The sequence below is a fragment of the Eleutherodactylus coqui genome, chromosome 6 (genome assembly GCF_035609145.1).
Source record: "Eleutherodactylus coqui strain aEleCoq1 chromosome 6, aEleCoq1.hap1, whole genome shotgun sequence".
In the NCBI taxonomy this organism is placed as follows: Eukaryota; Metazoa; Chordata; class Amphibia; order Anura; family Eleutherodactylidae; genus Eleutherodactylus; species Eleutherodactylus coqui.
Genome location: NC_089842.1, coordinates 184,088,241 through 184,202,573, shown reverse-complemented (window position 1 = coordinate 184,202,573; position 114,333 = coordinate 184,088,241). Strand labels below are relative to the sequence as shown.

General features: G+C 46.3%; 3 protein-coding genes across 5 annotated transcripts; 2 read left to right on the top strand and 1 right to left on the bottom strand.

Annotated features, from left to right (window-relative positions):
• Window positions 1-18,418: 18,418 nt before the first annotated feature.
• Window positions 18,419-89,238, bottom strand: LOC136633027 (uncharacterized). Of its 2 annotated transcripts, none has more exons than XM_066608429.1 (8): window positions 89,112-89,238; window positions 52,928-53,049; window positions 48,072-48,210; window positions 42,723-42,844; window positions 31,174-31,284; window positions 29,380-29,486; window positions 26,057-26,147; window positions 18,419-19,101 (listed from the first exon to the last, which is right to left on the bottom strand). In XM_066608429.1, the coding sequence occupies exons 1-8, from the start codon at window positions 89,113-89,115 to the stop codon at window positions 18,985-18,987; spliced, it is 813 nt and encodes a 270-aa protein (XP_066464526.1). In that variant the 5' UTR covers window positions 89,116-89,238; the 3' UTR covers window positions 18,419-18,984. The 2 variants fall into 2 exon arrangements, with proteins under 2 accessions (XP_066464526.1, XP_066464525.1); XM_066608428.1 differs by lacking the exon at window positions 89,112-89,238 and adding an exon at window positions 57,406-57,713.
• SRP54 (signal recognition particle 54) lies at window positions 57,829-82,099 on the top strand. Of its 2 annotated transcripts, XM_066608427.1 has the most exons (16): window positions 57,829-58,004; window positions 62,185-62,291; window positions 69,313-69,404; window positions 69,530-69,614; window positions 72,112-72,216; window positions 72,361-72,427; window positions 73,462-73,519; window positions 73,611-73,761; window positions 75,523-75,671; window positions 75,855-75,955; window positions 77,185-77,271; window positions 78,660-78,733; window positions 79,158-79,266; window positions 80,095-80,265; window positions 80,410-80,505; window positions 81,631-82,099. In XM_066608427.1, exons 2-16 carry the CDS (start codon window positions 62,214-62,216, stop codon window positions 81,720-81,722), a joined length of 1,515 nt encoding a protein of 504 aa, XP_066464524.1. In that variant the 5' UTR covers window positions 57,829-58,004; window positions 62,185-62,213; the 3' UTR covers window positions 81,723-82,099. The 2 variants fall into 2 exon arrangements, with proteins under 2 accessions (XP_066464524.1, XP_066464522.1); XM_066608425.1 differs by lacking the exon at window positions 81,631-82,099 and having other exon boundaries at window positions 57,830-57,943; window positions 80,410-80,543.
• On the top strand, window positions 87,231-91,979 carry LOC136633025 (leucine-rich repeat-containing protein 14B-like). The gene is made up of 2 exons (XM_066608424.1): window positions 87,231-88,155; window positions 89,679-91,979. Exons 1-2 carry the CDS (start codon window positions 87,236-87,238, stop codon window positions 90,319-90,321), a joined length of 1,563 nt encoding a protein of 520 aa, XP_066464521.1. The 5' UTR covers window positions 87,231-87,235; the 3' UTR covers window positions 90,322-91,979.
• The last annotated feature ends 22,354 nt before the right edge of the window (window positions 91,980-114,333 follow it).

The following is a 114,333-nucleotide window of genomic DNA, read 5'->3' as shown; positions in this document are numbered from 1 at the left end:
GGGCCTCGAGACAGATCAGGGGTAGACACATTAAGATCTTTTCGGATAATGTAACAACTGTGTCCCTCATTCGCCACCAGGGATCCATGCGGAACCCCTGACTCCAAGACCTGGCGGCGAAAGTTCTCGGGTGGATAGAGCAGCGGACACCTTCCGTCACAGCGTTCCACGTAAGGGGCCCAGAGAACTCCATGGCAGACAATCTCAGCCGCAGGAAGACAGATCTACATCCACGCGCATTCCAGCTAATTATAGAAAGATGGGGGACTCCAAAGGTGGACTTGTTCGCCTCTCGGGAGAACACCAAGTGTCCCCGTTTTTTTTCCAGGGGAGCAGATGGGGGCTCCCTGGGAATAGACGCACTGTCCCAGGCTTGGGATTGGGACCTTGCATACGCCTTCCCACCCATCCCCCTGATCCCTCTGGTCCTAAGGAAAATTCAGGGGTCCCCAGGCTCCGTTATCCTGGTAGCCCCATTCTGGCCAGAGACCCTGGTTCCCACTCCTGGCCGCTCTCTCGACACAGGATCCTCTACATCTGCTGTAGAGAGACAACCTCCTTCAGCCGGGTCCTCTAATATGCCCAAAGGTTTGACAGTTCAGACTGGTGGCCTGGAAGCTGAGCGGGTAAAATACCTGAGCCAGGGCCTATCAGGGAGGGTAACCACTACTTTATGTGAGAGCCTCAAAAGATCCACCAGAGATATATACACTAGGGTTTGGGATACCTTCTCTAGGTGGTTGGGGCATAGTATTCATGACCTCCAACAGCCTGACATTAACAAGATATTGGAGTTCCTACAGGATGGATTAGATATGGGGCTAAGACCTAGTACCCTTAAGGTCCAGGTGGCCGCCCTTGGAGCCTTCTTTGACTCCCACTTACGCGACCATAGGCTAACTAGGAAATATCTTAAAGGGGCAGTCAGACTCCACCCCTTTGTAAGGAAACCATGCCCCCGTGGGACCTGAACCTAGTTTTACAGTCCCTCTGCGCACACCCATTTGAGCCCCTGGAAGATCTATCAGTTAAGATCCTCTCCCATAAGGTAGCTTTTCTAGTCACCATCACATCCGCTAGATGGATTGGGGAGATCCAATCTCTCTCTATTAGGACTCCGTATATGACCATCTTCCCGGATAAAATAGAGTTCAGGCCTGACCCCTTTTTCCAACCTAAAGTTCTCACAGACTTCCACAGAGAACAGCGCATAGTCCTTCCCTCCTTCTGCCAGGAACCCCATAACACCATGGAACAGAGGTTCCATAATCTAGATGTTAGACAAGCAATCCTGAAGTATTTGGAGGTCACACATTCCTTCAGGAAGTCTAACCTTTTTATTCAATTTCAGGGTCCACGCAGAGGAGGGGCCGCTACTAAAGCCTCCTTAGCGCGTTGGGTCAGGAGGGCCATAGAAGAGGCGTACAGATCCCAGGGGATGCCACTCCCGGGCACCGTTAGAGCCCATTCCACTAGGGGGGTCGCCTGTTCCTGGGCGGAAAGAGCCCAGGCGACAACCGACCAGATCTGCAGGGCCGCCACATGGTTGAGCACTCATACCTTCACTAAACACTATCGCCTGGACCTGGGGGCCAGCCGTGATATGGCCTTTGGGTGGAAGGTGCTACAGGCAGTGGTCCCTGCCTAAAGCTCTTAGTTGTTGGCACTTCTCCAGGTGTATGCTGTCCGGATGACGAGGGGAAGACAGGAATTAGGTCCTACCTGATAATTCCTTTTCTTGAAGTCATCCTGACAGCATAGGGGCTTTTCCCTCCCCTTCAGTTATTTTTACATGAAGTAACGTCTTGTACTATGATTTCTGTATTAAAAAAATTATTGGTTAAGCAAAGCCAGGTCGCTGTAGTTATGTGGTACACAATGGTGAGCCGGTGGTGGGAGTTACCTTTTGTGTTTTTCCGCTTCCTGTCCCAACAGGTGTCCAGCGGACAACCTCCAGGTGTATGCTGTCAGGATGACTTCACGAAAAGGAATTATCAGGTGAGACCTAATTCCTGTCTTTCGCCTTTATCCACTCTCTGCTTGATTACTGCAACTTGTTACCCTCACTAAACTCTCCTCTCTACAATCCATCATGAATGCAGCAGCCAAGCTCCCCTCTGTCAAGCCGCTATACGGATGCCTCCACCCTGTGCCCGTCGCTGCACTGCTTGCCCGTTAAACATAAAACACAATTTAAACTCCTCCCTCTGATCCATAATGCTGCGCTACCCTGTGTATCTCATCTGTCTACCACCCTACCCATGCTCTTCCCTCTGCTAATGACGTCCGACTAAATTGCTCTCTAATCCAAGCCTCTCACTTCCGCCTCCAAGATTTTTCCATAGTGTACCATTTCTCTTGAATTCGCTACCCCAGACAATCAGGTTAATTCTGAATGGCTACAGCTTCAAGCAAACCCTAAAATTACAATTTCTAGGGAGGTTTCGTATATCCCCTAATCTAGTCTACCCTGATTCTGTTCTCCCCACTGGAAACCTGCTCCCCCCCGCCCCCTTCTTTCAGCTGCATCCCTCACATACGCTTACCTGTTTATACCAAACACAACTGCTGATGGACTCGGACAGGTTTATGTATCTATGTATAGTGCTCTATATAACTTTAATATTTAGACATGTGTATGTTACCCCTACTTCCTTATAGTATTTAAGCTCTTGTGAGCAGGATCCTCACCCCTATTGGTCTAGCTGTGCATAGGTTAAGTACTGTATGCTATGACTTATTTTGTGTAGGTTTCCTCTGATTCGTAATGCACTGCGGAAAATATTGGCGCTACATAAAAAGTATCATTAAACAGCGCTGATCAGATCTTAGTTACTATAATGGGGTTCATTCAATTGGCCGTCTGGACTTTTACAAAATGTCCTTTATGCCGGACTTTTTCGTCAGCGTTTCATGCTAGACCTGCAACAGAATCTTGCAACGCAGATTTGAAGATGGTCTTAAGCTACGTTAACACAGGTCGGAAATGCTGCAGCAAATTCCGCACCTTAGGGCTTATTAAGACGGGCAAGAATGTCGCACGAGCTTTGTGTATTGCCATATGCTCTATTTTTCTGCTTATTAACACACTAAATGCCCCCATTGAAGTCAAATGCAAATGTGCGCTCAATGTACAAGTAGATGTGTGAAACACTCGTAATTACACTGGAAATGAACACATCTGAAACTAATTAGCAATCACCATCAGTACATCTGTTGGCCGCACACAAATGAAGATGCCTTGCGGGTATAAAAAGTACAATAGGATGTGCTGTGGAGAGGGTCGGGACGTGCTGGGTCTGATACGGGTGTGGAAATGCCTACTTGTGCCAAAGAGATCCCACTAGTTGATCACATATGGGTCTTTTCTCCCAAGAATACAAAAATTTGATGCTTGTCTTGTAATCAATATATTCATTGCGATTTGTATACCTGGTAATGAAACTGTACTTCTTGTTCAAGTATGACTTCTTTTTTTTTTTTGTATGAAAAATACAGAGTACAATAAAATATCCCAATGAGCGCACAAAGAAGCCTCATTCATTCTGCCAAAACGGTCACATCTGTATCAAGCCGGCCTACGGCCTGTACACACAGGTATATTCTCAGTGTGATGTACAAGTGTCACGGGCAGCACAGAGGCTCATTATTGCCAGAGGTTATTTACACGGATGTTCGCACGGACCATCGCTGCATGTCTTATTCTCATCTGTTTTTACCAACAAGAGCAGGGCATGCAGTAAATTGGGTCTCTGAAAATGAACATCGTTGGCGTCTGTGCAATGACATTTTTTTTGCCCAAGTTTCTCGGGTGTAACTCGCGTTCTGGCCATTTGAAAACGTACTGAGGCCGGTTTCACACGGGCGTAATCCTATTTAGGCACACGTTTTGATTACTTTAATATGTGCTATGTGCAGTACGCCCAAAAAAAGAACTTTTTTTTTTGCTTAATTGAAGTGTGTGTGCAAAATATGCTCATGTGAAATCAAGGGGTTTTGTACACTGAGTATTGCACACACAAATTTTGCATGCGTAATATGAGAGGAAAATGTGTTAGGGCTTATACACAGGCATATTGTCACCACATATTACACACGCGTATTGCTTGTGCGTAACACAGTACATAGAGGCAGTGAAAGTCTATGGACTTTCATTCTTCCATTCACACCGGCGTTAGAACTGCTAGGGAGACATCCGTATAAAACTCAGGAGAAATAAATCGCAGCATGCTCTATTTTCCCTATTGTCTCCATGACAGCACCACCTGAGATCGCCACCTCCTGATAGGACAGGAACACAGAGAGGGTTAAAGCACCTTCCTCAGTGGTTTTTCTCTCCTGCCAGGAAACAGGAATCCTGAAAAAGAAGTGTAGCATACTCACACTGGATCGGAGTCAGGAGGTGCTGTTCTCCCTTTCTGAGGACTCTTTACCCGTGACGTTGCAGGCGCAATTGACTATGGCCAGATTCCACCCTACCGCGGTCCAGGCAGGATTTACGTGGGGTCCGCTGCTGGTGCTTGCTCCACTCCTGACGCTATGAGCATGGTCCCAGTGGGCCTGCATAGGGCAGGTGCAGTGTTCTGTCAGTGCTGGAGGAGGGCGGAGCCTGCAGGGTCATGTGAGTGGTGTGATGACGTAATCTGAGAAAAGCAAAAAAGGTGGACTCCAATTTTGGATCCTGTGGCGTACAGGTCCTCTATCCAGCATACCTACAGTGCCCCATACTATGAGTACTCCAGTTCTGGACATATCCGAACATGCTGCTACCTCTGGGATCGTAAGTAACCCGTTGGGTAAAAAAGGTGGCTGGCTGAAAACGTACACTACCGTTCAAAAGTTTGGGGTCACATTGAAATGTCCTTATTTTTGAAGGAAAAGCACTGTACTTTTCAATGACGATAACTTTAAACTAGTCCTAACTTTAAACAAATGCACTCTATACATTGCTTATGTGGTAAATGACTATTCTAGCTGCAAATGCCTGGTTTTTTGTGCAAAATCTACAAAGGTGAATAGAGGCCCATTTCCAGCAACTATCACTCCAGTGTTCTAATGGTACAATGTGTTTGCTCATTGGCTCAGAAGGCTAATTGATGATTAGAAAACCCTTGTGCAATCATGTTCACACATCTGAAAACAGTCTAGCTCGTTACAGAAGCTACAAAACTGACCTTCCTGTGAGCAGATTGAGTTTCTGGAGCATCACATTTGTGGGGTCAATTAAACGCTCAAAATGGCCAGAAAAAGAGAACTTTCATCTAAAACTCGACAGTCTATTCTTGTTCTTAGAAATGAAGGCTATTCCATGCGAGAAATTGCTAAGAAATTGAAGATTTCCTACAACGGTGTGTACTACTCCCTTCAGAGGACAGCACAAACAGGCTCTAACCAGAGTAGAAAAAGAAGTGGGAGGCCGCGTTGCACAACTAAGCAAGAAGATAAGCACATTAGAGTCTCTAGTTTGAGAAACAGACGCCTCACAGGTACCCAACTGGCATCTTCATTAAATAGTACCCGCAAAACACCAGTGTCAACATCTACAGTGAAGAGGCGGCTGCGGGATTTTGGGCTTCAGGGCAGAGTGGCAAAGAAAAAGCCATATCTGAGACTGGCCAATAAAAGAAAAAGATTAAGATGGGCAAAAGAACACAGACATTGGACAGAGGAAGACTGGAAAAAAGTGTTGTGGACGGATGAATCCAAGTTTGAGGTGTTTGGATCACAAAGAAGAACGTTTGTGAGACGCAGAACAAATGAAAAGATGCTGGAAGAATGCCTGACGCCATCTGTTAAGCATGGTGGAGGTAATGTGATGGTCTGGGGTTGCTTTGGTGCTGGTAAGGTGGGAGATTTGTACAGGGTAAAAGGGATTCTGAATAAGGAAGGCTATCACTCCATTTTGCAACGCCATGCCATACCCAGTGGACAGCGCTTGATTGGAACCAATTTCATCCTACAACAGGACAATGACCCTAAACACACCTCCAAATTGTGCAAGAACTATTTACAGCAGAAGCAGGCAGCTGGTATTCTATCGGTAATGGAGTGGCCAGCGCAGTCACCAGATCTGAACCCCATTGAGCTGTTGTGGGAGCAGCTTGACCGTATGGTACGCCAGAAGTGCCCATCCAACCAATCCAACTTGTGGGAGATGCTTCTAGAAGCGTGGGGTGCAATTTCACAAGCTTACCTCAACAAATTAACAGCTAGAATGTCAAAGGTGTGCAATGCTGTAATTGCTGCAAAAGGAGGATTCTTTGACGAAAGCAAAGTTTGATGTAAAAACAATGTTATTTCAAATACAAATCATTATTTCTAACCTTGTCAATGTCTTGACTCTATTTTCTATTCATTTCACAACGCATGGTGGTGAATAAGTGTGACTTTTCATGGAAAACACAAAATTGTTTGGGTGACCCCAAACTTTTGAACGGTAGTGTATGTGCGTAAATCTATGCATTTTATATGCCTTTACTGTTGTCTACATCTTTTCTCCTTAATGACAACAAGCAAAAAAAAAATGTGCAGTGTGCGTAAAAAAAAAAAAAGTAAAAACTTCTGCACGCATATAATAAATCCCTCTGTAAAATTTGCATTGCCAAAGTAATTAAGGAAGAGTTGGGGGGGATTCATGGATGACATCAGAGCCTTAATTAGGGAGCAAGTCTGCCCAGCTGTTCTTCTTTAAAACAACGAAAGAGACCAAGCGTCTCGCGTTATTTTTTAGACTCCGAAAATGGCTCTCAAAATTTGGATACAGAGGAACAGACTGAACCCGTGGAATCATCTGACAGAGGATTACAAAGAGTCTCTTTTTAATCTGGAGGATATTGCAGAGTTAATCAAGGCAATAACGCCACATTAAATATGGAAGAGCCCAAGAAACGCACAAAACAAGATGAAGTCTTAGTAGGCCTAGGGAAAAGGCATAGACATACCTTCCCTGTGCATGTTAATGTGCAAAAAATCATTAAGAAGGAGTGGAATAAATCCAAAAGGGGTTCTTTTTTATCCAAAAATATGAGGAGACGCTCCCCGTTTGCAGAAAAGATTTGTGCAGATTGTGAATCGGTGCCTAGTGTGAATGTCCCGGTGGCTAAGGTAGCCAAGTGTACTACTCACACAATTAAAAGATCTGATGGATAGAAAGGCAGAAGTCTTCCTAAAAAAGACATGGAAGGCAGCCTCCAATATACTTAAGCCAGGAGTAGCAGCTACTTGTGTTGCCAGGACACTTAAAGGGGTTGTCCCGTGAAAGTAAGTGGGGTTATACACTTCTGTATGGCCATATTAATGCACTTTGTAATATACATCGTGCATTAAATATGAGCCATACAGAAGTTATACACTTACCCACTCAGTTGCTGGCGTCCCCGTCTCCATGGCGCCGACTAAAGCTGCTTCTTTAGTCGCACGAACAGTCGCGCTTGCGCACCGAAGGATTCCTTTTCTGTCAACCTCCGGGCTCACGAGTGGCGTCCTGGCTCCTCCCTCTTCTCCGCATCATCGTAGCTCCGCCTTCGTCACGTGGCGCCGATCAGCCAATTAGGTGGCTGTAATCGGCAGTAGAACGCAAGACAGAGAAGATAATCCACGGTGCACCATGGGAGAAAACCGCGGTGCACCTTGGGAAAGGACCGGCGGCCATCTTTAAAAGAAGAAAAGAAGCTGCCCGAATGGGGATGCAGGTAAGCGATTTATTTATTTTTTTTAAATAACAAAGGCATTGTTTTTAACGGGGCACAATATGGGGGTATGTAGAGAAAATTTTTTTTTGATTTTTGCCATGGGACAACTCCTTTAATGTTTGGCTAAACCAATTAGAAATGTAACTGTCAAATAGAACTCAGAGATCAGATATTGGAATCACTCCTGTTCCGAAAAATGGCGACTAGTTTTTTAGCAGACGCATTGACGAAAACAGGCTGCTTGTACAGTGGCTTTAATTCTATGAGAAGAGTATTGTGGCTCAAATCATGGACAGGGAACTTGGCATTCAAAAAAAGTTATACTAGCTGTCCTTCCATGGCCAATTAATATTTGGGCCAGATTTAGATAAAATATTGGAAAAATCAGCTTATAAAAAGTGGGTGTTTCCTGAAGTGAAGAAACCCTTTTTTTGTGCAACAGGCAAGGCCTTACAGTGGCAAAGGAAATACGGGTCGCTGGAGCTACCCCAAAGGGGGCAAAGGAAGATGCTTCCTCTTTTACCACCACCAGGGGGAAGCCTCTAGAACCAGGTCCTAACGCCATCACTGTAGGGGTGAGCCAGTGGGCCAAGGTTTGCTGGAACACATGGATTCCCAGGATTCTAGAACAGGGTTATCTGATACAGTTAATGTCTCACCTGAAGGAGAATTTATTAACAGGCTCAGTCAATCAGATGGAACTACTTCAGCAGGGAGTGAGGGAGTTACTACAGATGAGGGCAGTAATTCCGATTTCACGAAGACAAAAAACAGGAAGTCACTACTCTCCATTGTTCCTAGTAAAAAACAAACCAAAAAAAAAAAAAACATGCGGAAACTCAAGAATGATAAACTTAAAGGGGTTGTCCGGCCAGAAACATCATAGCTCATTACTTCTGTTTGCCCATTTCCATGCACTTTGTAATATACATTGTGCATGGAAAATGAAGCAAACAGAAGTTTTGGACTTACCTTTAGGGGTGCCCCCCCCCTGTGTTGACCCTCGGTCGTCCCAGGTTACGACAAGAAATCTTCTGCATTTCTTGTCGGGCCGGCAGCAGCTCTCGTCGGCGCTGGAACGCTCCTCTTCCCTTCCGCGCATGCGCAGTCCTTCTTTCTTCTGCCGGGACCGCGCTCTTTACCTCATCATCGCAGGGGACGCGCGCCGCCGGTCGGCGCATGCGCAGTACACTCACTTCCTGGTTTCATATACCAGAGCGGAGTGAGTGACTGCCTGCCGCTGCTGCTTGGACAAGAGCCAAGAAGACACCGTCGGGACTTTAAAAGTATGTGAAAGGGGAGAAGGGGAGTAGGGGAGAAGGGGAGAAATGTTGGAGAGATGGATGGATGGATGGATGTGTGCACGGGGGGGGGGGGGGGGGGTGCAGTGATGTGTGTGTGGTGTGCACGGACCGGCTGTCAGAAGTCCCGGGGGAAGGGGGGGTGTGTGGAGTGGGAAAGATCGATGGATGGATGGATGGATGTGTGCAGGGGAAGGGGGGGGGGGGGTTCAGTGATGTGTGTGTATGTGCACGGACCGGCTGACAGAAGTCCCGGGGGAAGGGGGGGTGTGTGAAGTGGGAAAGATCGATGGATGGATGGATGGATGGATGTGTGCAGGGGAAGGGGGGGGGTGCAGTGATGTGTGTGTATGTGCACGGACCGGCTGACAGAAGTCCCGGGGGAAGGGGGGGGTGTGGAGTGGGAGAGATCGATGGATGGATGGATGGATGTGTGCAGGGGAAGGGGGGGGGGTGCAGTGATGTGTATGTGCATTGACCCGGCTGACAGAAGTGTGGGGGGGTCATTGTGAGAGGGGCACTATGAGGGCATGTGTGTGTGGGGAAATGTTTTACTTTACTTTAGCAGGGGGCGGGGCCTGGGCGGGGAGAGACTGTAGAGCAGTTCAATAGAGGTGGGCGGGGCTAGGACGTGAGCTGAGGGAAATCCTGCCTTTTCATGTCTTACTACCATCGGGAGCGCGCACACAGAAGAGGGGGGGGGGGCGCAGGGCATGTGAGAAGGCAGCACAGAGGCGCCATCTTTGAAAACTGCAGAGAAGATCAGTCTAAGGTAATAAACTGACATTGCAGCTGATCTACTGGCCGGTTTGAGCCCCTGTATGCTGTCTGTTACTATCCTTACTGAAAGGGAAGCAGCAGCATTATAAAAATTTTTACCCTGTGTGGCCGGACAACTCCTTTAAAGCCTCTAAATATCCACAAATACAGAAGATTCAAGAGGGAATCGATAAGTTCAGCAATAAAACTAATGAAGAGGGGATTTATGGCGTCAATAGATTTAAAGGATGCATATTTTCACGTGCCAATTCATGTGAACTCTCGAATACCTGAGGTTCGCACTATGTATGAAGGGAGGACAAGTCATTTCCAGTTCAACTGCCTTCCGTTCAGAATATTCACTGCCCCCTGAATTTTCAGCCAAATTATGGGAGAACTAGCAGCCAGCCTGAAACAAATTGATTTCTAATAGTACCATATCTAGACGACATACTAGTAGTAGCGGACTCCAAAGAATGTCTAGAAGAACATCTAGCAGCCGTAATCCATCTTCTCCAATTTCTAAAGGTGGATAATCAATTGGAGAAAAAAATAAAAAATAAAAGATCGGACATGACACCCAGCCAAAAGAGTTTTTCTAGGGGGGTCTTGCTTCCCTTGACAAAAAATGCAAGATTTATGTCTTTTAGTCAAGAAGTTCCCAAAACACACAATCTGTACCATTAGGCAAGCGATGGCACTATTGGGGAAACTCATGTCATGCATCCCGGCAGGAGCATGGGCCCAGGCTCGGACGATAATCTTAAAGGAGCAATACTGGGACATGGGACAGAAGGCAAACTTCCCTGAACAAGAAGATGCATGTAAGCAGTACAGTGAAAGCCTTTTCATCTTCTGACATCCCTGCAATCCGTGAGTTTATTCAGGGGGTCTGGACAAAAATCTTTCCCTTTTTGAGCGATGTTCCTTGGGCAGCAGAAAGACTGAGGCCCAGAATCCATAATCTAGTGCCACAGTGGAATCTAAACTGGGTTCTTATGGGCCTGTCCAAAGCCCTGTTTGAACCTATAGATTCGATCTCGATTAGGAATCTGACTTTAAAAACTGTATTCTTAGTGGCCATAACCTCAGCGAGGAGAATAAGCGAGTTACAGGGCCTATCCACCTGCTGCCCATTCTTTAGATTAACGGATAACAAAATCTTATTTTATTTCTATTATGATACCAATATAAGTAGTTCCTGCTGTGGCAAGTTGGGGATTACTCGCCTCTGGATCTGGATCTACCCAGAGTGGCAACCACACGCACAGAAACTGCTCAGGAGATGTGGAAATTTCTTTATCTCTGGCTCCTACCAGCCTTTATTTTCACAGCACATCACACAACGGAAACAAAGTCCATATAAGCACCCCACCTGGGTGTGGAGTTTAGGGTTGTCTTCCCTGTCCAAATCCTGGTCTGCACCAGACCCAGGGCTAGCAGCCCTTGCAGCTCCACAAATCTGTCTCTCTCTCAGCCAACATCTCTCCCAACTTGGGTGTGAGTCCAGGGTTGCCGTCCCTGTTGGACTCTGGCCTTTGCTAGGCCATCAGCCTGCAGCACCTCAGCTCTGCTGCACTGGTCCTCTCTCCCTGCTTCCTGCACAGCTGCCTCTTTTGTAGCTAACTCTTGCTACAACTAGGGTATTAACCCTCTCTTTCCCTCTTGCAGGTATTAGGATGCCTGACTAGCACACTCTGCAGATCATTCAGTGTAATGCACTGCTACACTGCCCATGGAGGTTTCGTTATAAATCACTGAGGAAGGTGGTGGTGGGGTGGTCCTTTAACCCTCACTGTGCGTTCCTGTCCTATCAGGAGGAGGCAATCTCAGGTGGTGCTGTTGTGGACTCCTTAAAAAACTGATTATGGGCAAGTATAATCTAACCTTCTCTGTGTTTTCATACGGAGCCCTTGAAGGGCTACGTATAAAAATGCTGCCCCTTCGCAATGCCTGCAGCATTTAATACGAAGCCCCGCTTTGCCCGTAGTGAGGGATTGGGGAAAAAAGTCACACAGCGCATGTCTGTGACGTTATAATCTCAGGTGTGCGCAGTGCCTATGGCAGCCCGTACTCGATCTCTGCTGGCAGAGTGAATGGCCTGCGTTGTGTTACAACATTGTACTCCTATCTGTGTAAATGAGCCTTTATTGTTAATAAACCCTAAGGCTCTCTGCTGAGAGAACTGCACATGTGAATGATTGCATTCGCTTTAATGGGTCCAAGTTCACAAATTCTAATGGAATGTGGATGGTAAACTAACCATGTTGCATAGACCTTGAGAGCGGCATCACACGGCTGTGTTTGTGTGCGTTTTTTGTGCCTCAAACTGTCAAAGTCTAGGGCAGGTTAAGATATTTGGCCCTTATTAGGCCTTAATAATCATTGAATTCCACAGAAAGGGTGCGTCACATGGATCTGCACGAGTAAAAATTACAGCAATACGTGTAGACACGCACAAAGCCTTGATTACAGCCCTCTCCAAACCTCATTCATGCACGAATCTGCTGCACTGCAGCAAGCGTTATTTGCACAAATGCTCGTTTTCCTCTGCCCTACAGCAGATGTTCAAGCAAAAAAATAAACCCTTTTAACCGTACTGTCGATAGCATTTCCTAGTGCACCACGGCGCTGCACACAGAGGCAGAAGCAAGGTGCGTCTACCACATGTGACCTTACAGAGGATTGTTTGCATTCATACGGAAGCATGCACAATGACACGTTCATAGAACATTCCCTCCTAGAAGCACATTTGTGCTGCTGATCTAGACGGGAATGTTGTATGATATATAAGGTACACAATACCGAACAAACAGGTCTCTGTATGGCCTCGTATCACCCTCCATATGGTTCAGGTCTTCAATAGGAGAAGGAGTGAAATTTCCCTTTTCCTTTGACAGCAGAAGCATTACCTTTTGGGTTCAGTGAATACTGATTTTATAGGTGTGAATAACTATTTAACTACTTAGTGGCCAGACTTGGCAGGAAGCGAAAAATAATTTTTCTGTCGGCATAGTTGTTTTTGCAGGACCAGTTGTACTGTTCAGTGCTACCATTTTATTACTTTCTCATCGTCTTCTCTGTAGTTTTTTTTTATTTTCCTGTAGATTGAGCTGTATGAGGGCTCAGTTTTTTGCAAGGCTAGCTGTAGTTGTTTTTACTGGTACTATTCTAGGGGCAAATACAACTTTTTTGTTTGCTTTTTTATTTTTATCTTGGAGAGGGGGCTGAAAAGAGAGTGAAGGGTACTGATGTATCTTGTCGACACCGGAAGCGAGGGGTTTTGGCTGCAGGTAATGCCCAGGCCAAGGGGACTTGAATTGGTGATTGTCTAATTACATGTACACTATACTGCAATACATTAGTATTGCAGTATATTGTACATTTACTAGCACCCTATTTTACCAGGCCACAGGCAGGGCTGAATAAGAAGTCGTCTATGGCAGGTCTGGGGGCCTTCACAAGGCGCCAGCGCGCAACAGTGACTGAACGGCACCTTGTGATCTTGTTGTGGCAGGCCGTTCAGTAGACAGAGGGGACCCCCTTCCTTTTTTAGGCCATTTAAATACTGCTATCCATACCGAGTAAAATCTAAAGGATTCATGGGAGCAGAGCCATCTACAATCCCCACTGCTGTGGTTGTGTGGCCATCTTTGACAGTGGACAACACCTGTCAATATATGTACAGTCAATCCCTTTATGCAAGCCACTGTACATCACTTTAACCCATTAATTACTGTCAAAACACCTTATTGCAGCCATTAAAGGCTATGGACACCTTTTGGGGGAATTTTTTACTTGAATGTATATATTTTGGCGTAACAATCAGTTTTGTAATAAGATTTGATTAACAATTTTGCATAGTTTGGCTTCTAAACATCACTGTATATCATAGTCCAGGCTCACTGACTGATTTGAAGGAAGATGCTTTCTTCATGTGACTGCAGGGATTTCCTCTCCTGAATGTCCTCATCAGCTAACTTATGACAACAAATATAAACTTTGTTGTGGTCATAAATTGCCTGGTAATGTTGAGGAGAGGGGACAAAACCGTAAAGCAGTCGGCCCAGCACGGACCGATCTGAAGGGAGATGCTTGCTGCAGCTACTATATACAGTGATGGGCAGAAGCTACCGAAGCCAAAAAGTGCACATTTTTAAATTAAATCTTATTGCAAAAAATGATTTTCAGCCTGAAATACATGGTTAATTGAAAAATAAATCGCCCTTAAATAGTGCTTGTAGCCTGCAAGAGGACTTAATTCTAAAATTCCCTCTTTTTTTTTTTTTTAAATGCACTGTAGAATACATCACTCTGGTCAAAAGCAACTTCAGAATAATCAAAGGGGACCCTTTCTACCATTCTCTGGTGATCACCAGTGATGTACCTAGTGAACCCCCTGTGCCCTGAGCGGGGACATATAAAGGACTCCAGGGCTGAAAGGATGGTTTTAGACAGTACAACTATTTCTCCTGTGCTTTCACATGGGAGTGATAGCAATTCAGTCAATGGATGTGGAGCGTGCTGGAGATCGCTCCTAACGGCCCGCCTCCAGTCGATGTGAACGGGCAGGCGTTCAAGGATGAGCGACTTTTCGCTTATTATAAAAAGGCAGTTCAATATTCACTTTGTTTCAGTAAGCTGAAAATGGAATTACTAGTGCCTACTGAGTGACTTCTCGTGCTGTAGCCTGTCGGGTGCCATGTTTACACAAGCCAACAGTCATCCATAATCACTTATTTGAGGGATTATTTGGGTGGCTGTTGACTTGACTGTATAAAAGTACCCCAATTGTTGACCTAATGACAGCTTGCGTGAAAAGAACAGTGTACTGTATTACACCATAGAAGTATGAGCATATAGGTAGGTTTTTTTTGACTGAATGTTTATTCCTTTTTCAAGAACAAGTTTGCAACTGAACAACCCCTACCACTATCCCAACAGCTTTATTCCACCCCATTCCCTCCATCAATACACAAGAGCTAAAGAGCCGACATACAAATATGTAATAAACGTTCTATATATCTTATGTGTCCATCTGATTTATCTTCAATCTGCACGGCTGTGCCCCATACCCAAATAAGGTTCAGTGTAATATAGTGTATAATATTAGGGAACACTTCTCAACCTAGTCCTATTCTATCTCTGATGTAAGTGCAAAGGCGCCAAGCCTGGCATGGTTAGCCATTTAGCTTTTCATATTGACTGGCATTTCTCTTGCAATATATAATTTTCTCCAAAGTCAGGATCCCATTATCTCTATTATTATTGGTGATACTTCATTCAACCAGTACTGGGCTATCCATTTCCTGCCAATATGAGACAGCCGAGCCACCCTTAATTTTTCTCCTTCAATAGGAAAATCCATTACATAGCACAATATACTCGTACAGACCAGTGAAGTCTCCAATTGGACCTGGTACACCATTTCTATCAATCCCAGATCACCTTCCAGTAACATTCAGATTTAGGACAACACCAGAACATGTGTAGAAGGATGTACTTGATGCCGATGACATAATGGGGTGTCTTGCAATCCAATATTGTACAATAATTCAGGTGTTCTACATACCCTATGTATTATGTAAAAGGTAGGAGTCTATGCACTTCATTTAGTAATAGTTTTCGAATATATATTGCAAGATATCCACCCAAATGTCCCTGCTCAATGGGACCTATATCCTTTTCCATTTATGCTTCAGAATAAAAAGGGGACAACTCCATACATTTACCTAGTAAAATATTTTAGAATGCTGAAATCCAGCTGCTGAAGTAGCATTACTGATAAACTTGCGTGGTGTAAGGGTAATACTCAAGTTAGAAATAAACATTTCCGCACGGAGCACATGCCCAAGTTGCAGGTATTTGTAGAATTGTGAATTCTGCAGCTCAAACTCCATTTGAAGGCAAGCAAACAAATGAATACCCTCGCTAACTATATATGCTGTAAACCTGCCCTCTACCATCAATCTAATCTCTCCAGACTGATAACCCTTTCCAATCCAATTTGTATCTTGGTTTTCCTAGGGAACTTACTCTTTTTCTGCTGTTATACAACGACGATATATGTTCGCTAAAGCCAGCACTGCATGAGGTGACATGTTGGAGAGGCTGGCAATATACAGTAAGAGAACCCCGATGGATGTCTTAAATCATAATGTCTTCAGAGGTCACATAGTGGATAGGAAAGGGTTAAACTCTGCCAAGTTGCCACACGCCCATCAACTTTTTTTTTACCTTCCATCAAATGGTATGCATAAGATAGCGGACTAGGTAAACTAGGCTGAGTGCACTTTAACTTATCCACCTCTAATGCTTCCAATAGGTGCATGTCCTGAAAATAATTAATTAAGTAGGCAAAAGTTAGTGTTCTCCCCAATCTCTGAACCCAATCACTTAAAATCGTTTTTGGCATTTGAAGGGTTTCTAACTTACTTGAGGTGGTTTACTGCCCCGGAATTGTGTAACAAGTCTAACAGCTGTGGCATCCGTATCATTTTAATGATATTCGCTCTCCCCACTACTGAGGAACGAAATGTACGCCATTTCCCACGTTTCTGCCAAATCGCAGGTAGAGCAGGACAAGAACTTAAAATTTTATAGTCTTGCAAACAGGTAAACACCTGTATTCCCAGGTACTTAAAGGAAAAGGATACAAGTAGTGGTTCCGAGATAGTAGTATGATTTAATTCAGGTTCATTAACTGGCAGAACTATGAATTTGTCCCAGTTTATTGTAAGTCCCAAGAAAGACTCAAAGTCAGTTAAAACTGAAATAGTGGTTTCTAATGCCCTCCCAGTGTTTTCTAGAAATAACATATCATCTACATATAATACAATTTTCTTCTCCAGAGTTCCCTGCTTGAACCCCACTATACCTTCATTTGATCTTATCTGAATAGCCAAAGGTTCTAAGACCAAGTCAAATACAAAAGGCCAGAGAAGGCATCCCTACCTCATAACCCTACACAGTTGGAGAATAGCTGACCTGGACACAGGCTGTGGTTTAGGTATACAGAAGCTGGGCTCAGGCAAGATATTGCAACCCAAACCCCAAAGCCTTCAACCATGCCCAAAGATACACCCATTCCACACTATCAAACGCTTTAGCAGCGCCCAGGGAACACAAAATATGATCTCCCGGATTATCTACTGGGATTTGTAACTTAAAGGGGTTGTCCCGTGCCGAAACGTTTTTTTCTTTTTTTGCATAGGCAAAAACTTCTTCTCTGCAACTTCTTCCTCCTTTTCCTCCAAGATGGCCGCCGGGATCTTCACCCACGATGCACCGCGGGTCTTCTCCCATGGTGCATCGTGGGCTCTGTGCGGTCCATTGCCGATTCCAGCCTCCTGATTGGCTGGAATCGGCACACGTGATGGGGCGGAGCTACGCAATGACGCGTAGAAGGGGGCGGAGCCAGAACGCCGCTCGTGCCCGGACCGACCAGAAGGGAGAAATCCCTTCTGCGCAAGCGCGTCTAATCGGGCGATTAGACGGCACCATGGAGACGGGGACGCCAGCGCAGGGAAGGGGAGTATATAACTTCTGTATGGCACATATTTCATGCACAATGTATATTACAAAGTGCATGTATATGGCCATACAGAAGTGTTTAACTTAACTTGTCATCGCGGGACAACCCCTTTAAGATAAACCCTACAAATATTAAGCGCTGTGGAGCTCGCTAGTATAAAACCAATCTGGTTCAGCTGAACCAAGGATGATAACTCCTGAATGGCTAGTGGGTAAAACTTTAGCCAAAATCTTTACATCCACCAGTAATAATGATATAGGGCGATAAGACTCTGGTAACAATAGGTCCTTCCCGGGTTTATGGAGAGGTATTATAAACAGCTTATTTCACGACACCCCCGTTGCACAGCATCTAGGACTACTTCCAGAAGCTGCGCCAAGAACAACTACCGCAATTTCTTAGATTACAGCTGGTATACCATCTGTACCTGGTTATTATAAGATAAGGAAGCCAACACTCCCTGAACTTCATCTAAAGTCAGGGGGGAGTCAAGAAACGTCTTCTACAACTCTGAAAGTTTAGGCAGAGGTATTAAAGGAAAGTAGGCCTCTATTTATGACAAAGTTTTTCACAGCTTGGAAGGATATAAAGACTTAGAAAAGAAATTGAAAAATTGTCTAGGGTAGATCTAACAGTACCTATGGCATCTGTCAAAGTAGGAATACACATATGAAGTTTATAGAAAGGGGGGTGGGAGGTAAAAGGGGAATCTCTTAGTGAGATTAAAAGAAAAAATGAAAATGTGAAGAATTTGATAGGTTAGTGTAAACTGTATAAAACAAAAGAAATCAATTTTCTGTATGCATTACAGAGTAATTTATATGTATCCACAAAGAACCCCTAAAAATCCTGTTTCTTCTTTATAAAGTTGGACCCCTGCTAATCTCAAAAGCGGGTACCCAGTGATCCTCACTGCGAGGTTACCGCACCGCATCCCCCCTCTCCCACTGAGGAGGAGACGACTAAATGGAGCACTAGTCACGTGAGCGGTCCACTCCCTTTCACTGGGACTGCTGAGTACCCGAGTGGCGCACCTGTTTGAGTATTTCAGTCACTTCCACTGAAATGAATGGTGCGTTGACCACGCATGTGCGGCCAACGCTACACTCACAGTGATGTCACTGCAGGAGAGGACATAGGAGGTAGCAGCAAGACCCCCACCGATCAGCAAATTCACCCCTATCCTGTGCATAGGGAATAACTTGATATTCTGGTACAATCCCTTTAAACGTTTAAATCTACGGAGAGTTAATGATCTTACATAATGGAACATGAAAATGGCCAAGTCACTAGATTTTAAATAAAACTAAGGTTGAGATGTTACTGATGCTGTAGCCCAAGTAGTGTAACTTCAAGTAGTGTCACAGAACACATGCCAAGTATGTACCATGTTTGCTAGGAATAATTTTGAGTGACTGGGATCTAGGATAATCCCAGATTTTAAAATAAGTCATCAATGTTTGGGGAGCTTTGACCTTTAGGACCACCACCAAATCGGCAGAATGAAGGTCCTTTATTACTCCATGCACAAAATGATGAACCGTACAGGTGGTAGTGCATTGGACCATAGCTTGGCCCCATTCACTTGCAGGGCTGATATAGGAGGACAACAATTACATAAAAAGATAATTTACAGATATCTTCTCGTACCAATTTTACAGTGATTTGGTGAAAGAAACTTCATTTTAAACACTATGTGCTAAAGGACTCTATATAAATGAATGTCACTCAGAGCCTCCTGATCAGTGTCTGGTCCTAAGAAGATATCTGTGTCCACTTCAACTTCTTCTGCCCACTGACTGAGTTGTAGATTTACCTGTAAAAACCAAGCACAGAAAACATGTAGAATGCAAAGAGTTCTGAATTTTAAAAAATGCAGCATCTTTTACATCATTTAACCCCTTGAGTGGCGGGTTTCCTACCACCCTGTTAGACCCACCAGGGCAGGTTTTTTAAAATAGTCTAATCATTGAATTTCAACTAATTTTGCAGTTGCGTCTCAAGAGCCATAACATTTTCATTTTTCCATTGACATGGCCATATAAGGGCTTGTTTTTTGCGGGACAAGTTGTGATTTTTTAAACAGGGGGGAGGAAAAAAGAAATGGGGAAAAAAAAAAAAAAAGGGGGCCATGTCATTAAGGGGTTAAATAATGCATTAAAGGGGTTGTCTCGCGGCAAACCTCAAAATTTTACCTTACCCCATTCCCCCTGTCACCCCCCTGGCATAAAATAACAAAGTAAAGCGGTTTTTAAGCCGCTTGCTACTTACCGATCCGATGAAATAAGGACTTTAAAAAATCTTCCCCCAAGATGGCCGCCGGTCCTTTCCCAGGGATGCACTGCGGTTTTCTCCCATGGTGCACCGCGGGTCTTCTCCCATGGTGCACCATGGGCTCTGTGCGTTCCATTGCCGATTCCAGCCTCTTGATTGGCTGGAATCGGCACACGTGATGGGGCGGAGCTACGCGATGACGCGTAGAAGGGGCGGAGCCAGAACGCCGCTCGTGCCTGGACCGAGCAGAAGGGGAGAAGACCGCACAGCGCAAGCGCGTCTAAAAAAGCAAGAAGACATCAGAATTAGACGGATCCATGGCGACGGGGACGCTAGCAACGGAGCAGGTAAGTGAATAACTTCTGTATGGCCAATATTTAATGCACAATGTACATTACAAAGTGCATTAATATGGCCATACAGAAGTGTATAACCCCACTTGCTGCTGTGAGACAACCCCTTTAACTTCCTTCTCTGGGTCATTACGACGCACACAGATACCACATGCGTGATTTTATTTTTGATTTTTTTACCAAGTAAAGGGAGACAAGTGTTTTTATAATTTTTTTTTACTATACTTTTTTTTTCCTTTTTTTTTTTTGTCCCACAGGGACCCATCAGGACCCCCTGATCACATTCCGGGGGTCCGATGGTGACAGCCCTTTATATGCTGCAGTGACAGCCATTTACATGCTGCAGTCACATAGACTGCAGCATGTAAAGGGTTAACACAGTAGAGATCGGAGGTTTTCTCTGATCTCTGCTGTAAGAGCTAGTACCGAGCTGTCCTGACAGCCAAGCACTAGCTCTCCCTGCCACAGAGACCATCGGCTTGTTTCTGACAAGCCGATGGTCTCTATGGCAACCTATAAACAAAGCAGGAGACTTAGAAGCAGGAGATTGCCGGCAGATCGGCAATATCTTCTGCTGGTTTTTCAAAGCCCTTGTTTTGTTCTCTGTGGGACTGTGCAGGCAGAGCACACTGTCACAGCTTGTGGCAGTGTGCTCTGCAGCTCCCATAGTGATACATAGCCCGGAAATCTTCCGGGCTATATCGCTATGAGCAGTGGAGCTCATCCTGGAAAATTTCCGGGCGTGCCACTCAAGGGGTTAATGTGCTTTTTCACCTTTAAAGATCTAACATCCTTGATGACTTGTTAAAGGCGGTTGTCCATTTAGATATAAACTTTTAAATTTAGAGCCAAAAATCACTTAAAACAAAACACATACTTATCCTCCACAGCCCCAATGATCCAGCCCAGCGTTTCTCTTGGTCTCTGTTGACAGAGGACTATAATCCTGACTATTTAACCCCTTAGATGCTGTGGTCAATGTTAACTGGCATCTAAGGGTTCTCTGGTCCTCCTACATGGGACAACTGTTAGTCAGGCGCTTGAGCGTCCAATAGTTGTCTCAGCAATAATCGCACCTTTGCTTTCACACAGGAGCGATGATCGCTAAGTGAATGGAGGCATAGTGGGCCGGAGATTGCTTCGGCCGCCTGCCTCCATCCACAGCACTAATGCCAAGCCCACTTCATTTTTGGCATTTGAAGAGTTTCTAACTTTTTTGAGGTGGTTTACTGCCCCAGAATTAGGTAACAAATATAACAGCTGTGACATCCATATCATTTTAATGATATTCGCTCTCCCCATTACTGACAAAGGCAATTTACGTCATTTCTCACGTTTCTGCCAAATTTATACTCTTATTTCTGAAAGAAAACCTAACACATTCCCTCAACCTGCAAAGACCAGCATGGTTTATGTTACCATAGTGGGTGGGAAGGAGGTGGGTACCCACTTGCATGTATGGGGTTGAATGCGAAATACTTGTCCTATTTTCACACTTGCTCAACTAATTGTTTAATTGGGTATATGGAGAGCAGTTGGTCTAGTCCTGGCTGTGGCTGCTCTATCGATTATCAGGTGATTAATTGGGTAGATCTGAATTTCGCATATGCTTAGATGATTTACCTAGTCACACTGATCTGGAGTTTAAAGGAGTGACCAAGTTCCAGATTGGGCCGAAACGAGTCTTCAATAAAGGCATACGATCTTCCACGCAAGCTACTTTTCTGGTTGGATTTATTTTCCTAGAGTTTAAAGGGGTTGTCCAGTGACCAGACAACTTCCTTATAGTTCAAAAGTTTTTATATTGTCTGTTATATATAGAAGTAAAAGTTACAAAACTGTAGTGTCATTTTCATCAAATAAACATTTTTACAGTAACTAAAGTTGTCTTGCGTTGTCTGACCTACTTTCTTGGTCTCTAAAACAGGCTTTTTAAACAATAACATTAACTGTAATACTAATAATTTCTGTAACGTGTAACTTGCAAATAGTTTTTGATTTCTCAAATTCCAGTTACTAGTCAATTAAAGTAAACAAGTCTAATATGATAGGGAAGGGGGGTGTAAGGGGGAGGGAATAGCAAGAATAAAGAGGGGGTCGAGTGGGGGATGGAGGGGGGGGTGGTGGTGAGGCCATCCTGTATGATGGAGTATGCAGATTAAGGTCTTATGGTTTCAGAGGTATTAGTAGTCGTGACTGTGTTGGGGAGTACCCTCCTTTCGAGCCACAAGTCAAGATTACCAGAAAAGCGGAACGGATTCCACGGCATCCAAATAGTGTGGTGCTTATCATATCTTGTTTCATCTCTGGCGCAGAGCTCCTCCATGTATTTTATATGATCTAATTCCTCTAGCCACATTAGTCTAGAGGGAGGAGTTGGAGATTTCCACTTCTTAGGGATTATCTGGCGCATCGCCAGGATGAAGAATCTGAATAGGCAGCGTTTAGTTTGTGCCAGGGAGCCTGGAATCATTGATAGCAGTGCAATCTCAGGGGTTAGTTGTATTTGGTTTCTACAGACTGAGGCGTAAAGAGAGTTAATCTCCTGCCAGAGAGGGTGAATCAGCGGACAAGACCACCATATGTGTATAAATGTTCCGGTTTCTGTCGTACATCTCCAACAGGTATCCGGATACTGGGGGAACATCCTCGACAATCTCGCTGGCGTCCGGTACCATCTAGACAATATTTTGTAGTTTAGTTCTTGTAGCTTGCTAGAAGCATTCATTTTATGGGTCAGAGTGTAGGCTTTTGTCCATGACTCCTCTGGGGGTGTAATGCCCAAGTCCCTCTCCCACTCCTGCTCCAGTGCTCTATTGCAATGTTGTGTGTTTTCAATTATGAGCAACCGGTATAGATTTGAGATTTTGTGATGGTCTGTGGGGGTTGAGATGCATAGGTTTTCAAAGAGGGTGACGGGACGTTTCAAGTGTTGTGTGTCCCCTAATGAGCCAAGATAGTGGAGTAGTTGCAGGTACTGGAACCACACTCCGGGATGGGGCCGCTGTTCCCCCAGAATCTCGTGTAATGGCCTAAGGCCGGTATCGGATATCATGTCCCGCACCCTTGGGATTGTATTCGGGATCATGTTAGTCAGAGTGGAGCCCCGCAGAAAAGATGGAACATCTGGATTTCCCACCAGGGGTGTGAGTGGGCCCGGCCTTTGAGTCAGGCCTATCTTGGTCGCCGGACCTATCCAGGCCGTCACCATGTCCTCTATGAACGGGGATAGTCCTAGCCCTTTATGCTTTCCTTTACCTGGTAGCCAAATTATCCCCTTACCCTGGAAGTGTGTCATGTCCTGCTCCATCTCCACCCATAGCTTCTGCGATCTACCGTGTAAAAGGTCAAGGACTCGTTTGGATAAGGTCGCTCTATAGTATAGGGATATATTCGGGACCCCCATTCCTCCTGACTCTCTTGGGCTGGTTAGTGCTTTCCATTTGCGCCTAGGTTTGGTGCCGCCCCAAATAAAGCTCATGATTGCCTTCCTGCTCGGAGTTAAAAAGGAGTCCGGTAGGGCGATTGGAACTGTCTGGAGGATGTAGAGGAACCTCGGTAGGGCATTCATTTTTACTGTGCTAATCCTTCCGAACCAGGATAAGGAGACTCCCTTCCATCTATTAAAGTCTGACTCCAGTTTGGTTAAAAGAGGTATATAGTTTTTAATGAAGAGTCTGTCCGGGTCCGTAGTGATAACTGCTCCCAAATATGTCATCTCTTCCGATTTCCATTGAAATGGGAGAGATGGTTTTAGGGTTTCAACCTCTGTATGTGGTAGAGTCACGTTAAGGATCAGTGACTTACTCAAGTTGACTTTAAAGTTAGATAACCTACCAAATCTTTTGAACTCTTCTAGGATGTTTGGAAGTGCTATTCTTGGATTTCTGATATAGATTAGCAAATCATCTGCATATAGGGCTACTTTGTGTTCCCTGTCGCCCATTCTAACTCCCTGCAGGTTGGGGTTCGTCCTGAGTGCGCTCGCCAACGACTCCATCACCAGAATGTACAGGGAGGGGGACAGGGGACAGCCTTGCCGGGTGCCATTGTGAATGTGGATTGGGTGTGATAATTGGCCATTAATCCTGACGCGGGCTGAAGGGTCTCTATATAATGCCATCACCCAGTCCATGATCCTGGGACTGAGGCCGTTACGTTGTAGTGTCGCCTCCATGAATCCCCAGCTCACTCTATCAAACGCCTTCTCGGCGTCAACCGAGAGTAGACATAAAGGCTCCCCAGTTTTGCAGGCTCTAGACATTAGGGTCAATGTTCTTATTGTGCTGTCCCCTGCCTCCCTCTTCACGACGAAGCCCACCTGGTCTCTATGTACCAGGGTCAGAATACACGCCTGGAGACGTGTGGCCAGAATCTTCGAGAATATTTTCGTGTCTAGGTTTAAAAGGGAGATCGGCCTGTAACTACCACAGGCGGCTGGGTCTTTGCCCGGTTTAGGTATTACAGTGATCACTGCTTGTAGGGCCTGAGCTGGAAAGGGGCAGGACCCCGATATGGAATTAAATGCGTTGAGCATCAGGGGAGCTAGCTTGTCCTCCAGAAGTTTGAAAAAGCATGGGGTATAGCCATCAGGTCCCGAACTTTTACCGATTTTGAGGGAGCGAAATCGCTTCCTTTATTTCCTGGAGGGAGAAGTCCTCCTCTAGGGCCTCTCGTGTAGTCTCAGATCTGTTTTTGGGCGAAATTGGTTAAATAATCGTCTCTGTCCTGGATCAGTTTTCTGTTTTGTTCCCCGTATTTGTCTGGCAGATTGTATAAATTATGATAATTATAGAAACTGTCAATTATTTTGGCGTTGGCGTGAACCAGTCGTCCCCCCCCCCCCCCCCCCCGGAGCTTGAATTGCGAAGATGTATGTCTGAGGTGCTCGAGGGTTCAGGGCTCTGGCCAGTCCCTTACTGCACTTGCTGCCATATTCGTAAAATTTCCCTCTGGCCCTGTCCCTTTGGCACTGGTCCATGTGGAGGAGTATTTTATTTTGGGTTGCGGATATTTCTGCTGTCCCGACGTCCTGGGTTGTTTGTTTGTTTAGGTTCTCTAAGTGGTTTAGGTGATCTAGGAGGCCTTTTAATGTGCTAGCTCTTTCTCTTTTTATGCGTGCCCCATGGGAGATGAAGACTCCGCGGAGTACGCACTTAAGTGCTTCCCACTTAATTGGCGCAGGAGTGGTGTCAGATGTATGGTCATTTGTGAAGTGTTCGATAGTCTGCTGGATTTCGGACAACTTCCTTAATAGGGCTGTCTCTAGTAAAATAATAAAACAGAGCTATACTTGCACATCCTCCAGGATCCAGCACTGCAGTCCCACTGTGGTGCCTGTGGAAGTCAGGCAACTGCTGCAGCTTCACTTTCCCGAACTCCTGGCATCATGGCAGTGGCAGAGGGGTAAAAGCAGGAATGGGGGAAAGCTGATTATTTAACTAAAGACAGCTCTATTAAAGGAAACTTGTCTGGTAAATGGACAACCCCTTTAAACTCCAAGTTCTATACTGGTCAGCTACTTTGGCAGGCTTGTACTTTAAATTTTGACTTCTCCCTAACACACACTCACTGGTGGCAGAGTCTGCTGAATGCACTCAAATGTATATAAGTAGTCTTTGAATTAACTGCTGCAGTTTCTAGCTGTTTTGACTTGACAATGGGTGCTTCAGGGAGTGTCTAAAGGCCCAAACCAGCCAGGACTATAGTAGTGAATGCTCTGTAAAATACCAACAGCCACTGTTCAGTCAAGGATCACTCACACCTATGTGTTTTCAGGAACCAATGAGTGTTAAGTGGGAGGGAAAAATGTTCAAAGAAAAAGGCGAGAGCCAATCAGCTTTCAGTGGGAGGCACACGCCAAACACGTGCACACCTTCCAGCAAAGTTGTTTTCCAGTCATTGAAAGACAACGACTACCTGTTTTATACCAGAGGAGAAGCAACTATTTTTGGGGAGCCGAAACAAAGGGACAAGAGAATGAATTCTTGCTCATCAGTGCTTACATGGAACAAGTTTTGCTTACATCTGTGCTATCGAGCAACTATTCGGACTGCAGATGTCGTGTGTAAAGCTACCCTAAGGCACACACAAGATAGTGGATGGATTTTTTTTTTTTTCAAAATTACAAAATGAACAACCAACCTGAAGTTTGTTAAAGGATTCTTGTAAACTAGGAACGGTAACCACAAGGCAGCCTTTCTTCCTTAAGTTTTCATAAATAAATATCCAGGCTCTAGAAAGGAGACATTTTAAAATACTGTTAACAAAGAGAGTGAAATATTATCTAGGAAGTACAACATCAGACAACACACTTGTAGGTATGGTATATATATCTGCTAACTTTCATGTAACAATCAATATAACACTGTAATTTGCATGAAAGATGAAATTAAACTGGGGCTCCCATTCATTCAAAATTAAAAAACAAAGGCTTCTTGCAGCCCCTTCTTTCTAGAGCAGGGATACTCAACTATAGTCATAGCCAAAAATTTTAAGACTGGCACAAGTTTTGATTTTCACAAAGTTTGCGGCTTCAGTATTTTTAGATTGTTTAGTCAGATGTTTCTATGGGTGACTGAATTCTAAGCATTTCAGAAGTTTTTAAAGTTTTGACAAATACATCAAGTTTAGGCAGAGACTCAATATTTACAGTGTTGACATTTTATTATTCCAAGACTTCTGAAACTCGCCCTGACATGCTGGATATCAGCTTCCAGAGCAAATCCTGACAAGTGACAGACCATTCTTGCCTAATCAGTGCTTGGAATCGATCACAATTTTTCGTGTTTTTGGTTGTCCATCTGCTTTTTGAGGATTGATCACAGGTTCTCAATGGGATTGAGTTCTGGGAAGTTTCCTGACCATAGACCCAAGATTTCGAAGTTTTGTTCATAGAGCCACTTTATCACTTGCCTTGTGACATTGTGCTTAGTTATACTGGAAAAAGCATTGTTCATCACCAAATTGCTCCTGGATCATTGGGAGAAGTTGCTCTTGGAGGATGTTTAGATATTAGTCTTTATTCATGGCAAAATTGTAAGTGAGCCCATGCCTTTGGATAAAATCCAATCGTACACATGGACTCATGGTAGCACTCGCCTTTTCTTCTGTGACATCTGGAAATTGATTGTCCAGAAAAAGTTTGAAGGTAGCTTCACACAGAAATAACAAGATTACTTACCGGTAAGCGATTTTCCATGAACCCATGAGAGACCACCTCCCATCCAGACAGGAATTTTTATTCTTCTTAAAACACAGCAATAGGGGGGAATTGTTGTCATGGGCTCATGTAAAGTTGATTGCCGATAAGGGTAATAATAAGATTACTTATGTGCATAACAGCACCCATGAGAAATTAAACTACATTACTAACTGGGTAGTCACAGTGAGGGTTCTATTGTATCTCTAAAACGTAACTTTTAATCATCAAAAAACTAATAAAAAGGATTTTGTATCTCAAAATCCTAAATTCTAGACACACAAACAAAAAACTGCACCCCTATATTTTAGAAACGGGAAAGCAGTGTATGAACCGCCTAGGCAACCAGTATTTTGTACCAACGGTAACGGATTTTCTATCCCTGTATCCAGTGGTATATGTCCTAGAGCTAGAGGGAAGTCTAGGTCGGCTCACTAAGAATGATGTTCCCAGCTTAGTTAAATTGCTGCAGTTATTCAAATAGGTAGGAGACATAAAAACCCCCGCCTTTAGAGCAGGTGCATTGTTCCTCCCATGGATAAATGCTGCCTATTCAGTCAGAAAGCCGTAAGTGTGTGAGTAACCACGCTTTTTCGGCTGATGTTAAAGAGATCAGATCCCACGGAATAATTTATTTGGCAGTTTTGCGTACTGCACTTTTGTTCTTGTTAGCCATAGCGCTCAAAAAACTGTGTTGAGCTTTAGCTATATTTAGATGTCAGCTATACATCTGATCTCTTTGAAATCAGCCGAAAAAGCGTGGTTACTCACACACTTACGGCTTTCTGACTGAATAGGCTGATCTGATCACTTTTCATAATCTAGCATTAATGCAAATTTGTCACTCTAGAAACTAAAGTTGCAAACTTTATGAAAACCAAAATTTGTGCCAGCCTCAAAACTTTTGGCCATGACTGTAGTTTTAGTAAGGGTCTGCTCAATCTGGGTTTGCTGTCAGGTCGAGCTCTAAGCTAAACGCCAACAGTAAGCGAGTTGTCTTATTGGGGTATGTTCACATAGGGGAATTTTGCTACCAATCCTGCATCTCCTAAGTGCCCCATTAGATGCAATGTGAATCTGCTCCGCAGTCTATAAAAGGGACCCATCCTTAACACATTTACCTCCACCTTTCCTAACAAATACAGCACCAGAATCAAGATTATAACAAATACATTACCAAAACCAAACAAAAGCAAATATGGCTCAGGAACCGAACTAGGTACATAAGTACGACTGTGGATCCAGGCTTATATACGCGCCCCCCCCCCCCCCCCCCCCCGGCCTCCTAAGTATATTTTGCTCCCTCCTCCCACAGGGTGTGTGTATGTATGTGTGTATTATATATATATATATATATATATATATAATCCACACAGTATGTACTCTATATGTCGTACCACCCCCAACAATATGTAATTCTTCCCCCACCACAGTATGGTATATCCCTTCCACACAGCGCATATATCTTGCTTCTACAATATGCATCTCTCCCCCTTCCCCTCTAGTATGATACTTTTTCATGTATCCTCCCTCAGTATGGTATATGCTCCCCCCTATATTATGTAATATTCCACCTCCCCAGTATGTATACCTCCAACCTGTGGACTGCTCTTGCCCCTTCTTTCCCCGCTGTTCTACACAGTTCCTCAGCCGTGTAACAGGTGGGCAAAGCCTGTTAGTCATTACAGCAGCGGAGCTGCATAGAGCCACGGGGCAGGAAGAGCTGTTGTGTACGAAAAGGAGACTAAGCCAACCGGGAAAGGACTAAGATCAGTCTATGAGGTTTACATACAGCAAGCACAAGCCGTTTTGCCCAGTTTGTGCCGGCCAGTGCCAAGCCATGTCCGTAGTTCCATAGATGAAATAGACAAGACATGACCTTCCTCCAATGCTGCCATCATCTCTAGTAGCAGATATGCGTGGTCTGGATAGCTGGCGGTCCAGATTCAGGCCGCAGTCTGTACTTGAGTACTCCGGTTCTAGAGTTTTGTAGGGGTTACAAGGCACAAACTATGAAGTATTTCCCTTCATAGCGAGTGGCAGAGAGCACTGCTGTGCATGGAAAAGACTAATAAGATTGTGATGCTAAACCAGCACTCTGCCCTTTGATACTCTGGTTCAGCGAAGGTCCTTGAGATCCTAGTGATACGCTACAGCATTTACATATAGAAATACCCATTAAGATCATCAGTAATGTTTAACAGTAAGTATAAGATATCCTATAACATTGCACTGCAAGCACAGAATGTATAAGTAAATTGATTACTTTATTTGTTCCTCTTTCTTCAGAAAGTATTCAAAAACATTATTTAGTACAACCACATCAGCTTGTTGCAGAAGGCTCTTTTGACTGCAAATATCTGAATGGTGCACCTGAATGAAGAAAAGGTAGAACACAAAACACTCAGCAGCTTGCACCAGCAATGCATGCTCACATACATGGTTCGGATGAACTACTGATGAGAAGAAGGAACTTTCCAAAAGAAACTGTTTAGAACAGTTGACTGGTCCCCTTTACAAGGTCATCTAGACACTGATAGAGAAATAGGTGGATAGAGAAGTGGAGCAAACCCACAGTGAAGGCTGGGACTAAGGCTGCATTCACACAAACGTATATCGGCTCGGTTTTCACACCGAGCCGATATACGTCGTCCTCATCTGCGGGGCGGGGGGGGGGGGGTGATGGAAGAGCCAGGAGCAGGAACTGAGCTCCCGTCCCCTCTCTGCCTCCTCTCCGCCCCTCTGCACTATTTGCAATGGGGAGAGGCAGGGTGGGGCTAATTCTCGGAACTTAGGCCCGCCCCCAACCCCGCCTCCTTTCATTGAAAATAGTGCAGAGGGCCAGAGAGGAGGCAGAAAGGGGGCAGGAGCTCAGTTCCTGCTCCTGGCTCTTCCATCCTCCCCCCTCCTGCAGATGAGGATGACGTATATCGGCTCGGCGTGAAAACCGAGCCGATATACGTTCATGTGAATGCAGCCCACAGGCGTGGGAAGACTGGATTTGGTAGATAACAAGGAGGTGCTACCACCTAGATTAACCCACCAATTTAGAATATGCTGAAAGAAAAATCTGCTGTCTAGGCGCAACTCTCTGAAGGTTCCAATAAAGTGACCAGAAAAATTAGATGAATATCCAACTTCTCGTTTTATTTAGAATATTGAAATTTAAAATCCAGCTAATAAAAAACGTGCTGGGATGATTTCACTCTCAGGGAAGGGAACTACTAACCCTAAATACTGGGTAACAGAGTCATGAGCAGGAACAGAGTGTCCAAGGGAGAATTTGTCCCGTGTAAAGGTACCTTTTTTTTTAGAGAGGTTTTAGATCTAAAACAAAGAAAAAACTAAGGAATTGGCTGTAGAAATAATCAGATTTCAGATCTCCTTTTCCAGAGGCCTGTTAAGAAATAGAAACAGCAAGCTTAAGGGCCAGTTACACATAACGATCATCACGCAAAATGCGTTCAAACAAATAAATATGCGCGAAAATAGTTACGTCTAAATGGAAAGCTTTTAGTTTACTTTTCGTTTGCTGCTCAGTTTCAGCCTGCAAAAAAATCATGGCTCAGTCGCTCACTTCTCGCTACGTCTTAACGTTTTCCCCCTCAGCGTTTCACATAGAATGTGAAGCACTGAGCGATTCTCAGCAATGATCTGCCTGTATAAACGTTCTGCACAAGCACTTACAACCTAGTGGTGAGATCACCCGCTCGTTTAGACAGTCATTTCTTTGTACTAAGTTCGTGATGAATGTCACCCAAGGAAACTTAAAAGGGGTGGGCCAACTCTAAATGACCTATCTTCAGGGTAAGCTATCAATAGCCAGTAAGCAGGGGTACACTGCCTGGGACCCCTGCTGATCAGCTGTTCATTGAGCCGCCTTGTCAGAATACAGAGCAGAAAGGACAGAATAGGATGACATGGTATTGGAAGAGTTCTCTGATGCTTGTAATACCACACTGGGTCACTGCAGTGTGTAGGTTGCTTTGCAAGTGTCCCAGAGGATGTCATTTTACTTTAGCCCCCCCAAAACGCCACAAACATGCATTAACATACATACCTGAATTCTGTCAGAAAAATTATACTTATTTATGATCTTCTCTTGCAGATTACAGAATTCAGCATTTATTTCGACACCCTCCAATTTACTGGCTGAACTGTAAACATAACCCTAAGGTGGAAAAAAAAAGTCAGAGAAAAAAAAATTAACAGGATTTATCACTCACCGTAAAATCCTTTTCTCAGATAGTCATTGGGGGACACAGCGAAGACCTCTGGTATAGCTCCTGCCACTAGGAGGTGGACAATAAGCAAAGGAAGAGTTGATGACTCCTACCAGGAACTCCCCGCCCCCGCTCCCAGTAGCTGCTCAGCTAAAATCAATTTGTACACAAGCAGGAGGAAAGGAAAAGCCGAAAAGGTAAACTCAAAAACAATGTACAATTAAACAAAGAAGGGAAAGGGGACTCTCAGAACAGACAAACAGCAGTTTCTCCCTAAACAATAGATGGGTGCTGTATTCTCCAATGATCATCTATGAAAAGGATGTTATGGGGATTACCAAAAAATCTTGGTGTTTTCTCGGCTGTGTCAGAGGACACAGCAAAGACCTTGGGAGGTTCAAAAACAGTCCCTAGGGCTGAGCCAAAAATGCTTAAGATGCAATCAGGATACTGCTGCTGCAGAAACTTGCAACCAAGAGCGGCATCAGAAGATGCAAACGTATGCACCCTGTAAAACTTCATGAACATATGAAGCGAAGACCAGTTGCAGCTTTGCAAATCCTAGCAATTCTTACAATCTGTAGCAGATCCTGTCTGAGTAGTAGGAGCCATAGTGTGTCAATCAGTAGGGACACGAGAGCGGCGTACCAAGGATGATGTGGCTAGTTTGGCGCTATGAGGATGATTGAGATGCCCTCCATCTTGGTTTACTCAAGGAGCCGTGTGATCAGAGGAGTCGGTGGAAAAACTTACAGGACAGAGAATGGGTTCCATAGGATTGCCCGGGTGTCCACTGCCAATGCTTGCAGATTGCAAGTTTATGTCATGAAGAGGGGGAGCTGACTGTTGAGCCTGGATGCTATAAAATCCACGTCTAGCACAGATGTCCATGAAGACTTCCTTGTGTAGAGCCCACTCCCCTGGATTTACTGTTTCCCAGCTGAGGAAGTCCTTCATCCACTTTTCCACTCCAAGAATGTGGATGGCTGAGACATGGGGCTCCACCTAGTGGAGGATTTCGGCAGCCAACCTCCTCATCATTGCGCTTCCTGGGCCACCCTGAGAATCCAAAGTAAAAAATATCCAGTATAGCGCTTCGTGGGATGAAGGAAAAATAAAGTATATATTTCTACACCATGAGGTGGAGTTTTATTGCAACGCGTTTCTGCCCTCTGTAGGGCCTTTTTCAAGCATACAAAATCACAATATACAATCATTAATATAGATAAAAGAAGTGACTTACAATTAGGAGTCATTACAGTTCTCACGGCAGCCGCCATGTTGTGGGCGGAGTCACAACGCCAGCGTGATGACGTCAGTACGCATGAAAGTTCGTACAGTGAGCTATAACAAAAAAACATATACTCTTCATAGTTAAAAGTAAAACCGGACAAGTTAAATAACGAGCCTGAGTTAGAAGTATAGTTACTTTCGATTTGTACTTTGATCCCAAAGATCCGGATTACAGCCCCGGTCACGTGATGCGTTTGCAGAATGACGTCATCACGTTTGACACGTACATGGGTCACCTGATAGTGAGGGGCGTTCTAGTTCCCTGGGATTACCTCTGTTGGTATTTAGCTTTGTGTCCCGGGCTATGTAATCTAGTCATGTGATCTCTGTGTGCGGTGACGTGCACATGTATGAGAGGAACTTTCAGAGGTCAAAGTTTACAAGATATCTTATGTAACACATTGTTCGTATATTGAATATACGTAAAGCCCTGATTACGTTAGAATAAATAGCATGTTGTTCTCAAAGAAATAGATCTAAATTTAAAAAAGAGAAAGAGGGTGCAACTTCATGAAATTTCTATTTCTTTGAGATCAAAGTACAAATCGAAAGTAACTATACTTCAAACTCAGGCTCGTTATTTAACTTGTCCGGTTTTACTTTTAACTATGAAGAGTATATGTTTTTTGTTATAGCTCACTGTACGAACTTTCATGCGTACTGACGTCATCACGCTGGCGTTGTGACTCTGCCCACAACATGGCGGCTGCCGTGAGAACTGTAATGACTCCTAATTGTAAGTCACTTCTTTTATCTATATTAATGATTGTATATTGTGATTTTGTATGCTTGAAAAAGGCCCTACAGAGGGCAGAAACGCGTTGCAATAAAACTCCACCTCATGGTGTAGAAATATATACTTTATTTTTCCTTCATCCCGCGAAGCGCTATACTGGATATTTTTTACTTTGGATTCTCATCTACACTGGGTTCCCTATCATTAGGGACCCCAGACATCCAAGCAGCTCTCCGGTCAGGATTGGAAAGGAGGATTGATTGATCTATTTACTTACAGACTATCCTGGAATTGGAGGTACTATAGAGCTATCCCACCCCAGGGATACTCACTAAGTACCGGGTAAGTCGTTTTTCTTTACTTCATTTATTGATCACATTACCATTCAGCACTGAAGGAGCGCTATTTGTGATCCCGACACCATTGTCATTTCCTGGGCCACCCTGGTGGTTTACGTACATGATAGCTTTCACGTTGTCTGTCTAGATACGGATTGGAGGACCAGTAAGAATCTGGGACCAATGGGTCAAGTTCAATATGTTGATGTGGAGGGACGATTCAGAGTTGGACTATTGCCTCTGCACTATCAGACTGCTAAGGATCGGGAGGGGGGGGGGGAACAGCCTAAGAGACTGGTGTCAGTCACCAAAGGAAAGAACAATGGACAACTAAGGTTTGATCAAGGGCCCATCCAGGTACTCATGCAAACTATTCCAGCTGGCTAGGATGGGTTGTTAAAGTGGGAGTGTATGGAATTGCGCGTGCAGGACTGCCTTGAATGCAGCTACCATAAGCCGCAGTACCCATATGCCCTGGCAGATGGAAACGGGCGTGCATTACTGTAGAAGGCAGACATGTTGCTTGGAAGCTGTACCTTCACCTGAACCACGTTGAAGAACCGGCCAAGAAAGGAGAGTTATCGTGATGGGGTCAGATTGGAAATGGGATGATTGATAATCCACCTGAAATGCCTGAGAGCATCCAGCACCATCTTGAGGCTCTCCTTGTTGCTCCTGAGGGACAGAGCCTTGATCAGTGTGTCGTCCAGATAAGGGATCACCACGATTCCCTGGGAATGAAGGAGAGCCGCAACAGCTGATAGGACTTTGTTGAACAATCAAAGAGCTATTGGTAGGTCGAAAGGCTAGGCGACAAATTGGAAATTATTTATTTGACTGGACCACGAACCGAAGAAAGCACTAGTTGGACTGGTGAATCGGGATGTGGAGATAGGCATCTTTGATGTTTATTGACGACAGATATTTGCCTTGATCCATAGAAGCAGTCACGGCTCAAATGAATTCTATATGAAAATGGTGTACTTTGGCATAGTGATTCAGGAGCTTCAGATCTAGGACCGGGTGAACCGATCTGTTCTTTTTGGAAACAATGAACAGGTTGGAGTAAAATCCTGTAAAACATTTGTGAGAAGGAATGAAAATGATGACTGCTTGTTCAAGTAATCTTGAATGGCTTGACGTTATTGGGAGAGTCAGATCTGATCGGACGGTAGTGAAACAGTGAAAAAAAAAAAAAACCGCTCAGAAGGGGTGAAATGCAAATCTATTGCATATACCAAAGAGGCTATCTCACACACCCAGGAATCTTGGATGTGAGCAAACCACACATCTCTGAGTAACAGGAGACTAAGGGACACCAGGAAGGGCGTATTTTGAAGTATGGCCATTTTTTTTGCAGCGCTGAAGGAACTTGTCACCATTCCAAAGGTCATGGGCTTAACTGACGAAAGGAAGGAAAAGTGGATTTCTTCTTCTTGGCAGTGTATCGACGAGTGGACCTGTATTGCAGAAGATGAGAACTTTTTTTGCCTATCCACTCGGAAATAATTAAGTCTAGGTGATTGCTGAAGAGGTAAGTTCCTGTAAAGGGAAAGCCGGTGAAAGACTTTTTGGAGGCAAGTTCTACAGACCAGCACTTTAGCCACAAGGTGTGACGAATTGCAACAGAAGAGCAGAGGAATGAGCTAATAGCCTCGCTGTATCCAGGAAACTTCACAGAGGAACTTGCCTGTCTGGCAGAGCTGGAGATTGTTTTGCCCATCCAGAAGTAGCCCTACTAACCAAAGAAGCAGAGGGTGTGAAGATGACTTGGCAAAGGATTTCATCTATCTATTGTGCTGGTCCTTAAAAGATCATGCATCTGCCAGGGGTAGGGTAGTGCTTTTGTCAGATAGGACACTGGAGCATCCCCCAGTGGTGAAGGGGCCAAGTTTTTAATTGAGGGAATAGATACATAATTTTTAAAGCACTTAGGGTTGAGGAAACGTTTATCCACGGCTGACGAAACGTTTATCCAGGGCTGACTACTCTTTGCTCACTATGTTCTCAAATTCCACAAGAGTGGGGAATGTTTTATGCAAACGTCTAACATATCGGAAGGAGTCTACGGAGGCAGAGGATCCTTGGTCTTGCGCATAGAGCATCTCTTTAACTGCCTCTATGAGAGTGTCTACCATTGTACAGACTTTAGAAGACTGTTCCTCATCTAACGAAAAGCTAGAATCCAATATTTTGCTCTTGGAGTGGGAGCTATCCGTAGAGGGGATGGTGGAATGGGATGCTGCATGTGTGGGGGTCGAGGCAGAGGAATGAGGTGACTGTGTATGACAGTGTGACCTTGAGGACCGCTGACGCTTTGAGGCATTGCAATGCATATGTGAGGAATGATTCCTCAGTATTGGACCCTTCAGTTGGGTTCTGTCTGGAAGTCCTGCCCAGCATCTCCATAATATATCTGGAGGCTTAAGGTCCACCAATGTGCCCATTTAGGTCCAGAACCTTGTATGAGCATAATAGTAGATATACCTGGGACAGGTTCACTGGCTGGTTTGGAAAACAGGCATTTCGTGCAACAGGGCTCCTTCTGACCACATAAAAATTTGTTGTAACAATGGGAGCATGCAAAAGGTGTTGTAATAACCTGCTCTGTTTACTGGGTTCCCTCCTAAAATCCAACATTGTAGCTGTATATGCAGAGGAGAAAATGCTTAAGGGCAATGTATAGAGCAATAGACTGAACTCTACAGGTTGATTAGGGTGGTGAGGAACTGCCTAGGGTAGAAATTACCCAGTGGAACATAGTAGCCACAGGGAAATGTCACATGGGAAACGTCAGGTGGGATCCAATCGCTAGTAGAGATAATCCCTCCATCAGAAGAGTGTCTCAACCAATTCTGTGGAGGTTGAAATGCGAGCACCTTTTGAGGTGGAGCACATTTCCCACGCAAATGCAAAGGAAACACCTCATCCTTATGGCTAAGCGATGAGGCCACTGGAGCTGCATGGGCATCGGAAGCAGATACAACGCCACCAACATTTGTCGTCTGGTTGTGGTGAGCCTAAGAAGCGGTCAAAACTCCCCATAAATATGGCGCAGCGTGGGAAAAGCCACCCCCCCTCCTCCACAGCCCAAGGGAACTAGTCGTACATGAAGTAGGAACCAGGGAAGGGGAATGGGAAAAGACTGGAAGAAGGGCCCTCACTTACCTTCCCTTGAGGTGAAGTGCCACATGCCGTGTCATCAAAATCCAGCCTGATCTTTCACGGGTTCTCACTTCCCTTAAGATACCCAGGGATCTAAGTGAGAGAATCGTTGCTGACGGGTCACAGAAAAGTTAAGGCTTCCCTGTTCCACCTTGCCGTCAGGAGGTAGGGAAGCAGCAGAGAAGTTTGTGGCAACACTAGTGTCCCTCGTCAGTAGGGTAGTAGGTGAATTCTGTCACTTTGTGAAGCTGAAGAGTCTGAGAAACTTCAGGATCTTGAAGGTCTGTAGCAGCAAGGCCTGCCTCCTATGGACACTAAGCTAAAATGGATTTAGCCAAGTGCCTACAGGAGGGGAGGAGTCAACTCTTCCTTTGCTTAATGTACATCTTCTAGTGGCAGGTGAAATACCCAAGGGCTTTGCTGTGTCCCCGAATTACACAGCCGAGAAATTTGCTCATGTCAGATTCTTGACTGACATAGCATGGTTTAAATTTAATGATATGATATTTAGTCTTTATTAAAATTAATAAACATATATGCTCAGGAATGAAAGACTAGTTCCGTGGTGGCGAACCTATGGCACGCATGCCAGAGGGGGCACGCAGAGTCCTCTTTGCTGGCACGCACACCATGACAGGGATTACCAGCCTGGGTTACGTGGCTTTTCAGACTGTAATCACTCAGCAGCGCTGCTAGTGGTGCACACACTGACGTCAGTGTGCACCCAGGATGTTCCTCCCCTGATCTCTTCTCCTTAGTTTCATACGAGGAAAGGGCAGGGAAGGAGGTGTTAAGTTGCACACACTGCCATCAGTGTGTGCGTCCCGCAGCAACGCCGAGAAGAGAAGCAGCGGCGCTCCAACAACAGGAGGAGGTGAATGAGGAGACTCAAAAGGCCATTCATGTTCCTCTGGGTAATATGCAAATAAGGGAGATGGAATAATACCTCCAGTGTCACCTATTGGAAAGCAGCATTCCTTCAAGCCAAAGTTAAGACTTTTTATATAGCCTTTTGAGTCTCTTCACTCACTGTCTAGGTGCTCCCCCTAAGGAGAAAAGATTCTGGCCCCCATCCCAGGCCTCTCCTTAGCAAAGCCAGACTCCATGTACAGACAGCTGTTTCAGGGTTTTTACCCCTCATCGGTGTACAGTAGGAGTCTGGCTTTGCTTTTAATTCCCAGTCATTGTTACAAGGCTTGTATAAAGAATCTAACTTTGGCTTGAAGGAATGCTGCCTTCCAATAGGTGGAACTGTTTGCATATTTGCATATTACCCAGAGGAGCATGAAGTGCCTTTTGAGCCTCCTCACTCACCATCTAGGTGCTCTCCCTAAGGAGAAAAGAGAACGTTTCTGACCCCCAGCTAGGAAACAAACACAGGGCGTTCCTCCTTGTTCATTTTGAAACAGCCTTGTCCTTTTTATAATGACGGAGGTGAAAAAAAAACCAAAAAACGCACATCGTAATACGCCCCGCACCCTGACGTGTTGGCACTTTGAGATAAATAAGTGGAACATTTACAACAAGGCGGGTGAATGATGGGAGTTGGCTCCCCTCTGAGAGCCGTAAACTGCTCCTGTAAGGCTGCCTGTCTACGGTCGTTGCGGTATCCTGCGGTGGAGATATCGCCGCTAGGGAGCAGGAGCTGTCAGACGGATCTCCGCCGTCAGCCTGTCTAACAGATAAGCTGACCGCGGAGAATCGTAGTTAATTCGCAGCATGCTGCGATTTGCTGTCCGCGAGCGGAGTATCGCAATGATTCTGCGCTCGTGGATAGGAGGGGGAAGCACTCTCCATAGCAACGCAATAAAAATCCCGCCCGTGGACAGAGCTCCGCCACGGGAGCCGCCGCCCGGGAGCAGGAGCCACAGACGAATCTCCGCTGGTCAGCCTAATCTGATAGATAGGCTGACTGTAGAGAATCGTGGCAACGAATTGCCCGCCGCGAGCGGAGAATCACAATAATTCTCCGCTCGTGGACACCGGGCCGGCACTTTCCATAGCAATGCTATGGAAAGCTTCAGCCAGCATAATTCGACGGTGGTTTACCTCCGGAAAAATCACTGCCATGGACAGGGGGCCTATGGGTGCTTTTACACAAGCCAACTATTGATTGAAAAAACAAAACAAACAAAAAAAATGTTCAACAATTTTGATCAACAGTCATCCCATATAAAGGCCGCCTGCAGACGGGCGGATCGGATCCGTCGGCGAGAATTCTCGCTGCGGGACCTGACCCGAGCGCTTGCAGGGACCAGCGCGTACTCACCCGCGCCCAACGGCTCCGGCTGTTTGACGTGCCGGCTTGCCGGGCAGCCGATGCATGCGCAGACCGGAGCCGGTGGCGGGCGAGCGACATTTCTGTGCGGGGCTCTGCGAGCCCCGCACAGAAATAGAGCATGCCACGTTTTGTTTGCCGCACGATATTTCACGCAGCCAAATTGCGGCCGTCTGCATAGGATTCCGTTTGTTAACGCAATCCTATGCAGGCTTCCAGTGGCAGAAATTCCGTGGGAAATCCCGCCGCGGAATTACCGCTCTTGTGTGAAGGGGGCCAAAAGGCGGGACCCAAAAGGGTACTGAATGAGAAATCGTTCATTAGGCCGGTGTCACATGAGCACAAACGCATTTATGTGTGCATTTGCGCTGCATATTTGCCAAACGGGCCCTGTGTATTTGCGCACGCATGTTTAATTGTACCCTTTGCACACACAAATCATGCTCATTTGCGCGCACAAAAAAAAAAAAACAAACAAAAAAAAACATGCTCCCATTCATTGAAATGAACTAATTACACCAATTTCTCAACATGTGCCCTTTCTCTAAATCAAATGCGCAGGAAAATAGAGCGCACTGCATATTTTCTTTTGCAATAACGATATGCGCACCAGAAAATACAATTATTAGAATGAATCCATTCAAATCAATGGGTTTTATTCACAGCATATTGTGCACGTAAAACGCTGCACAAGTAAGTTTGTGTGACATAGGCCTTAGGCCGCCTGCGCACGGGCGAGTCGGACCCCACATGCAGGATTCCCACAGCGATGTTAAACCTGTGCCCGGCTGGTGACCCCAGCTTACTGCTCCGCTGATCTTTTCCTCTGCTGCGATTGTGTCGGCTAGCACTTGCGCAGTACAGAAGATGCCTCGCTATGGCATTGACTCAGCCTCCTCTGCTGAGAATGTGCTGGCCGGCACATGCACAACGAGAGGATGCCGCGCCGTCGCTATGGCGATAACGCATCTCCTGTGGCCATTCTGCAATGATGACTGCAAAATGGCCATGAAATGGATGGCTTCCCTTGACTTCAATGGAAGCTGGCCGTGCGTAGGTTGCACAAAAAAAAAAAAAACGCAATCCATTTCCGCTCATGGGCAGGAAATTGCGTTTTTTCATAGCATGCTATGGGCTGGATTTGCTGCAGACTCCGGAGCCGGAATCCTGCTCCGGATTTCACAATGCAATTTCGCCCGTGTGCGAGAGACCTTAGTCACAGGTTGCTTTGTTTCAGCTCACTGCAAGAAAGTGACTAGTGGGAGACGTCTTGCTCAGTGTAAACAGGCAGTGGTTCATTTATGAATGACTGACTATTCACAGTAAATGGGGGTAGACTGCCAGAAGAAATCTTCCTCCATTCATGGACCAAATAGCACGTCATCTCGCATTTGTAAGTTCATAAACAGTAAAACGTGAAAAGCGCTCCAGAGGCTAGGTGTATTAGGAATATGGGGGTGAGGAAAAATATATAAAAAATAACTCACCCGACGTTACCGGGCCGTACTAGGAGGCACCGGTATGTCACAATCCAGGATAGTATACAATTCCAGATAATATCTGGATGGTATAGGGTGATCCGAGCCTCGGATATAGTTGAAATTGGATAAGGATTGCATCGGTTAGTTAGAACATCCTCAGGAAAGCGTCATGGTATAATTCCAGAAGTGAAAAAAATTCAACCACGGAATAAAGAAAGAAGCCAAAGGATAAGAAAAATTACCAGCGCTTCAATGCAACCAATGAAGGAGAAAGAACAAGATGTGGCACTTACTTTACAGGGGTGCCGTATCCCCTAGCACCCCTTGAATCCCAAATGGCAGATGATGTCACAAGCGTAGCCAAAAAGAAGTGTTTATTCATCCATAACGCGTTTTGGCTTAGACAGAGAGCCTTTCTGATGCTTGAGAAAGGCTTTCTGTCTAAGCCGAAACGCGTCGCATGTTACGTTATGGATGAATAAACACTTCTTTTTGGCTACGCTTGTGACATCATCTGCCATCTGGGATTCAGGGGTGCCAGGGGATACAGCACCCCTGTAAAGTAAGTGCCACAACTTATTATTTCTCCTTCATTGGTTGCATTGAAGCACTGGTAATTTTTCTTATCCTTTGGCTTATTAGTAAGTTCATGTGAGTCTTCCACACAGGGAGGTGCAGTCAATAGAAAGCTTATATGTCATTGTTTATTACATTCACTCCAAGTCATAATTTGTAAAAGAGGATAAAAAACCTGCAATACTTCTGGAGCAAAGCCTAGGAATGTTATCCCATGAGACTTCCGAGCTTACGGGCCAGTATGCAATTGCAACCACTATTGTTATGCCACTGCTTCAGTATAAAGAAGAACAAGGAGTCCTGCAAGTGACGACATGGCCTCCACAGAGCCCTGATCTTAGCATCATCCAATCTGTCTGGGATTACATGAAGAGACAGAAGGATTTGAGCAAGCTGTCATCCAATGAAGATCTGTGCTTAGTTCTCCAAGATGTTTGGAACAACCTCCCTACCAGAGGAGTAGCTAAAGGCTCAGGCACCCATTGCACTTTTACTTTTCTCTGCATCATTGGGTCTCTTAAGAAGCCCATCGATGAAACACTAGCAGGTGGGGGCATTGCTAGAATCTTAGAAGATTAGGTAGAGGCTAAATGTAGGGGACCCTAATGCAGAATCTATAACAGGGACCCTCAACCATCCATGTGCCATTTATAATACTGGTGCTTTCTTATATGATAAAGGAGGCTTTGGGCCTCCTAAGGCTCCAGGGCCCGCTAGCTACTACTATTTCTGCACCCCCTATAGCTGCACGCTTGCTCCCTGCCACAGATTTTGATCATGCCCATGGTAATAGGGCAAATGCACCCGTGGCAGCCCAGTGTGGTTTCAACATGAAAACTGGACATGTAAATTCTATTTTACCGCAATGCGTATTTCACAATACGCGAATGAAAAAATCCATGCCATATAAATTATATCCCAAAAATTTAATGCATTCAGTAAAATGCTAAAATGAAGATATTTTACCATGGAAAATGCGGTGTAATGCTGCCATGTGAACGCAGCTTGTGAATTTGGATGCAGGCAGGTGCGGTGCCTCCTCCTCCAGCCTCAGCAGCCTTTATGACAAATTGTGCATCTCTTGGTGGAGCAGCAGACAACAAACCCTGCTCACGGGTGCGCCGTTAAGAAGCCCTGCCTGTGTGGTGTTCACTGATGTCCATTTACCTTGATTTATTGTGAACTAGTTTCGCTCCTGTCACTGCTACAGAAAAGACTGCCGACTGTGTCCACTCTGACTCAATGATAATGTGATCTGTAAGATCAGTAGGTTTCAGCTGCATCACTGGGTGTCTTAGGATTCAGTGATGTAGCCCAGACAGCATGAGTGTGGTGAGGGGAGCCTGCAGGCCCCCCTAGCCTAGGGGCCCGGTCGCAATTGCAACCCCTTTAACTATGCCACCGATCCCCAGAGTGCTCATCTTCCCTGCATGAGTGTCCCAAGGTCAGACCTCCACCAATCATAATAATATACCATAACTTTCTTAGATTGAAATATCCATTTAATTTCATGTCTTACCGCATACAGGACTGCTCCAAGTCTTGAGCCCACATCTAATAAAGTCTTTCCACTCAGATCAGGTATGACATTGTGAAAAAGAAATTTGAGCTCCAGAATGGAGAAAGAATGGGAGAGAAAGTCTGCAAATGTAAGCATAAAGTAGAAGTCCCTGGTAATGTAACAATTTACTAACTACAATATGGTATATATTTTACATAAATGTACAGATTTAGCATAAGTGAAGGTGTAAAGGCTAAGTTCACACTAGTATTTCCATTTCCGTTTTCACGGCCATAGAAATATATTGATGCAGGTGTTCAGTTTCAATATTTTCCTCCCCCATCCCCTTTTACACTGATCAGAAGAACAGACTACTAAGCTTTCGTTTCCAGTTCTGAAAACAGAATACAGACAGATCCTTTATTTATTGCATTGTGCTCAATAGGAGGTGGATGGAATTGGAAAGCAATGTAGTGGTTCCTCAGTGTATGAGGCTCAGTGGTTAGCACTGTTGCATTGCAATGCTGGGGTCCTAGCTTCAAATCTCTCCAAATGCAACATCAACTTTTGAAAAACTCCATACAGATGTTACTCTTGGTCAGATATGAACCTAGAACACCAGTGTTACAAAGCAACACTGCTAGCCACTGAGCCATCAAGCTTCTTCATTCTCCAGAGGAGATCTTTTTCTTTTCCTTCTTCTCCTTCTCCTTCCATTTCTTTTTCTCCTTGTCCTCTGGAGAAAAAAGGAAGACGTGAAAGAAGAATGAAAAAGCATGGTTGCTCAATATTTAGCAGGTTCAAATCTGACCAAAGAGTGACATCTGTATGGAGTCTTTCAAAAGTTGATGGTGCCCTTGAAGAGCTTGGACCCTAGGACCCCAGCAATGTAAGATAACAGTGCTAACCACTGAGCCACATTCATTGAAGAACCACCATCCTGATTATCTCCTCATGTCTAGCAGCTGCATAAGTAAACGGATTTGTCTTAAGTGGAAAGCTTACAGATGCTTTCCATTTCACTTCCATTTTAGGATTTAAATTTTTAGTAAAACTTGATCCCTTTAAAAAATGCTAGTGTGAACGAGATCTAAGTGAAGCAAAGTTCAACACACTTTTACTAATTCTTAAGGAAATAAAAATGATGCTTTGTAATTATGAATACACGTTGCCTCAAAGAGAAAATGGCACACCATGCTCAAAGTGAGTCGAAATAATACCCAGAATTAAGTTCTGAATAATCAGTTTTAATTTCAAACATTTACACCTCCCCTGTAACCCAATAAACAGGATGACCAGGAAGCAGTGGGGCCACCATGCCAGGCAATATAGTTATTAACACGATGTAGCTTGAATACTGTCCTGGGGTAGTGCTGACCATGTGGTATTGACCATAGTCCGCAATTTATCTTCACTATGAGGCTGAGTGAGGGCATTTACTTGATGTCCAATCATATCCTACAGATACTTAATTAGAGAGGGATCTGGGAGTCTTTCCAAGACTCACTACTTGCTGATGTTCACTGTGTGGGGCTGGAAATTGGGATCTTGTATGTCCTGAAGATATAGTAGTGCAATCGTCTGCAGCACCTCATCAACATAACAACGTGCCATCAATATGTCCCTGATGCATACTATAGATAATCAGCCGCTGATGGCACCCTAGACTATGACTCTACCCGGACGAATTGTGTGGCACTCAGAAATAGCAGAAGGTCGGCCCAATTGCCACATGGCATTAACACCCTCGCTTGGTGATCATCATTGCTGAACACCACAATATGCCATTTGTCACACAATGCAGCTCTAGAGAGACACCATTGCAAGAGTTCACAATGATGGTGTGGTGTGTTGGGTAATCTTTGCAATCTTCAGCCAATTTCTGAGAAACTATCATTTTCTATATTGGAGCAACCGTATCTGTTCATACATGTTGCAGAATATCACCAGCTGTGGATTGTCTAACTGTTAGGCCTCCTTCACACGGACGACAAAGTCGAGGGATTTTGTCGCGTTGCTACAAATCGCATGTATGAGAAGCCCATGCTTTCCAATAGGTTTATTCACACCTGCAATGTTTTGTAGCATGGGACATCCCAACACAAAATCCTTACGGGTCCGGCGATATGCCCATGACTTGTGAGGTTTTGTAACCCGTTTCTCTATGGAGCAGGATTTTCGTGCGGTGCGATACGACTTGACAGTAGCAAATTCTTCTGGCAAAGTCATAACCTAAGCCCTGGCTGCAGGAAAAAAACCAAAACAAAACAAAAACTGTATACATCACCTAAGAAGTGCTGTCAGCCAAGCTGCATCTTCTCCCCGGGTCCTGGGCACTATTGTCCTAAATTTCTTCTGGCCAGGGACTGAAAAATCCCTGCCTCCTGGAAGCGCTGGCTATGATTGCCTGATGCTTAGCCAATCACAGCCAGCACTCGATGATCCAATCACAGCCATTTATCAAGTGCTGGCTCTGATTGGCTAAGCATCAGGCAATCACAACTATCGCTTCCAGGAGGCAGGGATCTTTTAATCCCCGGCTAGAAGAGATGAAGACCAGTGCCAAGGACCAGTTTTTTTCTGCAGTTAGGGCTTATTTTCAGGGTAGGGCTTATATTTGAAGCCCCCACCTGAAAATCCTCGCATGTGGTGCTACAAAGTCACGTGACTTTGTAGCGCTACAAAATCACGGTATTGCCGCGAGAAGACGCAGCGATATCGCACGGACCAGTGATGCAATATCATTGCGATTTTCTTGTGGCGATGCCGTGTCGCCCGTATGAGGGCGGTCTTACAGAGTTGTTAGACAGAAAGAGCAGGCTGCCTCTAAAGGGGCCTTCACACTTCAGATAAAATCGCACGCTTTTCGCACAATGCAAGAGTGAGTGAAAGTGTAAAAATTATGAAACCAATGATTTTCAATGGTTTGATTCCCATTTGCGATGTTTTTACTCATGCGCTGTGGAGTGAAAAAAATTGCAGCATATCCGATCTTTCTGCATTTTGCTTTTTTTTTTAAATATTTTGGATGTTTCCCTATGGAGCCACCTTTTTATCATATCGCAACACTTGAAATTGCGATTTTTGTGTGATGTGATGCATTTTTAACATTAGAAAGTTCTATTGTCTTTCATGCTAAAAAATTGCGGCAAAATCTTGCGAGAAATTCACAAGTGGCTGCGATATTTTTACAAGAAAAAGCATCACCGACACTCAAAAATCACGGGAACACAGACACCATTTTGCCGCGGCAAAATTTGCAATCACCAGTGTAAATGAGCCCTAACCCCCGGTCATCCTTCATTGCGGGGTGCCAAGCAGCAGTCAGGGCAGCGAGAGGCCTAGTAAAGACCTCTAGACCTGCCATGGCGACACAGACTCCAGATTCTCCCTGCCACTGTGCTGCGGTCATTGTGAGCATAACCTGAGGGGGGATCTGCACCATCCTGGCTGCCAATTGGAAGCTAGGGGCTTGACAGGAGAGGTTAACTCCTGCAAACCCAGGTTAGCCCCTAGCTTCCGGTGGCATCAAGATACAATAATACCCTTCTATTATACAAGAAATGGGGTGTAATAGAACAGTGCTGACAGCACAATAAACTGCAATTCAGAAGTAATGTAAGCTACAAGCAATCGTATGTTCAAGACCCCTAGTGGATATATGTAAAAATTTCAAAACAACCCCTTTTCCTATTAATCATACAAAAAAAGAAAAAGTCTAAAAAATAATTAGCCATCATAACTGGCATCACGTTTGTAAATTTCCAAACTATTTAGATACGGTTTCTTTTTTTACTGTACGATGAATACTGTTTAAAAAAAAAAACATTCTACAAAAGTAGCCAAATGTCAGAAATGATAGTTCATGTTGCTTAGCTTTCCACCCCAGGAGAGGAAAATAAAAGTGAATAAAAGGTTATGCAAAAAACAAGCCCTCACACAACTCTGCCGGCAGAAACATACCGTAAGTGTTGTGGGTGTCAAAATAATGCAAAACAAAAGGAAACTTTTTTTAACGTTTTTTTAATTTTTAAAAAATTAGTAAGACATAACTAGATACATTTTGTATTGCTGTAATCCTACCGACCCACAGAATAAAGTAAACGTGTAATTTGCACAAGACATGCAGTAAAAAAAATACTCTCCCTCAAAAAAAAAAAAAAAAAAAGGGTTATAATTATTTGTAGAGTGGAATAAAGAAAAAAATGCTATGTTTCTCAGTACATTATATTGTACCTTAAATGGTGACATTAAAAAAATACAACTCTATGGCCGCTCTCACACACCCGTTCAGAAAATGCTGCTTGCAACTGCAGCATTTTTCAGTGATTTCAAGCGGTATTTTTTAACGCATGGTGCAGCATTTGACAGTGCTTTATAACGCACCTCATCACTGTGATGGCTGATGGGGTGCATTAAAAGCGAAAACGCTAAAAAAAAAAAAAAAAAGGGGGCAGACAGCGCTTGAGATTGCGACAATACAAATGCAGTGTTTGACAGCTGGTCTGCAAGGCCCCATTAAACTGAATGGCGGCGTGTTACTGCGGTTAGCGCAGCACTCGGGATGACGCTCTAATTGCGATAAACAACAACTAGTTTGAGCGGCCTATGTTGACGGAAAAATACAAAAGGTATGGCTTTTGGAAGTGGAGGATGAAAGAATAATAATTGCATGTGTGCTCGAGGGGGTTAATATACCAATCTGCCACCGATATGAGGCGTTTTTTCAGGCCTCCCTATCACTTAGTATCATAGTATGTAAAGCCAAAAAAAAGACATACCGTATGTCCATCCAGTTCAGCCTATTAACCCCCAATGTTGATCCAGAGGAAGGACTTCATTGAAGTAGCAATCCTCCGGCGCGTCTTTTAGGCATGTTAGAGGATTGGAATGTGTTTGTTTTTGATGGGAAACCTCGCATCGCACGGCGTGTAATGCGTTTTACTGTCCCATAGGGTGATGTGTTCCGAGAAACACGTAAAGATAGGACGTGCCACAAATTTTTCCATCACCTTGATGTGATGTATAGGACTCCATTTAAAAGCCTGGAGTTTGTATTTGCGTGAGTTTTGCGAGTCTCGCAACGTACCAAGCTCACGCAAGATTCTCGGCCGTGTAAAACCCACCTCAAGAAAAAAGTTAACTGCAATTTCAAAAATCAGTAAAATTAGTTCAGGATAAAAATCCTGATAAGTACGGAGCTCCCTCGGTGTCACTGGAAGAGACGGGGACAGGTCAGTAACCCCAGCTCCGTTACGTCAGGACCCCAAAGAGCTTTCTGATACGGGGGAAGAAGGATATTATAAAGAACGGCAGCTGTGTGTGGAGGTAGGGTTTAGTTCACACAACATGCAGCCAGTGACTCACCTAGGGGAGCTGTTTTTGTAGAACCACAAGACATACAGTAATTACGGCTCATCTTTCCTTCTTCACATAATGAGTCAATTGTGTCATCGTTATAAAGAAAAGCATCTACATGAAGAGTAGGCTTCTGGAGCCTTTGAATCTGAAAGAACACAGGAAGGAGAAGACAAATAGATGGAGTTTGACTGATTCAGATAATCATCATCCGAAACATGAGAAACATTGATAAATACATCTGGTACTATGTTAGACAGGTTAAGATGTGGAAGAGCTGTCACAGTTTTCAGAGTGGATTCCAGTACAGTAGACGTGGATGGTGAAGTCAATGCGTGGTCTGAAAATCTGATTATTTTCAGGCCACTGTGTACATGCTCACCATAGAGTCTATGAGAGAGCATGCGCACAGCAGTCTGAAAAGAGCTTTTTTGCGGTGCTATTTGGTGGTGACAGAGTCTCTTTAAGATGTTTTTCAGCCTATCAGTACTTAATATTGATAACAAGGAGCAGAGGCCATGTGGTTATCCTTGGAATCGAGACTTCTTCAAACCCAGCATTTAAGAGCTACTACTTACAGTCGACGAGCACTATGGGAGGAAGAGATGACCACTTTAAATGTCCAGTCGGTTCACATGCCAGAGGAGCACATTTTTGAGGCACAAACACCAAAACACCAAACAGCATAAGAAAGAGGCTGTTCAGTGTTACCAGGATCCATTTTCTTAGGACTCCTTTGCGGATGTCACTAGTGTTCACATCAGGACTGTGGGGTCGGAGTCATAGGCCTCCTGCAGGCGGGCGGAAATTCCGCGGAATTTCAGTCCTTGGAAGCTTCCATAGGATTGCGTTAGCAAACGCAATCCTAGGCAGACGGCTGCGGTTTGTCCGCGTGAAATCTCGCGCGGCAAACAAACTGCAGCATATTCTATTTCTGTGCGGGGCTCGCATAGCCCCGCACAGAAACGTCACTCACCGGTCGCCGACTCCGGTCTGTGCATGCGCCGGCTGCCGGCACATGAAAGATCCGGAGCTGCGGGGCGCGGGTCAGTACGTGCTGCTCTCTGCAGGCGCTCGGGTCGGGTCCTGCGGCGAGAATTCTCACTGCCGGATCCGACCCGGCTGTCTGCAGGCGGCCATAGTCAGAGTCCCATTATGGTGGAGTTGGTAGAAATGGACTGACTCTGGCTTATAAAAATATATATTATAAATATAGTATAGTTCAATGCAGAATTTGTTTCATATTTCCTTTCATAGGAATTCAGTAAAGTTTTGTGTGCTGAAATTGTATTTCAATAAATATGTTACTATTTTAATACAGTAAATGTATCACTTTAAAAACACAAGTTACAAATGAAGGAGTCGGAGGTTTGGCTTACCAACTTCACAGCCCCGGCTCACATAATCACACAAAACTATCTAGGAAACATTAATATTAATAATGATAATAATCTTTATTTATATAGCGCCAACATATTCCGCAGCGCTTAGATTACAGGGGAAATAACACAAGACAACAGTTACATGAAGTAATCAATTGATGGAAACAGTAGGGGTGAGGGTCCTGCTCCAACGAGCTTACATACTACAGATAATGGGGTGATACAGAAGGTAGAGGGGCTGGAGATGTGCCGGGTATGGCGAGGTGAAGAATGAGGGATGCTATATACAGACAATGGTCAGGCCGTATAGTGGCGGAATGACTGCAGGTGCCGGTTGATTACAGCTAGCAGGAATTGCAGTCTGTGGGACAGGGTCCATGTTATCATGCGGCGTACTAAGGGGTTTGGTTTAGGGCAGGGGTGTCAAACTCATTTTCACTGAGGGCCACATCAGGCTTATGGTGACCTTTAAAGGGCCGAGTGTAAGACAGTATAGTAAGGGCCTGTTCACAAAAGCATATTTGCGTACATAATATGCAGTGAATAGAAGCCATTGATTTCAATGAGTTCACTGACATGATGTATATTTTCACACAGCATGACCTATTTTGTTGCGTACTACGCACTCTAATAGAGCATTGAAGTGAATGGGCCACGCAAATACATGGTGAATGCATAGGAAACCTGTGTATTCACTGCATATTTGTGCACAATTTCAGTGGGACCATCTGCCTTCTTTTTTGCGCACCTAAATATGCAGGCGTAAGCGATTTTCGGTTGTGCAAATACGCAGCGTATTTGAATGAGCCATAATAGTGACCCCTATAGTAGTCGCAATAGTAAAAGTGACTCCTATAGTGGTCGCAGTAGTCATATTGACTCTCACAGTGGCCCCAGTAAAAATAGTGACCCTCGTAGTGGCCCCAGTAATAATATTGACCCCTACAGTGGGCCAATTAGTAATAGCGACCCCCACAGTGGCCCAATTAGTAATAGCGACCCCCACAGTGGCCCCAGTAGTAACAAGGTACCCTACAGTGGCCCCAGTAGTAATAGCGACCCCCACAGTAATATTAACCCCCTCAGTAGTAATAACTCCACAGTAATATTATCCCTGTCAGTAATATTAACCCCCCTCAGTAATATTAAGGCTGCCTGTCCATGGGCGTTTTTGCATTGCGTTCCCCGCGGCGATAATCTGGCTGCGGGGAACGCAGTGCATGCTTTCCATAGCGTTGCTATGGAAAGCGCAGCCCCCTGTCCACAAGCGGAGAATCATAGTGATTTTCCGCTCGCGGCCAGCAAATCACAGCATGTTGCGAATTGCCGCGGTTCTCTGCGGGGAGCCTATCCGTCAGATAGACTCACCGCACAAATCCGTCAGTTGGCTCCTGCTCCCCGGCAGCGGCTCCTACGGCGGAGATCCACCACGGGAAACCGCAATCCCTGTGGATAGGCAGCCTAATTCCCCTCAGTAATATTAACCCCCTTTAGTAATGTTAACCCCTCTCAGTAATAATATTATACCCGTCAGTAATATTAACCTCCACAGTAAAATTAACCCCCTTCGGTAATATTAACCCCCCCCCCCCCTAGTAATAAAAGTTTCCCCCCAACCCATATACTTACCTCCTCCTTGCTATCAGCAAGTCCTCTCCTGCGGAACTGATGAGCAGGGCGCTCAGGGAAGGAGGATCCCGGCTGTACACTGACGTCAGAGTGTGCGCCGGGATCAGCGCTAACAGCGTGATTACCAGTAGGGAGCTGCTGCACCCCAGCTGATAATCACTTCAGTGGTGAGCGGCTGTCGGCACGCTGCAGGCCACATAAAATGAGGCAGTGGGCCAGATTCGGCCCGCGGGCTGTGTGTTTGACACCTGTGGTTTAGGGGATATGGTAGGTCTCCCTGAAGAGGTGCATTTTTAGAGCATGCCTGAAGTTTAGTGTGTCAGTGATTGCCCGGATATTTTTTGGTAGCGTGTTCCAGAGGACAGGTGCTGCTCTTGAGAAGTCTTGGAAGCGGGAATGAGAGCTTCGAATTAAAGGGGCACTCAGTCTGATTTCATAAGCAGAGCGGAGGGCCTGAGCTGGCTGGTGGGTTGAGATGAGGGAAGCAATATAGGGCGGGCGGTGCTGTGGAGAGCTTTGTGGATGAGAGTAGCGAGTTTAAATTGTATTCTGTATGTGACGGGCAGCCAGTGCAGTGACCGGCACAGGGCAGAGGCATCCGAGTAGCGGCTGGACAGGAAGATGAGCCTGGCTGCCGCATTCAGGATAGACTGGAGAGGGTAGAGTCTGGAGCAGGGGAGGCCTATTAGCAGAGAGTTGCAATAATCGAGCTGGGAGTGGATGAGGGCAACAGTGAGTGTTTTTAGCGTGTCCACGGTGAGAAAAGAGCATATTCCAGCAATGTTCTTGAGGTGCAGATGACATGTTCGAGCCAGAGATTGGATGTAGGGGGTGAAGGAGAGATCTGAGTCGAATATGACCCCAAGGCAGCGGGCATGCTGTCGGGGAGTTATGGTGGTGCCACACACTGAGATGGAGATGTCAGGATGAGGTTGGTTAGCAGAGAACGGGAACACCGGTAGGTCAGTTTTTGAGAGGTTCAGTTTTAGGTAGAGAGAGGACATAGTGTTGGACACAGCAGACAGACAGTCAGTCGGTGGCATTCTGGAGGAATGTTGCTGTGACATCCCAGGAAGAGGTGTATAGCTGGGTATCATCAGCATAGAGATGGTACTGGAAACCAAATCTCCTGATGGTCTGTCCAATGGGGCTGTGTAGATGGAGAAGAGGAGGGGGCCGAGGACCGAGCCCTGGGGGCCCCCAACAGCAAGAGGGGAAGAGGAGGGGAGGTAGAGCCAGCAAAGCAGACACTGAAGGAGCGGTCGGATAGGTAGGAGGAGAACCAGGAGAGGGCAGTGTCCTAGTCCAATGGAACGAAGCATAGTGAGGAGAAGTTTGTGGTCAACAGTATTGAATGCTGCAGAGAGGTCGAGGAGGATCAATAGGGAGTAGTCGCCCCTTGAACATTAGCTCATTAACAACTGTAGATGCTCAAACCTTTCCATATGTGTCACATGGAATGATTTCACATCTTTACACAGAATGGGGCAGATTTGCTAGTTCTCTCTAAAAGTTAGGCAGCATGAATTTAGGCTGGAAAGTCTGAAAATAAGCCAGACGTATCACAATGACTCGTGCTGGATGATACATTTGCTGCATTTTTAGACCTTCTATTGGTTGACTTAGTTTGCGCCAATATCTTACGTCAAAATTTTGGCACTTTTTGAGCAACACAGCTCCATACATAAAGCAAATCTAGCCTTCTGCAGTATCATGCCAACAGTTAGACATAGTGGGGTACTGTAATGGGGTGTATTTCCATGCCACAAAACCTGGAAAATACTGAAGCAACAATGACTTGTGCAGTGCACCAAAAAATGCATCATTCTCATTCTGAAACTTTAAATATCTCACATTTTCTATAGCTAGATCCTCTGACAGCACCATGGCTTCTAGTGGCAAGTGGTTTCGTAAAGAGTCAGCAATATTGTGGAGGAGAATATCTGAGTTACTTGTTGTTAGCTCTTCTATTTCACCTAAAAAACAAAACCAGAAAGTACTTCAGTGCAGAGTAGAATCTGACGTGGAGGCAAGAATAGTCTCTTGTTGAGATTATGTTAATAACCAGTGTTCTGCCATAGCTGTAATCTGATGTATTGAGGAAGCTTCTACAGACCAGACATTGGGGGAGGTTTACTATATAGTCTGAGCCACTGTGACAAATTTCGCATAGTTTCTGGTCTACTTTATTCTGTCTCACTTTAAGACAGTATTAACCCTTAAGGACATGGCCTATTTTGGCTATAAGGACATGACTGTTTTGGGGGGATTTTTATCGCTTTACTTTTCAAAAGTCATAAGGGGACTTTTTGCGCGAAAAACTGTAGTGTTATTGGTACCATTTTGCCGTACATACAGCTTTTTGATCGCCTTTATTGTGTTTTGTTTGGGGAGGCAACACATTTTGCCTGTATTGTTTTTTTTTTCTTCTATAGTTTTTGCCATGCAGGATAAATTAATAGTGTATTCAATTCATTGTACAGGTTGTTATGGATACAAAGATTCCAAATATGTGGCTTTAAAAAAAAAGTTTTCTTTTTTAGACAAAAGTGCACAAAATGGGTTTTTGGCTATTATTGTTATATTCAACACAATTTTTTTTCAACATTCTTATGTCCCTGTAGGGGATTTGAACCTTAGGCTGGGTTCACACGCGACGAATTTCCAGTGGAATTCTCGCGGATTGGCCGTACTGAAAATCCGCGAGAATTACACTGGAAAACCGCAGCTGCGGGTTTTGGAGCTGCTTCGCTGCCTGCATTTCCGCTGCGGCCATCTCTCCCCATAGAGAGGAGAGAGGGCACTGCGGAAAAAAATGGACACGCTGCGTCTTTAATTTCCGTGCCGCATGACCATTTCCGCCCCGTTTTCCGCAACGGATTGGCCACAGCGTGTGGACGAGATTTTTGCAAAATAATATCCACTTAGCTGGCTAATCCCGGGATTAGGAGCCACATGCGGAATTTCCGTGCAGACAATCTGCACAGAAATTTCACAGCAAATCTGTCCCATGTGAACCCAGCCTAAAGATTTCACTATGAAAATGCATTGCAGTACTTCTGTAATGCAATGCAGTATCGCTCACAAGGTGTCCAGTTGCCCTGGCGATTACATTGTCCCTCAGCGATTACATTGTGGAGTGCCGATGACGTCAAAGAGGGAGTGCGCTCCCTCTGTGAACCCCTTACATGCTGGGATTGACAATCTATCGGTCACAGCCGACACCCACTACGGGATGGTGTAGGCTCAGCTTACAAGAGTGATATTTTTCTAAATCATTTTTTGCTAAATTTTTTGGGGTATGAAATAAAGGACTTGTAAAGAATTAGAAAAACAAGGCTACTTTCTTCTCAAAACAGCACCATACCTGTGTCTGGGATTACAGCTCAGCTCTAGAAATGTACCGTATATACTCGAGTATTAGCCGACCCGAGGTTAAAAAAAACCCAGAAAAAAACCAAAAAACCTCCATACTCACCTCCCAGCCGGCATCTGTGTCTGTGCGACAAGCTGCTTGAATTCTCCCCGCTGTCATCCCCCGCCGTCCTCTCTGCTTGGCTCTGTCAGTGCTGTGTAAGTAAGCGCTGTGATTGGATTGAGTGCCAGCCAATCACAGCTAGCACTCGATCCAATCACAGCGCTTGCTTACACAGCACTGACAGCAGGGGATTTGAAAGCCGAGCAGGGAGATGACAGCGGGGAGAACTCTAAAGCAGATTGATTGGCTGTGAATGATCAAGCAATGGCTGTGACTGGCTGATGGTCGATCCAATCACAGCTCTTACTTACACAGTGCTGACGGCGGGGGATGACAGAGCCGAGCAAAGAGGACAGCGGGAAATGACAGCGGAGAGAATTCAAGCAGCCTGCCGCACACGCCGCCGGGGACACAGACGGCGGCTGGGAGGGGAGTATGCAGGTTTTTTTTAAGCCTTCCCTGACTCGAATATAAGCTGAGGGGGGCTTTTTAAGGACAAAAAAAAAATGTGCTGAAAAAACTAGGCTTATACTCAATATACAGTAATTGGGACTAAAGCCCCTTTTACAAGGAATGATTATCATTGAAAAAAAAATCATTCAAACTAGCAAAAATAAGTGATCCTTGACAACATTTACACTGAATTATTAATGATAAATCGTTCACCTTTAGTTCATCATTAATTTTCTGCAGGCATAAAAATCATCGTTGGCTCCTTCACTTATCGTTCAGTTTGAATAGCGATCGTTCAGTCCTTCTAGTCGCTTATACAGTGAATGTGAACGACTGAACAATTTCTTATTTGAACGAGCCAACGATGTATAAACAGGCAGCACGAGCGAACTCGGACATCATTCACTCAGTCAAACGAGAAATCAGCAGGTCTAGACAGATCTTAAGCTGCATTACCACAATTAACGTGCACAGATGTAGCGCTGTTATGGAAGAAATGTTTTCTAAGGCTTCTGGCACACTAGTGTTTTTTAGAGTCATGTGCTGTCCATAGAATTACACCGCCTCATTATAGCCTATACATATGGATGTTTTTCTCGCACATACCCATGTTCCACATGAAGAAACTTAGGGCAAGTCCTATTCCTGTATTTTGCGCAGACGAGAAATAGGGCATACCAAAGTACTGAACTTTAATTAAACGAAAAAGGTTTGGTACCATGTTAAGGCCCATTTACATGCAAAAAGATCTTTCAAACGATTTTAAGTTTTAGCGATCTTTTTGCATACAGTGTTAATGGCCAGTAATGCCCATGAACACTTTGTCATCATTATTTGCATGTAAAAGGGCCTCCAAGAGCTGTTTGCAGAGCATGACTAATCACATACCTGACTGTACACACAGCTGCATTGTTCTTCATGCGGCTCCCGAGAGAATACAATGTAATCTCCCGCCTCCCATGGAGAACACAGCATACAATCTATTGAGAGATACTTTATCTCTCTGTGGTTGAATGATGGATTTTAAGTTCACCTTTAAATCATCGCACAGACGAAGGTGCACGATGGCAGCATTTACACATAACAATTATCGCTGATTTTCGGTTGTTTGAACGAATTTTGACCGATAATAGTTACGTGTAAATGGGCTTTTAGCCAGTAGAGCAAAGTGTGATTGTTCCCAGTAAGAGAAACCAAGTAATCAAGTAAGAAGAGATGTAGAGTCAGTGATAAAAGACGAGGCAGTGAAACTGCAGAGAAAGAAGACTGAGTAGTTATGAAACCTTGGAACATTTAGGGTGACTACCCACTACAGTTTTTTTTCACTGCGAAATTCGCAGCATTTTTTTTTCTGCAGGGGTCTATGGGACTTCTAATGTTAAAATCGCAATCGCACAAATTCGCAATTTACCGCAAAATCGCGATTTTAACATTACAAGTCCCATAGACCCCTGCAGAAAAAAAACGCTGCGAATTTCGCAGTCAAAAGAACTGTAGTGGGTAGTCACCCTTACTGAGGTTGAGTGGATGCAAAAAGGCTCTTCAATAGAAACAGCAGGTGGCGCTATTCTAACATTAGTCCTGGAATATCTGGGGATAAATTTTTTTTTTTTTTTAACAAGTGTCAATACAAAAATGTTTAGATTTATGGACTGCATCTAACTATAAGCAGTATTTTTGGGAGACAATTCCTTCAGGGTCATTGCACAGTAATGTGGACACTAATCTTATATTTGTGACACTGCATTTATATATTTTTTATACGTGTTATATATCTGAAAAATTCAAGCAACAACATCCTTATTTAACTGAATGACAATGCTTCTGCTTTAATTTTTATGATACATAAAATAAAAAAAATAAATGCAGTAACGTTGTGGGTGTGACGTTTGTGTCCACGTCACTATGGAATGACCCTTTGCATTTTTTGCGACATTTTTTGACATTTAAATTTTCTTAGATTTAATATACATCATACAGACTACTTGATGTTTGAATCACAAAAATTTTATGTGCAAACAGCTGGTAAAAAATGCAAAGAAAAAACCCCACAAATACTAAAACACCCTATTTTGCAAAACTCTGGAGGGAAAAAAACAAAAAAACACATGAAACCTAAAAAAAAACTTCATTAAAACTGTGTAAAGAATAATAGTTCCAATTAAAAGTATATTAAAAACTACTAATATCACTCACACACATTTCCATGAAAATTCTCAAAACTGGAGAGGATGATAACAATCAGTATTCCCAGTGCAGAACAATAACCAGCTGTAGCCCAGCATGAAATGAGTGATAAAAGGGGAAATAGATTACATTTAAATAGCTTTCAGGCAAAAGTCCCATTGCAGGGCTTGTACTGCTCTGGTCAGTATACATACACAAGCCCCGGACTACTTACTACTGGTCCTCATCCACTGAATAACCTTAGGGAGGGCTCTCGGGGACACCCGTCCCAACAGGCTATGAATAGCATCCTTAGCTTCGGACACATCCATCCACCAGACCTGGGTGTCATTTAAATCCCGTTATTTGTATTGGGTGTACCAAGATGGCCGCTATGAAGGTCGTGCATATGACAGACTACAAAGTGAATCGAATCCCACACAGCTTCAGTCTTTCACACCGTAAATGAAAGCCTGCATTCCAGTCACTTTATTAGAATTAGCCTAGAACGTTACACAGTAGCCAGTGCCTCTTCCAAAGTAGGAACGATCTTGAGCTTCCACTGCGGCGGGAGGAATGAATTCTAGGTAACACCGGATGTTTATGCGGATCTCTGAGCCGGAAGAAGAGAGCCGGGTGAAGGTCAAAGGTTGTCTGCATATGGTGACGTTTCCTATAGACCGGAAGCTGCTGGGATCTACGTCTGGTTGGAGTTTCCGTGCGGTTCTTTAGGATCTGGTTGCTGGTCCAAGAACCGGGAGGAGAGGAGAGAGGTGCAGGCGCCGTCCCGCCGGGGGCGGAAGAGACAACCGGGGGAGGAGTGTTATACGAAGGGTAATGGTCAGACTGCAGCATATGGGGGCAGAAAAGCAGGGTCCTACCGCCGCAGGGTTACCCCTGGTTAGTGTGTGCGCTGGAGCTGCAGTTTAGGGGCTGATAGACGCCCTCATACTCAGCCGGACAGCCCTGTTTTAGGGGTCCCAACAAGACCCACCAGGGAAAGTTTTTCTGTCTCTGTGATACATATTAACCTCTTGGTGACCAGCCTGTTTTGCACCTTAATGGATTTTTAAAAATGTATTTTGTTTTTACATCGACTTGTTCCAAGAACCAATAGCATTTATTTATTTTGTATTTTTGTTGCCATGAGCACAGCCCTACGAGTCCTTGTTTCTAGCCGGATGAGGTGTATCTTCTAACCATATGGCTTTGGGGCATGTATAACTTTTTAATTATAATTTTTTTTTTTGAGGGGATGGGAAAACCCAGAAATTTCCTCCCCCTTTTTTTTCACTTTTTAGTTTTTTATTTTAGGGGTTTCTCCAAACAGTATAACTGAAATGTTACTTTTATTATGCAGGTCAACGTAATTATGTCGATTTACTAAGTTTAAGGGTTTTGTTTTTCTATTACAATTTTTTTTCCACTAAAAACACATAATATTTGCATCACTGCATTTCATGGTCTACAATGTTTTTAGTTTTCTGCTGTGAGTTATTGATTTCTGTAGCATCCGTTGTAGTTTCCACTTTGGGGTAAAATCTAATTTTTATTTATTTTCTTTTTCTTTATTTTATACTTTGTGAGACAGGTGAAAAACAGCAGCTTTGGCTTTTTTTCCAATGGTGTTTACCATGCAGTAAGAGCCTTGTGTGGCGCAGAGTGTTTAAGGCAGCAGTGTGCAGTCCTCTAAACTCTTGCTCACAACCTGATGGTTGCAGGTTCAATCCCTGCATGGTTCAGGTAGCCGGCTCAAGGGTGACACAGTGCCCCCCCCCCCCCATTTTTCTCTTTTGATTGCTTTTGGCCTCTGTTGCAAGCCTCAATTCATTATCAGCTTTAGCTTTTCTGACACTTGCCCTACAGTTTTTGCAGACCGCACTATATTCTTCTTTAGATGTACCCCCCCCCCCCTTTTTCCATTTGATAAACATATTTTTATTTGTTTTTAATGTGTGTAAGTTCTGTGTTTATCCATCCTGGTCTCTTTAAATGCTTCCCATTCTTCCTTCTTTTAGGGATTGTTAACGTTTTTGCTTTAAGAATCTCATTTTGCAATATTTCCCAACCTTCTTGGACATTTCTGTCCTTAAGAACATCCAGCCATTGGATTCTTCCTACCCTTTTTCTGAGTTCATTAAAATCTGCCTTTCTGAAATCCAACCTTGAGGTCTGAGTTTTCTCAGGTCTTCCTCCCCTTTTTATCCATAATTCAAGGATAGCATGATCACTGCCTCCTAAAGCCCCAACCACCCTTACTTCCTCAACCATTTCCTCCCTGTTGGTAAAAATTAGGTCCAAGATGGCAGATCCCCTTGTTTACTATTCTACCTTCTGGAAGATGAATGTTTTCCTAACATACTACACAACACCTCCCCATTTTTTAGGTCTGTTTCTTATAAATAAGTTGTATCCTTCAAAGCTTGTGTTCCAATCATGTGTATCATTCCACCAAGTTTTCGTGATGCCTATGACATCCTATTTCTTCTCCTTTGTTAGGTCCAATTGCCACGGACGGAAATTCCGCGGTGGGATTTCCCGCAGAATTTCCGCCGTGGCACGCTGTCATAGGATTGCATTCATTTATGTAATCCTATGCCGACAGCAGGAATTAGACCGTATGAAAACTCGCGTGGTATTTAAATCGCAGCATGTCCTATTTCTGTGCAGGCCTCGCAGAGGCCATCAGTCTTTGTAAGGTGCAACCCATCTCTAGCAAGCAGTCCATCGTATAGGTAATTCACTCCATGGTCTAGAAATCCAAATCTTTGCTGATGGCACCATCGATGTAGCCAGTTGTTCACCTCTAGAATCCTGTTCCATCTTCTTATTCCATAGTCATCCACTGGGAGAATGGATGAGAAGACCACCTGTGCTCCTAGTTCCTTCACCTACTTTCTGAGATCTTCAAAGTCTCTGCAAAAAAAGGACCTTGCAACTATCTGCAAAGTCATTTCTTGATGTACCGGTTTGTTCTCCTGTGTGATCGGTTCACAAGCAGTATGGGTGCTGACTGCCTCGTGATCCACCTTCTTCTTTGGGTCACATGCTTCCATTCCTCTACATTCTTTTTCTTCACCATTTTCCTTAATGAGCTTCAATGTAGCTATTCTCTCCTGAAGACTCTGCACCTTTTCCTCCAGTAGAGACACAAGCTAGCATTTCTGGCAAATAAAGCTTAGCTTTTCCTCTGGTTGTTCTGTAAACATATAGCATACATTGCAGCTAGAGATGAGCGAGCATACTCGTTAGTGTAAAATGCTCGAGCAAGTATTGTCCTTTTTGAGTATCTGCCTGCTTGTCAGAAAAGATTCGGGTGCCGGCAGGGGTGAGCAGTGGGTTGCTGGAATGAGCAGGGGGGAGAGAGAGATCGCCACTGGCACCTGAATCTTTTCTGACGAGCAGGCAGGTACTCGAAAAGGATGATACTCGCTTGAGTATTGTCCCTTAACGAGTATGCTCTCTCATATCTCATTGCAGTTTACCATATGGCTCCTCTCCTTTTCCATGTTGTCAGTTGATGTCAACTTCTAAAAGTCAAGAGTTCTTTTAATGATATACAACCTATAAGATGCTACTAAGTGTAAACATTTCCGTATGATCTGGCAATGTCTTCCAAGCTAAACCCAGCAATTGACCCATTACATTTTTATTTTTTCACCAAATGACCTGCGGGAGGCCTTTTTTTCTGTGAGACCAGCTATAGATTTTATTCGTACTGTTTTGTGGTACATGCGACTTTTTAATCACGTGTTATTGCTGTTTTTAGGGAGATGTTAAAATCGCAATGCATGCTATTGCGACCGATTAAAAAATTTTAAGATTTTAAAGAATTGCAGATCGCTGAAAGATGGAGCATACTGTTTTTTGTTTTTTTTTCTCAACATCGCATCATTGAAAACATAGCTGATGGGAAGGAAACCATTGTAAAACATTGCTTTCATAATCTGCTTTTTTACGGACTATCACATTAGGCGATAACTGTCATATTTTATAGTACGGGTTGTTACAATCGTGATATGTTTATTTCTTATTTTTTTCCATAATAAAGTTAGTAGAGAAATTTGGTGTATTTAGTTTTTTTAAATATTTAGTTTTTGTCGCTCTTAGGAATAAAACAGTCGTTCAATCAAACGGTAGACCCTTGTAGACTATTTAGACCTGAGGCAGGGTCCCATAGGCTGGCATGCCAGGGCATATATGGAGGCCAATGAAGGCCCCCAGCTGCAATGAGAACTCATTGGCACCCCGCAATTACATTGTAGGGTGCCGATGGATGACAGGGGGCATGCTGTGATCACTATTGATTTTGACATGTAAGCGGTTAAACGGTTAGGACTAGGGGTTACTCTTCTCCCAGCCATTAGTGCAAGAACCTATCTGTCAGCAGACAGCAGAGTCCCAGCTCTTCCCAACATGGGACTCCCATATCTGCCTTAGATTAGGGTGCCATAAAAACAAGGTGGCCTAACCTAAGCCCCCTTAAGGACCACCGTAAAATACATGTAGCTGGTCATTAAGAAGGTTAAGGGCACCCCGGTAGTCATGATCTCAGGCTTGATGATGGAATAGAGAGCAAGTGGCTCTGATCATTGAGGGAAAATCTCTCCAGTTGAATAATCTACCTTGCCTATAGGAAATGATTTTTTAACCCTTTGTAATATGGATTGAGGTAGCGGGGACATCATTGTGTCATTTTTTTTCTTGCATCTGCTTTAGTGTTTTTTTTGTTCTGCACTTGTTATGGTAGGTTCATAAAGAGTCTAACTTTGGTTGAAGGAATGCTGCCTTCCAATAGCTGGCACTGTGGAGGTTATTATTCCATCTCCCTTTTTTGCATGTAGCCTAAATTGACATGCTGCAGATTTACAATTTGTAGCGTGTCAATTCTGTGTAAATTCCATCCCCACCAGATTATAATACACTGCAATACAATATGCTTCCTGTCAAGTTTATTTATTTTTTTACTTTTTCTGCCTATATTATTGTTTCACTTTCTAATTTTCTGTTCCAGGTTAGGGTGTGTAGCTGACAACTGCCAAAATGGTGTTGGCAGATCTTGGACGGAAGATCACCTCGGCCCTGCGCTCTTTGAGCAATGCCACAATCATTAATGAGGAGGTGAGGCCTGCTTTCATACAACTTAAGAAGGTTGGAGTGTTTATACTAAAACATTTTTTCCGCCGCACATGTTAAATGTCAGGGGTAGAGTAGAGGCGATCAGTTAATGATCTCTCTCTAGTGCTTGGTAGTTGTAGCTGAAGGTTGCACCTGGCAGTCTTCTGCTCTAGTGCAAGTAAACCACAAGTGGATGAAGGCATTTTGGTAATCCTCTTTTACTGCCTTTTGATGTTCCATTACTTAAAGGGAACCTGTCACATTGAAAATGGAGTCCATTCTGCAGACATCATGTTGTAGAGCAGGAGGACCTGAGGAGATTTATATACAGGTTCATGGGAAATGATTCGCTATAACTAATATTTTACTCATTGTAATCTCTGCTCTTACTGAGTCTAGTGGTCAAATGGGCGGTCCTATCAGTAATTAACAGCTATCTGTATGTACAGTCAGTTTAGGATTAGAGATGAGCGAGCACCAAAATGCTCGGGTGCTCGTTACTCGAGACGAAATTTTCGCTATGCTCGAGGGTTCGTTTCGAGTAACGAACCCCATTGAAGTCAATGGGCGACTCGAGCATTTTTGTATATCGCCGATGCTCGCTAAGGTTTTCATTTGTGAAAATCTGGGCAATTCAAGAAAGTGATTGGAACGACACAGCAACGGATAGGGCAGGTGAGGGGCTACATGTTGGGCTGCATCTCAAGTTCCCAGGTCCCACTATTAAGCCACAACAGCAGCAAGAGTGCCCCCCCCCCAACAATTTTTACTTCTGAAAAACCCTCATTAGCAAGGCATACCTTAGCTAAGCACCATACTACCTCCAACAAAGCACAATCACTGCCTGCATGACACTCCGCTGCCACTTCTCCTGGGTTACATGCTGCCCAACCCCCCCGCACAACCCAGTGTCCACAGCGCACACCAAAGTGTCCCTGCGCAGCCTTCAGCTGCCCTCATGCCACACGCTGGCCTCATAGCCACACCACCCTCATGTCTATTTATAAGTGCGTCTGCCATGAGGAGGAACCGCAGGCACACACTGTAGAGGGTTGGCACGGCCAGGCAGTGGCCCTCTTTAAAAGGGGCGGGGCGATAGCCCATAATGCTGTACAGAAGCAATGAGAAATCCAATCCTGTGCCACCTCCATCAGGAGCTGCACACGTGGGCATAGCAATAGGGAACCCATGTGCCACACACTATTCATTCTGTCAAGGTGTCTGCATGCCCCAGTCAGACCGGGGTTTTTTATAAATAGTCACAGGCAGGTACAACTCCGCAATGGGAATTCCGTGTGCACCCACAGCATGGGTGGCTCCCTGGAACCCACCGGCGGTACGTAAATAAATCCCATTGCATTGCCCATCACAGCTGAGGTAACGTCAGGTTTAATGCAGGTGGGCTTCGGTCCACACTGCATGTCCCAGTCAGACTGCGGTTCTTTAGATGTGGACACATGCAGTTACAACTCCGTGTGGACCGACAGCATGGGTGGCTCCCTGGAACCCACCGGCGGTACATAAATGTATCCCATTGCAGTGCCCAGCACAGCTGAGGTAACGTCAGCTTTAATGCAGGTGGGCTAAAAATTACTAGGATTACAATGTAGGCGAGGGCCCAAAAAAATTGGTGTACCAACAGTACAATTGTACCTCAGAAAAATTGCCCATGCCCAACCAAGAGGGCAGGTGAATCCCATTAATCGCTTTGGGTAATGTGGCTTAATTTGTAACTAGGCCTGGAGGCAGCCCAGTTAAATTAAAAATTGGTTCTCAGGTGCAAGTTTCAACGCTTTATTGAATTGAGAATTGAAACGTATAAACATTGTTTACAAAAGTTATATGACTGAGCCTTGTGGGCCTAAGAAAAATTGCCCGTTCGGCGTGATCACGTGAGGTTTCAGGAGGAGGAGCAGGAGGAGGAGGATGAATATAATACACAGATTGATGAAGCTAAAAGGTCCCCGTTTTTTATGGTGATAGAGAACGATGCTTCCATCCGCGGGTGCAGCCTACGTATTGTTTAGGTAACGCTGAAAGGATGACAGGCAAGCAGCATGGGTACCCTCAGCAGTAGGCCAAGCTGTCTCTTCCCCCTCCTCCTCATGCTCCTCCCCCTCCTCCTCCTCCTCAACGCGCTGAGATATAGACATGAGGGTGCTCTGAATATCCAGCGACATACTGTCTTCCCCCGCTCCGTTTCCGAGCGCAGAGCTTCTGCCTTTATGCTTTGCAGGGAACTTCTCAAGAGGCATAGCGGAGGAATGGTGACGCTAATGATTGCAGCATCGCCGCTCACCATCTGGGTAGACTCCTCAAAGTTTCCAAGGACCTGGCAGATGTCTGCCAAGCAGGCCCACTCTTCTGTAAAGAATTGAGGAGGCTGACTCCCACTACGCCGCCCATGTTGGAGTTGGTATTCCACTATAGCTCTACGCTGCTCATAGAGCCTGGCCAACATGTGGAGCGTAGAGTTCCACCGTGTGGGCACGTCGCACAGCAGTTGGTGCACTGGCAGATTAAACCGATGTTGCAAGGTGCGCAGACAGGCAGCGTCCGTCTTGGACTTGCGGAAATGTGCGCTGACCCGGCGCACCTTTCCGAGCAGGTCTGACAAGCGTGGGTAGCTTTTCAGAAAGCGCTGAACCACCAAATTAAAGACGTGGGCCAGGCATGGCACGTGCGTGAGGCTGCCGAGCTGCAGAGCCGCCACCAGGTTACGGCCGTTGTCACACACGACCATGCCCGGTTGGAGGCTCAGCGGCGAAAGCCAGTGGTCGGTCTGCTCTGTCAGACCTTGCAGCAGTTCGTGAGCCGTGTGCCTCTTCTCTCCTAAGCTGAGTAGTTTCAGCACGGCCTGCTGATGCTTGGCCACCGCTGTGCTGCCACGCCGCGCGACACCGACTGCTGGCGACGTGCTGCTGCTGACACATCTTGATTGCGAGACAGAGGTTGCATAGGAGGAGGAGGAGGAGGGTGGTTTAGTGGAGGAAGCATACACCGCCGCAGATACCAGCACCGAGCTGGGGCCCGCAATTCTGGGGGTGGGTAGGACGTGAGCGGTCCCAGGCTCTGACTCGGTCCCAGCCTCCACTAAATTCACCCAATGTGCCGTCAGGGAGATATAGTGGCCCTGCCCGCCTGTGCTTGTCCACGTGTCCGTTGTTAAGTGGACCTTGGCAGTAACCGCGTTGGTGAGGGCGCGTGCAATGTTGCGGGAGACGTGGTCGTGCAGGGCTGGGACGGCACATCGGGAAAAGTAGTGGCGACTGGGAACCGAGTAGCGCGGGACCGCCGCCGCCATCATGTTTTTGAAAGCCTCCGTTTCCACAAGCCTATACGGCAGCATCTCCAGACTGATCAATTTGGCTATGTGCACGTTTAACGCTTGAGCGTGCGGGTGCGTGGCTGCGTACTTGCGCTCAAACACTTGCGCTAGCGACGGCTGGACGGTGCGCTGAGAGACATTGCTGGATGGGGCCTAGGACAGCGGAGGTGAGGGTGTGGGTGCAGGCCGGGAGACGGTAGTGCCTGTGTCCTGAGGGGGGCTGGATCTCAGTGGCAGGTTGGGGCGCGGGGAGAGGCAGTGGTGCAAACCGGAGGCGGTGAAGTCCTTTGTCCCACCTTGTGGGGTGCTTGGCCATCATATGTCTGCGCATGCTGGTGGTGGTGGCTCCACGGCTGATCTTGGCGCGACAAACCTTGCAGACCACAGTTCGTCGGTCGTCCGCACTCTCAGTGAAAAACTGCCAGACCTTTGAGCACCTCGGCCTCTGCAGGGTGGCATGGCGCGAGGGGGCGCTTTGGGAAACAGTTGGTGGATTATTCAGTCTGGCCCTGCCTCTACCCCTGGCCACCGCACTGCCTCTTCCAACCTGCCCTGCTGCTGCACTTGCCTCCCCCTCTGAAGACCTGTCCTCAGTAGGCTTAGCAAACCAGGTGGGGTCAGTCACCTCATCGTCCAGCTGCTCTTCCTCCGAATCCTCTGTGCGCTCCTCCCTCGGACTTACTGGAATTACTACTACCCGAGGGATAGACAACTGTGTCTCATCGTCATCGTCCTCCTCTCCCACTGAAAGCTCTTGAGACAGTTGCCGGAAGTCCCCAGCCTCATCCGCCGGACCCCGGGAACTTTCCAAAGGTTGGGCATCGGTCACGACAAACTCCTCCGGTGGGAGAGGAACGATTGCTGCCCATTCTGGGCAGGGGCCCGAGAACAGTTCCTGGGAGTCTGCCCGCTCCTCAGAATGTGTCATTGTAATGGAGTGAGGAGGCTGGGAGGAAGGAGGAGCAACAGCCAGAGGATTCTGAGTTGCAGCAGTGGACGGCGTAGAACTCTGGGTGGTCGATAGATTGCTGGATGCACTTTCTGCCATCCACGACAGGACCTGCTCACACTGCTCATTTTCTAATAAAGGTCTACCGCGTGGACCCATTAATTGTGAGATGATTCTGGGGACGCCAGAAACGTGCCTCTCCTAATCCCGCAGCAGTCGGCTGCGATACACCTGGATCAGGAGCTTGGCCTGTGCCCACACCCTGACTTGGTCCTCCGCGTCCTCGTCCACGTCCTCTAGGCCTACCCCTACCCCTCAGCATGGTGTATTACGAGTAGAGCAGAAACAGAACGCTGTAATTAAATGTGCCGCTTATTGGCCTGTGGTTGGAGGCTGACTTCGCCTACGGAACGCAAAGCAGAGCCAGGAAACAATTTTGCGCACGCCTGTAGTGAGACGTAGGTGCGTATCACTGAGCTAGTGGAATTCACAGCTCAGAAGCAGTCAAGTGGCCAAAGGCCAGTAGTGGGCCTTAAGTATTTTGCTTCTATTTTTTTAAATGCTGAGCTGATACAGCAGACAGATACTGTAGGCAGCGTATAATATTATGTATACTGTTTCCCTCTGCCGGGATGACGGCGGTGATGTAACGGAGACAGCAGAGGCAGTAAACAATTTTGCGCAAGCATGCTGTAACGCTTAGCTGCGTATTAATTAGGACTACTACCCCCAGCAGACAGATACTGTAGGCAGCGTATAATATTATGTATACTGTTTCCCTCTGCCGGGATGACGGCGATGATGTAACGGAGACAGCAGAGGCAGGAAACAATTTTGCAGAAGGCTGCTGTAAGGCTTAGCTGCGTATTAATTAGGACTTCTACCCCCAGCAGACAGATACTGTAGGCAGCGTATAATATTATGTATACTGTTTCCCTCTGCCGGGATGACGGCGGTGATGTAACGGAGACAGCAGAGCCAGGAAACAATTTTGCGCAAGCCTGCTGTAACGCTTAGCTACGTATTAATTAGGACTACTACCCCCAGCAGACACGCAGTAAACTGTACACGGTCACAGGCAGCCCAAATATAGTATTTTTCCCCAATTTTTTTGAAAAAGCCCACTGCCTATATAGACAGTATATCTCTTTCACCTTTCCCACTGTCCCTGCCTCACCAGTACTGGCCCTATACTCTGTGCAATGACTGCAGACTGAGGACGCAATGCTCTGCACGCCCGATATACAAAAAAAAAAAAATTGTGCAACACTGCTAAAAGCAGCCTCAACAGTACTGCACACGGTCAGATGTGACCCTAAGAAGGACCGTTGGGGTTCTTCAAGCCTAAAATAACTCCTAACGCTCTCCCTATAGCAGCTCCGGCACCAGCAGCACTTTCCCTGATCTCTGTCAGAATGTATCTGTGGCGAGCCGCGGGAGGGGCCGATTTTTATACTCGGGTGACACCTGATCTCCCCAGCCACTCACTGCAGGGGGGTGGTATAGGGCTTGAACGTCGCAGGGGGAAGTTGTAATGCCTTCCATGTCTTTCTATTGGCCAGAAAAGCGCGCAAATGTCTCAGAGATTAAAGTGAAAGTAACTCGAACATCGTGTGGTACTCTTCACGAGTAACGAGCATCTCGAACACCCTAATACTCGAACGAGTATCAAGCTCGGACGAGTACGCTCGCTCATCTTTATTTAGGATCTTTCTGCACAGTGACCAGTCTTTATACTTTCCAAGACAGTCAGTGTAGACGCCTCTTCAATAAACAGAGATACTTTGCTTTACTTTCCTTGAACTGATTTTGATTTCTATGATTTATGATTTTTTTCCTTCTTTGTTTATGTCTAATAGTAAGCACACACATTTACCAAAATCTGCAGAACCAGCCCACTATCTAAAGGTTCACTCAGACAAGCGTATTAAGGCTGTGTGTTATGCAGTACACAACAAATATACATGTAAATGCTATTTTATGCACCAGACTATGATAATGGTGCTTATTATGTGCCAAAACAGGATATACAATTTTTTTTTATTTTTTTTTTTAAAGCATGTAATACATGTGTATGAAAAACGCAGATGTAACTGGCCCAATGTAAATCAATGGACTTCCAGCAGTGCGTATTATGTGCACAATAAATAGGCTTGTGTGAATGAGCTCTAATTGTGTATAGGGGTTGTCATAACACTTCCCCCAACAACAAATATTGAAAGAAGGACTGGGCATTTTTGATGTCAATACCTCAAATGGTTTGTACTTTCGGGTGATAAGCCACTGCTAAAGGATTCTGGCGGCTTATCTCCCCCTTCTGAAGACAAATAGGGGGGGTGCTGGGTTGAGTATTCACCTGACCTATGTAAAGTTTATGGTTACCTTTTAAAGCTAAATTCCTTCTCCATGAGAGTAATGCATTGTGTGAGCTCAGATGCCTCTTACATCCAAGCTGTCACATGTCAGACATGAAATGACATTTCTGCGACTTTGCAAGTAGAAACAAGTAACGTGTGAAATTCAGATTTTATTTATTTTGTTGCTCAGATAATTTTTCGGGTTGGTTATCTATACTCAATGGTCGTCTTCTGGTTTTGTAGATCTTTGCATTGTAGTGTGCAGTAGTTATGTCCTGGGTTATCATTCTTTCTGCACCTCTTTTATCTCAACTTTTTTTTCTTTAAGTTGCAATAGTAACGTTGTCCTCCTACCCAGAGATGCTCATGTATGTTGTCTTTGTGTTTTAGGTGCTGGGTGCTATGCTGAAAGAAGTATGCACGGCCTTACTGGAAGCAGATGTCAACATCAAGCTTGTAAAACAACTAAGAGAAAATGTCAAGTAGGGCTTTATTCTTTTTATTATAGGGGTGTTATTGATATATAGTTTAGTGTTACTAGTTGGCTGGAGCTAACTGGGTGACTTTTTGACTGATGGATTATGTAGATCACTTTTCTTCCCACTAGGTCTGCTATTGATTTGGAAGAAATGGCATCTGGCCTTAATAAGAGGAAGATGATCCAGCATGCTGTTTTCAAGGAATTGGTCAAGGTACTGGATGTTTTTGTTAACGACAATGTTTTTAAAAAAATATTTACAGGCTTTTGGGTCTTTTGATTCTCATTGCATAAAGAAAAAAAACTACCACGTCGTACAGTATTAGCTCTGTAGCTGAGTGGATTGTGATGTGTGCTTAAAAGGGGTTTTCGGGTTCCCTTTTAAAAAGAATTGTCCCACTTCTAGCTGTTTTTGCTGCAGGAAACGGACAGCTCTGTACATTGCGCAGTGGCCTGGGTTGGTACTGAGTGAATGGCACTCAGCCTGCAGTACCAGTCTGGGCCACTGCACAGTGTACGGAGCTGTCTGCTTCATGCAGTAAAAACGCCTTCATGATTAGAACTGTGGGGTTCAACACTTTTTCTCACTGTTGAAGGGGCTAGAGTGTTCCAGTGAGCACTGCATCCGCCTCATTGTATAAAGTCAGAGCTCTATACCTTTTAGTATCACGTGTTTGGTATTGCAGCTGAGCTTCTTTGAATCGGATGAAGTTGTAGTTAACTATAATGCCAGGCACAGCCCCTGCTAAAAGCATGGAGAGCGCTGTAACCTGTTCTAACTCCTGATTGATGTCTGTTCCAAGAGTTGGACCCCCACCAATCTAAATTGGTGGTCTGCCCTAAGTATAAGCCATCCATTTTATAGAACTGGATAACCCTTTTAACCCCTTCCCGCTGCAGGGCGTAAGTTTACGTCCTGGCAGCCTGGTACTTCCCGCAACAGGGCGTAAACTTACATCCTGGAGATAGCGCGGGATCACATAGGAGTTGCGCCCCCGCTGTTAACCCCTTCCCTGCCGCGATCTAAGTAGATCGCGGCAGGGAAAGAGTTCACAGAGGGAGCGCGGCTCCCTCTGTGTCTCCGGCCGGAACTCGCGATGTCATCGCGAGAGCCCGGCCTGTCACCATGGCAACAGGACGCCAGACACTGGCGTCCTGTATTGCCTATGCCTAGGATCGCTGTATAAGCGATAAGGCATGGGAGAGCAGTAGCTCTGCCATGCCTTATAACAGCGATCATCAGGGCAGTGGTTAAAGTCCCTCAGAGGGACACAAACAGTGTAAAAAAAAAAAATTAAAAAAATGAATTAAAAAAAATATAAAAAAAGAGTAAAAAAAAACATTTTTTAATGCTTTTTCTCAGATTAGCATAAAAAAAATAAAAAAAATATAAAATCCCACATATTTGGTATAGTCGCGTCCGTAACGACGCGTACAATAAGTTGCACATGCTTTTGACTGTGCACGGAAAAAACCGCTAAAAAAACCGCAAAATGCTAATTCTTAGCTACTTCTAAAAACGCAATAAAAGTGATCAAAAAAGCCATATGTACCCCAAAATGGTACCAATAAAATCTACAGCTTGTCTCGCAAAAACTAAGCCCTCATAGAGTGCCGTACATCAAAAAATAAAAAAGTTACAGGACTTTGAATGCAGCGATTTCGAAAAAAAAAAAGATTTCCAAGAAAAAGGGTTTTTATTGCAGAAAAGTGGGAAAACCTAAAAAAACTATAAGAATTTTGGTATCGTTGTAACCGTACCGACCCGTAGAAAAAATGGAATGTCTCATTTATGCTGCATGATTAACGCTGTAAAAAAAAAAAAAAAAAATCTATGGCAGAATTGATGCGTTTTCTCTCCCTGCTATCATTAAAAAAAAAAAAAAAGTTTTACAATATAGTCTATGTACTGAAAAGTGGCACCGATAAAAACTACAGTTCGCCACGCAAAAAACAAGCCCTCATACGGCCGCGTCGACGGAAAAATAAACAAGTTATGACTTTTGATAAACGGAGAAGAAAACCCTCCAAAAATTGTTGGGTCCTTAAGCTCAAAATAGGCCATGTCATGAAGGGGTTAAACTGATGGTAACTCACTTATGTGTGCTGCTGCACTGAAGGAACTACAAGGTCTCAGTGCTGTTTATCACTGACCTAAAGATAAGAGCTCTTTAGGAGGTGCAGGTGAACCTGGATGTGAGCTGATAACCTGCACTTGTATACCGCACAACCTGATCATCACTTCATGCTCACAAGGATTTGTTTTATACTTCATTTTTGTCTGCTGTTTAACTTTTTCTGTCTTTATGCTTGAAATGGGCTAGATGATCTTGAGGGGACCACTTTCCATGCGGTATCTTCTACCATAAACGGGCAGTATTACTCAACGCCACTCCTGTAGTTCTGTATTTCTAAGTTCATTTATGGGAGATGCTACACACCACATCTTGCGTGTTTAGTTTACACTCCATTATAAGGCTCTGTCCACCTATGCATCCTCATCCAGTGGAACGCAAGTACACGAATACCTGTAATGTCAGCTGAGCCTATGATCTTAAAACTACACACTACATTTCTTCTGTTATTCCCCTACTCGTCTGCAGTTAATGCAAATGATCTGTATTCTATTTCTGTAAGAGTTCACCCATGTGTGAGATTATACTAGTTTTCTATTTGCCTATTAAAGCTCAAATGTTACTTTTGTTCCATAGCTGGTAGATCCTGGAGTAAAGGCGTGGACACCTACAAAAGGAAAACCAAATGTTATAATGTTTGTAGGTTTGCAAGGAAGCGGCAAGACGACAACTTGTTCAAAGGTAAGCAATGTGAAGGTTTACTAAAAAAAGGAAGACTTGTACCTAGTAAATTATTCCTTATGGCCTATTGTGCTAATAACTTGACTGTTTTATTAATTAATTTATTATTGTAACTTTATTATTACTTTTATTGTTCTTTTCTAGCTGGCATATTACTATCAGAGAAAAGGGTGGAAGACTTGTTTGATATGTGCAGATACATTCCGAGCAGGTGAGTGCAGTAGCTGCAACTTTGGACAAAGATTGGAGTAGAATGGTGTCTCCCACTGAGAGGATTTCGGAAGCTATCAATGGGTGTATAAGGCTAGGTTCACACTACATTTAGGGATTGGTTCAGAGTATAGGTTTGAACACTGTAGCTGAATGCGTTTCCCAGATGTATATAAACTGTTTGCCTTTACAGTTGCATACATTTGGCATTGGCTCTCATTGACTTTTAGTTGACTTTGATTTGCAGTTCATTTGAAGCAAGGTTATACTAACATATCCTGGACAAAGTGGTTCAATAGAAAACTGGTTAATAGAAGTGTCTGGTCTTTTCCTGAGTTAGACATTGAATGTAATGCTGACATGTTCTGTGAATGTAGCCTTACCTGAGAATTGTGGTTTGAAGAGTCAACGTGTATTAAAACTTGTCATGTGTAGATGTAATTATAGAAATGCATCTTTAGATCTGTTCCATTGGGCCCCCTGTACACGGGCGGAAATTCCACCGCGGGATTTCCCACAGAATTTCCGCCCGTGGAAGCTGCCATAGGATTGCATTAGAAAACTCAATCCTAGGCAGACAGACGCGATTTGTCCGCGTGAAATCGCATGTGGAAAACAAATCGCGGCATGCTCTATTTCTGTGCTGGTCCCGCAGAGGCCCGCACAGAAATGTCAATCCCGGGCCGCCAGCTCCGCTCTTCGCATGCGCCGGCTGGCCGGCAGCCGCCACATCACAGAGCCGGAGCCATGGAAGCAGATGAGACCCGCACTGGTCCCTGCAGGGGCACGAGTCAGGTCTCTCACAGCGGGTTCCAACCTGGCCCTCTGCAGGCGGCTAAAAGCCTGAGAAAGAACCCTGCGTTGGTTGGAAAGCTCGCATTAACATCATGTATTTTTGTTAGCCATTAAAAGGTATCATATCTACATGATTACTTGGTTACTGTTACTGAGAACAAACTCAGTGTGCATCCTATTATAACACTTGTTATCATATTACTTTTTGTACTGACAGTAACAAATAGATGTTATTTGCAGGTGCCTTTGATCAGCTGAAACAAAACGCTACAAAAGCCAGAATCCCATTCTATGGCAGGTAAGTGGATTTATTCTGTCATCAAACAAGGGTGATTGTTGGGAATGTTCATTCACGATTTATCTAACCACTTTTTCCCCCCTTATCGTAGTTATACAGAGATGGATCCAGTAAATATTGCTTATGAAGGTGTGGAAAAGTTTAAAAATGAAAACTTTGAAATAATTATTGTGGACACAAGTGGTCGACACAAGCAAGAAGATTCTCTGTTTGAAGAAATGCTTCAAGTTTCTAATGCCATAGTAAGATCTCTCTAGTAGCTATTTATTCAATGAGTGTTAAAGGGGTTCTACAGGTAAAAACTATTGTTCACCTATCCTCAGAATAGGTCATCAATACTTGCAGTCGTGGAGACACTGAAAAACCCTGCCCAACGCAAACTCCCCCATTCAAAGGTTAACCCTCACCCTAAGAGCTTTTGAAATAATTTAATATAAGCGGTGAAATGCACCCCCGAATCCTGTTATAAAAAAAACCAGCCCACAATCACACGGGCGTATGTTACAGAGAGTGGGCTCAGGAACACAGGGAGAAGTAGCAGCAGTGCCTTAGTCTGTTGTGCAAATATGTTTGGATTTGCCATCTTCGCTTTCCAGGCCTTTAGTCGACCACATTGTCTCTACAGCCTAGGCTCCCTGCAATCTGTCGCCCACCTCCACTAAAGTGCCCTCCCGCCTCGTCTGTGCCAGGTACTTGTCTGGTGTGGCTGCCCTTGGTGTATTAGTGCCATCTTGGACCTGGTGCTCCACTCCTCCGCCACCACGGCCTCCCTTGTTTGTAGTCATGCTTGTGGTAATTGCTCCCCAATTGCACCAGAAGATGCCCACATCAGTAGATGAGATGTGTAGCACTAACTGCCAATATCTGCTGCCCTGGAGCAGGTTAATTGCAGGAGAATACAGCCAACTTCATGAGGGCTTTCACTCAAAATATCTGCTCACATCCCAAGCTATGCCACATTCCAGGTCCTCAAAACTTAATCGCCGGTGACCTACCGCTCGGGATCCCTGGCGATCAGCCGTTTGCTCGGCCTGGTGTCGGTGCAGCGGGTCAGAAGCAGAAGTGAAATACCTGGCTTCACTCATATTGAAATTATTGGGAGCTGAAGCTGGATATTCCAGCACCTCTGCTTACGACATCGGGGTCACACGCAGACGTATAATGGTTTTCGTTCCATTTATTTCAATAGGAGTAAAACCAGCTAAGACATTTCCACTGCTGATCCCGATGACAACATCTGGGCAGCTGCACAGACAGTGGGCCAGACAATCAGCTGATTGAGCAGCGGGTCCCTGGTTGCTAATGGTTGACCTTTCCTGAGTTAGGTCATCGGGTTTTTTTTTTTTTGGGGGGGGGGGGGGGGGGGGGTTCCTTTGAAAACCCCTTTAACGTAGGGCCTGGGCTATATGAATAATTCAATAAGAATGCAGCATTACATGTCACATGGAAAGATGCAGAATCTTCATGAGGAAAAAAGCATCCGCAAATTAAATGTTTAGACACTTGGATAATTAAGCTTGAGTCATGCAGCCTTCGTATATCTAGAGACTGGCACAACTGGATCATAATTTATTAGTGTACGAATATTTGCCGCATATATATTCAGTTTACATGCCACTGCTCCCCAACAGTCTTGTGAAATGACATTGCCCATAGAGATAGTGCTTGTGGGGGGTCAGACAACATCTTAAGCCGGGTATATTAAAAAGTTGACATATGCTCATAATTTTATGTAAAGCAGTACTAGTGAGTGTTCCATATATGCATAAAACTAGATTACTATAATGCAAGTATCCACCTGCTGTGCGCTATATGCATGATAACCTTTTCCTTCTTGGAAGTGCAAAATGTTTATGTAGGCTTTAGAAAATATAATAGAATGCAAATACAGTAGATTAGTACAAATGGGGATGTCATGTGTATAAAGAGCAGCAGTCTGTTGTCTTGTTTTCTTTTTCTGACTTTTTTTTTTTCTTTAATTCCTCACCCCCACCGATATTTAGCAACCAGATAACATTGTGTACGTTATGGATGCCTCCATCGGACAGGCTTGTGAATCTCAGGCCAAAGCTTTTAAGGATAAAGTAGATGTAGCGTCAGTTATTGTAACAAAGCTGGATGGTCACGCGAAAGGAGGAGGAGCCCTTAGTGCGTAAGTTCATTTCCTTCTTTCGTAACGTAATGTTTGTGGCAGCAGATTAATTTCTATTCTAGATACCCTCAATAACAACTGCCGGTATAAGTAATAGTTAGAGAGATACGTTCTTTTTCACTGAAATTCACCTCTAGTGCTCAAATATTATTTTGCTAACTTTTCAACAATTTATGTTTTTAGTGTTGCTGCTACAAAGAGTCCAATTATTTTCATTGGAACTGGAGAACATATTGATGACTTTGAGCCCTTTAAAACACAGCCTTTTATCAGCAAACTCCTAGGTAAGTAAATCAGACGTCAATACTTTTGCACATGTATTTAAATTTGTGGGAAATACTGTCACTACACCAAGTAATGTAAATGCTCCCCCAGTATCTTTTTAGATTAATCTGCTACCTTTTTATATTAATATATTTGTGTGAAGCCTTGTCTCAAGGTGTGCGTTAATGTGTATCGCACTCCATCCTCTTCAGATTTGCAGTAAATGGCTAAACTCCTTGCCATATTAGAATATATAGCATAAGAAGGGCGCATCCACCTCTGACCCATAGTGGACCTGGCCTGTCTATGTTTTATATCTGAAGTCATTAATTTGAATAGTCACCGTGTAATACTGCATTCCCCTCAACTGGCTATTGCAGGGGAAATGTATCACTGACTGCAACTCCCTTGGCAATAACTGATAGCCAGGGGTTTCAGCAGTTGGACCAACAGCAATCTGCTGATTGCCAGACCGGTTTCATTTATTAGAGTTAGATAAACTCTTTTCATACCATGTTCCCTGAAAATAAGCCCTATGCCTAAAATGAGCCCTACCCTGATTTTCGGGGGGCGAGGGGGATTTTTGAAATATAAGCCCTAGCTACACTACATAAGCAACACATTACCTTGCAGGCGCCGACCAGGTCTCTCCCACTGGTCTCCAGAGTTCCGACAGACTTGCTTGCAGTTCGCAGCTGCTGATAGAAGATCGCTTGCAGGTAACAGGGTTTGTAAACCCTCCTTCCAGCAACAATCGCTCTGATTGGCTCAGCCCCGGCGTTCAAGAAACAATCAATGCCATGGTCGATGAACCAATGCGATGGCTGTGATTGGTTCTTCAAACAATTTGGCTGAGCCACGGTGCTCAACAATCGGAGCAACTGCTTCCTGGAGGCGGGGTTTATGAACCCCCGTTAGCAGGAGGTGATCTTCTGTCAACGGCTGAGAATTGCAAGTAAGCCTGCCGGAACTCTGGCGACCAACAGGAGGGACCCGGATGGCGCCTCCTAGGTAAGTATAATAGGACATTCCCTGAAAATAAGACCCAGTGCCTCTTTTGGGGCAAACATTTATATAAGACAGTGTCTTGTTTTCAGGGAAACACGGTAGTTCTGTAGTTTAAAAAGATGCAAACTGATTTCTCAGTATCTTTCCATCTGTCTCTGTTCCCTTAGAAAAATGGTTAATTGTTTAGACTTTCTCTAAGTCTGTTGTAATTTTCTGTTTCTAACCATTTTTCTTCCTGCAGGAATGGGAGATATTGAAGGCTTGATTGATAAGGTGAATGAGTTGAAGTTGGATGACAATGAGGCTCTGATAGAGAAATTGAAACATGGTAAGCAAGATGCAAATAAAGCCTGGGTATCGGTATCTGTGAGCAGTGGGGTTAAACATTTGTAAAGATTCTGTTGTCTTACCTCACAAACTGATTCTAACTGTTGAATTGGTTATCCCTGTCTGCGTGGAAAATCCACATTAAAACACGGCATTGAAAGGCATGTATTTTAGATTTTTCGTTCACACTCGTGGGTACAAATTGCGTAATCTGCACGCAGAAGAAAAATCACAGCATGCTCTATTTTAGCGCAGATTCCATATGGACGGCCCTCATTAAAGTCAATATACGCGAGTGTTCTGTCACCTATACACAACTAACATTGCGAATAAACGGCGTAAACGCTCGCAACTTCAAAGGAAAACGGATAGAAACCCGGAACGCTGGCTGGACGATACTCTATGTATAGTGTGCACCTGCGATCATTCACAATTAATTTCCGCAAATCATTGCAGATCTCCTGCTGCAAAAATTCACATGTAGAATCCAACCTGTTCATGTAAGCCCAGCTTTAGAGAATTCTATAACGGAAATATAAGGTTGATACATCTAGCATTTTATTGCATCTGCTGAAAAACAATGCATCCCTCTGAGTTAGTCTGCAGGCTGCATGGCTAGTATTCTGACATTTACTATTAAAGGAGATGTCCCGCGCCGAAACGGGTTTTTTTTTTTTTAAACCCCCCCCCCCCGTTCGGCGCGAGACAACCCCGATGCAGGGGTTAAAAAAACCACCCGCACAGCGCTTACCTGAATCCCGGCGGTCCGGTGACTTCAATACTTACCGCTGAAGATGGCCGCCGGGATCCTCCGTCTTCGTGGACCGCAGCTCTTCTGTGCGGTCCACTGCCGATTCCAGCCTCCTGATTGGCTGGAATCGGCACGTGACGGGGCGGAGCTACACGGAGCCGCTCTCTGGCACGAGCGGCTCCATAGAAGAAAGCTGAAGACCCGGACTGCGCAAGCGCGGCTAATTTGGCCATCGGAGGCCAAAAATTAGTCGGCTCCATGGAGACGAGGACGCCAGCAACGGAGCAGGTAAGTATAAAACTTTTTATAACTTCTGTATGGCTCATAATTAATGCACAATGTACATTACAAAGTGCATTAATATGGCCATACAGAAGTGTATAGACCCACTTGCTGCCTCGGGACATCTCCTTTAAAGTATTTGCATCTTGCATATTGTACTTGGGGCATCAGAAAGAAGCACTAGTGTAATAAGAATGTCATGTAACGCACCTGAATTAACTTTTCTTTCTGTTCTAGAAAGTTGCTTTGCAAAAATGTGACTCATTCAATCTTTGACTAGCCAAGCTCTGTAATTTGTAGCCTTTGAAGTCTGAAGTCAACTTTTAATAATTGCTCCTTTTGCTTTATATTTTAAGGTCAATTCACACTTAGGGACATGTATGAACAGTTTCAAAATATCATGAAAATGGGTCCATTTAGTCAGATTTTGGTAAGTGTTTTGCTACCGTACATTTGTTTAGTGTGATAATTGTAGCTACCTAGAGTGTTTGTGGTCATCTAGTACATTACCAATGTAAGAAAGTCAAACTGTGTCTAATACCGTTGGCAGAAACCACAAACTTGCATATACGTACATCACAAGTCCCATCAAAATGTAACAAAAGCCAGCCAGGCACGGATTGGCAAAAAATTATGCTAGTCTTAGCTTTTGGCCATCACAACAAAAGAAAAAACAAAACAAATTGTGAACCTGGCTGTTAGTAAATAGATTTTTTTTTTCTTGTGGCCAAAAATGAGAAATACAATTTTCATTGTACATTTTTCCTCTTTAGCATAAATTCCTAAAAAGCCAAACATTTGTAGCTGCTCTGAGTTTGAGGGTACTTGATCTAATTATTTGTATTTGCTTAAAGGGCATGATACCGGGTTTTGGACAAGATTTTATGAGCAAGGGTAATGAGCAAGAATCTATGGCACGACTTAAGAAACTTATGACCATCATGGATAGCATGAACGATCAGGGTAAGATTATCTTCTAGGGAAGAGGTTACCTTGGACTGTACGCTCGCATGTACATGAGCCAAGACCAGACTTCCTCCTGTTAGAGATTTGTCTCGCCAAGAAGCTATTGCAGTGGTCATGTCCTCACTATGGCTCCAGTTTCTCTAACTACATTTCATCTGTTATTTCTGTGGGACGTTGCTTTTTGATGGACATTTTCCCAGAATGGAAGATATCCTTACAGAGTAACTCCCATTGTGACTCAGACCTCTGGCACACTAGCATATTTTGTGGCCCTGTGCTGTCCATGTAATTCCACGGACAGTACATGGTCCCAGTTATAGCCTATAGGGCTACACCCATGAACGTTGTTCACATGGACCAATGGACAACATGAAAAAAACTCATGGCATGTCCTATTGTTATCTATTTCTATTGGATAACACATTGACTGGTGTATTTCAGGCACAGCTCACAATTGGAGCTAGTGTGCACCTAGCTTCATAGCGAGGAGGCTCCCATGGGGGACTCCATTTGATTATATGCCCTTATAGAGTATATACACAGGGGTCTCCTGTTATGGGACTACCCCTTAAACTCTGCTTTTTAGAAAATACAATGGGAAACAAAGGTCTAAAGTTAGAAGCTCTGTCAGCTACTTTTAGCATTAGAACCTAGATCCCCAAACTTAGCAGGTCAACTACTTTTGAGTCCCTAAAAGTAGCTGGCGGCCTCTTTAATTTTTTTCCAGGTCAGATGGTACTGAAGTCCTGTGAATTCTAGATATGTGATTTAGTTATTATTTACTGACTCTTCATCGCTGGTGCTAATTATTTATGTTCCCTCTAGAACTCGATAACACCGATGGTGCCAAACTCTTCAGCAAGCAACCTGGAAGAATTCAGAGAGTGGCCAGGGGGTCAGGGGTATCTACAAGAGATGTACAGGAACTCTTAGCACAATACACAAAGTTTGCACAAATGGTTAAGAAAATGGGCGGCATCAAGGGACTGTTTAAAGGTATGTGTATAGCATGCATTTTGGAAATTGTCTGAATACTAATATAATGCTTTGTAACTTGTGTGTTCTGAACTGCAATGTACAGTAGATAACAAAATGGAATGTTCATTAGCTAGATTATAACTTGTTCTGTCTAAACCTTAGGTGGCGACATGTCGAAAAATGTAAATCCTTCACAAATGGCCAAACTAAATCAGCAAATGGCAAAAATGATGGACCCCAGAGTTTTACAACACATGGGTAAGTGCTATGAATTGATTTAACCCCCCCCCCCCTTTAATCTAAAACAGTAGTTCCCAAACTTTTTCAGCCATGGGGCCCTTTTTCAAGGAAAAGTTTCTATGGAGCCCCAAGGTGCAGACAGGGGAGGGGTTAGCGGCGGGGATTATCACAACATATAATTTTTACCTTTTGTCATTATAAAAAGGACAGGGCATTAAAAAAAACAAAAACAGGGAAGACCACTAGAGCACTGGATGGGCTATTGATATACATTATATGTAAAATTAACATTTCTTGATTAAGTGTGGATGAGATTTTGAAAATCTCACCCACCTTGTTGCTACAGCTACTGTGAATTCCGCAGCAAATCCGCCCCATGTAGAAATAATGACCACCTATATTGCTGGCCCCACTAGTAATAGTGGACTCCCCCCCCCCCCCCCCCCCCCCCCCCCACCACAGTGGCCTTGGTAGTAATAGCGACACCCCCCCCCCCCCCCCCGACAGTGGCCTTGATATTAATAGTGACCCCTCCCCCCCACAGTGGCCTTAGTAATAATGGCCACCCCATCACCATCCCTATCCCCATCCCTATCCCTATCCCACAGTGGCCTTGGTAGTAAACGTGACCCCCACAGTGGCCTCCCCTGGCCCTGTGTGTGCCCTTCCTGACACGCGTGCCATAGGTTCGACATCACGGACCTAGGCCCTTGGATGGATCCCCTAACTATCGCTGGCAGAGCCCCAAGGCTCCTCCACAGAGGAGTATGGGAAACGCTGATCTAAAAGATTATTTTTATTTATCCGGCTCCCTGAATTTATAATATATAGTATTCCAGAATATATTGTGGTCTAATAAAAAAAAATATTTGGGAGTTGGAGAAGTCAATTCATAGCAGAGATCAGTTGATTGTTGGGGTGTCTTCATTCTAAGAAGGGGTTGCCATGATGAGATGACACCTTTTTAACAAAAAGTGTATTTGATACTGTCTCCTGGGTTGACTGCTATATGGGAATGAAATGCATAAAACGTACACCTGGCAAATCTCATTATATAGCAGAGACTCTTATTTGTGTAGTGTAGGTTCACTTTCAGTGCCATTTTGCAACTTAATTAAAATTGTTCTGATTTTTGATTTGCAGGTGGAATGGCTGGCCTACAGTCTATGATGAGACAGTTTCAACAAGGAGCAGCTGGTAACATGAAAGGAATGATGGGATTTAACAACATGTAGACCGCCTTCCTGAACAGACGATCCCTCTAATAGCATCTTTCTCACAGAGACTTTCAGAGCTCTGATATAAGGGTAGCACTGTCCCTTCTGGAAGACCATGTCATAAAATGGATTTAGAGACTTAAGATTACATGTGGTCCTCATTCGGTGTCACCTATGACAACTTTATTACTTTGTTGGCTTTTTACTTCCAGGTCAAGTAATGAGGAGAAAATCCAATTTTAAATTATATCACAAATTAATTTAAGTTTTGAAAGAAATAGAAGATATTAAAAAAGACAATATTTACAACCAATGTTAACCTCTTTGTATACTTACTTGCGGTTTCCTGGAAAATTGTCTGCTGTAAAATAAATTTCTTAATGGTTATAGTTTGATCGTTTAGCATTATTTGTGTGATGATGGGCAGCATGGCAGTTTCCAGTTCACAATCTGTTTTTTTAGGAACTATTTAAGCAATGTCCATGTATAAATAGTTCTTTGGAGAGCCCCACTGGTCCATACTTAACCTGCAGCCAATCGGTGTGGAAAATAAGCTCATACATTGGGGTACCCAAAATTGGGAGTAGTCTTCTGGTGGGGGAGGGGAGCGTTACTAGTACAGGCTTCTGTTGCTAACTAAATATCTGTGGAAGTCTCCTGAGCTGGTATGCCAGCTGACGACGTTGGAGAAGGTTTGCGTCCATCTACAGTGCCTTTTTTTTCTTTTGCCTCAGTATTTTTTGATGGCCCATTCATACAATAATGCACATTTGTTTCTTGGATGCGAGAGGGATAGTTCTCTCAGAATTTGTAACACCGGGTCAAATAGTCAACCAAAGTTTTTTTTAATTTTTATTTGAAAGTTTTTTTTTTTGTTTTTTTTTGCATGACATTTTCATCTGATATCACTATGTGCAACCTTTTTTTTATTTTCTCTGAAGGGACCTCAAAGGAAAAGTACTAAAAGGCAATAATAACGAAAATAACGTAAAAAAAAATATTTATATCTTTTGAGAAGTGGGAAAAAAACTTTGACAAATTGCTTCAGATTGAGATGTACAAAATTAGATATTAAATAAATTTGTGCTTTTGGATACCCTCTCGTAAAAGTGGTGCCCCAGGAGCCCTTAACAGTTCGTAGTTGGGAAGCCCCTATAAGGTCTTATTGGGGAGTGATGTTTATGTCATGCAATTGAACAGGGCATATGTCTTTTTTTGTTTTGTCTGTTTTTCATTTTTATATATAGGATCAGTGAGAAAAAAAAACCCTGCGTAAAATTGGAGGCACATGAGGCTAGAATGGGTCTATGGTCCAAGGATAACCTCACGGAAGCTTTCACCCCTTAACGACATGGCCTATTTTGTTCATGGGGACGCAACGACTTTTTGGAAATTCTCATTTCCACTTTTCAAAAGCCATAACTTTTTTTGTTAACTCTTATTCTGTTGACCTGGCTGTATGAGGGCTTGTTCTCTGTGTGGCGAACTGCAGTTTCTATTGGTACAATTTCCGGGTGCATATAATGTATTGTAAAACTTTTTTATTTTTTGAGAGCAGGGAGAGAAAACACATCAATTCTGCCATTGTGTTTTTTTTTTGTTTTTTTTTTTTGTTAAAGCGTTTAATCATACAGCATAAAAAACAATCTGTTTGTTTTGTGTTGTATACAAACTCACATTTCTTGCCCAATTTGAGTGAAATGCATGAGCGTTCTTCAGCACCAGGCGACGAATACTGGCGGAATTAAAAATTGAAAATGTAACTGACTTCCCCTTCTTTCTTTACATGTGGACAGCCGTGATGTTACATGCTTTGGGTGACCACTACAGCGCTCATATTCCTTGCGTCATGACTCCCATTATTAAAAGATATGCACTACTGGTGACATTACATCACTGCTGCGGCTTCAGATTGGCTCAAGTGATCATGTGGCACCTGTTTGTAAACAAAGATCGGAGAGTCACCGCAGCTACAATGAAGACTTGCATGATGTCCATTGAAATCAATAAGCTTCTAATGTAAACATTCACGTACTGCGTCCTCCACTGAGATTCTTTATAGTCTCTGCTCTGACAAGTGAATGTCTTAATAATTAATAATCATTATTTGTATAGCACCAACTTATACTGCAGCACTTTGAAGACACACAGGGAACACAAACATTACAAGTTACATGTGGTATTCAATTATTTAAAAAAAAAACGTGTGGGGTGATACAGATGGTACAGCGGCTGGAGGTGGAGCAATGGGGAACACAGCAATGTGATAACATGATTACAGGTTTTTGGGACACAAATGGAGTGAGGGAGGTAGTACAGGAGGTCTGGGGAAGGAAGTATACATGATCGGCAAGAGTTGAAAGCCATAGGGAGGGGCAGGGGCCATATTGTGGGAATGGAAGACTAGATCAGGTGGTTTGGTATGCTTCTATAAGGCGTGGCTAAAGTTTTGTGCGTCGAATTGTCCAAATGGTTTTGGGTAGAGCATTCCAGAGGATCAGTGCTGCTCTAGAGAAATCCTGGAGGCAAGCATGTGAGGTATGTATTAGAGGGGTGTTTAGTCTGAGTGTTTTAGCAGAACAGAGTGCGTGGGCTGGGTGATGTATGGACCAGAGGGAAACTGTACGGTGGCACAGTGCAATGGAGAGCTTTGTGGGTGAGGGTGATGAGTTTGAATTGAGTTCTGTAGCGGATGGGTAGCCAGTGCAGTGACTGGCATAGTGCAGGGGCGTCTGAGAAGCCGCTAGATGGGAAGATGAGTCTAGCTGCCGCATTCAGTATGGGCTGAAGAGGGGAGAGTCAGGTGCGGGAAAGGTCAATGAGCAGCAAATTGCAGTAGTTGAGTTGGGAATGGATGAGGGTGACATTGAGTGTCTTTAGCGTATCCGTGGAGTAACAGACGGATTTTAGCAATATTCCGGAAGTGCAGGTGGCATGTTCAGGCCAGAGATTGGATATGTGGGGTAAAGTAGAGGTCATAATCCAGTGTGAACCCCCCCCCCCCAAGTCAGCGGGCGTGCTGTCTGGGGGTTATGATGGGGTCAGATACTGATATGGAGATGTCGGGGGGAGGTCGGCTGGTTAAGGGTGGAAAGATAAGGATGTTAGTTTTTGAGAGGTTAAGTTTGAGAAAAAGGGAGGATGTAATGTTAGAGACAGCTGACAGACAGCTGGTGATGCTTTGGGAGAAAGGTACATAGGTGTCGCAAGAAGAGGACTATAGCTGGGTGTTGTCAGCATAGAGATGGTATTGAAGGCCCAATCTGTGGATGGCTCGTTGGGGCTGTGTAGATAGAGAAGGGGGCCAAGGATTGAGCCCTGGGGGGACCCCAACAGCGAAGGGGGGTGGAGAAAAGATAGAGCCAGCGAAGGACATGTTGAAAGAGCAATCCGAGAGGTATGATGAGAACTAGGAGAGAGCAGTGTCCTTTATGGCAATGGAGCGAGACATAGCAAGGATGAAGTCATGGTCAACAGTGTCAAATGCAATGGAGAGGTCAAGGAGGATTAGTAGGGAGTAGTCGCCCCTCAATTTGGCAGTCATCCGGTCATTTAATTTTTTTTTTTGAGGGCGGTTTCGGTCAAATGTAGGGGGTGGAAGCCGAACTGGAGGGGCTCAAGGAGAGGGTTATCAGAGAAAAAAAGCATGTGAGGCGGGAATAGACCAGGCATTCAAGTAGTTTGGAGATGAAGGGGAGGTTGGAGATGGGTCGGTAGTTGGAAGTTTCACTCGGGTCAAGGGTTAGTTTCTTTAGCAGAGGGGAAGATGGTGGTAGGGTGAGTAATGACAGCCGGGGGAGGTGTGAGGAAAAGGGGTTGCTAGCGCAGGTGGTGGGGCAAGCAGTCTGAAGACTTCTTCCTCTGTTTGTCCTAGTATAGTTAGTCAATGAGTGGCTGATGCAGTGCTAAAGAGACCGAGACTGGGGTTAGCCGTGTAATGTTGGGAGATTTCTTTGCGGATGTTTTCGTGTGTTCGTGTTTTTTTTTCTTTGAAGTGGGCAGCTATTTTTTTGGGCTGAGGAGGGAGTGGAAGGTGTTGAGTCATTTGGGATTGTTTGATAGTGAGGAGACGAGGGAGGTGAAATAAACTTGTTTGGCAAGGTGTAGGGCAAGGTTGTAGGTTTTGAGCATAAAGTTGAAGTGGGTGAAGCCTGTGGGCTGTTTGAATTTGCTGGATGAAGCAAGTTTAGGACGTGAGACAAAATTCTCATGGTCTCCGGTGGGCGGCTTGGGTCACGGGGGTGCCACTTTATCCAGGACGTGTCTGAGGGCAGTGGTGTAATGTTTGGCAGCCAGGTTGGGGCATGAGAGGAGAGAGATGGGGGACAAGGAAGACTGTGAGGTCTCTGCAAACTGCTGGGTGTGGATGAGCTGAAGGTTCCTAGAGGTGCGATAGGTGGGAGGATCTGGGGAGATGCTAGGTTACCTAATAGAGGAGAAGAGGTTGTAGTCAGAGTGAGAGGGGGAAGTTAGTGAGGTGGGAGACATCACAGAGGTGGAGGAAAATTAGGTTGAGAGTGTTGGTGTCTCTGTGAGTGGGTGAGTCTGAGTTGAGATAGGCTGAGGTGAGCATTAAAAGCCGGAAAGCAGATGAGATGGGGTCGTTAGTAGGCATGTTGAAGTCACCGAGGATTGGTTGGGAGTTCGCATGATAGGAAATGCGGGAGCCAGGCGGCGAAATGGTCCAAGAACCGGCGGGTGGGACCCAGGGGCCGGTAGATGTGACATGCAGGAACAGTGGTCAGAAGAGTCGTAGGGTATGGACTTCAAACCACGAGAAGATGAGGGAGGGTTGACCTGGAAGGTTAAATTTGGTGAGAGGAGAAAATCTGTGCCTCGACACAATCCTGTCTGAGCTCTGCAGGCAGTTTTCTCCTCATGGTTTGATTTTGGCTGTGCTATGCATTGTAACCTAGAAGAACTTATATAAACAGGTGGAGAGGGTTGTCTTTTAAAATTCTGTCCAATCATCTGGATTTACCAAAGATGACTCCAATCAAGGTGTAGAAACATCTCAAAGATGATCAAGAGAAATGGAAGACCCTACAGAGCTAGGTTTGAAATGCCATACCAAAGGGTTTGAGCGCTTATGTCAATGCAAAATGTTAGAAATGGTTTAGTTTTTAATTAAAAAAAAAAACAAAAACATTCTGCTTTCACTTTGTTATTATGGGGTGTTGAGTGCAGATTAATGGGAAAAACCTGACTTTTTTTTCTTTAAATTTGCACACGTCCACAACATAATAAAACATAAAAAAGTTAAAGGGTCTGAAGACTTTCTGAATGTGTTGTAAATTGTAATGGTTCCCATTCTTTGCACAGGGAGCTGTGTGCTAGTTTCTGTAAGCGCAACAGAATAAGCGCAACAGAAATAATAGCTGACAAACCAACTTATAAAAGTGAGACTGACGTGTGGTTGGAGGTTTTCATCTCCTAGCAAATTCCAGTGTCAGCTGCAACTAAAAATAAAGCATGGTGACACAGTGAGCTCCAGAGAGCTGTTAAGCACACTGACCCCGACAGGAAGGCAAATGATCAGACACAACATGAAGACACTGAGATTTATCGGGGCAGAGGCTTTTATAGCCAACCAGGAATATGCAAAAGGGCATATCAGGAGTGTAGCACATAATCTGTACCCCCTCTTACTGAAGGCTTGTTACTTGCATGAAAAAGAGGAATTAATTACGATGTTACTTGAGAACTGGCCTCAGCAAGATTTCAACTTTGGCAAGCTACTAGGCAAAACACTAGACTACCCTGAAGATATCAGCCACTGGGCATGCCGACGTAGCTTGTCAGCTTGTTTAAAGGGTTTGAAGAACTATGTAGTGAATCCCTCAACAACTTACTCCAAAAGACTTAAAGTTGTAGATCTGACAGCAATTCAAGACATTGAATTTCAACCGTGCCGATGTAAGAAGTCATTGGGAAGATGGGCAAGAACAGAAATGATTTCCCAGCTTTGTTTCGAACTTCTGCTAGAGATGCAGAAACTTGATTCTGGTCCTTCAATATTTGACATCGACATTGATATTTGCTTCAACCTCTTTGTCACGGAGAAGAACTATGAACTTGTGGTGCAAGCTTTACTGATGCGATGTCACTGCCCCCTGAAGATAAGATGTGTTGATTTTAGGGCAGATAATTTAGCCTTGAGAAAGCTCTTTTATATTTTAAGACTTGTTGAGCCCAATTCTATCCACAAGTTAGAAATAGTTCACAATGTCCGATTAGAATCTTACCACCTTGAGGTACTTTTAAACAATCTCGGCTTCCTTCAACTTACATCTCTCACCCTGCCAGCAAGAACTTTCAATGTTACCCATCATACTCCAGAGGATGATGCTTTATTAAGTACCATCGGAGAAAAACTAAGCAACATGGTCCATCTGACAGAACTAAGTATTTCTTTCTCTACACTTACAGGAAGGCTGAGGAAGCTGCTCAGGTACATTTCATATATCTCAAAATTAACAAAACTGTTTCTTTATGCAATTAATCCAAATATTTCCTGGATCCTGAATCAAATCTAAAGTCTGATTTGATAGACATTATGGCAGCCCCTGTGTGAGCCCCATTCATAGACGTCAGTGTCCCATTGGTGTTGGCTACAAGAAAAGGTTGGGGAATATGATTTTCAGGGTTTATTATCTGTCTTGCTAGTAAAGAGAGCAATTCTGACTTTGTATTAGGGGGCAAATTTGGTATTTTTAAGGTCCAAGTAAAAGTAATGGTGAAGCAGAAATAACTATATTATTTACAATATCATTAATATTAACCTCTTAAGGACTCAACCTGCAAAGTCACACAAGACGGAGCATGATCCGGCAGAAATGTCTGCCCTAGCGGATGTTGTTACTAGCAGTCATCTTATATTAATTCACTGATGTGATTTCAACTATAAGTGGATTAATAATTATTAACCCCTTAGTGACGTGGCCTATTTTGCATCATAAGGGCTCTTTCACAAGAGCTTTGCAATTTTCGCATGAATGAGAGAAAGCCACGACCAAGTCGCGGCTAATAAATCTCCCGTTTTTTCACCCATTCACATGGCCGTAGCTGCGGCGTATCTACGCAGCCCAGAATTCCATGGTGCTGCGGCATTGCAGAATAAACAAATTTTGACATTTGAGTCAGAACTGTGCTTTCCACCCCAATTATCTACAGTTATGGCTCTCTTCCTATACACAAACAGCAGGAGGAGCTGTCACTCTAGATGATCAGGTTAGGGAGAGGCCAACGCCTGTGACTCGGGAGCTCTGTTCTTTGTCCAACTTCAAATTATATAGCTTGGGCAGCATGAAACTGGTGACAAGTTCCCTTTAAGGTTTGCCCGATTACGAGACTACATTCCCAAAATAGCTCTAGCTGCATTAAAATAACAAGAAGAGTTGTACTTACTCATCTGCTGTCACCATGCAGTGTTGCACCTCTGTCAAGGTTCCTGTGTCTGTTTTGGCAGCATCACTGTTTTGAACTCTTGGCATCAGGGCGCCCAAGATGCAAGCGTTGATGCCAGAAGAACGGGTGTTGATGCAGCAGTGGTCACCTGACTTCTGGTGATATCATCTGTCACAACAAACACAGGGACCATAATGGGGGTCTAGTGCTGGATAGTTGCAGTAGAGGATGGGTAAGTACAGCTCTTTTTGTTATTTTAAAGCAACTATTAATGCAACTATTGGGGAAATGTTGTCCAGCTGTCCCCAAAAGGAAAACTTTAAGGTGTGCAAGAATATTCCTTAGGGTAGGGAGTGCCTTCAGCATAAGTTCTAGGGCGGACAAACTGCATATATGAGAGGAGGCAGCAGTAAAGTAATCTTCGCCATTGTGTTTCTTTGGAGACTGAGTACTATACAGAATGTATTATAAGCATCACCGATAATCCACATTACTTAGTTCAAGGATAGCCAAATCCCGCTGCTCCCTTAGGAATTATCTATTATTTATCTATGGTTTCTTTTTCAGCCCCTTGAAGACCCCACTGAAAGTTCTTGAACTAGGCTATTGTTCCCTGAATCAGATAGATATGGCATACTTGGCAAACAGCCTCCATGCTGAACATTTGGAAGTCCTGGATCTCAGTGGTCACAATATAACAGAACTCTTCCCATCAACATTCTTTAAACTTCTCCAAAAAGCTTCATCAACACTGAAGACTCTAGTTTTGGAGGAATGTGATATTGGAGATATGAATATCCATGTAATGGAGATGGGCTTGGTGCATTGCCTCAAACTCAAAGAATTTAAATTCCTCCAGAATCCTGTGACATCTATAAGTGTTAGGCGAATATTCAGAGTTCTTGTTAATTTGCCCATGCTGAAGTATGTGGAGTTTCCAGTACCAAAAGACTGCTATCCTCCTGATGTCAACTACCCCCTCGATGAAGCAACTCTTGTAAAATTTGATAATCAAAAATATAACATGGTCAAAGAGTCTGTACAATGCATTTTGGTTCAAGCTGCTCGAGAAGATATATCAGCTGTCACCCCACTTTTTGGCAGTTATGATTCTGCTATTGAAGAGACCAGCAAGGAACTGGGTGTAGGTTTATTGACTTCATTTAAAGATGCTCTGCAGAGTTTCACAACATCACTACAAAAATTGTGAGGGTCAGCAGAGGGGGAAAAAAAACTTCAGAAAACTAAAGTATTATTTATGATAGGTTTACTATTGATTCAAGCTTGTCTTTCTAACCCTCCACCAACTTGACTGTAGGAAAGATCCTTAAAGATATATTGTAATTCAAAAGACTAAATATATGCAAAAAATACACACAACCTCCATGATGTTCTCCCAATAGACCTTCAATTGCAGCCTAAACTAAACAGTCATGAAATCCATGCTGATCAGAGTTCTCTGGTTTCTTCAACTGCACAACGCATTTACACAAGGAATACGTCACGCAGAATGGTAGGAGACCCTTGATAATAATAAAGAAGATTAAGCAACACCAAAGCAAGGGATATATATTTCTTCAAGGGGTTGTTCAATTAAAAATTGTCAGAGAGACAGATGTGGAGCCATCTTGTGACACACAGATTTTGCTTTGGGCTATATCTGGAGGCAACACTTGAGGAACTCAAGTTTTCACCCTTGAGCCCTCTAAGCAGGATTTGGCCTTCATTGCTGCGTCTTCAGGCTATTATTTGCAGAAATAGTCTTAGTAGTGGGCCTGCTGATGCTACACAAGTCCGAAGTGCAGTACCTGAGGGTGTGAACACAAATGTAATCCAAAGATAAGCTGAGGTCGGGCAGGCTGCAGGACGTTCAACACAATATAACAGGTGGTGGGTCAGGGCAGGCTGCAGACCATAGCGTGGTCCAAAAACGTAGCTGAGGTCCTGAGTACAGAAGTCAAACATAGTCAAAATGAAGCAGAAGTCTTAACCAGAGAACACACAAACTGGAGCTTTGTCACAACTGGAGTGAAACTATATTGCTAAGGCATCTACACTTGGGTGTGGATGTCAAATAAAACTAGAAGATTGGTGGGGAGAACCATTAGTGGAGTGTACGCTGGCTCTATAAATCGGGGTACGGAAACACGTAGGAGCCCTACAGGCTGAGGCTAGAGACCAGGCAGAGGGAAGGACGTAGCATGCAGTGAGTGGACTAATGCGGCGACTGACCATGGCCCCAGCAGTATGTTAGCAGGATAAGCAGCGGCAGCACGCCATTAGAGAAACAAGTTATCCCCTATCCACAGCGCTCGTCTATCTCCACTGGTCCCATTGAAATAAATGGAGTGGTGGTGCACATTAGCAAGTTATCCCCATCCTGTGAATAGTGGCCAGCTTAAATTTGCAAAAAAAACCTTTACAGATGTTAAGCAGATCACAAGTGATTATCAAATACTGTACTCAATATTATCAGACAGTCATAGATATAAATATATAGACTATAACAAGTTTGTAAAATATGTTACTGTACCTATTTATATGGTCAACCCTTTGAGCCATGTTAATGATTATTTCAGGAAAGTGCATAAATAGCAATTCCTTAATTTTACAGATTTATTTTTCTGGAACATTTCCATTTACTGTGCCAGGCTGTTTCCACCTTCACTGTTATTGCAATGACATCATATTGGTCGGAATGTTTTAAAACCAGGAAGACTTGGAAGCAAATACTTTCTTCTACAGTTTTGAGGAAGTGTTCCTTCCCAAATTATGTTTGTGGGAAATCTGATGTACAATCGTGTGGTTGGGTATTGTATTGTTCATGCTTATCTGTTTATAAATAAAATTGGCTTTATTGTTCTGTAATCTTTCTTTCTCTTCTTTCTTCCTGATTGTATACTTATGGTCTTTTGCTTATTTAGCTGAATATAGAGAATAATGATATTCACATCCCATCAGGTAAATAAATCTTGGCATTTGTATAGCGCCAACTTATTCTGCCGCGCTTCCAGGTAATTATTACCCCCCACCAAGCTGGGTTCTCATTTTACCAACCTCAGAAGGATGGAAGGCTTGAGCTGGCTACCTGAATCACGTGGGGATCGAACTTACAACCTTCAGGTTGTAGGCAAGAGCTTACACTCTGCACCACACAAGGCTCATAGGTAGAGATGGTATTGGCTCTAGCTGCCCATGTCATGCTGTACTGATGCATTATAGGATTGACAGCACAAGTAAAGCTCCTTTTATACAGGACGATTGACCCAACGGCCATCCAGTGATAATTGCTCCTGTATTTTTACACAGGAGGAGCATTGCTCAGTGAATGGAGGTGGAGCAGGCCGGGGATCGTTCCGGCCCACCTGCCTTCATTCACAGTAAACGGGTAGTCAATCATAAGTTAGCGACTGCCTGTTTAAAATAAACCATGCAATGGCAGACCAGCGATAACCTTACAGTCTGCATGAAAGATCTGATCAGTGGATCAGTCTTTCACTGCATTTGTTCACAGTGCACAATTATCGTACAAACCGCTCAATCAAGTGATTTGCGCAATTATTGTGCTGTGTAAAAGGGGCTATAGAGGAAGAGAAAGCAGGGAGAAATCTGAAAATCATGACTGTGTATAATAAGTATCAAACAGGAGGCTTTACCGCATGGAAGTGACTATAATGTACATAGGATAGTAATTAGAGATGAGCGAATATACTCGTTTCGAGTAATTACTCGATTGAGCACCGCGATTTTCGAGTACTTCCGTACTCGGGTGAAAAGATTTGGGGGGCGCTGGGAGGTGGGCGAAGGCGTGGCGGAGCGGGGGGTAGCAGCGGGGAACGGGGGGGAGCCCTCTTTCTCTCCCTCTCCCCCCCCCCACTCCCAGCTGCAACCCCCCACTCACCCACGGCACCCCCTGAATCTTTTCGCCTAAGTACGGAAGTACTCGAAAATCGCGGCACTCGGGCGAAAAAGGGGCGTGGCTGAGTAGGTTCGCTCATCTCTAATAGTAATATGTACCATACTAGTATAACCTGGGTAATCTCCTGTATATAATTTTATATATATATATATATATATGCAGCTGGTATAAATTACACATCTCCTGTATGCAGTGATTTGGACCATGCTAGTATAACCTGGGTATGGTCTGTATATAATTATATATGTACAGCTGGTATAAGGCTGCATTCCCACGAACGCAGGACGGGGGCGGGGCCAATTCCGGAAAACGTAGCCCCACCCCACCCCGCCTCCTTTCATTGCAAATAGTGCAGAGGGGTGGAGAGGAGGAAGAGAGGGGGCGGGAGCTCAGTTCCTGCTCCTGGCTCTTCCATCCTCCCCCCCTGCACATGAGGATGACGTATATCAGCTTGGCGTGAAAACGGAGCCGATATTCGTTCGTGGGAATGCAGCCTAAGTTATACATTTCCTGTACATTTGTGATGCCAGGCTTAGTATGATTTTAGCCTGGTACACAGTGCATGCCTCATTATGTATTCTGCACATGTGCCTTCTCAGAAACGTATTTTAGGTCCAACCTGGCATACATTTCTGGTATAATTTATGCAAGTTTCGGGTGTGAATTATACATAAATCTGTTGGTCTAGTGTGCCGACACCCCCTCCCAAAAGCCCTGCCCTCTTCTCAAAAATGTGCCAGGGCCAGTGCAGTAAGCTAAAAAGTTGAAAATCGTTGTGCAAGTACCCATTTTGCTATTTTTTTATGCCACAAAGTGGCGGAAAAGCTTTCTTAAATGTTCTTCTTTAATGCACAAGCACTGTTGCTTTGTAGTGCTGGATTCCTGGGATCAAAATTGACCAAGCATGACATCTGCATGGAGATTGCATGTTCTTCCCATTTTTGCATGGGTTCCCCTAGGAGCTGAACAGTCCAATGGGCAGTCCTATTAGTGATTGACAACTACCCCTGAATGTAACATAGTAATATAGTGTGCAAGGCTAATTTTCCCTTCCTAAAGTGTAGTATTTTTGTAGCTTTCCAACAATACTCCCTATGGAAAGCCAAGTTGAAATGTATTATATTATGGTCACTATTAGGATGCATACCCACTAGCGATATTTTTTCCTGTGATGCGAGAGCGAATCCTATGAAACCAATGATTTTCAGTGGTTTCATACTCATTTGCGTTTTTTCACTGGAGCCTCACAGCACTGAGAAAAAATCTGCGATATCGCTCACTGTTTTCAATGGCGCTGGCGGCAGCAGTGCTAGCCCCATTGAAAGCATAGGGAGTACATCATGAACTTCTTCCACAGCTATGACAGCTGTGACAGCTGTTTCAGGGGTTTCCTTCATCCCTGCAGGGACAGCTGTGGCAGAAGCTGCTGGTTTGGCAGCTCGTCCCGCTGGCGTCCTGACCCCGGCAGTGTTAGCATTCCTGGTGAGCATGACGGCAGCCAAAGCGAGGGAGGTAGTAGCGACAATGGAGAAGCGGAGTGTCAGTGCAGCTCTGCGGCACGGAGTGGTGAGTCCATTCAGCGGAGGAGTGGCACAGATCACTGGAGATGGCCGCTTCACAGACCCGCTGTCAGCCCTTCCCGTGCAGCGCCTCCCGATGACTGCCGCAGTCTGCCGGTGCCCCTGACTGCTGTATCTTGATAGCCAATCGTAACCTAGGGGTGTGACAGGGGCAATTACTCCTGGTGACAGCTGTCACACCCCTAGCTCTCGGTGGCGTCAAGATAAACCAGAACCGCTAGTGTATAGAGAATATCTCCACAAGCCCCATGATAGGTGCGGAGAGTCAGAATTTGGATGGGGATTATATAAGAAGATTGTGCCACATCCTGCAGCGCCCGCAGCAGAGCTGTACACTTCAAGCCAAAACAAAACAACACCCCCGCCCAAAAACGCAGACGTGCCCTATGGCTTAGGCAGGAGACATCTTCTTAAAAAATAGGCCATGCTCCTTTTCCCGTCTCAGGGGGAGGAGTTATTAAAGCAAAAAAAATCATCTTTTGGGAAAGCGCAGGCAAGGGCAAAATGGATAGATGAACCTACCCAAAAGATGACTAGAGTAATAGCCCCTCTTTGCCCTAGAACGACCATATCTTCGGAGTTCAAAATAGAATTTTTGCTTTTTTTTCCCCTCCAAAAGGGTTAGTTCCGGGACTTAGCTCTGTCCCCGTTCCACCCCTCCCATTGCAAATAGTGCCAAGGGGTGGAGATGGGTGGGAAGCTCAGAGCACTGCTCCCGCCTCTTCCAGCCTCCTTTCCCTGCAGAGAGGGACACCGTATATCGGTCGGGCGGGAAAACCTGGCCGATATACGGTAGTCAATTCAATCTCATGAGCAAAGTTGAGATTTTTGCTGCAATTTTCTCACGGTGATATCTCGATCGCCAATGTGAAGGAGCCCTAATACATATAACAGTCCTTCAATGCAATAATAACATTTGTGGTTTTCTGTGTACTTTTAAACAAAAAAATGCATATATTAAAAACTGCAGGCCATTTAAAATAAATAAAACGTAGTTTTTCAAAAATTGAATGCAACCTTGTGTAGTGCCAGGTTTAGACTATTGGAATACACATTTAACATATAGTAGATGTTATCTTAGTGCTGCACTGGGTAATAATGCATTTTAAAGGGGTTTACCAAGCATTTTTTATTGACCTGTCCTCATGATAGTTCATTAATCGCTGATCAGTTGTGATCTGCTGCTTGGAATCCCAACCAATCAACTGTTCGGACGGCCACTATCACTGTCAAAATACACAGCACAGAAGCAGATTGCAAATGCAGGCACATCTCCCATTAAAATCGAGTGCCTGTAATTACCAGCACCTGCCACTACCCAAGGGTCCGAGGTACATGCTTCCACTCTGTACCTTGTGTATATTGCCGGCAGCAGTGGGCAGTGCCCACTGGGCACCCCTACAGCTGCTCGGTTGAGGTCCGCCACTCAGAACTCTGACCAATCAGCTATTAGTCACTTATCCTGAGGTTAGGTCACCAATAAAAATTGCCTGGAAAAACTCCTTTAGAGTGCCTGTCCACGGGCGTGATTTTACCAGCGGTAAACCGCCGGCGAGTCACGCCGGCTGCAGCTTTCCATAGCATTGCTATGGAAAGCGCTGGTTCCCTGTCCACGAGCGGAGAATCATTGAGATTCTCCGCTCACGGTAGGCAATTCGCAGCATGCTGCGAATTGCCCCGATTCTCCGCGGTCAGCCTATCTATTAGATTAGGCTGACCGGCGGAGATTCGTCTGCGGCTCCTGCTCCCAGGCGGCGGCTTTCACGGCAGAGATCTGCTGCGGGACTTTGCAACGCCCGTGGACAGGGGGCCTTAATATGTTCATTGCTGATTCTCATAATATTGATATAACTCACATACTTGCAACTACATTGAAATCTTACATGTGAATTAGAATACAATTGACCAGCTCTGATAATATAGCACTCAGTTTATATGATACAGTATACAGGGGTAAGAAAGGATGAAGAACAGAAGACAAAAACAGAATGTTACAAGCGAAGAACTGATTTTACTAGAACTATATTCAGCTTGCTCCAGTTCCAGCATCAATTGCACCAAATCTCCAATGAATTTTGTCTTTCATTCAATATGGTTCTTTTTATACATACGTAGTAATAAATGTGTTTTTATGTTTGCACAATGGGGTGAAGATTCGGTTTGTCAATACATACCATTTTCACAAGTGTTCTTGTGCCGCTGTCTTCATTTGTTGTCTTGCTTTATGTTAACAGCATCCATTATCTGTCAAATTCCTTGTTTGATTCATCAAATGATCCATGGCATCTAGTGTTTCCCTTGTTATCCCATGGATCATTTATAACTACAGTATTCTTTGATTTGGGTTGAGCATATTAGTGGCACTTTCTTATTTTACCACCACAATCAGTAAATTAATCTTAAGGCTGCCTGTCCACGGGCATTGCGATATCCGGGGCCGCCCGGGAGCAGGAGCCAGCAGACGGATCTCCGCGGTGAGCCTATCTGACAGATGCTGCGATTTGCTGCCAGCAAACGGAGAATCGCTATGATTATCCACTCATGGCTATGGAAAGCGTGCACTGCATTCCCCGTGGCCGGATTATTGCCGCGGGGAACGCAATGCAATAACGCTAGTGGATGGGCAGCCTTGTACAACTTGCAAAACTGTTGCAATGTATGCCTACTACAGAGCTGGAGGAGAAGATGCATAACCCAGTGATATATCCTTCTGGCTTAACATCACCCGTCAAATGCTGAGGTGTGGAACCGCCAAAATGTCGGTCTGGTGCTGTGGTGACTATTTACACTCATTGTCAAAAAAAAAATCAAGAACCTAGAAGTTGTTGTTTTGCTACAACAAGCAGTTGCAGCTTGAGCTGATATGGAAATGATTAGTTGTGGCATGATTAGATGAACGGTCTTGTCATTGGATGAATGGCCCTAAAAGTGATTCCTCCCTTTGTCTTTAAAAAGGCTCTCTGAGGCTACTTGTGTGTAGCGGACCTCGTTTTTTGTTTGTGTAGAGCTTGATGAGCTCTAGACATGCCTCTACGATGCCCATATTTTGAGAGGTGGCACATTATTGGAACACGAGAAGCTGGATGTCATATTGACGAATTGCCCGCCACCTGCGCTGATCTACCAGACTATTAGGAGGTGTTAGGACCAGTGGATGCATGAGGGCATGCACACAAGGCGACTGGTCTCAGGACAGCCTAGACAGATCACCAGCACCAAGGATTGTCTGTTCGTCACACAAGCAGCTTCAACTGTTTCCTTGTCCGCCATCCAGAGTCAAGAGGCACTATCATTACAGGTGTGGTGACGGAGACACAAGGCACACGCTGAGGAGCTGGCGGGGTAGAGATGGCATTTGTCACAGTGGCTCTACCAGACTCCTCCCCAGAGGGGCGCATGCAACCTCAGCCAAGGTACTACTAGGCCTCTTCCAGGCAACGCTGAGACAGCGGTTACCTGTATAGATGTGTAGTGGACTGAAGAAGTTGTCACTCGTGTAGTGGACTGAAGAAGTTGTCACTCATAACTCCACGGTTCCTTCACACCAGTGTTTCTCCGGCAGTAGAAATAATAGAGTCCACACACGATGAAAATTGAATAGCTCAATCACTGGGAACAGACAGCGACTGGGACTTTACTTCTCTGCAGATATAACTTTCACACACCAGTGCAGGAATAACAGTTGAGCAAGGTCAAGGAGGAGAACTCAGCATGATACCGTGCCTATAGTCCTAGTTATCTACATCAGGGGTCCCCAACAACCGGTCCGCGGATCGGGGCCGGGCCGTTAGGTGTTCAGCGCCGGTCCGCGGCACTGCTGGAAACTTTTGTTCTAAACACAAGGCCCGCGGGCAAAATCCGGCCCGCTGCCTTGTGTTATGTGGCCCGCGGCGTGCCGACGCTGCTCACCACTGAAGCGATTACCAGCGAGGGCGCCGCAGCTCCCCGCTGGTAATCGCGCTGATTCCGGAGCACACTGACATCAGTGTGCAGCCAGGATCCTCCTCCCCGAGTCCCCTGCTCATTAGTTCCGCAGGAGAGGACTCGGGGAGGAAGCGTGCCGGGCTACACACTGACGTCAGGGCAAGCAGAGAGAGAGCGACGCTGACAGCAGGGAGGAGGTAAGTATATGGGTTGGGGGGGTGCTTATTAATAGGGGGGACTGTTTATTTCTGAGGGGTGGTGGCTGCTTATTACTGGGGGGGCTGCTAATTACTGGGGGGGAGTGGTTATTACTTGGGGGGCTGCCTATTACTGGGGAGGGGGCTGCCTGTTACTGGGGGGCTGCTTATTACTGGGGGGAGGGGTTCCTATTGCTGGGGGGGTGGTTATTACTGGGGGGAGGCTGCCTGTTACTGCGGGGGCTGCTTATTACTGGGGGTCAGGGCTGCCTATTACTGGGGAGGGCTGCCTATTACTGGGGGGCAGCTGCTTATTACAGGGGTGGGGGCTGCCTATTACTGGGGGGGGCTGCCTATTACTCGGGGGGTGACTGCTTATTACTGGGGGGGCTGCTAATTACTGGGGGAGGCTGGTTATTACTGGGGGGCTACTTATTACTGGGGGGCTGCTCATTACTGAGGGGTGGGGGCTGTCTATTACTGTGGGGGAGATAAATTATATGCTGCCCTATGTGTGTGCTGGGGGGGGGAGATAAATTATATGCTGCCCTATGTGTGTGCTGGGGGGGTGGGGGAGATGAATTATATGCTGCCCTATGTGTGTGCTGGGGGGGGGAGATAAATTATATGCTGCCCTATATGTGTACTGGGGGGGGGAGATAAATTATATGCTGCACTATGTGTGTGCTGGGGGGGGGGGGATAAATTATATGCTGCCCTATGTGTGTGCTGGGGGGGGGGGAATAAATTATATGCTGCCCTATGTGTGTGCTGGGGGGGATAAATTATATGCTGCCCTTTGTGTGAGCTGCCAGGCGGGGGAGGGATATATTATACTGCCCTATGCGTGTACTGCCAGGACATTCTAAATGTCATAATTAAATAAGTATGCACTAAACTTGAACCCCCTTCATAACCCCGCCCCATATAACCAAAGCCCCTGCTGGGCCTTGTAAAAATGGTCTCGCTTGAAGCTGGTCCCTGGTGCCAAAAAGGTTGGGGACCACTGATCTACATGACACCGCTCCTGGGCAGACACTCACACTCTGAGACACAGGATGATACCAGGCCTACAGGCTTGGTTAACTGTAAAGCTCCTGGACAGACACTACGGAGGTGGAAAGAACACTCCGCTGACACTCACTTGTAGGCAAAACTTTGCATGGCAGGCTCCTTTCTTCCACTCACTCAAGGTAGGGGTCCTGGGATGAAAACCTTTCCTCAGCTTCCATCTCTTCACCACATGAGGTTTGAAGGTACCCCCATGTGGCTTTCAGTCTCACTCTACTCTCAACCGTTGAAGTAGACAGAACTCTAGACATCCCTCACTCACTCATATTTATAGCATTCAACCATCAGGTGACTAGACAATTTGTTACATTTTCCAGACATATCCCAGACATTAACCTCTTGCATGCTGCAGCTATGCAATACATATAACAAGAGACAGAACAATTTGCACAGTACATCTACACTGAAGACATGACATGTATGACAATTATGGAGTGGCCACTCCACAGGCCGTTGTGCCTGTCGGAACCATATCCAGGCACTTGATTGAAGAACATTTGGTCTCATGGCACCCATTACATATGCTGCCTTTGACACCAATTCACCTTCACCTCTGTTTTCAGTAGTGTCATCAATGACAAAACTGGATTGTCATGGAGTATAACTCGGTAGTCTTCAGCGACTAATCCAGGTTTAACTCGAGCACTGACGATGGACATGTTCGTGTCCCATTTATGTGGCCCACTGGCCGTGCATTAAACTTTAAAGAATTGTCTAGGCAGCACCCGCATGGATACATCAGGATCGAAGCAGAAGCTATTGCTTCCACCCCTGCATATACAGGGGGGCACTGCCAGGATAACCACTTCAAAGGAATTCTACTCACCCGCCTTTAGCTACGATCCGGCAGTGCAGAGTCTGACAGCTGACTTTTTGCTTTGAGGTGAGAGGGCAGCAGTCAGACTCTGTCACCGCGATTGGAAAGCCTGTAGGAATGCTGCCTGGCCAGAGGCTAACGGGGGTTGCTATTGGTCTCTGTCCGAACAGCATCCCTGGAACTACTATGGGGATCACTGTTACTACTGCTTCTACTATGGAGGTCACTTTTAGGGCTCGTTCAAAGGTGTAAGCTCATTCTGGTTGTAAAAATACACTGTGTATTTGCGCAACCAGCAATAGTCTACACCTGTCTTTTTTGAACAGTAAACTGTGCTGCGCAAATATGCTAATGTGAACGAGTCCTTGCTACACAATTACAATCGGCCATTTGAAGGCAGCCATAAGGCTTATATAAGGTCCTCAGTGAAAATGAGACTCCTGACAGAGCTTTTAGAACAACATACGCTCCCATCCAGACGTCGTCTTTTTTAGGAAAGGTCTTGTATATTTTAGCAAGACAATATTAAACTACATACAGCATCCATCACAACAGCATGGCTTCGGTGAGGAGTCTGGGTGCTGAACTGGTCGCCTGCAGTCTAGACCTTTCACCAATAGAAAAGATTTGGCGCATTATGAAATGAAAAATCTGTCAAAGACGAACCAGAACTGTTCAGTATCTAAAATCCTACCTCAGACAAGAATGGGACAACATCCATCTCCCCAAACTCCAGTAATTGGTCTCCTCACTTCCCAGATGTTGACAGACTGTTGTAAAAAGAAGCAGAGATGCTACTCAGTAGTAGATATGGTCCAAGTTTTGTGAGATGTGTTGCTGCCATCAGTTTCCAAATTGTTTAATTTTTTTTAATGAAATGGAAAAAAAGTCTCACTTTCACCTTCTTATATGTGTTCTATTGTGAATAAAATATGGTTATATGAGATTTCCAAATCATTGTATTGTTTTTTTTCTTCACATTTATTTACATTTTATTCAGCATACCAACATTTTTGGAAATGTGGTTGTAGAAAAGGGAGTAGTATTGTTACCATGCAGGGCGGCGCTGGGTCCCGCGGCCGGCGCGCGCCGCTCCGATGTCGGTTTCGGCGTCCTGGAGCTCTGCTGTCGGGGCTCTCCCGGCGGCGTGGAGCAGCCAGCGTGCAGCAGCGTGGGCGTGTCCGCCCATAGGGTGCCGCCCGCTCTCCTCCACCTTCCATATGCAACAGTGGGAGAGTCGGCTCCTCCCACTCTCCGCCCCTGGGCGGAGGCTTTAAGTTAAAAGGCTGGCAGTGACCTGAGCTCACTGTCAGTTATTGGTTCTGTTAGCCTCTAGTCAGGTCTGTCTCAGTCTGCTCTAATTGCTAGTCAGTGTCCTTCCTGTTTGCCTGTGAGCTCCATCTCCAGCCTTACTCTGCCTTGTAGGTTCTGTTGGTCTGTTCCAGCTGCCTCTTCTGTCGGCACTCTGTCCCCCGCTAGTTAAGTTCCATCTAGGTAGTCGCCAGGTCCCTAGCCAGAGCAGGGACCGCCGCCCAGTTGTCCGCCTGGGGTTAGCCAGGGCCGAGGCACGTAGGCAGGGACAGTGGGGTGCGGGAAGTTCAGGGCACCCCACCTGGCGCTCGGGGGGCAGAGTGCCGTAACAAGTATCTTGCCAAATTGCCAAGTGCCAATTGCCTGACACTGCCTTCTCTTACTGGAAGTTACAAGTGTCTGACCTCAGCGGCAGCACCATAAATTGTCCTCATTATACATGACTTTCTCTAGTGTCCACGTCATCTCTGATGTCAGCTGGCCCAGCATACTCTCAGCTGCCCTATTAATTTTAATATGACTGGAGCTAGCTCCAGCAGTCCCAATGAAATGAATGTGCATAAAGGCACTTTTATATGGAACGATTAGAAGGCAGCGCGCTAGAGTTTGGGCCCTGTCACAGGTCACTACCATCTCCCACCCTGAGGGTAGCACGGGACCCGTCCACGTCACAGCTAGGGAAAACTTACACAGGGGTAAACCAATACGTGGTTTACTATAAGTTTTTTTTTACGGGTGACGCCACTTTTCCTTTCTCTGCTGTGAATCCGGAGGATTAAATAAATAGCCCGCACACACAGGGATCTTTTAAATAGCAAAGCCGGGAACGGTTGGCAGTGCTCGTTTACTTGAGGAACTATTTACAGTCCAACCAAAGTTATAGAGTCACACCAGCAGGAAAATGGTGCAAAATCCCAAAGTGATACGACAGGGAGGAAATCACAGGATAGCAGAAGATGCTACGGTCCTAGTTATCTGTAAGGTTCTGTTCCCGGTACAAACTCCTCTAAGGCCCACTTAGACACAACGATTATCGCTCAAAAGATGTTGATCAAGCGACTTTTGAGCGATAATCGTTGTGTTATTTGCAGCCCAAGAGGATTGCTCAAGATGAACGATCATCTTGCGCTGCCAGTGGAGGATAAAGAAGACAAGCGGGGTGTCCTCGTTTGTCTTCTGCATCCAGCTGTTCCCCGCTCTGAGCTCTCGGCTGTTATACAACCGAGTGCTCAGAGCGGAGGATGCAGAAGACAAGCGGGGATACCAGCTGTTCCCCGCTCTGAGCGCCGGGCTGTTATACAGCCGAGCGCTCAGAGCGGAGGATGCAGAAGACAAGTGGGATGTCCTCGCTTGTTTTCTGCATCCAGCTGTTCCCCGCTCCGAATGCCCGGCTATTATACAGCCAAGCGCTCCCAGCGGAGGATGCAGAAGACAAGTGGGGTGTCCCCGCTTGCTTATGCATCTAGCTTTTCCCCGCTCTGAGCTCCCAGCTGTTATACAACCGAGTGCTCGGAGTGGAGGATGCAGAAGACAAGTGGGGTGTCCCCGCTTGTCTTGTGCATCCAGATGTTTTCGTCATGGAGCGTCTGGCTGTTATACAGCCGATCTCTCCGTGCCTGGTATGGAGAACAGAGCTGGACTGCTCTGTTCTTCATACTCAGCTGTCATCAAGGACCGGGATGAATATCACTGTTGCATCTGAAGCTTCTGATATTGTTATTTTCAAGATTTTCTACAACGTAAATTACACCAAACAGTTAAAGGAGGTCGGAATGTGACTTTATGTCCTTTATTTCACATTGCTGAACCGAATGCAGGACATTGAAGCCTGTAAATAGATTTCCCCGCAATTCCATACTATAGAGTCGCAGGTACTCTGTGTGCCGCTATATAATAAGGCATTGTCAGGTGCTGTATGGAGATGTTCTTCCATAGAAGCTGTCAGAACTGTTTAAGAACAGAAGACTGGAAGTCCCTACAACCAACCCTCTCCCCTACCATAGGAGGGACATGCTTCTTCAACAAGGGTTTATGGAAGAGTCCATGAGTCTTCTCATAGGCGCAGACAGTACAGGATTCAACAAAACCCCTGACATCTTTTGGGCATGACATAAAAACGACCGGCGCTATATTGGGCTGGCCGGGTGCTTTTACGTCTCAGCAATACGGCCATGAGATCTGATTCATTAGAATCCAATGCATCAGATCACAGCGTATATCAGCCGGCCGTGAAAATGGACGGCTGATAAACGCTCGTGGGAAAGAAGCCTTAGGGCTTATTCACATGGGCGTACATCAGCCCGGGTTTTCACACCCTGACGATATACGCTGCCCCTCTGATGCATTGGCTTACGCCGGCGGCAACAGCTGCATAGATTCCTATGGGAGCCTATGCTAGCTGCAGGATAAGGGAGGTGGGAGGGGGTTAAGCAGCCCGTTCACGAGCTTCTATGCCCAAGATGGTAGCGTATATCATCTGGCCGTGAAAACGCTGTCCGATATACGCTTGTGGGAAAAAAGCCTAAGGCTGCATTCACACGAATGTATATGGGCTCGGTTTTCACGCCGAGCCAATATACGTCGTCCTCATCTGCAGGGGGGGGGGGGGGGGAGGATGGAAGAGCCAGGAGCAGGAACTGAGCTCCCGCCCCCTCTCTGCCTCCTCTTCACCCCTCTGCACTATTTGCAATGAGGAGAGGCGGGACGGGGCGGGCCTAATTCAGTGAACTTAGCTCCGCCCCCTCCGTGTCTTTTCATTGCAAATAGTGCAGAGGGGCGGGGAGGAGGCAGAGAGGGGGCGGGAGCTCAGTTCCTGCTCCTGGCTCTTCCATCCCCCCCCTGCAGATGAGGACAACGTATATCGGCTCGGTGTGAAAACCGAGCCGATATACGTTCATGGGAATGCAGCCTTTAGGGTGCCTACCCACTAGCGTTTTTTTCACTGCGAAATTCGCAGGGTTTTTTTTTCTGCAGGGGGTCTATGGGACTTGTAATGTAAAAATCACGATCGCGCAAAATCGCGATTTACCGCGATATCGCGATTTTGCACGATCGCGATTTTAGCTTTGCATGTCCCATAGCCCAAAGACCCCTGCAGAAAAAAAAAAAAGCTGCGAATTTCGCAGTAAAAAAAACGCTAGTGGGTAGGCACCCTTGAAGATATGTTTCCAAAGTAGTTATTTTATATTTGCACTCAAAGTGAGGGTGCGGGCAGACGAGCGCATAAACGGCGCGTTTTTGCGACCAAACTTATATACGTGACCATCTGAGGCAATGGTTTCGAATGTATTCGTTCACATGGGCGATTTTACGGCGCGTAAAAACGGCAATTCGAAAAAAAACGGAACATATGCGACCGAAATACGCGCCAACGCATATTCGATCGCCGAAAAGACCGTTTGCAAAGTAGGAACAAACGAAAATACGCTTTCTAGCTCTGGTCGTGATCGGTGAAAAACGATCGCTCGGGCGATTATACGTTGCGCTCGTGCGAACGTAAATACGCCTACGCTTGTCTGCCCGCACCCTAACTGACAAACTACACACAAGCTGACGTGATTGGAAGTCATCTGTTTATTCAATTATCAAGCAGAAGTATATATACCAAAAGACATTTGCAGCGGGACTAGAACACGCCCCACCTGTAATAATTATAATTTACTACAATTCATTTATTATCATTGGCTTAAAAAACTAAACAAGAAAATTAACATCCTAGTCGCTCGGCAGACTTTTCTTAAAATGGAAGATGGATACAAAAATGAATAAGGCTATTTACTGCACTAACAGCATCGAGAGGGTCCTGGAACCTGGTTGGAGAATAGCTGGGAGGATCCCCAATCATTCCACCTGGTGGATTATGGCTGCTGCTCTGATGGAACAGGTGAGTCTTTATAAGGAGTACTAGTGGGTGACGCCTATAAGACGAGCAGACAGGAGGAGCTGAGAACAGAGGAAGGACTTCTGATGGTTCTGGTCTGTGCAGGTAGAATGACCCCACTGGTAGAGGATCACTGAGGGCTCCTTCCCACTGGTGAACACGATATCCATGATAAAATCACAGTAAAATAGCAGTTTTGCACATGTCTAAGCGCCAGTGATGCTTTTTCTTGCATAAAAACATCGCTGCCGCTTGCAATTTTCTTGCGATGGACAATATTAGTTTCTAATGTTAAAACGCATCGCATAAAAATTGTAAGTTCACGCTTTGGGATGCGATAAAAAGGAGGCTCCATAGGGAAACGGAGGGAGGGGGGGGGGGGGGGTAAAAAGAGCAGAAGGATAGGACGTGCTGCGATTTTCAAATCTCGCAACATGACATGAGTGGAAACATATTTAAAATGGGAAGGTAACCATTGGTTTCATAACTCTGCATTTTCACTCCCTCGCGCGTCACGTGAAAGTCGTGTGATTTATTTTATTTTTTTTTTAAATCGCCAGTGTGAAGGCAGCTTGAGGGATGTTTCTGGGATGACTGCTGGTTGGGTGACTATCTTGTGCTGCTGTGTGACCTCTCCCCTCTGTGCAGCGCAGAAGCCCAGTTGCTCTAATTTTTTTTTTGTCTCTTGGAAACCTGCATGGTTAAGAAAACAAAGTGCACATGCATGTAACATCTGTGCTCACTGCGTTTTGTGTACGCTCACATAGGCTTTCATGTGTGATCTATTTTAACCCTTAATAATCTGGCCTAGTTTTGTCTTAAGGACATGATTATTTGGGGGGAATTTCTGGCCATATGAGGACTTGTTCTTTGCATGGTAAGGCCGCCTGCAGACGAGCGGGTCGGATCCGGCAGCGAGAATTCTCGCCGCGGGACCCGATCCGAGAGCCTGCAGGGACGAACGCGTACTCACCCGCACCTGGCGACCCTGGCTCTTTCATGTGCCGCCTGCCGCGCAGCCCGGAGCCAGTGGCCGGGTGAGTGCGTACCCCGCACAAAAATAGGACATGCCGCGGTTTGTTTGCCGCGTGAGATTTCGCGCGGCCAAACCGCGGCCGTCTGCATAGGAGTGCGTATTGTAATGCACTCCTATGCAAACTTTCAGTGGCGGAAATCCCGCGGCGGGATTTCCGCCAGTGTGCAGGCGGCCTTAGGAGCTTTTATTGTACCTTTTTTGGGTACATATAATGTATTGTACAACTTCTATTAAAAGGGAAAAAATTTGGAGGGCAAAGAGGAAAAAATACCAATTTTGGATTTTTAAATTTTTTTTTTGTAGCATTAATCTTGTGGTTACAACAATACCAAAATTATCTTTTTATTTTTCATCCTCGCTTTTTTGCACATGGCTTTTTTGATCACTTCAGGGCTTATTTACACGAGCATATATCAGTCAGGTTTTCACGCCCGGCTGATATACGTTTCCATCTAAGCAGTTCTAAGCATGTTTTTAAAAGAAAAAGCAGCGCAGATGCTCAAAAATCACGGGAGAAGTGATTTTTAAAAAAAAAATTTTTTTTCCTGCAATTTTATTGCTGCAATATCGCAATTGCCCAAATGATACTTGCCTTATTTTTTTAATGCATTTGCCATGCAAGATAGTACACAGGTCATTATGGATGTAATGATATATTTTTACCATCTGTCCTGTAGGGTACTTTAACCTGTGAACCTATAATGAATGACAATTCACTGTGATGATGTCACAGAGGTCATGCCCTTCCTCTGTCAACCTTTACATGCTGCGATCTACATACCGTAGATCATGGCATGTGGGGGGTTAACGGGGGATTAGTGTGATCAGCTATCCTGTCAATTACAGCCGGCTCCCATTGCGGATGGCACGGGCTCAGCTTCCGAGCTCGTGCCAACTATAGGATAAAAGTTTACGTACATTTGAGGGAACCCCTTCCCAGCTAGGATGTAAACTTCTGTCCTGTAGCAGGAAGGGGTTAATGTGTCAACGTGCTGTGTCCGCTGTCAGGTTTTATCTAAATAAGTGAGTTTCATGACTGTTGGGTCAAAACTGCCATCACTTCCATCACTTCAGAGAAGTAGCTGTCCACCACCACAGTGGACGGTTGCAAAGTTTCTCCCATTTTTTTTTTCTCTCAAACCTCCTATGACAAATCGCTGCATATCCTGTTTTCAACTCATTTCTTTCAAGGAATCACTCATTATTTCCTATGGGATCTATGATAAAGAAAATCACACTTTCATGGCAGACAAGTGCGATCCGACTCTTTATTTTAATTTTTTAATGTAACTTTGAAAGCTCAATATTGGTCTGAGTTTCTCAGACAGGTGTCCGCGCTCGCCTGCGTGAATGAACAGCCAGTCAGTAAATATGTGGGAGCTTTTTTAAAAAAAATAAAAATATATAATTGCTGTAAAATGGCAGTTTGCTTTCTTTCACTGTATTTGTTTTTACTGCATTTTCTGAACAAAGCTTTAATATAAAGTACTGTTGTTACTATCATTCTGCAACAATCACAGTTAAACGTGAGATTTGACCATGATTTTGGCCCACTGCACACGGGCGGGATTTCCCGCAGAATTTCCACCTGTGCCCGGCTGCATAGGATTGCATTAGATAACGCAATCCAAGGCGGGCGGCTGTGATTTGTTCGCGTGAAAAGAAATCGCTGTGGTCTCTCTGGCGGAGGCTCCAGCGACGGGCGGTCTCTCTGGCGGAGGCTCCAGCGACGGGCGGTCTCTCTGGCGGAGGCTCCAGCGACGGGCGGTCTCTCTGGCGGAGGCTCCAGCGACGGGCGGTCTCTCTGGCGGAGGCTCCAGCGACGGGCGGTCTCTCTGGCGAGGCTCCAGCGACGGGCGGTCTCTCTGGCGGAGGCTCCAGCGACGGGCGGTCTCTCTGGCGGAGGCTCCAGCGACGGGCGGTCTCTCTGGCGGAGGCTCCAGCGACGGGCGGTCTCTCTGGCGGAGGCTCCAGCGACGGGCGGTCTCTCTGGCGGAGGCTCCAGCGACGGGCGGTCTCTCTGGCGGAGGCTCCAGCGACGGGCGGTCTCTCTGGCGGAGGCTCCAGCGACGGGCGGTCTCTCTGGCGGAGGCTCCAGCGACGGGCGGTCTCTCTGGCGGAGGCTCCAGCGACGGGCGGTCTCTCTGGCGGAGGCTCCAGCGACGGGCGGTCTCTCTGGCGGAGGCTCCAGCGACGGGCGGTCTCTCTGGCGGAGGCTCCAGCGACGGGCGGTCTCTCTGGCGGAGGCTCCAGCGACGGGCGGTCTCTCTGGCGGAGGCTCCAGCGACGGGCGGTCTCTCTGGCGGAGGCTCCAGCGACGGGCGGTCTCTCTGGCGGAGGCTCCAGCGACGGGCGGTCTCTCTGGCGGAGGCTCCAGCGACGGGCGGTCTCTCTGGCGGAGGCTCCAGCGACGGGCGGTCTCTCTGGCGGAGGCTCCAGCGACGGGCGGTCTCTCTGGCGGAGGCTCCAGCGACGGGCGGTCTCTCTGGCGGAGGCTCCAGCGACGGGCGGTCTCTCTGGCGGAGGCTCCAGCGACGGGCGGTCTCTCTGGCGGAGGCTCCAGCGACGGGCGGTCTCTCTGGCGGAGGCTCCAGCGACGGGCGGTCTCTCTGGCGGAGGCTCCAGCGACGGGCGGTCTCTCTGGCGGAGGCTCCAGCGACGGGCGGTCTCTCTGGCGGAGGCTCCAGCGACGGGCGGTCTCTCTGGCGGAGGCTCCAGCGACGGGCGGTCTCTCTGGCGGAGGCTCCAGCGACGGGCGGTCTCTCTGGCGGAGGCTCCAGCGACGGGCGGTCTCTCTGGCGGAGGCTCCAGCGACGGGCGGTCTCTCTGGCGGAGGCTCCAGCGACGGGCGGTCTCTCTGGCGGAGGCTCCAGCGACGGGCGGTCTCTCTGGCGGAGGCTCCAGCGACGGGCGGTCTCTCTGGCGGAGGCTCCAGCGACGGGCGGTCTCTCTGGCGGAGGCTCCAGCGACGGGCGGTCTCTCTGGCGGAGGCTCCAGCGACGGGCGGTCTCTCTGGCGGAGGCTCCAGCGACGGGCGGTCTCTCTGGCGGAGGCTCCAGCGACGGGCGGTCTCTCTGGCGGAGGCTCCAGCGACGGGCGGTCTCTCTGGCGGAGGCTCCAGCGACGGGCGGTCTCTCTGGCGGAGGCTCCAGCGACGGGCGGTCTCTCTGGCGGAGGCTCCAGCGACGGGCGGTCTCTCTGGCGGAGGCTCCAGCGACGGGCGGTCTCTCTGGCGGAGGCTCCAGCGACGGGCGGTCTCTCTGGCGGAGGCTCCAGCGACGGGCGGTCTCTCTGGCGGAGGCTCCAGCGACGGGCGGTCTCTCTGGCGGAGGCTCCAGCGACGGGCGGTCTCTCTGGCGGAGGCTCCAGCGACGGGCGGTCTCTCTGGCGGAGGCTCCAGCGACGGGCGGTCTCTCTGGCGGAGGCTCCAGCGACGGGCGGTCTCTCTGGCGGAGGCTCCAGCGACGGGCGGTCTCTCTGGCGGAGGCTCCAGCGACGGGCGGTCTCTCTGGCGGAGGCTCCAGCGACGGGCGGTCTCTCTGGCGGAGGCTCCAGCGACGGGCGGTCTCTCTGGCGGAGGCTCCAGCGACGGGCGGTCTCTCTGGCGGAGGCTCCAGCGACGGGCGGTCTCTCTGGCGGAGGCTCCAGCGACGGGCGGTCTCTCTGGCGGAGGCTCCAGCGACGGGCGGTCTCTCTGGCGGAGGCTCCAGCGACGGGCGGTCTCTCTGGCGGAGGCTCCAGCGACGGGCGGTCTCTCTGGCGGAGGCTCCAGCGACGGGCGGTCTCTCTGGCGGAGGCTCCAGCGACGGGCGGTCTCTCTGGCGGAGGCTCCAGCGACGGGCGGTCTCTCTGGCGGAGGCTCCAGCGACGGGCGGTCTCTCTGGCGGAGGCTCCAGCGACGGGCGGTCTCTCTGGCGGAGGCTCCAGCGACGGGCGGTCTCTCTGGCGGAGGCTCCAGCGACGGGCGGTCTCTCTGGCGGAGGCTCCAGCGACGGGCGGTCTCTCTGGCGGAGGCTCCAGCGACGGGCGGTCTCTCTGGCGGAGGCTCCAGCGACGGGCGGTCTCTCTGGCGGAGGCTCCAGCGACGGGCGGTCTCTCTGGCGGAGGCTCCAGCGACGGGCGGTCTCTCTGGCGGAGGCTCCAGCGACGGGCGGTCTCTCTGGCGGAGGCTCCAGCGACGGGCGGTCTCTCTGGCGGAGGCTCCAGCGACGGGCGGTCCTCTGGCGGAGGCTCCAGCGACGGGCGGTCTCTCTGGCGGAGGCTCCAGCGACGGGCGGTCTCTCTGGCGGAGGCTCCAGCGACGGGCGGTCTCTCTGGCGGAGGCTCCAGCGACGGGCGGTCTCTCTGGCGGAGGCTCCAGCGACGGGCGGTCTCTCTGGCGGAGGCTCCAGCGACGGGCGGTCTCTCTGGCGGAGGCTCCAGCGACGGGCGGTCTCTCTGGCGGAGGCTCCAGCGACGGGCGGTCTCTCTGGCGGAGGCTCCAGCGACGGGCGGTCTCTCTGGCGGAGGCTCCAGCGACGGGCGGTCTCTCTGGCGGAGGCTCCAGCGACGGGCGGTCTCTCTGGCGGAGGCTCCAGCGACGGGCGGTCTCTCTGGCGGAGGCTCCAGCGACGGGCGGTCTCTCTGGCGGAGGCTCCAGCGACGGGCGGTCTCTCTGGCGGAGGCTCCAGCGACGGGCGGTCTCTCTGGCGGAGGCTCCAGCGACGGGCGGTCTCTCTGGCGGAGGCTCCAGCGACGGGCGGTCTCTCTGGCGGAGGCTCCAGCGACGGGCGGTCTCTCTGGCGGAGGCTCCAGCGACGGGCGGTCTCTCTGGCGGAGGCTCCAGCGACGGGCGGTCTCTCTGGCGGAGGCTCCAGCGACGGGCGGTCTCTCTGGCGGAGGCTCCAGCGACGGGCGGTCTCTCTGGCGGAGGCTCCAGCGACGGGCGGTCTCTCTGGCGGAGGCTCCAGCGACGGGCGGTCTCTCTGGCGGAGGCTCCAGCGACGGGCGGTCTCTCTGGCGGAGGCTCCAGCGACGGGCGGTCTCTCTGGCGGAGGCTCCAGCGACGGGCGGTCTCTCTGGCGGAGGCTCCAGCGACGGGCGGTCTCTCTGGCGGAGGCTCCAGCGACGGGCGGTCTCTCTGGCGGAGGCTCCAGCGACGGGCGGTCTCTCTGGCGGAGGCTCCAGCGACGGGCGGTCTCTCTGGCGGAGGCTCCAGCGACGGGCGGTCTCTCTGGCGGAGGCTCCAGCGACGGGCGGTCTCTCTGGCGGAGGCTCCAGCGACGGGCGGTCTCTCTGGCGGAGGCTCCAGCGACGGGCGGTCTCTCTGGCGGAGGCTCCAGCGACGGGCGGTCTCTCTGGCGGAGGCTCCAGCGACGGGCGGTCTCTCTGGCGGAGGCTCCAGCGACGGGCGGTCTCTCTGGCGGAGGCTCCAGCGACGGGCGGTCTCTCTGGCGGAGGCTCCAGCGACGGGCGGTCTCTCTGGCGGAGGCTCCAGCGACGGGCGGTCTCTCTGGCGGAGGCTCCAGCGACGGGCGGTCTCTCTGGCGGAGGCTCCAGCGACGGGCGGTCTCTCTGGCGGAGGCTCCAGCGACGGGCGGTCTCTCTGGCGGAGGCTCCAGCGACGGGCGGTCTCTCTGGCGGAGGCTCCAGCGACGGGCGGTCTCTCTGGCGGAGGCTCCAGCGACGGGCGGTCTCTCTGGCGGAGGCTCCAGCGACGGGCGGTCTCTCTGGCGGAGGCTCCAGCGACGGGCGGTCTCTCTGGCGGAGGCTCCAGCGACGGGCGGTCTCTCTGGCGGAGGCTCCAGCGACGGGCGGTCTCTCTGGCGGAGGCTCCAGCGACGGGCGGTCTCTCTGGCGGAGGCTCCAGCGACGGGCGGTCTCTCTGGCGGAGGCTCCAGCGACGGGCGGTCTCTCTGGCGGAGGCTCCAGCGACGGGCGGTCTCTCTGGCGGAGGCTCCAGCGACGGGCGGTCTCTCTGGCGGAGGCTCCAGCGACGGGCGGTCTCTCTGGCGGAGGCTCCAGCGACGGGCGGTCTCTCTGGCGGAGGCTCCAGCGACGGGCGGTCTCTCTGGCGGAGGCTCCAGCGACGGGCGGTCTCTCTGGCGGAGGCTCCAGCGACGGGCGGTCTCTCTGGCGGAGGCTCCAGCGACGGGCGGTCTCTCTGGCGGAGGCTCCAGCGACGGGCGGTCTCTCTGGCGGAGGCTCCAGCGACGGGCGGTCTCTCTGGCGGAGGCTCCAGCGACGGGCGGTCTCTCTGGCGGAGGCTCCAGCGACGGGCGGTCTCTCTGGCGGAGGCTCCAGCGACGGGCGGTCTCTCTGGCGGAGGCTCCAGCGACGGGCGGTCTCTCTGGCGGAGGCTCCAGCGACGGGCGGTCTCTCTGGCGGAGGCTCCAGCGACGGGCGGTCTCTCTGGCGGAGGCTCCAGCGACGGGCGGTCTCTCTGGCGGAGGCTCCAGCGACGGGCGGTCTCTCTGGCGGAGGCTCCAGCGACGGGCGGTCTCTCTGGCGGAGGCTCCAGCGACGGGCGGTCTCTCTGGCGGAGGCTCCAGCGACGGGCGGTCTCTCTGGCGGAGGCTCCAGCGACGGGCGGTCTCTCTGGCGGAGGCTCCAGCGACGGGCGGTCTCTCTGGCGGAGGCTCCAGCGACGGGCGGTCTCTCTGGCGGAGGCTCCAGCGACGGGCGGTCTCTCTGGCGGAGGCTCCAGCGACGGGCGGTCTCTCTGGCGGAGGCTCCAGCGACGGGCGGTCTCTCTGGCGGAGGCTCCAGCGACGGGCGGTCTCTCTGGCGGAGGCTCCAGCGACGGGCGGTCTCTCTGGCGGAGGCTCCAGCGACGGGCGGTCTCTCTGGCGGAGGCTCCAGCGACGGGCGGTCTCTCTGGCGGAGGCTCCAGCGACGGGCGGTCTCTCTGGCGGAGGCTCCAGCGACGGGCGGTCTCTCTGGCGGAGGCTCCAGCGACGGGCGGTCTCTCTGGCGGAGGCTCCAGCGACGGGCGGTCTCTCTGGCGGAGGCTCCAGCGACGGGCGGTCTCTCTGGCGGAGGCTCCAGCGACGGGCGGTCTCTCTGGCGGAGGCTCCAGCGACGGGCGGTCTCTCTGGCGGAGGCTCCAGCGACGGGCGGTCTCTCTGGCGGAGGCTCCAGCGACGGGCGGTCTCTCTGGCGGAGGCTCCAGCGACGGGCGGTCTCTCTGGCGGAGGCTCCAGCGACGGGCGGTCTCTCTGGCGGAGGCTCCAGCGACGGGCGGTCTCTCTGGCGGAGGCTCCAGCGACGGGCGGTCTCTCTCTGGCGGAGGCTCCAGCGACGGGCGGTCTCTCTGGCGGAGGCTCCAGCGACGGGCGGTCTCTCTGGCGGAGGCTCCAGCGACGGGCGGTCTCTCTGGCGGAGGCTCCAGCGACGGGCGGTCTCTCTGGCGGAGGCTCCAGCGACGGGCGGTCTCTCTGGCGGAGGCTCCAGCGACGGGCGGTCTCTCTGGCGGAGGCTCCAGCGACGGGCGGTCTCTCTGGCGGAGG

Bases quoted from the DNA above. Each gene is read 5' to 3' on its own strand.
- LOC136633025 (XM_066608424.1), top strand. From the start codon at position 87,236: ATGATCAGACACAACATGAAGACACTGAGATTTATCGGGGCAGAGGCT. The intron at 88,156-89,678 runs GTACATTTCATA...TTTCTTTTTCAG, and splicing joins AGGCTGAGGAAGCTGCTCAG to CCCCTTGAAGACCCCACTGA.
- LOC136633027 (XM_066608428.1), bottom strand. From the start codon at position 57,502: ATGGATGTGTCCGAAGCTAAGGATGCTATTCATAGCCTGTTGGGACGG. The intron at 48,211-52,927 runs GTGAGATATTTA...GTGTTCTTTCAG, and splicing joins AGGATCTAGCTATAGAAAAT to ATTCAAAGGCTCCAGAAGCC. The intron at 42,845-48,071 runs GTGAGTCACTGG...TTACATTTGCAG, and splicing joins TACAAAAACAGCTCCCCTAG to ACTTTCTCTCCCATTCTTTC.
- SRP54 (XM_066608427.1), top strand. From the start codon at position 62,214: ATGGTGTTGGCAGATCTTGGACGGAAGATCACCTCGGCCCTGCGCTCT. The intron at 73,520-73,610 runs GTAAGTGGATTT...CCCTTATCGTAG, and splicing joins AGAATCCCATTCTATGGCAG to TTATACAGAGATGGATCCAG. The intron at 75,956-77,184 runs GTAAGTAAATCA...TTCTTCCTGCAG, and splicing joins TTTTATCAGCAAACTCCTAG to GAATGGGAGATATTGAAGGC.